Source organism: Lygodium microphyllum, chromosome 13, assembly GCF_053477565.2.
Source record: "Lygodium microphyllum isolate KBCC chromosome 13, Lygodium_microphyllum_v1.1.10, whole genome shotgun sequence".
Taxonomy (NCBI): Eukaryota; Viridiplantae; Streptophyta; class Polypodiopsida; order Schizaeales; family Lygodiaceae; genus Lygodium; species Lygodium microphyllum.
This window is the reverse complement of record NC_141147.1, coordinates 61,480,394-61,624,572: the sequence shown is the minus strand read 5'-3', so window position 1 is coordinate 61,624,572 and position 144,179 is coordinate 61,480,394. Positions and strand designations below refer to the sequence as shown.

At 41.4% G+C, this 144,179-nt stretch overlaps 2 protein-coding genes across 7 annotated transcripts; one reads left to right on the top strand and one right to left on the bottom strand.

Annotated features, from left to right (window-relative positions):
• Positions 1 to 37,436: 37,436 nt before the first annotated feature.
• Positions 37,437 to 131,580, top strand: LOC148026685 (B3 domain-containing protein LOC_Os12g40080-like). 6 transcript variants are annotated; one of them, XR_015692872.1, is made up of 4 exons: positions 37,437 to 38,290; positions 72,179 to 73,327; positions 119,634 to 119,907; positions 125,338 to 125,472. XR_015692872.1 is itself a non-coding variant. In XM_087691154.1 (3 exons), the coding sequence occupies exons 1-3, from the start codon at positions 38,126 to 38,128 to the stop codon at positions 125,755 to 125,757; spliced, it is 1,734 nt and encodes a 577-aa protein (XP_087547280.1). In that variant the 5' UTR covers positions 37,443 to 38,125; the 3' UTR covers positions 125,758 to 129,118. The 6 variants fall into 6 exon arrangements, 1 of the variants encoding a protein (XP_087547280.1); XR_015692868.1 differs by lacking the exon at positions 119,634 to 119,907 and adding an exon at positions 131,318 to 131,580 and having other exon boundaries at positions 37,443 to 38,290; positions 125,338 to 126,626; XR_015692869.1 differs by lacking the exon at positions 119,634 to 119,907 and adding an exon at positions 130,243 to 130,502 and having other exon boundaries at positions 37,443 to 38,290; positions 125,338 to 126,626.
• On the bottom strand, positions 45,239 to 49,580 carry LOC148026686 (uncharacterized). Its single transcript, XM_087690645.1, has 7 exons — positions 48,949 to 49,580; positions 48,027 to 48,398; positions 47,569 to 47,874; positions 47,288 to 47,396; positions 46,845 to 47,182; positions 45,667 to 45,858; positions 45,239 to 45,550 (listed from the first exon to the last, which is right to left on the bottom strand). The coding sequence occupies exons 2-7, from the start codon at positions 48,297 to 48,299 to the stop codon at positions 45,239 to 45,241; spliced, it is 1,530 nt and encodes a 509-aa protein (XP_087546771.1). The 5' UTR covers positions 48,300 to 48,398; positions 48,949 to 49,580.
• Positions 131,581 to 144,179: the final 12,599 nt, after the last annotated feature.

Below are 144,179 nucleotides of genomic sequence, written 5' to 3'. Positions count from 1 at the left end.
ACTGATGTATCTAACTTTGTTTCTGAATGTTTGGTTTGTGAAAGAGTTAAGAGACATCGTGGTAAACAGTATGGTTTACTTATGCCTTTATCTATTCTATCAAGACCATGGGAACAGATTCTATGGATTTTATTACTGGTTTACCTAACACTAAAGCTAACCATGATATGATTTGGACTATTGTAGATAGGTTTAGTAAACAAGCATATTTCATTCTATGCAAGAAAAATTTAACAGTATCTCAAGCAGCTTAGTTGTGTTTGAAAATTGTTTTCACTAATCATGGATTACCAAAAGTTATTATTTCTGATCGCGATTCTAGATTCTGTAATAATTTTTGGATTACTTTGTTTGCTAACCTAGGAACAAAGATTGAATTTTCATCTGCATTTCATCCTGAAACTAATGGACAAACAGAAGCTACTAACATAACTATTTTAGATCTTTTACGTGCTTACACTATTTCTAAACCAAAGACATGGGATACACATCTAAATTTACTTCAGTTTGCATATAATAATACACCACACATAGCTACAAAGAAAGCACCGTTTGAAGTGATTTATGGTTATAGATTGTCTACACCTGTTGCATCTTTATCAAATAGAATTCAGAGTGCTGATGATATTGCTAACATGCATGCTACTATTTTTGATAAGGTTAAAGACATGATTGCCAAAGCCCAGCAATCATATACAAAGCAAGCTAATAAGAAAAGACAGGCCATGAATTTTAAAGTTGATGACTATGTTTGGTTAAGAAGAGAAAAACGTAGATTACAAAGTGTAGATAAACACCCAGTTGTGAAATTAGCACCTAGATTCTATGGACCATTTAAGATCATAAATAAAATCAATGACAATGCATTTAAGTTAGAACTACCACCACATTGGAAAATTCACAACACCTTTCACATTAGTTTATTACGACCCTTTAGAGGCCAATTACCTGTATACCCTATTTATGAAAACCCATCCTTGTTAGATGAAGAGACTGAAATCCTTGAGCTTGAAGCTATCATAGATACTGTTGGTGCATAGATCGGATGTTGTATGCTCGCGTAGTGAGCACCGAAAGGTCCCCAAGAACAAAAGAACTCTACTTTTTGCACAAAACTCAAGGTAGAAAGCATGCACGACATGAACAAGAGACCAATTGGGTGCAATCTCCCCCCCATGCCTTGTGTGAGCGCTCCACAAAGCATGTATTTTATGTATTAATCATCTTTAAGCTCAAATAATAGCCCAAATTACAAAATAGCACGCTTTTGGCTTTTGAGTTTGCTTTAGTGCTAAATAGAAATAAAGCTAATGGGCGGGCGCCCAAGAAGTCAGGCATACCCAATACAATGTCCAAATACAAATATCATAATCGTGCGCCCATGCGTATACAAAATAATAAATAAATATCCAACGCCTTAATAAATAGGTGCGACAAAATATAGGCGCCATGCCTAAGGTATGCGCCCATCAAAATATAAGTGATAACTCGAATACACGCTATCCTCCAATGCTTTCCTCCGCCACTGTTGCTATCTCTACACATCAACTGAAGCATTCATAATCATTAGTAAAATAATACAATTAAACCGACAAAAGTGAATACCTAGCAATCTTTAGCTACATAAATAAATCAATTGGTTAGAAATCAATCCTAACCTTAATTTATCACGAGTGCGCACTCTAAACTCATAAACGTTTATTAATTTAATATGTATTTTGCGGAATCACCCGCTATGGAATCACTCATGTACACATTAAATTAACAAAACACCCGAAAAGGATAGGCGTCCCCATCGACTTCTCGCACAAAGAATCCACTTTGTGTATGAGCCCCGGTAATCAAAGTTTACGGAATCCACCGTAGAACCTCACAGAATCCACCGTGGCATGGAATCCACCGTGAAATTCACACCCTAACAACTTGTTGAAAAGGGAAAAGACAATGTTAGAAAGGAATGTCTTGTTTGGGTTGGTGTTGGAACTCTATATGTACCTTTGAAATATGCTTTCCAACATTGCTAGGGGATCAAGAAAACTACTCTATATCCCCCCATTGCATTTGCCTACTCTAGAATATTGAAGAGCACAAGTATTAAATTCATGGACTTGGTTATACCATATGTTGGTGTGCTACATCTTCAACTTGTATGGAGCAAGTTTGAGCTTGCTTACTGATGCTTATGGGGCAAGGGTCTAATGCTCGGATAATGTATTGATACTCGTGAAATCTTCTTGGATTGATCAGAGCTTGTTTAGCTCAACATTTGAAAGGTTATTTACTATAATACCCGAATAACAAGCATACATAGTAAATACTTATGTATCTGATGTACTTGATGTCTATATGCTACTCGAGGATGCTATATGGACTTATGAATACTTGCCATTGATGTGCATGCTTGGATATGCTCTCATTGAGCTTTTATATTTGATCTTACACTCAGATATTTAGATACTTATGTCGTGAACAAAAACAGGCCTGCGACACTGGCTCTAAGGCTTTGGCGTGGGCTCCTATGCTCTCTAAACAACCCCCATGGCCTCATGACCAAGAGCATTTGAATGCTACGAAATGATATATCTAATGCATGCATTTGTAGACATGAGTTTCAACTTTGTAGTCCAATGTGTTGCCCATCCCGAAACTAAGAAAAGGGAGCCTCCCACACATAGGTGACTACTTCACCTTGATACACACACACACACACACACACACACACAAAGGGGACCTCCCATCGGGCTCTACTATGGATTTTACGACTCTCCTACACCCTAGGGATTGGCCCATGATGCGATGTCCTAATACATAAAGAACAACAAAACATACTCTGATCTTTCCTCATAATATCCTTATGACCCATGTATCTCAATGGCTTGGATGTATCTTGCACACTCAGTTAATAGCATACGATTGCAATGTGGCGGTATATACAAGATTATGCTTGTATGCAAAATGTGAATGAACGTGCAAAAATATGTTTAATAAGACAACTTAAGTGTGAATGCATGTGTAACAATCATTCCTTTACATCTTTCCATGAACTTTCTACTCGCTACATTGTTGCTAAACACACCCTAAAGGCATTGAGTCCTCCTGACTTATGCTATCTTTGGGAACATAAATAACATACGATCATCCTACTCATGAAGCACAGTAAAAAATAATTCTTTTTAATCATTATTCTTTGATATTTTACACATGGATTCCTTTAGCACACCAGGAATGGCATTGGGATCACTCTCATGCTATTGAAATATCTTATTTAAACACAAAAAATACTTATTTTTATATTTTTTAAATTTATATATAGAATATAATCATATTTTATGTTTCTTGGATTTATTCTTAGTATTCCATTGTTTATTGGTTATTTTCTATATTTTTGTGATTTTTCTTATGTTTTATTCATTTATTTAATAGACATTAAAAATAAAAAAAGAAAATATGAAGTGCTGAAAATTAAGTATTCATATCCCTTTTCCACCCTCTAAAATGATTTTTCAATCCCATTCCATTACTATGAAAATTAATGACCTTACCCAAAATTTGATTACACGTTGTGACCACGAAGAATGAGGTGCCATGTGGATTCCAAGGTCATTGACACTTGAGATAGTCATTGACATACTTGGTGGCACTCCACAATACTCCAACAACATGCCACAAACCATATCTTTCACGTAACTCTCTCTCTCTCTTTCTCTCTCTCTCTCTCTCTCTCTCTCTCTCTCTCTCTCTCTCTCTCTCTCTCTCTCTCTCTCTCTCTCTCTCTCTCTCTCTCTCTCTCTCTCTCTCTCTCTCTCTCTCTCTCTCTCTTTCACACACACACACCTTCGCTCATAAGAATGTGCGAGAGAGACTGCTTTGAGAGGCGAGAGAAATAATAGTAAATCAATATTCTTTATTCTTCATATCAGGCCACCAAATTTATATCCTCACGTAGAGTATGACGAGGGGGCTTCGTTTCATCCATCACATGTGAGAAATGATGAAGAATCTCGTGCGCAATAATTATCAAATGCCCAACATGATGACATTTTTTATTTTTTGCCCACTTTTTTCCTTCTTTTTCTCTCTTCCAAATGACTAGACAGATAAGGAAAAAGCACCCCTTGGAGGCCTACCATAAGTGCCCCCTTCAAATTGGTTATGTCCACACGGTTTTGGAGCCTTTTATGGCCTCCTTGGCTACCCACTCTGTATGCCCACATAAATTAAGGCCTGGTGGCCTTAAATTCTATCCCAAGTGCACGGAATGAATGCCCAAGTGATGGTTGAATGCATATTCATTATTTGTAAACTCAACTTGGCGCTTCACTGCATCTCAAACTTCAAAATGCTTTGTCTCTTGCGCCTTGATCACTTTGCACCATGAACCACTTTGGAGCCTAAAATCTTCATTTTCGCCCATAAATGCTATTACGCGAGCAACAATGATCGAGAGCAAGCCTCACTCACAACCCGATAACGAGATGTTAATGAGTGCCAATTAGGGTAATTGAATTTGTTGTTGATCAATACCAACATGGAAAATTTTAAAGTTTCACAAACACCACACAAGCCACACACGAAACCAAATGACATATGATGCCTCTTGTACCTTGAAATCAACAAAAAAACTCAATCTAGGTAGAGCATCACACACTTTGAGTAATATTCGAAAATACACTTCGAAAATAAAAAACAATTGTATTGAATTCTCGATACCTTGAAAAAACCTTGAGCCGACACTTTGGCACTTATGCTTCCAAATTCTCAACCTTTTCAATTTGCATGTAAGAGTCCACACTCTCACATGCGACCCTCCACTATCCTCACTCTAATCACAAATTGATTTCAAGGAGTAGGGCAAGGCCCTTAGCACCTCTTGCATGTCTCTTATATAGTTTTCTCTTACACCCACACATTTGGAAAATCACAGAGCTGTCATGCCTAGCTTTCTCCTTAAAAGCTAATCGATATGGCAAAAGTTAAAAGCCTTTTAAATGCTTTAAAACCTTATGAATAGCTTTAAGGCTATTAAGTCAAGCATGGAAATGATGACCTATGTTTCAAGTATAATGCCGCTGTCATCACGATTTAGAACGCCATCCCCTTTCACACATTCCATTTTGCTGCCGATTCTGCATTTTGGAATATGCCACCATCCCATCATCATCGTTTACCATTATCATGTTCGATGCCGAATTAAGATCCCCCACATCAGAATAAGACTTCATGATTGGTCCAGAAACCTCCTCGTGCATTGGCCGTATTCAATGGTTCCCATTCAATATCTCTATAGACTGGAAGAACTCACCAACAACTTCACTATCATGTGCCCTGAAAAGAATATGTTATGAAATAGAACTTCGTGCCTAATCATTTATGATTTGAGAAATATGCAATGTCGAATCTATGCTATGCTACCCACACCATCAAGCCATGCTTCCACACGAAAATTATGGATGCATTAAAGAATTGTGCCTAGCCTATCTACTTGTGCTTGTGTGTCATGTAGAATGCAAACACAGTTCCTTGATTAAAATTAATCCTTAACCTCGCCTCTCAATCCTCAACAAGGAAAATATTGTGCTCCTCTCCACCCACCCAAAATCTCATTATCACTCCAAAAAAAAAAAAAACGGTCCTCACTCAAGATGTTGACGATCCTCAAACTCATCCAACCACTTTTTCCACTCAACCGAAAATTCCTAGGTAATGAATATCCCTAATATTGCGTGTGCAAGAAATAGTGCATGCCCAATAAAAGGTGCTCTCTCATGTGCACATGCAACTAAGATTTACTACATATAGTCGCAATGGGCCTCATGCCGTGCTACTACTCAACGATGTAAAATGTGCATAAACCCAACCCATGGCATGGAAGTAGTTGATAAAAACAGGAGATGACCCTCGAGTGTAGTGTACCAAACAAGTGCAATGTGAAGTGCTTGCGAACCCATTATCCCCTGTGATGTGCAAGAGTCTCAGCAAGAAAACATAACTCTTCCACAATGTTCGGCAGGTACTAGCAAACTCTAGCTCCAACCTGTCCAAAAGAATACAAAGCTCGACCAAAAACATCAAGTTTCCACACTCAAAAAATCAAACAAAATGACACAAACAAATACTAAGCTAGACAAACATAGAAAATCCAACCACGAAATGACAAAACAAGCAACCACAACACAGACAACTAAGCTAACAAAAATCAACCCTATCTACACTTTCACTAGGGGTTTTCAGTTTTTGAAAAAATGCATGAGAATGCCTTGTGGATTGTCTAAAATTGTCCAAAATCTAGAAAAGTTTTCCTTTGAATGTACCTCTCAACTTATAGTGGCTAAATGCTTTGGAACTTTATCAATTATGGACTTGGTCACTTATGTTATGCATATGCTCTTAGATGTACATTTGATGTTGCTTGGGATCTCAAATGTTATTAAACTTATGTCTTAAGCTTGCATTGCTTTTGCCATTTTTGATTTTATTCAAGTGGGAGTACTTTGACATTCCCATTGCAGAGCAGCTAGGTTTATTAAAGACAATGGGAGTCTCTTGTTTATGTATATATGCTCTGTTGGTTTACGCATATACTATTTTTGCAGACTTTGATAAAACTGTGGGCAAATCTATATTTTATTTGTACGAATGGTACTTCCTCCTATTAGATGCTAGATATGCTGCCACCAATGATCCATGGTGCTCAAAGTTGTAAGGCCCCCATTATGAGGAGAAGCCAAATGTGGGCCCAAACATTGGTTGAGTCCTAACTTGTATATCAAATGAGGTCTATGTGACCGGATGGCAAAAAGGTGACCATTGTGGGTCTAATCTTTGGGTTGGACTGAGTAGTTAAGCTGGTAGCAACTCGAGGCACATTGCATCGAGTTGCAGGGTAAGGTAGTTAAAAGGGGCCCCTATTTTGGGGTTCGGGGGCTGCGGAAGCGCGGGCCTTGGCTGGGGGGTGCGGGAATATTCCCTGGCCGACTAGTGGAGGCTCATATGGTAGGTCAGTCATGCCAACCTAACCGCCTTCACACTCTATAAAAGTTAAACCCCTTCATAGCCATTGATAATCTATCTTTCACCCAGTCAGAGTTATTCTAGCTAGCCTTAAGCTCTTCACCTATCTTCTATCTAGCTTGCCATCTAAGCTTCACAGTGGAAGTGCATGGGTGGATAAAGCCATCTCTGTATCAATTGTTTGGAGCTAAAGAAATTTTCTAATCCTCCTCTTATCTATTGTGTACTCTCTATCTCTATCTCTTTCTTAGATTTTGTTCGCTACGCCATGTAATTTTTACATGGTATCAGAGCCTAGGAGGCTCTAGGAATCGAAGAGTGCGCAAGAGGCAAATGCTTCAACAGCAAATAGGAACAATGTTGTCTTTCGGAAGCGATTCTGGCGCTTCAGGAAGCGGTGCAAGAGGTGGTGCTACTGTATCAGCTATTCAAACACTGAGGATTCATCTACCAACCTTCAGTGAAGGAAAGTTAGATGGTACAAACTATACCTTGTGGAAGTTCAAAATTACAACTATCCTTGATTCTTATGAGCCTTTGGAGACTGTGCTGGGGATTGATGTAGAACCACAGCCTACCCCCGACCCATCAAATCCTAGTGTGATGATTCCTCCGAATGCAGATCTTCTACGAGCTTGGAAACGAAGGAATGCAGATGCATTGTGTGCCTTAGTTACAAGTTGTTCTGATAGTGTTCTGACTTTGATTCAGCATAGAAACAAAGCATCAGAGGCTTGGAATGTATTGAGGAGTCAGTATGAAACGCGAAACCAAACAAGGATTCAAAACTTGGAGAATCAACTAGCAGCAGAGAAGTTTGCTGAAGGAGAGACAGCTGAAGCATTCATCACTTGGATTAAGAATCTGCACGACTAGATGGCTGGTGCTGGGATACAAAAGAGTAGCGAGGAGCTAGCTCGGAGGTGTCTTCGGATTTGTCCACAAAAGTTTGATGGACTAGTAATTGCCCTCAATACTCAGGTGAGACCTCAAGCTTTGAGTTTTGAGGAGTTTTGTGCATTATTGCTGGAGGAGGAGTTGAGGCTGAAAGCTCGAGAAGGAAGCAACAATGGAGATGCTACATTCTCTGCCAATGCAAAAGGCAAATGTGATTCCTCCACCAAAAATGATGGTGACAAAAAGAAGAAGGGCAGTAAGAAGAAGTTTCAAGGAGAGTGCTTCTACTGCAAGAAGAAAGGACATGCAATCACAGATTGTCGTGTCAAGAAGGCAGATGAAAAGAATGGTACCCTTAAAAGTAAAGGAAAAGAGGCAACCAATACGGTTGAAGCAGAGTTGGAGTTATTCATGGCGACCATTGAGGAGGTATGCTCCTTGGCGCAAAAAGAAACTACCACTGACTCATGGGTGTTGGATAGTGGGGCCTCCCGTCACATGACCAACAAGAAAGGTCTATACAGTTCTATGCATCCTCTACAAGAATCCATCACTGTGACAGTTGGAAATGATTACTTTGCAAGGGATTACCTTTGAGGAAAATCTTAATGGTACTTGCTTGTCACTCTCCCTAACTCTTGGGATATTTTTTGCATTACTATAAGCACTAATGCTCCTACAAATGGTTTTATACTCAAAGATATAGAGGGTAGCTTACTTTTCAAAGAAGTAAATAGGAAGAATATTGATGCAACTCGTATCTCTCATACACTCAATGTTAGAGGCCCTAATGATGGCAAATATAGTAATGACCACTGTGGTAGATATACATAGCAAGGTAATACAAAGTTTAGATCTCGTGGGCATGGTCATAGTAAATCACATGGCCCCAAGTCATCTCTTAATGTTATTAAGATTGAGGAGATAAATGCATTGGAGAAAAAAATTGATGAGTACATTTTGGCTTCTTCTCTCTCGATGTCCAATTGATTGATACCTAGTTATCTTTCTCTCAGCATTGGTTGCTTGATTTGGGGGACTTCCTTTCATGTGACATTGCATCATGCTTGGTTCTATACCTATCATCTTAAGGTATGTTGTTCTCTGAGACTGGGAGATGATCACGCTCATGATATTGTTGACATCCGAGATATTTATTTGTAGTTTTCTATTGTTACTTTATTTTTGTTGCTTGATGTATGCCATTGCTAACCTCAACACAAGAAAAAAGCAAAAAAAGTGAAAAAGTGCAAGTCGGAAGTTGAAAGAGGCAGCCCAAAAGGAAATCAAACACAACGAAAATGGCCAAAAGTGCAAGGGCAGCCTCAAAAGCTAATTCAAAGGCAAAAGTGCATTTGTAAATGCGAGGCGCCCCTGAAACTTTTGTAAAAGAGCACCAGTCCCTCCTGTACAAAATGTAAGGGTAGACGGGTGATAGAAAGGAAGCTCAGAAGATAGGAGGACAATGGGAAGAGGGTCTAAGCCATGGTCGGCCATGGAAAAAAGTGGACTCATCTTCTTTCCTTCTTCTCTCCTTCTTGCTTGATTGTGTGTGCTTGAGAGAGGGAGTGAGTATGTGAGGGTGAGGAATCAAGGAGAAGAAGCTCTCCATCATCTCCTCTCTTCTTTCTCCTCTTCTCTTCTCTTGTCTCATGCACGGCTATGGAGGATGGAGCTTAAGGGTGGAGGCTTGAGGTTGCTTGGCCTCGCATCTTGAATCATGGAGCCACTAGTGTGCACGAGGGAGGAGGGTACTCAATCATGCATCAAGGTAAGCTCATTATATCCCGGTAGGATCGAAGGTGTGTTAGCTAGGTGAGAGATAGCCATAGGTGTTTGCTTGAAATGCTTGAACAATAATCGCTATGTGGGTCTTAGCGGTTGAGCATGAGCATGGCTCTACATTTTGGTTTCGTTGCCGAGACTGATAGATTCAAGCTTGAGCACTTGCATACCTCAAATCGAGCAATGAAGTAAGGGTTTCATCCCCAAACCGGAGCTTGAGATAGGTACAAGGTTTTGGGTTTTTAATCTCTACAACAAGTAAGTAATTTGGTTTTTTGATGTTTAGGCAAGTAGGAGAAATCATTTCAGTACTTTGCTTTCGATTTTTGTTGCATTTAAAGAAGGATAGGACCAAGAAATTGAAGGAAAAAGCTTTAGGGTTTTTGCTACAAAACATGCCAAAACAGAATACAAATAGGAAAAATTTGGGAAAAAAGGGTGCTTAGAGGTGTAAGAATCGCACGGGGAGTGATCAGGGAGATTAAGGTTGAGTCCAGCAAGGGTTTAAGACCCTGTGAAGCAAAGGGAGACCTCATTTTCACTTGTGGCGTTGAGAGAGATAGAGAGAGAGCTTGGACTGCCAGGGTTTCCTACGAATTGATTGACTCCCACATGCATTATTAGCGCATCCCAGGTATACACTAACCTTGCCTTCTTGTGGTCATAGTTGCATTCTGGAAGTCCTTGACTGCTAGCTTGCCCATAATTGTATCAACGATTCAATTTTTCATCATTTCGGTCCCTCGACCAACGGAATTGGACTTACCAATGTCTAATTCCCAGAATCGGACACTTGGACACCCCACTCCCGTCTAATTTTGAGAATCGGATGGGCAACAATCGGACACTACCACGTGTCCAATCCTAAGGATCAGACATTCAAACATGTGACCTTGTCCAATTTTGGAAATCAGACTCTTGAACCACCTTGTCCGATTTTGGCAATCGAGGACATGCAAATTGGGCCAACCCATCCTATCCAATTGGACATACCATGTCCAATTTTGAAAATTGAACATCCCATAATTGGACATCAAAATTGACAAATTTAGAGCGTCCGAGACAATGAAGAGTATAACCTTCAACATGAGAATTCACCAAGAGCCTTAGGCTAATTGACAAATCCCAATTTGACCTTGAATGAGCTGAATGATTTAACACAGACCACCCTAATCACCAACAAGAACGGCCAAGAATTGTGCCTAGAGCCTCATCAGATCGAGTACGTAGACAAGAGTGTAAGAGCTGCAATTATCACATTGTATTCGCACCCACATTATTTTCCAGCACTTGAAGTGTACCTAAGAAAAGCTAAAGGCATGATTTTGCACAGTGCATAGAAGAGAGCACATACACACATCGAGTGAGTGCAAGTTGAGGATTGTTTGTAAATAATAAGAAACTCACTCATAATTAACAATCAGAATGAACCCACCAACACGAGAAGACCCTGAAACGTAGTCGGGTGATGAAGAACCCGAAGTGTATGACCAAGCAAGGGCGCAACACATGAGTTAGACACAGTAAGGACCGATACCATTGGAGGAGTGGATCTACCCGACTTGATCAAAATCATCGACAACCTGGTGGAGCTTGAGACTGTGGATATGGCAGAGTCAAGCACTAACCACAGACGTAGCAAAGAGCTTGACCTAGGTGATTTCACAATGGAAATCTAGTAGCTAGTCACCAATTACGATTTGCAGACCCGGATGGACCACCATGGTAGGCCATCCAAGGATATCATAGTAGACCTCGAAGGGGAGAGGAGACTAGCGCGAGAAGCTTTTCAGGGCATAGTGGCCTACAATCAGAAACAACAAGCTAGAAGCTTGCGGGAGACATAGAATGGTGGGAGATCCAGTGAGTGTTAGCCTTAGCAAATGGAAATCGATTGGGACTTGACGCGAAGAGAGAGAGAGAGCACTAGAAGGAGACCTTACACTAAGTGAGCTTTTTATGAAGCCATTGCTAGACAACACCTTTGCAGAGCAGAGCGCAGTAGCACTTGTGACCTCATTGCTTGCAATGCTAGGAGGTCGACCAAGGCTCGAAGAGCCAATAAAAAATCCATGTCATTGCTAAGCAGTTGGACAAGTACCAACCAAAAAATGATCTGTACAGCTTCGTAGGGCAGTTCAAGCATGTCTGTGAGGCCAACGGCCTCATCGATCTCACCTAGCACTCTTAGGCCTTCAGTTTATGTTAGGCGATAAGGGTAGGACTTGGGACATGAGTCTAGACACTGCTGAGCGAGCTAACTTCAACAACCTCAAGAGTCTCTTTATTAAGAGATTCTCTAAGCTCAGGTACTCTGATAATCTTTTAGTGCAGCTGATTGAACATCAAGTAGAAAGACAAGGAGGAAATTAGAGACTACGTCACCCATGTGCGGAGTCTCTTCAAGAGAATCCCAACTGGCAAAGCGACCCACCAAAAGAGTGGTCTCCACAGTCTTCATCAAAGGGATATGAAGTGAGGAACTCTACAAGGCCTTGGTAGGAAATTCAAGCTTTTGTAGGGACCCATGCTACGTAGGGTCTTTGACAAGGCGATTAGAGTAGATGACCAGCTCAAAGAGAGAAGCTCTAGGAGCTCGATTCAAGAGGAGACTAACACTAGAAACTCAGAGAGAGCTTCAATGTCTTAGGCGGCCCAAGTACTCAAGATAAAGGACATGACAATGACCCAAGTTAGGAGCTAGCAAAGATGAAGATGGAGCTAGCCAAATTACAAGAGGTGATGAGACAACCAACACACCCTCACATCCAATGTGTGTATTGTGACGAAGACCACCTGCCAGCAGCTGAGTGTCAAGACCCTAGGTCTCGACCTTGCACCAATGGCGGTAGGTTTGGTCATGATGCCATGCATTGCAGATTATCGAGATGACTCTCCTATACTCACAATCTTACATAAGACCACCAAATTTTTTTGGAAGGGGAGCCCCATTGGCTCTCCCAGTACCCAACGATGCCAAACCAGCCATTCCTAGGATGGAGATAAACCCCACAGGCATACCTAGACCACGTGGACACTATGTAACCCATCCACCGAGCGATGCTCCAATCCATTATTTAGAAGAGCCGAATGACGAAGAACCATATGTACACCCTTACATCTCATATGACGAAGAGGGAAATACAATCCTTATGGATTACCAACTTGTAGTACTGGTGATGGCGCTAGGTAGAGGCAAGGGCTTAGGGGAGCATACCCAAGAATCGATTTCTTGTTGGAATTGTGGTCACCCAAGACACATCTCCTCATGGATGCTGCCCCAAACGCAAGCAGGCTAATTGAGAAAAGACTGATCTTAGATGGCCAGAATGTGGAATCACTCACCTGTTTACTGAATGCCCTAGGCAAAAGCCACCCTCTAGTGTGGCGAATGAGCCATCAGTACCATTAGGGCTCTTTGGAGTTGAGACATTTAACGGAGAGGACACACTTATCCCATTACACGTCATGACTCAAGTAGTACAGATGAAGCATGTCGGCATATCACTGCCTAGACCCAGTAATCTAGATGCAACCTCAATAGGAAAAAAGAGTTGTAGGCGAAGGAAGAAGAGGACAGAGGCCAAGATCATGCTAAAAATCGAGAGTGCCATGATGCTGCCTGCCAAAAAAAAGGTGATAGACACAGAGGTAGAAACGACAACTCCAAAGACGGCTGAGAAGGGGAGTGCAAAGGTCGAGGAGTACCCCAACCCAAAGCACCAACTCAAGTCCATCAAAAAGGTCAAGGAGTGGGTAAAAGAAGCCTAGGAGCACCTAAAGGATGTTGAGCCCATATTGGATGATGAGCAATGATCTCTCAAGGGTAAGCATTGCAGCTTCACCTACATGACCAAAGTCAAAAGACATGTCTACATCACAAGCAGTGCCGCTTAGATGGAGTTTAAACACTATAGGCAAGAATACTAGTTAAGGCTATTGCCCAAGGAACGCAAGCCTCAAAGAAGAGCAAGTAGTTAGCAATCTTCTGACAACGCTAGTAACCATCCCACTGACTCTAAGCTTAGGAGATCTTCTTAGGTAGCATCCGACACACTATGGCAAGAATTGAAGCAGTGGGTTGAAGGACCGATGGAGCAAGGGGCAGCTGACCTACATGATCGTGATGTGGTAGCTCAAATACCCAGTCTGACGCTGCATTCAGTGCCCAAGTCCTTGTACGTTAATGCTTTTTGGGAGGGCACAAACATGCATGCAATCCTACTATTCCTAGCATTAGGAGACGCCACACGAAAAGGGATCCTGGACACGGGAGAAGGAGTCAATGTGCTTAGCCATGCAGTATTCCAGGCTTGGGGTAACCCACCTATCAAGAATGCTAGGCTTAATGTTACATTGACCAATGGAATGAAAGTTAGGCCATTCAGAGTATTGCAGAATTGGCTGTTGAAGATCATAGGTGTCCAGTTTTCTGTGAACTTCATTGTCATGAAGGGAGTGGATTACGACATCCTACTAGGCCGACCCTGGATGTGCAATGCATGATTCATAGAAGACTAAGGTAACAGGCTGATCTTCCTAGGCAATCGAATGGAAGTGGTAAGGGTAGGGATGGACACTTGGAAGACTATGCCATCTCAGATCGTACGGGCCACTCACCAAGTATATCCCTTGTCCTAAGAATGGGCAAGATTGGATGCATGTACTAGCCACAATCAATCTACCATTCTCGGATAGTGAGGAGTACGAGAAATCCACTAAGGAAATTGGTAAGCCTAATGACATGTCCCCCAGTATCAATTTGCATGATGGCAAGGAGATCGCATAGACAACCCAACTTTGTCAAGGTATGAGTGGCCACTATCACGGAAATTGAATATGAAAATGAGGAAGTTGTAACTCCGGCCTACCTATAAGTGATTGTCACTGCCCAGCAAACACATACATTTGATGCATTGATCGATGAGGGTGCTGATTTTAACATCTTGACTCAAATCGTTGGATCCACGTTATTGGTAGACCACACTTGCAACCCACTAACGCCAAACTTAGCCTATATGGGGGTTGATCATACGTACTTTTGGGAAAGTGCACGATTGCTATCTCTATCGAGTTTAAAAGAATGCCCATTATTTTTTATGTATTTCCAAATACAAAGGATGTGGGTGTGGAATCATTGTTAGGATGTACATTTAAAAATCAGACACTATGCAATGTTGACTACCTGTCACAACGCATTCATCTAGCCATCGGCAACATGCATATAATCACGACTTTCAGCAAGGCTAGTGCAACTCCATCAAAGCCTGCAAAACCATCATTAGTGCAACCCACCACTCGGCCTAAGGAGGGGGGTCGTGACTTGTCACAACACACCAAACCTCAATACCATCAAACCATAGAAACTAGAGCTAAGGCCCATGCACCACAGGTCAAATGGATGCCTAAACATCAAGGCCCGCTATCTAGAAGCAAGCACACATGGCCTCACAATGCTAGAAACTTGCACCCAAGAGCTAAGAGGCTGCGGAACATGTGATACAAGCAAAGACAAATGGTCAAGCCACTGCGATGGGTCCTGAAGACCTTATTGCAAGCACAAGGCTACTATGAGGCTCGGACTACGAAGCCCATACAACCTCAAATGCATAAGCTTGTAGAGACTAAACAAGTCTATCAGACCAACACCACAGCCTGCTACTCACACATTGTCTCAACCCAATCCTCCTAGTGTCTTTAAAACCTCACCAATATCTAGTAGCTCGATGCCCGTGACTCAACCAAGCCCATCACACAAGAAGCCTAACCACACTCTCAGGAGCAACTAAAGCCGCAACCATCAGCTATACCAAATTATCTAGTTGAATCAAATCCTACCCTCCTAGCAGGTCTTAATCCACCATATGAACGATGATCGATCCTCACATGCTAAAGACCTAGTTGAAAACACAAGAGACGACCTGATCACCTACATCAAGCGCTTAGATGCCACATTCACCCTACTAGCTTAAGAGCTATAAACGCTTAGACCTAGGTCTATTTGATCCATCCCTAGTGTCAATTCTCCACTCCTTGTCATGCACTTAGGAGGAATACGAATTCATGATGGTAAAAACCCCCACTGTCATGGAGGAATTGATCACCAATGCTGAAATATCTCATGATTAAGCCCTTAAACAATGGTTGATCACCTCTTATAGCGAGAGCAAAGTTACTACCAAAACCACGAGCCAAAAGTTGGACAAAATTTGCAAGCTAGCCGATAATGACTCATCTTTCTTGAGGAAATGGTATGCTCTTGACTCCAATGGGAACAAGAAGGTTGCCAAATCATGACCAATGCCAAGCAATGGCGTGCCATTAAGACCTTCGAGCATGACCCCACTTATGTAGCTCCAACTTCCTATAGGGTGTTGACTATCATTCATAAATGACCCCTAGAAGAGCACATCGTGACCCACCCATATTTAGATCGCATTCTAACTGAGGAGGAGTTGCACATTGCCAATTGAATAGACTTTGGTGACTTCCTCCCAGATGTTCTCACCTGCATCACTCAAGTAGGCATCCGTCCTTACAACATGGATCGCTATGCTAATCTAGAATATAATTCAAACTTCTATGCTTGGCTCATGCGAAAGTAAAACACCACAAGCAAGCACTGAATGCCCTTGACATCTCAAACCTTAATCCTAGGATGAATTCTTCTCAATTCCAAGGGGAGGGGGCAAGGTGAAATCAAACATATAAACATGTAAGGTGAATGAAACGCATGGAAAAAAACCTCCATCAATGTCCAAGATCGGAAGAGAGTGGATGAAAATCAACTTGTGACTAAGGAAAAAAGACATAAAATTTTTGGAATGAATGGACAACTTGAAGAAAAAATGTTCTTTTTGTATTTAAGTATGTTATTCTTTCCATGAAGGCATAATCAACTCCTGCTTACCTTTTAGCAAAAAATTACCTTAAGGGTACTAATGGTGAACTATGGTATTATGATAGGAAACCAAGATGGTAGCACAATAGGATTGGGCCCATCAACTCCCATTCATAGAAGAAGAAAGGGCAAATGCACCACATCTCCCTCGAGAACCGCACTTGTAAACTAGCTGAAGTTTAGGACTATCCACAATATTGGAGAAGTCGTGGCCAAGGAGGAGGCTACCAGAGGAATTGTGGAACAGTGCAATCTCGCTCAATATGTCGAGAAATTTAGGCAAGAGACTGACCACATTAAATAAATGCGTAGAGTTCTTGAGAACCTACGATCCCGATAGAGAATGTGGCACTCTAATTGTCGAAAGAGGAGAAGGAGCCAAGTAGGTACAAGTGCAACTGAGTAAAGCCTTGGTGGAGAAGTCACTAGAGCTGGGGTACAAAGTGGAAAGGAGGCCCAAAGGGATGTCTATGCCATGTTGAACATGAAGAAGAACCAGGTTCTAACCAATGATGGCGTCAACATCATCCAAGACATCCCAGATCCAAAACGAAGGCTTCAGGAAAAAGTCATCCACTCCCTATTCCCTAGCCAAAGGTATAATTCGCTTATGCATTGAATCAGTGTGCCCATGTTGGAGAGTCTAACAGCTCATTCATTGGATGAGATTGACTGGAATAAGTATGTGAGGAAGACAATCAACCAATCAGCCAAGCACTAGCCCTAGGGAGCAAGCTAGCGGGGAATCCCTAGCGTCAAAGGTGGGAACTGAAAGGAAGAAACTAATTGCTCTTATCCAAGAGGTAGAGAATGAAGAAGGAGAAGGAGTCGATGAATGCTAGACAAGTCGCCTCCTCACCATGAACGAGAGCAATTCAATGAAAGAGTAGTAAGTGATGAAGGGGAGGAAAAGGAAACAAAATCTAGCTGTGGAAGGGCTAAGAAAGCAAAAGAAAAGACCGCACATACAAAGCAAGAAGAAGAAAGCACGAAAAAGGAGAAGGCAGACTTACAAAAGGCCAAGAAATAATCTAAGAGAGTAGAGGAAGAAAGAAAAAAGAAGGAAAAGGAGAAGTCATAGAGGTTAAAAGAAGAATCAAGCAGAGCCACCAAAGCATAGGGGAGAAGAGAGGCAAAGACCGACTAAAGACACTGGTGGGCCAAGTTTTGGAAGGGGGTAGCAAGACGTGGCTCCTTAGTAGGAGGTTCTTAAGACAAGACCCTACTTCACAAGAATGCCGCATCCCACCACTCTTTTTTGACCTCAATGCCGGCAAAGATATATGTGCAATGGCTAGATCAATGTGTGGCAAAATAAAAATTAAAAAAATAGAGAAATGCACTACACGTAGGTCACACTCACTACACCTAGGGGTCCTCAAGTTAGAAACATCCGGTGGCTTTGGTCGGCTAGCTTCGTGTCTAACCCCCACAGCGAAGGGCGTCTCAATCTGAGACAAAGCACTCTTGCACTTTCCGACTGTGCTACGTGTATAGACTTGCTCCCAAACTCGAAAAATGAAAGCAACACTGGTCATAGGATCTCGGCGATTGCTAGCGATAGTGATGATGGAGAGGGTTATAGAGTTAGAGTATGCCTCACTGCAGAAAAACCATATGTGGGATTCAATTCCTTTGCCTAGTGGAAACCATGCTTTTCCATGCAAGTGGGTGTACAAGTTGAAGAATACCCTTGGATGCCCCAAGCCGGGGCCTATAAGGCTAAATTGGTTACTAAGGGGGTTTTAAGCAAGGAGCATGGTGTTGACTTCGATGAAGTCTTCTCTCCTGTCATTGATATGACTACCCTGTGCTCGATAGTGTCTTTGGTTGCAAAACTAGATCTAGACCTCTCTCGGATGGATATCAAGACATCTTTCTTACGTGAGGACTTGCATGATGAGATTTATATGCAATAGCCTAAGGTCTTTGAGGAAAAATATAGGAAACACCTAGTATGTAAGTTGAGAAAGAGTCTTTATAGCCTTAAGTAGGCACCTAGGGAATGGTACCACAAGTTCCATGCCTTCATGTACTCACATGGATATACCCGCACAAACAGTGATATGGATTCATGTTTATACATAAAAAAAGCATGTGATAGCAGCCTTAATATTGGGTACTCTATGTGGATGATATGCCGATTGCTAAGAGTGCTCATGAGATGAGATGGATACTTTGAAAGATTAGCTCAAGAAGAGCTTTGAGATAAAGGACATGGAATAGCCCTCGCATATTCTTGGGGTGTGCATCATGCATGATCACTCTAAGGGGCTTCTTTACTTGTATAGGGGGTATATCTAGAAGGTCCTTTAGCGGTTTCATAAACAGGATGTTAAGCCTATTGGCTACCCTTTACCTTCTTATGTGAAGGTTAGTCAACCTGATTGTCCATCATTTGATGACCAGAAGGCTGAGATGGCCAAGATCTCTTATGCATCTATAGTGGGTAGTTTGATGTATGCCATGATAGCCACTTGTCCTGACACATCATTTACCATGGGAGTTGTGGCATGCTATATAGCTACACATGGTAGAAGGCATTGGGATGCCATAAAGAGTAACATGAGGTACCTTAAGGATAGTGTAGATATGTGCATATGTTATGGTGGTCAGAATATAAGAGTCATGGGGTACACTGACTTTGATTATGCAGGACATGCAAATAATAGAAAGTCCACCTCTATCTATGTTTTCACCTTTGCTAAAGGTGTTCTTTCTTGGATGTCCATGGTGTAAAAATGCATGGCTCCTTCGATTATAGAGGCATAGTATATAGTAGCCACCATTGAAGCTTGTAAGGAGGCTCTTTGGTTAGGTTGTTTGGTGATAGACCTTGGTATTATTGTGATGTGGTCCCTACCCTAAGATTCTATGATGCCATCCAATTTGTCGAGAATCCTTGCTGAGAATCCAGTCTTCCATCTAAAGATAAAGCGCATTGAGGTGCATTACCACTTCATTAGAGAGGTCATTGAGAAAAATTCCCACTTGTCAAGATCTCAATTGACCAAAATCATGTAGATCTACTTACTAAAAGTATTTCAATAGAGTGTTATGCCTTCCTTAGGATGAGATGACGTCTTTCCTCATCCTATTGTACATTATGTACATTTGTACTTTGTCACTTTGTTCTTGTTCTTTTCTCACTAGGGCAACATTTTCCTTTAAGTAGGAGGTTATTGGGGGTAAAGGCACTTGTGCCTAACCTCTCATGTATTCATTACATTGACAATAGCCCCATACTTGTATGCTATAGGTGGTGGCCACCCATCATTGTCACTTCATTCTCTATTCTTTCAGTGACAGTTATATAAGAGAAGGCTAGTCACACATTGTGATTGTTTGAGTCCCACATATAGTGTCTCTCTCTCTTACTCTCTTGCTTCATTTTCCATAGCTCTTGCTTTTGCTTTTGTGCTTCCATTCAAGCTCTACCTTTCACATTTTGCACCCATAAGAATGCTAGTCAACATTGTAGAAGATTATACTTACTTGTTGCGCAAAACCTTCGAGTCCCCATGGTTGGAGACCTCTAAAAATTAGAAATTGTAGGATTTTGGCCTACTTTGGTTGTGAATGTTAATAGACAAGTCAAATTCCAAAATTCAATCATATAGGCAATTGATTCCACTAGCTAATTTGGTACCCTATGCATTTAAACTGCCAATTTAATGACTTTAAAACCAAATTTTAGCACATTTTAGAAATTAATTAGAAAAACTTAAGAAATTACAACCACAACAATTTTAAAACTCACACACATCAAATCTTCCAATACATAGCCCTTAAACACCATTATTGTGACTAGCTAATCATTTATAAGTCAATTTTCATGAATCACTTTGCTCCCAAATATCAAAATTTTAGAATATTCATCAATTTCTCATAAAAATATTAGTGAAATTATAGCACACCACAAGTAATTCATAGTCTAATCACTTTTTCTCAATTACACCCTCTTAATGCGAGACTATGTTCCTATCGATGATGGTACATGCCCTTCATGCAAGCCATGGTTTTCATTGTATCAATCCCTCAGTGTTGAAATTAGACCCATTTTTTGATGCAAAAAATATAAATGAGTAAGATTTAAACATGCATCCACATGTAGGCTTTTGGTTGCATACACTTGACTCTAAAAAGCTAATTGCCACACAATGCTTTGAATATGACATGATTGTGATTTTTCATGACAAGCATTATGAAAATCAAATAATAATAGAAAAAGGCTAGCAATTTACTAATTTAAAGTTCCCTTCCATCACACAAAAATTCATGAACAACTACTAGTGCCTCGAGTGCAAAATCATTATCTACCCACCAATAAGCGATAGTGCCTTTTTTTCCTTTGGGCGATTTTCAAAATCAAACAATAAGAAGAATCCATAAAATTATTATCTATGAATTTACTCTTTCCAAAGAAAATAAAGCATACTTCCATGGATCAATTCCCTTATTATCCATCTTCTTAAGCTAAGATGCACAAGCTTTCTACATCAAGCTAGTCATGGGCAAGAAAGGCCATCTCGCTCGTGCTCGGCATATTTCACCCATGGTCTATAGTCAGAGACTTGACCAAAGAGATTTCGTTGTGTCTTGGTAAAAAAGCCAAAATTTAGGTCTCTTTGCCTACATATCAAACCTAAATGGAAATACACATATCAATTATGCACTCTCTTTAGTCAAGATCATTGTAGCCTCTCACATTGCAACAAGCCCTTTCATGGTTTCCACTCCTTTTGAATCTCTTAGGCTAGTTTGCTTGCAAGTTCCAAAAGAGAATATATGACTATCAAACATTAGATGGAACAAGAGAAATCTCATCGGTTGTTGTAGTATAGGATGTTGATGAGTCTCCTACACTTCATCAATCCCATCGTGCTCTTGCTAGGCGTGCTTGCCGATCTCGACTCCATGAGTTCCACAAAAGAGGGAGCTACGCTCCTCGAACCACCAATCCTTGTAGCTAAAATCTCTCTTTCTCTCTCTCTATCCCCTATTCTTCTCTCTATCACTTAGTTCTTAGGTCTTGTTCATGTTACAATAGTCTCTACCAATCTATCTCACATACTAGAGACCAGAGCTCAAGGAAGTGAGAAGATGGGTTGGAGTTATCTTGAGCCAAGATGAAGATCACCAAGAAGAAACTAACCTATTGCACTCCCACACAAAACATCTCTCCTAGGCTTGCATGCAACACACAAAGACAATAGATTCTAAGGAGAAGAGCAATGAAGAATGAGACTAGAGCCAAAAGAAGAAGATACGCCTTATTGATTTTGCACACTTTGGAATGTATTAAACTAAGGTCATTCCTACTTAAATATGGGGTTTTTCTTTTTTTGTTACAAGTGGGTAGGGCTTGACATGTGGGATGTGACTGTGGTACCAAATTTACTTAGACATCTTTCTTGGATCTCTAGCTACGTGTTTAGCAGTCTTTAACTTTTCCTGACTCACTCCTCTTGTTGCAGGCTTAAATTGCACATTAAATAATTTAAGAATTTGCATGGGAGTGAGTTCGGTGCTTAAAAATAAGTTAAAAGTCTTAAAATAAATTTTGACCACTTAGTTATACAATTTTTTCAATGCAATGTGCTTATAGGGCCCTTGCTATTTTTTTTGTTATCCTTAGCTCCTGCACTCCCTTCAGATCTTGTCATGTGGATTTTCTCTTACTTGCGCTATGTCAAAGTTTTTATAGGTACTTGCCCATTCTTTCTTTCTGGCTTTGAATGTCACTTACTTCTTACTTCCTGATTCTGCTTGCGGTTAACAAAGGCCATTGGCCAATAGCAGGGTGGACACCCCTTGTATATATACATACTATATACTCATATATAAGGGAAGATAACAAAGAAGGGTACCATTCATTTTGTACCCACATAACTCTCTTGTATTCTTCTCTCTCTCAACCCTTTTGCACTCCATAACTTCTATCTCGTATCTCTCCATTGCTTCCCTCTCAACTAGTATCAGACCGCCATTTAGTGTTTGTGGAAGCTCATGCTTGGAGCGAGAAGTATGAGGAGCGAAGCTTTGTTATTGCAAAGGTAGAGGATTCAAGCTTCTTCTTTGACATTGATACCTACTGCCTATACATTGATAGAGGTACTATTCTCTTCTTCAAAATCTAGGTCTAAGTCAAGCATGTGCTTGAGACATTGACACTTGATTTGGAGCTATAATAGCCCACCTTGGTACTAATTTGGCAACCATTTGTGGCTAGGTTTAGAGAAAAACATCTTGACTTTAGATGCTAGAAGAGAGATCTTGGTACATTGTTTTGATGCATGAAGGCACATGGGGTGCTTAAGCATAGGGAGGCAATCCCTACAATAATTTTTTTGGGTTCACTCTTCCCCTTAGGTTTGTCTCGTGGTTCCTAGGTTTTGAGTTTCATCTTTAAGGTCAATTTATGTTTTATATTGTAAGATAGTAATCAGCTTTCTCACAATAACTAGGGTTGGCTCACATTAACATTAGCTTAGGCCTAACTCAATAAACAATCAATTTATCATGGGTTTTCCTTGTTAAACCTAGTTTAGAATAAGAAGTGATCCTTTCTCTGATCAAGTGAATTTTTGTTCTCTAATTTATCTAAGACCTTTGAAGACCTTTATTTGATGCAAGGGTCATTTTGGAAACCTTGTTAAGTGATCTCTCTAATGTTTAACCAAGGATTTTCTCCTAAAGAATTCCTATCTAAAATCCTCGGTGTTATTTAATTTATATAAACAAATCCATCACTCAAAGGTTAATCAAGGAAGCTGCTTTTATGTGTTCAGATAAATGTGGAAGGTAATTAGAAAACTAAAGAATGTTCATCTCCAAAGGAAAGCATGATGGTGGAATGGTCTCAATTAGCCAAGAGCTTCCTTCAAAGTTGCATTAGTTAGGAAATCACATCTTTTAGGGAGGTTAAGAGGAAAGCTTCTAGGATAGTGTTAATATAACCATAACACAATCATTGATGACATAAGCAATAATGTAAGCATTGATGAAATCAATAAGGAGATAAGCAGCACTTATATAAGCGATAATGCAAGTATTGATATAAGCAGTCTTTGAGAAGATTCTAGAAACTTTTGGAAACTTCATGAAACTACGTGCAACTATGACATATTACAATTGCCATTGGTAATTAGATTGGTGTACCCTTTTATAGGACTTGGGGAGATAGAGCAACCATGGCCATCTCCATTCTCAATGTTGTTTGCTCTTGTAATATAATGAGTTTTTAGATATACAAAATAAAGTGTTAAATAATACTAAACATATGTGTTAGTTGTGGGTCCAAACATGGTTTTAAAATATATATACATAGAATAGAAAAAAAACTCTAAACCACTTGCCATTGATTGTCAATGAAGAGTAATTTTCTTCTTAAAGAACAAACTAGAGCCTCCAACCATCACATAAGCATGTCCTAATAGGTAATGCTAGTAAAAAGTGTGAATAATAAAGAAAATATTTATGGATAGGGTATCATAATTTTTTAGTCTTGAAAACACACACACACACTCACTCACTCACTCAAAGAGCTCTCAAAAAAGGTCTCGAAGGACTAGGTTATCATAAATCACATGATTAAACTCATAGATAGAATAATAGAAAGACTTATAATTTCTTATTTTTTCCCTTTTTCCTCAATTAGGAAAATTGAAAAATTCCGCTGAGGGAAGGAAAAAAAGGCATTTCATGGACTAAAAAAAGGTTATTCATGTGAAGGAAATAATGTGAAATTTGTTAAGCTAAAAGCCAACCCTAAAGAGAGTTTTTTTTGTGAGACTATCACTGGAGGTTGAATAGTGAGTTAGTTCAAGTCTCAAGGTTAATAAGTCTCCTTGAAAATTGCCAGTTTGGTGGTGATAATAGGTTAGTCTCATAAGATATCCATGAAGGGGTAGTGGTGGATACTTCTAGATATGGTAGACTAGTGCATTTGGTAACTTGGTGGGGTTGAACCAAATTTTTATTCATGCTCTTCCAAAATTATATCTAAATATATGCATTTTCAAGAAGAAAATATTTACACCATCTAAAGGACTTTTTCCAAAACTTGATTTGGCTCTATGATGTGCAAATTTATCTTTTTCAAAACCCTAGTTTTGATTTAGGGGGGGAACTTCCATCTTATGAGGTGGTGGGAATATATTCATAAAGGTGCTTAGAATTGACTCTCATTATGCTCATGTGATAATTTTCTCTAAGAGCCTCACCATGTGCAAGTAAATTGACCTATACGATGGTGTGTAAGATGGTAGGGATACATGCCCATGGAAGTAGAGAAGTGGATCCCATGGCCTCCAAATGTGAAGGTATTTTAGGAGGAGAGAGAATGCAATGGGAGAAGAGAGAGTTGGGCACATGAGGTCTTCCGTCCAACATTTGATAAGTACATGTTAATTTAAAAAAATTCAAGTCCTATCAAATTTAGGGGCATGTGGACCGACAAGGTTTTGTTAGGGAAAGTGGAGTAGGAATCTACCTATCGGAGCCCAAATGGAAATATGGTACCTATTGAACCCCAAATGGAACCCGAACCAAAATACATTTTCTATGACCTTTGGGGATTCAAGCCCCATCATAAGCTCTACCAAAAAGGCCTTACCTACCTAGGCTATAAATGAGATAACTAACATACAGAACAAGCAAATTCTTTGGACAATCACACAAGCAAACATGCAAGCACATAGTCTAGATAGGCCACATGCACAACATATGACCACACATATGACCAAGGTAGAAAAAGGAGGGGGGAAACCATATATTACAAGCTATGTAAATGCAACAAACTACATAAGTAGATAACTTGTTTTGTTTTCAATAGTTTGGAACAAACTCACACATGTCATCAATCCCACACATCTATATTACCAAAAAAAAGCTCTTAAGTAAAGTAATTAATTTCTTTCTTCATCTATTACTTCCTCTTCTCCTCCTTTATTATCATTACTTTATCGATTCTCCTCTTCTTCTTTGCTTTCCTCCACAATCTCTTCACTCACTGTAGACTTAGAGGATCTAATGGTGAAATCTCTAAATAAGGCTCTTCTTAAACAAATCCCCAAGTCTATCACCCTTTACGACCTCTTCGCACCACCTCCCTATCATTTGGATATAGATCTATACAATTTGACAACTCAATCTCTCCATGTTTTATTGCACGATTATATAACACACAATATGCTGTTGCAATGCAAGGTGCCAAAGAAGCATGACATGTGGCCTCCTAAGAATGCACCATCTATTTTGCAAAATACCAAATGCATTCTCAACAATGACTCTACCCTAGCTAACTTGATGATTTTTTAAAAAAAATTCTAATCTAACTATAATCCGTCCTTTGCTCTAAATTCCTTCAAAACAAATGATTTTGCCTTATACATACAATTTGTATGTAAGTTTGAATGTTTTCACCCCGTACTTCAATCATTGGCTCTTGCAATACCTCTTTCCCAACCATCATTTTGCATGCTAGGCAGATTCCTTGAAGTGTGTTGAATCATATACACCTCCAAGGACATTGTATATAGTGCTCCAAAAGGTCTTCCTAGAGTCAATTATGTCATATAGCAACACATTAGGAAAAACAAGTTTGCATATGTAATATGAAGGGGTTTCATGTTCATCCGGCCGATTGTTGATACAATTGAATGTGAGATCCATCTGTTGTACGACACATGTTTGGCAAGGATTTTTAATTCTGAGATAATCCTACATAAATAGTCACTTGATGTAATTTTAAGGCCTTGCCTCACCAATAGTATTTTAGAACAAAGCATATCCATGATGGCCTCATTATACTTTTTGATGGTGCTACATCATAGCACAAAGATTTTCTTGATCACTCTCGCAAAGTGACCATGAGTAAAGTGCCATAAAACACATGCAAGTACCGAGTCATTAGGGATCAACCTTCTTACAAAATGTGTTGTCTCTATAGATAGTGGAAATAGCTCTATTTGTGACTTCAATAAATGAAAGTTATCGTAGCCCATCCTATAAAATATTTGGTATCTATGTTGGTTTTCCAACATTGCCTTGTACCATAGACCTAATGACGTTGTTGCCATTATGCTACTTGTCATGGGAAAACCCACCACAAGCATGCCCCATATTCAAGAGGGGCGATTATGTCAATTGCTAAGATGACTGTCATGGTGAATAGGGCTCCATTCTGCTCTTGCTTTTAGGTTCTCATCAGACAGGAGATATGGCATATTTATATACAGAGGACATGGGTCAGCCCTGCACAGCCACTGCCATCGAAGATGGCACATTATTATACACAGTTATTGAACATATCAGAGCAGGGATTCATAGAGATTCCGAGATATATGCAGATCTATATGCCACATCGATTGAGAGTTCTTATTGGACAGCTCAGGGTATCATCACATCAGCTTATGATTGAGAGTGGCAGAGCCAGTGGCATCCCACGGGAGGAGAGGATATGCCCCCTTTGCAGATCAGAGGTGGAAAGTGAGGAGCATTTTGTTCTCAGATGCCCGGCATACTCAGAGTTGAGATCTAGATACACATTGAGCAGCTCACTTCAGGGATGTATGACTGATATGGATCAGAGATCATTTGGCCGTTTTTTGGGAGAGGCATGGCACATCAGAGAGCAGAGCACACAGCGGGTCCCAGTCAGAGAGGGGCCCACCTAGACGACTATTACACAATTTTTTCAGACAGACAGAGTGAGAGCTACTGTACCAGCCTCCAGCCAGACCTCCGGGCTCACACCACAGCAGGCTGAGGACCAGCGTACCCGACGCCGCACGACGATCCGTGGGTTTCGGACCCCACAGCCACACCGACAGGAGATCCGGAGGATTCTTGATCTACATCGACAGCAGACTGAGATCCGACGACACTCGACACATTGGATCTCAGATCTCCAGTTTGCTCTTTCTCCACCGCCGATGTACCACATCTTGCATCCAGGAGGGGTCACCTGCTATTAGTGACTTCAACGACTGCTACTACATCCCAGGATAGTATATCTCCCTGCATCTGTTACATATACACATCGCACCACTTTATCACAGCCGACAGTTGTTCCCCTATGACAGCCGACATTTGTTCCCCTTTTGTAGCCATTATCTGGAGTACCAGAGCTACATACGTACATACACATACATGACACTTATCACACTCACAGCACCGTATTTTCAGTTTCCAGTTTTTAGCTTTTCATTCAGCACTTTTATTTTGGATAGCTGGACCTCATCAGTTGTATCACAGTTTGTCTCATGGGCCAGTTTTGGTCTTTAGAAGACGTTAATATAACTTTCTTTCTCTCTCTCTCTCTCTCTCTCTCTCTCTCTCTCTCTCTCTCTCTCTCTCTCTCTCCTACGTTGTGTTGTGCAAGTGGTAGGGTAGGCCTACCAATTGGCATGGGCCATGAATTCAATGTACGTATGTCATGAGGCAATCCTATTCTACCACTTAGTGTATATGTATGTGCATTTGTGTGCACATCTGCACATATATGCATATGCATGACAAAAGGGGTTGTCCAATTGGCACAATCCCCTACAATCACTCATTGTGTGTATGTATATACACTTCATACATACATACATTTCAAGGGGGATATTGCTGATTGGCATTTGTTATGCATGTCATAAAGTGGTTCTCCCTTGTCACACATTACTTGTATGTGCTATATATGTGTTGTTTTGTCTAAATTGTTCGACACATGTATTGGTATGTGTTGTATATTTGGCATATGCATGCCATGATACTTATGTCTCGTGATGTGTATACATGGGTGCTCAAACATGCCTATCAAATAGGCACTTAATCATGAATTCGACAAGTGAGTGTCTTTTGACAAGTATGTCTCAGTCAACTTCGCAATGTGTTCTGAACTTGGCATAGAGGTGTCATTTTGATTGTTACACCCTCCCTTCCCCCTTCTGCATGGATGGGTAGTTGGTCATGAATTTAGCTAGATAGTGTCCTAATGGGCTACATATAAATAAATAAAGTGATAGGCATTTGATAATTTATTCAACTAAATAATGTCTTGATACATAAAGTATTTGATATTGCTTGATGTGATGAGCATTTACTTATATATTTGTCTACAAAACTATCTTGACACGTTATCTATTTGATAGTGCTTGTTGAGATGGGCATTTAGGTTGTGTATTCAGCCTAAAAATGCCTTGATCTATATATTATTTTATTTTAAATGTTGTAATGTTTTGTGTTTTTTAACTCAATAGTGAATTATACAATTGTAAATTTTTATTAAAGAATATATATACCTCTTAAAAAACTTAAATTAAAATCGTGCAATTATATTTATAATATAGCATTATATGCAATTGTTAACCAACTTAAAATTCTCTCATACAATTGTGCATCTCAACCATTTTCATTGTGTTGTTTCTATTAAGAAAAAATTAGGACACACACATACTCTGTGTGTGTGTGTGTGTGTGCGCATGTGCATCGTGCGTGCGTGCGTACGTGTGTGTGTGTGTGCACGCGCGCACGTGTGCGTCGTGCGTGCGTGCATGTGTGCATGTGCGTGTGCGTGTGCATGTTAAGAAAAAATTAGGACACACACATACTCTGTGTGTGTGTGTGTGTGTGCACGCGTGCGCGTGTGTGTCGTGCGTGCGTACGCGCGTGTGTGTGTGTGTGTGCACGCGCGCACGTGTGCATCGTGCGTGCGTGCATGTGTGCATGTGCGTGTGCGTGTGCATGTGAGTGTGCGTGTGCATGTGTGTGCATGTGCGTGTGCGTGTGCGTGCGTGCGTGTGTGACTCTCTCTCTTCCTCTCAACTTTCAAATGTGAATAGCAATGACTTAATGCATCCAATGCAAACTACATGAAACTTTCTCCTTTCTGCTTCCCCCCTTCTCTCTCTCTCTCTCTCTCTCTCTCTCTCTCTCTCTCTCATTTGAACATGAATAGCAATAATAACTTAATAGAATCTTAAACCAACACCAACTGCACAAGCAATTAGTGTTACATAATTTTCAATGACCTTATAGATGTCACATAATTGAGTGATTTTTATCGAAAATAGAAATCTCTCTCTCCCTCCCTCCCTCTCTCTCTCTCTATATATATATATATATATATATATATATATATATATATATATATATATATATATATATATATATAATGATTATTAACTCAATATGGAATGAGTTAATGTCGTTACATGATATTTCCAAATTTTGTTACATTGTACAAATTTTTTTAAATTATAAGAATTATTTCCATGAGAGAACTATGAAGTTTCTTTAGTTAGGGTTTCTTTGATTAGTATTTGTCATTATGTTAAAACACATGTTTATTTCACTCAACACTTTTAAAATTAGTTTTCATGCATATGTACGTATGTGAGTTTTCAATGTTTCATACATACAATATTATATTACAATGAAATTCACTTGTAGTTCATATATATAGGTTTCACCACTATACTTAAACACTTGTTTTTATTTATTATAGAATGATCTAGGAGGTAGAAAAGATGGCACTCAATGTTGCAAAGGCATTATGAATTTTCTTGGTGTAGGTCATATCGTCATGCACAAATAAGTAGATCTCATTTATCAATAGCAACAAGATTGCTCTTCTAAACTTTTGTAATGGGCCATGTGAGGCCATGTGCACACTACTACAACAACAACAATGCTTAGGGCACTTAGTTGTTGATGCAATGTGGAATGATGAGAGAAACCTGCGTTTGTGTCACATGTTGCTAGGGAATGCACCAAAGATCTTAGAGGATCTTAAGGAGTTGGCACCAGCATTAGCTTTGAGGGAGAAGCTATTTGAAATACAAAGTGGAAAGAGGAGGGGGACATGCTCCAAGCCAGCAAAGGACCTGTCGAGCACAACCTCCCTTTCCAAGTGATTGAAGATCACCATAGGTGGAAGTCCATGCGCGAGTCCCACAAGTGAGGCAAGTGGTTTGTTAGGACCGGGCACCTTTACATGCACACTCTGAAATCATCAATGTGCACCATCAATTGGCATCTTGTTTGATGCCCTCAAACCTAGCAATGTGATAGGTGAGGGTGCCTTCGGAGAGTGTGTGTGGAGGTCACTATAGAGGGCATCACTTTCTTCCCTCCCAAAATTGTGTATTGCCCCAAAATATATAAGGGATTAGATAACACAAAGTTGTAGCAATTCCAAGTGGAGTGTGAAATGTAGAAGGTAAATGCATCAATCATGCAATGCATTACATACACCTATGAGTCTCCTCTAGGTTACTGTATTTCCTTGCTTCAATGGTAGCGCATTAAATGGTATACTTATGTGGGCCTCTTTTGCAAAATGTAAATATAGAAGAACAATTGAGGGCCTCACAAGCCCCCATATGATTTTGAACCTAATCTTGATGTGGAGCTTAGTGTTGAGATGAAAGCTAGAATCCTAGGTATCATGGACACTATGCCTAACGTAATTCATGCAGTTATAGATGGGATGAAGAGTATGGACAACATCAATGTCATCCTTTTAGATCTGTATGTAAATAACTTAGTTTTGGACTTCACTAGAGATAACACCCCCAAGCGAGGGATTATAGATTGGAGCCTAATGCTCATTGCAGGTGGTGAGGCCAAATCTTAATTGGAATGTTGTGAATCTTGATGTAGAGCATCATGTCATTGAAGAGCATTGATGAAGAGGAGAAGTAGAAATAATAAGAAGGCCATGGTTCGCACTCAAAATCTATGATCCACTTTGGTAGTCTGCCTATGGTAAGGAGTTTGATCTCTATGTAGTCGGTTGGCTCATCCTTTACCTTGTTGAATTTTGGCACATAGGTTAGCACCTATGGCTACATAGGGAGTAAAGAATGCTCTAGACAATGAAATCATGTACACTCTAGAATGGAAGGCTAGGGACCATATGAAGTTGGATGACAGGGCTCTGCAAACATCCTTAGCAAATTTTGATGCATTCTTACGAGTGGAGTTCCTTGTGGAACTTGCAAAGACACACAGACCCATGTGGAGTTCCACATGAATCTTGCAAAGACACAGAGACCCATCATTGAGCTTGGCCCTATCATCCTCTGTGATTCAATTTTGTAAAATATCTTATCAATTTCTATAACACTTTGTACTCTATACAAATTTTTGTAATAGTTTGTACTCTAGACTCTATACAAAACAATTTGTTAAGGAGTTGCAATTTATAATTTGCACCTCAAATTATTTGAATCACATTATGCAAAATTGTTAATTATTGTGTTTAACATCTTGATTAAGTAAAAAATGTATAAATGGATATTATGCCTATCATATAGATGTAATGTATCTCTCATTGCAAGTGAACTTGTTATTTTTTATGCCAAGGTGTCATTCTTTAAACTTGTTTTCTATTAATCACTATTAAAAAGTTATGACACCTCATTTCTAATTTGTTAGAGAGCTTCTCATTTCTCCTAATCACTATTAAAGCTATCTCTCGTTGTTGTGTCTTATTTTCTATCCATGATTCTGCAAGTGCGTCGAAAGGCGTATGAGTGTTTGAAGAGCTTATTGGTCACCTTGGTTGGAAGGAAGGCCCAATGCACATCCCAACAACTCTCCCAATGGGCTAATCTAGCCCACATGCCATGGAAGGAGGTCAACAAGGCCATGACAATCGAAATAGTGAAGACAATTTGGCCATGCTCATCAGAAACATAGATTAAGAAAGGGTAGTGGAAAGTGAGCAAATGCCTTCATGATGGCAAGAGGGAGAATTCTAAGCATATAGCTTTTGAGGTTTTTGGACAATCTCCTCATAATGTTGACTCTCCATTGTACCTTGCGAATATATTATATATGCATTTTGTAATTGGGTGACCAGTGGACCTGTTATCAAAGGAGACCCACCATTCTGTCGAGGACATATGGGTCCACAATGTAACAATCACTTATAATGATTTGCAGTTGGTACTACAAGGTGCAACATTAGACTTGTATGCAAGAGAGGAGAACAAGCTCATCTTTTGCATCTATGTAAAGAGATGAATATCTTTCTTTGAGACGCCTTAAACGTTTTTTGCCAGGGCTTTGCAATGGAATCTGTAATCTTTTGAGGAGACTCTAAACTCTCTTGTACAGTCCACCACATCATCCATTTATTTTCCATGTTTGCCACATTCTCATCCATGCTACGTATGGCATATATAATGGGCATCATTACATGATATGCATCAACCACATAATTCCACCACTTATTCTTATTTAAACCATTAGAGTACACCTCAATAACCTTATCCCTCACTCACACACTTTGTTTAGCCTCCCAGTTGTACATATCCATGGACAAGAATGTCTCTATCACGACATCCTTGTTTTGAATTAAGGACTCCAAAGTATAAAAATGAGTGGTAAATTGTGTCTCTATAGGAAGTCTAAACCTATCGATATATATTTCAAGTACTTGACTTCTTTTAAGAACAAACTTGATAACTCTCCTAAAAATTGCAATCTTGGCTTTAGATTCTTCAAAAAACTTTCATAGCTCAAAAAAATCTTCAAGCTCTTCAAGCCATGCTTCCAGATATTCACATGTCTTCTTTTCATCATCAAACTCATTCGGTTTCACCTTCTTGAATACATGTCAAGTACTTGACTTTTTTTAAGAACGAACTTGATAACTCTCCTAAAAATTGCAATCTTGGCTTTAGATTCTTCAAAAAAATTTCATAGCTCAAAAAAATCTTCAAGCTCTTCAAGCCATGCTTCCAGCTATTCACATGTCTTCTTTTCATCATCAAACTCATTCGGTTTCACCTTCTTGAATACATGCTTAATAGCAAATTCTCTAGTATCATCTTCAAAAGATCTTTCTCTTCTCTTCGTTTGTTGTTGTGATCAAGATTGTTGAGGTGGCTTTCTGGTTGATCCGCCCATGCCAGTTGTATTCGCTTCACCTCCTAGATCCACAACGATCTCTAGTGTCTTTGCAACTTCTTTACCGACTTATTCTTTTCTCAAGTAAGCAAGAAGAGGTTGAATGAGTTTTTCCTACTCATAGACTCGCTCTAGGGTTTCCATCTTCATGGATTAGAACTGCTCTAATACCACTTGCAACACAACAAGTCACAATTTGATAAAAATCAATACAATTCTAATAGAGAGACGCTAGTAGAAAGAGTACAGAAAGAATTTTATATTAGAGCTTGAAGAAAACAGAGGAGCAACAGATAGCACAATCAAAATTGCACTCCAATGCGGAGCTCAAACCTCTCAACCACCCTCAAGCTGACTTCATGTACATGAAAGAATCACAATCTCATTCTCAATTGCACTCTCGCTCACAATCTCAATCACAATTACAATCACATTCATAGTCTTAATCTTGGGTTTTAAAAGAAGATGATGATGAAGATGACTATTCATTCATCTTTTCTGCCAAAACATCTTCAAAATAAGTTTTTCTAATAACGGTGCATTTTCCAAGAAAAGTGTGTACCAAAATTGACATGAACCTCCAAATCATCACTCATGCCATGCGATTTGCTAGAAACGAAAAGAAAGCACAAAAAGTAAGATATATGTTTTAAAATTTAATAATTATAAGCGTTGAAATTTTTTATTTTTTATTTTCAAATACTCATATCTCCAAAATGGTGAAGAATTGGATCGAGCCTAGGAGACGATAAAATATTCTCTTGAATCTCCTCTTCAAACTCTGTGAGAAGAACTTTGACCAAAATTTGCTCCGTTTGATCACACAAATCAACTTTCAAAATAGATCTTATGCCTATCAGTTAGAAAAATTTGACAAAAATTTTACCATTACCAAAAATTGTCAAAACACTTAGAATGACCTAAAAATCATTTCCAAACACTATCTACACACATATCAAAAAAAAGTTCAATATGACTTTATTTGGGCATATCACAGCTCATGTATAGACTAAACTCAATCAATTCAAGCTTACCTAAAACAATAGATCCCATAACGCAAAATAAAAATGCCGCTCACAATCTCAATCTCAATCGCATCTTCATTCACAATCTTAATCTCAGGTTTTAAAAGAAGAGGATGATGAAGATTAATGGTCGTTCAGCTTTTCTACCAAAATGTATTCAGAATAAGCTTTTCCAAGAACGGTGCATTTCCAAGAAAAGTGTGTGCCCAAATTGTCGCAATCTTCCAAATCATTACTTATGTCATGCGATTTGCCAAAAACGAAAAGAAAGCGCAAAAAGTAAGATACATTTAAAAACTTAATTATAAGTGTTGAAAATTTTCATTTTTAATTTTCAAATGCTCATATCTCCAAAACGATGAAGAATTGGATCGAGCCTATGAGACAATAAAATATTCTCCTCAATCTCCTCTTCAAACTCCGTGAGAAGAACTTTGACTGAAATTTGCTTCATTTGATCACAAATCAACTTTCAAAACATGTTTTCTGCCTATCAGTTAGAAAAATTTGACCAAAAATTTACCATCACCAGAATTTGTCAAAACACTTAAAATGACCTAAAAATAATTTCCAAACACTATCTACACACACATCAGAAAAAAGTTCAATATGACTTTATTAGGGCACATCACAGCTCGTGTGTAGACTAAACTCAATCAATTCAAGCTTACCTAAAATAATAGATCCCATAATGCAAAATAAAGATGCCTCCCCCTCCCCCTGTCAAAGTTGTAGATTTGATTCCTTCTTCTATGGAAGGATTCACTTGTAGTTATTTCATTTAGTGATCACATCATTTGTGTGCAAGGGTTACTATTCATACCTTTAGGTACAAACCAAACCTTCTTTATATTTTCCGCATAATTTTATGCCCCATAATTCAATACAAACCATTTGAGACAAATAATTTAAGAATCCCAAACTCATGGCTTTGAAATCATTTCTCTTAGAATAACGGGTGAGTCTCTTTTCTTAAGAAAGTAAGAGAAATGTTGTTATTATGAGATAAATGATTTTAGAGCCATGAGTTTAGGATTTCTTAAAATATTTGTTTCAAATGGTTTGAATTGAATTACGGGGCACAGAATTGTGCTGAAAATATGGAGAAGGTTGGGTTTGTACCTGGAGGCATGATTCGTAATCCATGCACACAAATTATGTGATCACTAAGAGAAATAAGTACAATTAAATCTTTACACAGAAGGCAAGGAATTAGATCTAGAACTACATGCAAATGATAATGCCATGCATGTACCCATGTAGGAAAGTTCTCAATGACATAGAGCAAAAAGCAAAAGGGCAAGTCTCCTTGATGAACATTGCCTCAACAAATTTACAAAACAATAAATGTGCAACATCTTGGAATAGATTAATGCAATGCACCCCATTTCAAGAATGTAGATGCAGCTAACATACAAGTCCTAGGAGGAAGCATGTGAACAATGCAAGTACAACACAATGAACTTTAAGCTACAAACATCACTTTGGTAAATTGAAAGCTTTCACGATTGATGTTGAAGCAAAGAAAAGACTACACCAGCACTTTGTGATGATGTCAATGATGGTTTACTAGCATAGGGTGATGATGAATTTAAGTAGAAGTTGTTGTGTTGTGGTTGAATGATTCATCATGGTATGTTGATGAAAGCATGCAATCTATGTTAAGAGATTGGAATGAAAACAGGACAATGAAACTCTAACGCTGCATGCATATAATTTTGATGATTGAAAGGAAAATAGCAGTGAGATTGATCACATATTTAAATGAAAATAGGACTGACATTGGGCATGCTATGTTGATGCAAATTATATCAATAGACTTAAAAGTAAATAGGGAAATGAAGCTGTGAAGTTGCATGTGAGTACTTATCAAAGATTGATAGGAAAATAGGATTGAAGAAGAGAAACATACTTGGATGTCATGGTCAGATCCTGCAAGGTTGTGGAAAAAGTGAACTGTATTGTTCAAGATGATGCTAGCAAGGTTGTGGAAGCATCACACAATATCATTGAAGATGATGCTTGGCACCTTGCAAACTGGCAATTAGATGAACCAAATTCTATGCAAATGATGTGGAACTAGATTAGTGATGTGATGTGATGTGATTAAAATTATCACTAGATGAGTCGTGTAGAAAGGCTTAATGGCAATAACAAGGAATCAGAGGTTGTGCTATTCCCAATAATAGGTCAGAGCTCACATCTTGTGATTTTATGATGACACACATGTTGATTTTTGCCTAGCACATCATCCCTGCCTCATTAGGTACCCCTTTGTTTGGCCCACTAATGTTGGGGGTGAAGGGGCATTGCATTGTCTTATTGCCACATCAACTTAAGCCATTGAAGAAGGGGTTCCCTAAGGCCATGTGCCCGCGTTGAGAGAGAGAGAGAGAGAGAGAGAGAGAGAGAGAGAGAGAGAGAGAGAGAGAGAGAGAGAGAGAGAGAGAGAGAGAGAGAGAGAGAGAGAGAGAGAGAGAGAGAGAGAGAGAGAGAGAGAGAGAGAGAGAGAGAGAGACCATCCAAGATTTACTCTAAGCCAAACTTCTTTATCCAACCCAACTTATATACCCTTTGAGCTTGCTCTTATTCCTTGATGAGCTTTGCTTCGAGGAATGGTGCATGTGAGAGGTGAGAGAAAGGAGGCGTCCGATAAAAAGCATCCGCCTTGATTTGCTACCACGAGATGACGAAGTACCCTACTCTCTCGACTTGGCACCCCCCTTTTTCACGGGGCACAAGTTCACAGGGATGGAGATGCACAAATCTGCAGGTCAAGCGACCTGCGTGTGACCTAACTCTAGAGTCATTAGGATTGGGGGCGGGGGGGGGGGTTCATCTGGTGAGGATGCAGGTCAGGCGACCTGCGTGTGACCAAACTCTAAAGTCATTAGGATGGGGGGGGTTCATGTGGTGAGGATTCAGGAATGAAAATTTATTGGTTGGGGCCTGGGCCCTGACAGGCAGTAAAAGGTGGAGGAGCCGCAGACGCTGCTGATCATGAGTCACGATGAAACGAGGAATCGAAGGGTGCGCAGTGGTCAGTTGCTGCCGCTCCAACAGTAACACAACACAGTTCCCGCACAATAAAGAACCAACAACTGCAAAACCCTACGGTTCATCCATTGATGTGAGAGAGAGCCTGAGAGGGCCTGTTCCCATTCGATTGCAATCAAATGCTTCCACTGTAGGTAAGGCCAGAACTCAGAAGGCCTCTTTTCTTGTACTTCTCTTCTTCTAATTTTCCAGTCAAAATTCGCTCGCCCCGCACTACTGCCTTTCCCCATGCTACAGCTCCACTACTGTTCTCTCTCTCCTTCAAGAAAAACGAGAACAAATAGGAAAAAAGAGAGCCCAGGCAGCCGTTGCAAACTCGTGTGAGAGAGAGCCGATCCTTTTGTATTCATCAATTCTCTCCGTTTATCGTGTCGTGGGCTTGTCTCTCCCCTGTTTCTCACTGTTTGTGGGTCTCATTGCATACTGCTCACCCAATTCCCTTGTCCTCCCCAAGATTTAAACCCTGTCCTCCCCAATTTCTTCATTTAGACCAGTGAATTGATCTTGCCCCCCTCCTTCGTCTTCATTTGTTCGATCGGGCATGGAGGAAGAAGAGTACAGGCAGCAGCACCGTTTCACTGCTTGCCTTCAATGCACACAACACTGTTACCAGACACATGGCCGGGGTGATTTCCTCTCGCGGTTTCCTTCTTTCTGTACAATGGTGATGGAGAGCTTGGCAAATCCGGTTGCGCATACTCGGCTGGTAATTATTTTTGTATCTATCTCACTACCCTGTCTCTATAAAATCCAGAAGACACAGTAAAGTCCTTAAGCTGATGTGCCGTGCGGTTCCAAAGGCACTGCCGTAGCTTGTTGCTTTACCTGCTCTATTCATCAAAATGAGAACCATCAAACAGTCTGTCGACAGGATCCCCACAATAACAGAGACGACTTGTTGTGAAATTTGTGATTCCTGTAGTCCTCCTGTTTGCATCACTGTGAGCATAAAGGCGCATCCATATTGTTACCGAAAATTCTGCCTCTACACCTCACTGAATTCCATGTATTTCCAGAATCCGATGCATAAATGGGCTAGAAAAGCCTTTCTTGAGTTCCTTCATATGCCATCAACTTAGTGAGCGTAATGGCTGGATAACCAAATTAACAATATGAACTAAATGCCTCCAGAAAGGGGGCCTTTTAGATTATCTTTGAGCTTATTGTGAAATTTTGGGATCTCGAGAGCTTGTCAGATGTTTATCTGATCCAATCAACACCTCGAACTTTTGACTGCACCACTCTTGTATGTGTTCGATAAGTTTGCAGATTGGGCATTCAGCTATCATAAGCTAAACCCAACTGGCTACTGTGATAAGCCTCGGTGCATCATGAATTTAGCAAAGTGCATGACTAATTTCCATTCTAAAGGAGCGAGCTCATTCGTGCAAAACATCTTTTGCGCTTGGAAATCTTAGGACCTGGAAGAAACGCGTGTTTACTTGCGAGTTTGTTCTTGTAAAGAGTAGGACTTGGAATAATCAATGGACTAACCATGAAATCTTCAGCCTAGACACCAGGCTTATGCAAGGCTCTATGTATAATATGTTATGTAAGACATGTTTGTCAACCACTAACGATGAGTTGTCTCACATAGCAATCCGCCTACCCATTTGACTGCTTATAGAAGCACTAGTTCTGACCAAATAGACCTTGTAGACATATTATGCATCAAAAACACATTAGAATCACAAATTAAAAATGAAGATGTAGATACCCGAGGGCCCATTGCCCCTAGTTGAGTACTGCCAAGTTCTCCAAGAAAAATTCGATTCTTCTTTTCCTTCATTCCAATTTCTACTTCTCCCGATCATGGATTTGGTAGCCTTTTTCTCGCCACTATGCTAGCATATGATCTTGGTTTTCTCGGAATTGTGTTTCTTTGACGCTTAGGTAGTCAAAGATGGCTCCACTAATTTGTTAGTTGTCCAATTGAAGCACCAACTTGAGGATCAACGTTCATAGTGAAAACCTCACCTTCAAGCTAAGAGGGATAGTAATTTGACTTATATGTATGGAAGTGATAAAGTTGTTATACTTGTGATAGAAGCATAAGAGCTAGGTGGTTGGAGTTGGAAAGTGGGCCCATACCAACATTTGAGGAAGTTGATTCGGAAGATATATGATACATAGTCTATTTCAAAGATAGACGTTAGAATTGACTCAAAACTTTGGTGATGATTGTGACAATGAGGTCTAATGTTGCAAGTGTCTCCCATAATGTTGAAACTAGCCTTTAGTATCAACCAAAGGGAAGCAATGCGTTCTTAATTTGCAAATAGATTAATCTACACATAGTGAATCAGCAAATTGAATACTAGAGCTAGAATGCTCCTATTTATTGGCGATGACATTGATTGGCCCCGAAGTTTGATGCCATTGTATAGAAAAGGTATGGTAGACACAAAAAATCCAAGTCTCTGATAGCACGGAGAACACAATTTGAAAAATGCTGAATGCTAATGAATATATGATGTGAATGGATGATAATACAACCAATGGGGCATCGAACCTCTATGTCTATAGGTAGTAGGGCTATGGTAGAGGTGGCTGATGAACGAGCGTTGATGTGTGTCATACTCAAACAGATCCAAATCGGCCAATAGCAGTCCAAAATGTATTTGAGGATGATGATGATTGATGGTGGCAGCACTATACGAATGGCTAACAATTTGAAAATGCAAATGTAGTTGGTATGGTGATTCCAAATGAAGGTAGCAATCAGGGTGAATGCTAGGTGGCTAGTCCAATGCAAAACTCAATCACAAATCAGTATCACCAGTGTGTGTAGACTTCTAAAACTATGAAATGTAGCAAAACGTGTTAGGCAGCTAGGGCTTCTTTCTCCTAACTAGGCTGCGTTTCAGTGCAATTTTTTGGTGGCCAGACTTTTATCTATATGGGATGGTAGGTTCTCTGACCTAGGCGGCACCATACAGCCTCGTCAAGCTCCTACGTCACCTCAGGTCACGGCAGCTTCCTACGGTTTAGGTGATTGTTCTTCTTGGCTGAGGAAACTGTGAGAGTGCGCAACGGAAGAGGAAATACGAACACGGAGGGAGAGAGAGAGAGAAAGCAGAAAATAAGGAAGAGAAATCTGCACTGACTGAAATGAATGCTGAATACACTGAAATGGACTGATCAGTCCCTGCACGCAGCCCACAGCGTCAGTGAGGGCACCAGATCAGGCTGATGATGATGGCAGCACCACCACGGGGGAGAAGGAGTGTCGGAATTTGCAAGAAGACAACTGACCAAGTGGGGAGGGGGGCTGCCAATAAATAGGCAACGGACAAACCCTAACCCTAACCCTAAAATGGGCGCAAACCCTAAAATGGGCGCAAACCCTAAAAGTGCCCTAAAATGGGCGCCCCACAACAGTGACTAAAAAGGTGGCCGGGCAGCCAGTGGCTGCCCACTAAAAGAGGCCAAAAAGAAATACACAACCTAAGACAGCCAGTCAAGAGTGACTAGCCTCCCCCATCATAACACATGACAGACATGTCAGAGCTCCTAATGTCCTCGTCTGACTCAGACTGAGGCTCACAGGCAGGAGATGACAAGGCATGACAAACATGACTGCTAACACCCCCTCTCAAATCCTGGATGTGGCTGAAGGCCGAAGAGGAAATAGATCCTGGGGTGGCAAGAGGAATGCCAATGTCTATGAAGTCCGTCGATGTAGACTGCCGCTGAAGGAGCTCCTCACGATCCTGGAAAGCCCCCTCTAAAACACTAGGGGCCAGGGAATCCACAGCCGCATCACCGAGATCGTCCCCCTCTGAAAGGGATGGAGGGTACGAGGGAACCACCGGAGGAGAAGGTGGGGGATGGGAAGGAATCTGTGGAATAGAAGGTGCACAAGTAGGAACGGGTGTAGCAATAGAGTGCCTCAGAGGACCCAGCATCAAAGAAGGGGAATGGAGCCTGTAAAGCCCGCTCTCCTGCCAACCTGTAGATAAGACAGCTCCTGTAAAAGAATCCTCAATAACAACGGCATGCTCGGTGAAGATCACTCGTGTGCCAAGCCTCGTAAGACCATAAACTGAGAGGAGGGGAAGGCCCAAGTCCGGAACATGTAGGGCCTGTGAAAGGAAGCTCGTAGGTCGGTCTGTAAACAAAGGCAATGTGCCAACACCACTAATAGGCACCGATAAAATGTCACCAACAGTGACTGAACCCTCTGATGGACGGAGATCCTGTAACAAATCACCTCGGGGAGTCATATGACTCGAAGGACCACTGTCCACTAACCAAGGCTGCGCAGAAGACACTGCAGCCACGGAAGAAGGATCCTTCTCCAAAGCATGGATATGAAGGAACACTGACTCATGGGTAATAGCTAGTGTAGAGGTAGAAGAAGGCTCCGATGTAGATCCACCCTTCGCTCCCGGATGAAGGTGAGGGTACTTCTTCCAACATTTCTCCTCTGGATGTGTCCCTTTCCCACAGTGTGGGCACTTCGGTCTCTCTGAATCTGAGTCAGAGTCTGAAGAACTGTCCTTCTTCTTAGCCTTTGACTTCTTCTTCTTCTTTTGTCCTCCCGAACCTGCAACAAAGGCTCTAGTGGAGTCGGATCCACTAGCACTGACCTCTCTGAGTCGCTCGTCATGCTCCAAGACAAGTGGGGATAACACCTCCCATAGAAGCTTCTCACGGGTCCTCGATGTAAGTAGTGTAGAAGACATCAAACCGAGGCGATGGCAGCTGAGTCAAAAGAATCATAGCCATGTCTTCAGAAGATATCGTCCGACCGAGGGATACAAGCTCATCCCTCATATCCTGTAATCTGTTGATGTGGTCCTTCATGGAAGGACTATCATCAATAGCGAGCATCCGCAACTTCTTTTCGAGAGATATCCGGTGGGCAAACGTCTTCTGTTGATAGAGAGACGCTAGCTTCTGCCACACGTCCGCTGCAGTCTTCAACCTGTGAACATGAACAAGGACAGAATCCTGCAAACTCAGAAAGAGGAAAGATCTGGCTCTAGAATTAAGCCGATCCCATAAGGCTGCACGATCCATAGATGTCCCATTTGCGGGATCCACCTTAGGCCGGGGAATAGGAACAGAAACAAGCTCCCAAAGATCGAAGGAGTCCAAGATACACTCCACCTTGCAGGACCATAGAGAAAAGTTGGAGCCATCCAACCGGTCCTCTTTGGGCAGCTGAGGAAGTACGGGTACCTGTACAGGGGGTACCAAAGGCTGCATCTTCGGCCCACTGGAAGGGGATCGCCGAGATACATGAATAGAAGGGGGACGGGAACGAGGAAGAGACTCCATATGACGATCCTCGCGATAGAAATCACGCCTCCGTTCAGATGAATGTCGAGACAAAAGCTCATCATCTGAGTCATCAAAACCTGTAAACTGATGAGAAGACATCTTCCAATCTGCAAACACCAAAACACAACAAGGGAAGGTTGCCGGTGCCGAAACACAAACACCAGAAGCTCCTGAGCTGGCCGCCTTGCACAGAACGCAAGGATGATGTCAAACGCAAATGCTGACGATGCAATCACCACAGAAAAACAGCCGCTTGCTTGAAAACGCAGCCTGGGAAGAAGTCGCCAGCAGGAAAAGAGCCGCCGGACGATGGAACAACAGCCAGAACAGCAAGGCGCAGGCTGGAAGGGTGTCGCCCAGCTGGAGGAGGGCCGCCCAGGCTGAAAACGCAGGCAGGAAGAGGGTGGTGATGACGTGGCAGCCACTGGAGAAGGCGCCAGCAGCAAACGCAAATTTGTTGACACCAAAACAGGCCGACCTGATCAAGGAGATGGTGCAGAGGATGACGCCTCAGCTGTTGGAGACGTCTTGACCAGCAAACGCAGAGTTGTGGGTGTTCTCCCGCGTAAAACTCAGCTCCGTGTACTCTCAGTTTGGCGATGATACCATGTGAGAGTGCGCAACGGAAGAGGAAATACGAACACGGAGGGAGAGAGAGAGAGAAAGCAGAAAATAAGGAAGAGAAATCTGCACTGACTGAAATGAATGCTGAATACACTGAAATGGACTGATCAGTCCCTGCACGCAGCCCACAGCGTCAGTGAGGGCACCAGATCAGGCTGATGATGATGGCAGCACCACCACGGGGGAGAAGGAGTGTCGGAATCTGCAAGAAGACAACTGACCAAGTGGGGAGGGGGGCTGCCAATAAATAGGCAACGGACAAACCCTAACCCTAACCCTAAAATGGGCGCAAACCCTAAAAGTGCCCTAAAATGGGCGCCCCACAACAGTGACCAAAAAGGTGGCCGGGCAGCCAGTGGCTGCCCACTAAAAGAGGCCAAAAAGAAATACACAACCTAAGACAGCCAGTCAAGAGTGACTAGCCTCCCCCATCATAACACATGACAGACATGTCAGAGCTCCTAATGTCCTCGTCTGACTCAGACTGAGGCTCACAGGCAGGAGATGACAAGGCATGACAAACATGACTGCTAACAGAAACACCATTCCAGGATGGACACCTAGATAGGTGCAGGTTACTCATTTTCTACTACGTTTTGAACTTGGGCAGTCTCTTCAAGTGCTAGGCGACATCCAATCAGACTTGGGGTGATGATCACTTGAACCTATGGCTGCATTTTTATCCTACACCCTTGCCTATATGCGTTTTCCAATTTGCCTAGCATTGTATACTTTTGTTGCATCAAATACTCCCCATCTCCATTTCTATACATCAATCCTCTCTGATCAAAAATCGATAGAATCCGAAAAGGCAAAGCATATCCTAGTTGAAGGATATCTATGGCCGACGTGTATGCTTTGGGGATTGTATACTTCTAGTCCCCGATCGGCAGTGATGGCACCTCGTGTATAGCCTAGTTTCCATGTGTTTCGGAAACAGGAGTTTCGGAAACTGAGAGAAATGGAGTTTCAGCCATTTGAAATTTTGGTTGAAACGGCGTTTCGGAGAAACCAATAAATTATGATTAAATATACATATATATACATATACTAAGTATACTAGAGACTAGAGTCATTGGTGATTGAACAATCTTAACTTTTAGCACAAGAATCCAACTTCCCAGACCCATGATTTAAATTTCACAAATCACAATGCGCAGCAATTTCACATAGTTATCAATTTCGCAAGCTGCAAATCACAAGATTGAAGAAATCTTAAATCACCCAAAATATCTTACAATATTTTGAAACAAAAGTGTAACATACTAATATCATAACATCTGTCATCCAAGAATCATGATCAGAACTTAAAAGTTAAAAGTCAAGTTCATCATTCATGAGACTCATCACTCGTTACTCATAATAATACGAGTAGTCACCGGTGACAGATCATAGTACTAAGTAGATACATGCTACATCAAGATTCATCATTCATCATTCAAATTTCAAAAGAAGGCAACCTAGATTCTAGAATCTAGATACATCTAATATCAACAAAAGCCAATTTAAAGACCCAAGAGTCAAGATTACAAGCTATAGCAATGATCATATGATGTATCATGTGAGTCGTGACATGTCTCAAGAGTCAAATATCAAAGTAAGATAATAGATCTATGAGATCTCAAAGAACTGATAACTTCCAAGTTCAAAGAACGGCCACTTGTCAGCCATGGGAAAAAACATAAGCAACTGACAACTGTCAACAATGCTCAACATCAACGATAAAATCAAGGCTCAAGGCTCAAGCATCTGTAGCAACATCATCTAAGCCAATAGAGGTGCTGTCATCCTGATCCTCCTCTGGCTTGTCGCTATCCACATCAGCTGATGAGCCAGAACTATCAGAAGCTCCTGAATTTGCTAGAGAATCTGCTAGAGCAGTTGAAGTGCTATCTCCATCTATTGCTCTTTGAGGTTGTGAAGCAGTCCTGTTGCGCGTGGTACGGCTTGGGGTTATCATCTCCTGGTAGAGCATGGTATATATGTCCCCCTCCTCTGGAGTGATATCTAGAACAAACCTCGCCTTCTTTATGTCGATCTTGTCAATATTTACCTGTGTTTATTTGATATAGAGATTTAAAAAAGTTATCATCTTTAGATTCTAGAATTGGCATTCAAGAGTCAAACTTCAAAGACCATAAGCTATTAGCAAAATATAAATATAATCACCTGCGCAGGCTCGGGATGAATATCGTTTTTCTTAAGCAATTGGAGGTTGCAATGGCAAAAGACCAACCTCTCTAACTGAGCAGTGGTAAGTTTATTCCTTTTCTTTGTATGGAAAAGGGCCCAAGTACTCCAATTTCTCTCACAAGGGCCTAAGCTACAATCTTGTGAGAGAACTCGTATAGCAATGCGTTTCTATAAATCATCATTCAAATAGAAACACAAATAGAGCCATAAGAATCTAAGATTCAACTTTCAAGAATTAAACTATGCGGTGAATGCGAGTGATAATAAATTACAAATATGTGATTATGTATAATTATTAAAAGAAGAAATCTTGGGGTTGCAAATTACCAATGTGGGCGCACAATTTCCATACTTTTCCTACCATGAGACAGGCTGAAGTTGAGTCTCTCTCAACTTCGTAGTCTCTCTACCAAAATGCAAGCTCTCATTGCGGAATGTCAAAAGATCATCCTCAATCCTTTGAAGCATTGACACATCGCCACTTGTCACCTTTGTCATGTACTCCATGAATCCCTTCTTTAGCTCCTCACACTCACTTTGCTCATCATCTTGCCAAAGAGGATGCAATACATGGGCCATTGCATGAATTGGTCTATGAAACCAATTCCATCTTCTCTCCCACACAGCTACGATTTGAGCAGTCCTTAAGATGTCAACATTGAAGAAATGTCAATTCAAGTCTCAAGAATAGTTATTCAAATTTCAAAATTCACACATATAATATCAATTTGTAAAATAAAGACTCAAGAGTTACTTAAATGTCCGAGGGCAAAAAGTTATTTTTTTTAGAGCCTCTCCTATCTTATCCATATACTCATAAAGAAGACCCATAGTACTATCCTCCATATCGGTAATGCATAGCATTGTGTAGATAGGATTGAGAGTTCTCACCATAGCCTCCACATCTTTGTATGGAAAAGGACACAAGTACTCCAATTTCTCTCACAAGGGCCTAAGCTACAATCTTGTGAGAGAACTCGTATAGCAATGCGTTTCTATAAATCATCATTCAAATAGAAACACAAATAGAGCCATAAGAATCTAAGATTCAACTTTCAAGAATCAAACTATGCAGTGAATGCGAGTGATAATAAATTACAAATATGTGATTATGTATAATTATTAAAAGAAGAAATCTTGGGGTTGCAAATTACCAATGTGGGTGCACAATTTCCATACTTTTCCCACCATGAGACAGGTTGAATTTGAGTCTCTCTCAACTTCGCAGTCTCTCTACCAAAATGCAAGCTCTCATTGCGGAATGTCAAAAGATCATCCTCAATCCTTTGAAGCATTGACACATCGCCACTTGTCACCTTTGTCATGTACTCCATGAATCCCTTCTTTAGCTCCTCACACTCACTTTGCTCATCATCTTGCCAAAGAGGATGCAAGACATGGGCCACTGCATGAATTGGTCTATGAAACCAATTCCATCTCCTCTTCCACACAGCTACGATTTGAGCAGTCCTTAAGATGTCAACATTGAAGAAATGCCAATTCAAGTCTCAAGAATAGTTATTCAAATTTCAAAATTCACACATATAATATCAATTTGTAAAATAAAGACTCAAGAGTTACTTAAATGTCCGAGGGCGAGCCTCTCCTATCTTATCCATATACTCATAAAGAAGACCCATAGTGCTATCCTCCATATCGGTAATGCATAGCACTGTGTAGATAGGATTGAGAGTTCTCACCATAGCCTCCACATCTTTCCACCAAGTATCATTCATGATATTGCACTGAAATGCCATGGTCTTTGGATAATCATACTCATCCCAGTGTATGAACTCATCAGACCATATAGTGCGCACCAACTCCAATATCGGTAATGCATAGCACTGTGTAGATAGGATTGAGAGTTCTCACCATAGCCTCCACATCTTTCCACCACGTATCATTCATGACATTGCACTGAAATGCCATGGTCTTTGGATAATCATACTCATCCCAGTGTATGAACTCATCAGACCATATAGTGCGCACCAACTCCTTGTGAACGCATACCAATCTCTCAAGCACAATGAAGATGTAGGCAAATCTAGTGGTGGAGGGTTTTAAGAGCTCAAGGTGGCTAAATGAGCGAAATATGGTAAGAACCTTGGGCCTCCTCCTCGCAAAATTGACCATACTTGTGGCCGTGCTGAATATGGCCTCAACCCATTGAATTTTGCCTATATCCTCAATCAAAAGATCAATGCACATGGTGTCCATACAATGCTTGGAAACTCCTTCTCTAACATGCTGCCTATGGAGACACAATTGCTTTCATTATCGGTCACAACCTGCACAAAATTGACCATACTTGTGGCCGTACTGAATATGGCCCCAACCCATTGAATTTTGTCTATATCCTCAATCAAAAGATCAATGGAATGAGAAGCATATGGTATCCATGCAATGCTTGGAAACTCCTTCTCTAACATGCTGCCCATGGAGACACAATTGCATCCATTATCGGTCACAACCTGCACAACATATTCAGGCCCGATTTTCAAGATGACATCTCGCAAATGCTGCCATATAAATGCACCTGTCACTACAAGGCTTGGCAAAGAGGCATCAATGGCCTTCACAAACATAGCGCCCTTACAACATGAGACCATGACATTATACACATTTCCCCTACGGGTGTCAGACTATCCATCACACAAAATGGTGCACCCATACTTCTTCCATGCATCTTTCAATGGCTCTAATTGAACCTCAATGCATGCCTTTTTCTTATTGAGCTCCCATGTGCGTAGTGCCTCACAAAATTGACCATACTTGTAGCCGTGCTGAATATGGCCTCAACCCATTGAATTTTGCCTTTATCCTCAATCAAAAGATCAATGGAATGAGAAGCATATGGTGTCCATACAATGCTTGGAAACTTCTCCTCTAACATGTTGCCCATGGAGACACAATTGCTTCCATTATCAGTCACAACCTGCACAACATATTCAGGCCCGATTTTCAAGATGACATTCCGCAAATGCTGCCGTATAAATGCACTTGTCACTACAAGGCCTGGCAAAGAGGCATCAATGGCCTTCATAAACATAGTGCCCTTATAGCATGAGACCATGACATTATACACATTTCTCCTACAAGGCCTGGCAAAGAGGCATCAATGGCCTTCATAAACATAGTGCCCTTATAGCATGAGACCATGACATTATACACATTTCTCCTACGGGCGTCAGACTATCCATCACACAAAACGGTGCACCTATACTTCTTTCATGCATCTTTCAATGGCTCTAATTGAACCTCAATGCATGCCTTTTCCTTATTGAGCTCCCGTGTGCGTAGTGCCTCTGAAGATAGGCCCTCCCATTCACATCCAATGCGGTTGATGGCTTTTATGGTTCGCCTTCATTGCTTTGTTTTAGCCACATGGAAGGGAATAGCACATCTAATGAACAATCTCATCAACTCTCGAGTTGCCTTAGCTATGGCTTGCTTTTGCATAGGAGCATGTATGCTAGCCCTCTGTAATGAACCTCAGGTTGAGGCAAAGGAGTCCTCGTCGCATGTGAATTAGAGACCGAGGCTGAAGTGGATGCACTTGCAACAGGATTTGATGCAGCCCTACTTCTCTTTGAGAATCCAACCACACTTGTGCTACCCTCTTGTTGCTGAGTTGTGGCTAAGTCTTGGTCCTGTTCTGCACCAACTGTCGGAAGACCAAGCCGTTGCCTCCTCCATAAATCAAGAGAAAGCTTCACATCTCTTGGCACATTTGCACATGGAGCTATGTCTCTTCTTGGCACATGAACAAGATGGTCTTTGACCCTAGTGACACTCCCTGTTTTCACCATGCCACAATAAATACATTTCTACTTTTTAGATCCACCTGACCCCTCATACGAGGTTATGAGAGTAACATGGCGCCAATTAGGATCAGGAGCCATGGTATTCTCTTGGCTGCAAGCTGTCCAAACATCAAACAAACAACACATAAGGCTGAAATAATGTGCACATGGCTGGCAAGACAAAAATTTTCTTGTATCTTGGCTTAAAATTGCAAAAATTCAGTTCTGAAATCTACATGTGCCATGAAAACAGGCTGAATGTCACAAACAAATGACACAAGGCTGAAATAGTGTGCACACAACTGGCAAGACAAAAAATTTCATATTGATTATTGGAGACATTCAGGTTTGAAATCTGCATGAAACAGGTTGAATCTTCACAAACAAATGACACACAAGGCTGAAATAGTGCACACACAACTAGTAGGACAAAAAAGTTCATATATCTTGGCTGAAAATTGCAGACATTCAGGTCTGAAATATACAGGAAAACAAACTGAATGTTCACAGCTGAAGGTTACCTTTCAAGAAGAGAGCTTTCAACGTTACTGAGTGACCACGGGCTGATGTGTAGCAGTTCAGGCACGATTGCTTCAGTTCGAGTAGGTGCAATAGTAGGAGAGTCCAAAACGAGCAAGGGGAGAGACAAAATATGCAGGCGACTAAGAAACACAGCCTGTTTTGGGGGTTTTACCCTACCCCTCCCCTGTCTAGCAGAAACGTTGTTTCCCAGAAACGGAAACGGCTAGAAATAGCCGTCTCGTTTTTGGAAACTATGGTGTGTAGGGTTTTACCTTGCTCGTCCCCTGTCTGGCAAAAACGCCGTTTCCCAGAAACGGAAACGGCCAGAAACGGGGCAACAGAAATGCCGTTTCTCGAAACTATGGTGTGTAGGTGCCTATCCTCTCTACCTGCATCCGAGAAGCTGGATGGGATGAACTATCCTCCATAGCCGTGCAAAGTTTGTGAATCCTCGACATTTATGACCCTTAGAATCTTGTTGTAGTTCCTAGATCTTAATCTACTATGGATTCCCACGATGGAGCAACCTTAAACTTGGCAGCCTTATGGGATTGGTTGAATGCCAAAGCCATAGTTTCCAGAAACGGCGTTTTTGGTGCCCAGAAACGGGATGGCCGTTTCTGGCCGTTTCCGTTTCTGGGAAACGGCGTTTCTGCCAGACAGGGGACATGCAGGGTAAAACCCCCAAAACAGGCTGCATTTCTTAGTCGCTTGCATATTTCGTCTCTCCCCCCGCTCGTTTTGGACTCTCCTACTGCTGCACCTGCTCGAACTGAAGCAATCGTGCCTGAACTGTTGCACACCAGCCCGTGGTCACTTAGTAATGCTGAAAGCTCTCTTCTCGAAAGGTAACCTTCAGTTGTGAACATTCAGCTTGTTTTCTTGTATATTTCAGACCTGAATGTCTGTAATTTTCAGCCAAGATATATGAACTTTTTTGTCCTGCCAGTTGTGTGTGCACTATTTCAGCCTTGTGTGTCATTTGTTTGTGATCGTTCAGCCTGTTTCATGCAGATTTCAAACCTGAATGTCTCCAATAATCAATTTTCAGCCAAGATATATGAAATTTTTTGTCCTACTAGTTGTGTGCACACATTTCAGCCTTATGTGTCATTTGCTTGTGAACATTCAGCCTGTTTTGATGGCACATGTAGATTTCAGAACTGAATTTTTGCAATTTTAAGCCAATATATAAGAAAATTTTTGTCTTGCCAGCCATGTGCACATTATTTCAGCCTTATGTGTTGTTTGTTTGATGTTTGGACAGCTTGCAGCCAAGAAAATACCATGGCTCTTGATCCTAATTGGCGCCATGTTACTCTCATAACCTCATATGAGGGGCCAGGTGGATCTAAAAAGTAGAAATGTATTTACTGTGGCATGGTGAAAACAGGGAGTGTCACTAGGGTCAAAGACCATCTTGCTCGTGCCAAGAAGAGACACAGCTCCATGCGCAACTGTGCCAAGAGATGTTAAGCTTTCTCTTGATTTATGGAGGAGGCAACGGCTTGGTCTTCCGGTAGTTGGTGTAGAACAGGACCAAGACTTAGCCATAACTCAGCAATAAGAGGGTAGCACAAGTGTGGTTGGACCGTCAAAGAGAAGTAGGGCTGCATAAAATCCTGTTGCAAGTGCATCCGCTTCAGCCTCGGTCTTTGATTCACGTGCGACGAGGATTCCTTTGCCTCAGCCTGATGTTTCAGGTGCTCCTTGAGGTTCATTACAGAGGGCTAGCATACATGCTGCTATGCAAAAGCAAGCCATAGCTGAGGCAACTCCAGAGTTGATGAGATTGTTCATTAGATGTGCTATTCCCTTCCATGTGGCTAAAACAAAGCAATGGAGGCGAACCATAAAAGCCATCAGCCGCATTGGATGTAAATGGGAGGGCCTATCTTCAGAGGCACTACACGCACGGGAACTCAAGAAGGAAAAGGCACGCATTGAGGTTCAATTAGAGCCATTGAAAGATGTATGGGTGCACTGTCTTGTGTGATGGATGGTCTGACGCCCGTAGGAGAAATGTGTATAATGTCATGGTGTAAGGGCACTATGTTTGTGAAGGCCATTGATGCCTCTTTGCCAGGCCTTGTAGTGATAGGTGCATTTATATGGCAGCATTTGCGGGATGTCATCTTGAAAATCGGGCATGAATATGTTGTGCAAGTTGTGACCAATAATGGAAGCAATTGTGTCTCCATGGGCAACATCTTAGAAGAGGAGTTTCCAAGCATTGTATGGACACCATGTGCTTCTCATTTCATTGATCTTTTGATTGAGGATATAGGCAAAATTCAATGGGTTGAGGCCATATTCAGCACGGCTACAAGTATGGTCAATTTTGTGAGGAGGATGTTGAGCTAAAATATGCATTACTTGCTGATTAGTCTCTTAAATAGTCCCAAAACACACTAAAAATGCTCTTTTAGAGTAAAACCCTAAAACGGGGAGCGGTTTGAGAGAGTTCAGTGGAAACCCTAAAACGGGGATCGGCTCGAGAAAGTTTGGTGAAAACCCTAATTTTTGGGGCGCCCTTCCATATCTCTAAATAGCCAGGCTGCCCCCATTTAGCTATCATCCTTGTTTTGCAGGTTACACCAGCCCACACACCCTCTGTTGCTGTTGGCGCCTAGTTTCCAGCCTTTAGCCTGCCTCCATCTGCTGTCCAACCATCATCTGCTGTCCAACCATCATCGGCTGCAGCCACATCATCTTCAACCTCTCCATTGCTGTAGGCGACAGCTCTCAGCTGCTGGCGACTGCTCCAAACTGTCCCAGACTGCTGTTTAGCCTGTTGTCCATCATCTCCAAGGTCAGCCAGCCTGCGTTTTCAGCATTGCAGGCCTTGATACTCTCAGACACTATTTCAGCCTGCTAGCAGTTTACAGCAGAGAGTGCACAGTTTCCAGCCCCTGATTCGTGGTACACTGCTGCGTTTACCAGTTTCCAGTCTCCAGACTGCTGTGTTTTGGTGACCAACTTGCTACTATTTACTATTCAGCACTCCTACACTCCGAGTGGTGGCCATAGACTTGGGATCCGTCTTCGGTGGACGTCACACTCCGACATTGCTCTGCCCTTGAGCACACTGTACACTCTTACATTCATTTACAACATTCATTCACTTCAGAGTTGTGTTCTCTCTCTCCCTTCTTCTGTTTGTGTTTGAGTTTTGAGTTTTGCGTTTAGGGTTTGAGTTTTGTCCTCTATGTCTGTGTTTGTGTCTTTGTGTTTCTGCCGTGGTCGTGTGTTTGTGTCTTTGTGTTTCTGCCGTGGTCGTACACTTTGTGTGTCCTCAGTGCAAACCCTAGCAGTCTTCTTAACATGATATCAGAGCCGGTGCTCTTGTAAAGAGTATCCTGCAGATATTGTTGAGAGCTAGTCTTTGTGCAAGGCACACAATACGACTCGTAACCGAATCACAATGTCCCAGACACCTTCTTTTCCAGTTCCTATGATGTCTTATCAGGCTTCTCCATCATTGGAGACCCTGAGACGACATTATAGACTCGGTGAGAAGGACGACACTCCACCTTCACCAGATTTCACTAACATGACAGAGGACTTTGAGGAGCCCTGAGACGCCATTATGGACTCAGTGAGGAGGACGACACTCCACCTTCACCAGATTTCACTAACATGACAGAGGAGGACTTTGAGGAGTACTATCGCAACAAGTACGGTGATGGACTCGGGGAGGAGGACGACGCTCCACCTTTACCAGATTTCACTAACATGACAGAGGAGGACTTTGAGGAGTACTATCGCAACAAGTACGGTGATGTTTACATCCCTCCTACCAGTTTTGCTACCACATCCGCACCGGTTGGTGAGGCTGGCCACCTCTCCGATCATGGAGGATATACGACATTCGGAATGTCTGGCGATCCATCTTCATCATCTCAGCCAGGTTCAATGTCAGGTTGTACAATTCTTTTGTGTTGCATAAATCAAAACCCTCGTCTGTTTCTTCTTTTGAGGTACAGGATCCGGATTGCTTTGCGTATGTGAACTTCAATAGAGGGGGCTCACGAAGCAGACGGAATTTAGTTACATCTACAGCTTCTGTTTCATTTGAGCATATCACACACACTTCTCACTTCTCTCCCATCCCACCCTCTTCTATATCACACCTTGATCATCTCTCATCATCTTTCCAAAATCTTGGATTATACTCCACATTTGCTTCACACACCCTAGGGGTTGGATCTTCCATCTCCGCTCCTAGCACCTTTTCCTTCTCCACCCCATTCTGTACCTCTTTGCACCATGGTACTTCGTTAGGGGGAATGCCATTCTTTAACACACTGTCTCTCACCTTTCAGCAAATGAGCACACCCATAACTCCTGGGTCGACTGTGATAGGCATCCCCCTCACTATCCCTGGCTTCACATCTCTCATAACCACTCGTACGCAGGGGTTTCCATCCTCAGCTTATGGTGCGTCTTCACACTCTCCTTGGGTTACATCTACGCAGGGATTCCCATCCTCTGCTCCCAGTGTTCCCATCCCACCTCCTTGGGTTCCTCATGTGGCTACTATGCCCATGCCTAGTCAGCCCATCCCTACCTATGGATCCACCTTGCATACTACCCGCATGCCTGGTGGGCACTGTGGGGCCCATTCCCAAGTGTACTCCACTCCCCCATTCTACCCCCACTACACTTTTTCACATTATCCATCTCCGAGCACTACCACTTCTGTTGCAACGGCCAAGAATGCCTTCATGGATAAGACACGTTGTAACGGGTCAAATTTCACTACTTGGTCGAATTCCATGCAACAAGTGCTTGAGTCTTAGGGTCTTTGGACCTCGTCATTGGTCTAGAGCCTATGTCGGACCCTCGACTAGCTCGCCCTGACTACATCTGTCAATGGAGAGTCCGCAATTCTACAATCAATATTGAGTTGATGCAGGGATTGTTTCCTGAGTTTCACTCTTAGTTGCAGCACTTCCCTCTTGCGTCAGAGCGTTGGAGTCACCTTCTCGACCGCTATGCGGCTTGTGATCGTACTCGGTGCATCAATCTCGACTTTGAGCTTCAAGAGTTCTCTCTTAAGAAAGGGGATGATCTGAAAGTCAAGTTGGCTGACTATAAGCGGTTACTTGCCGAGTTCTCCACTACTGGCTCTCCAAAGTTAGATGACGATCAGGTTACATTCTTCTTAAATAAGTTGCCCGCAAAATACTTCAATTTCATTCAACACATCATCTCTCAACCTCGATTGCCAACCTTCTACGAGTTTGAGTGCCAGTTCTTGCGTTACGCAAGGCTGCTTGATCAAGTCCACAAGAAATCCTCATCACAGTCTTATTCAGAGCAGAGGGGGTTGGTTGCTTCTTCTTCGGGAGGAAAAACCACCAGTGGCAAGAACTCGCTAGATGTGAAGGCAAGCCAATCAAAGGGTGACTCCTCTTTCTCCGATGGAACCAAAGAATCAAGACCTATTTGGCAACAACTCCCTAAGAAAAACCGGTTTTGCATACACTGCTAGAGAGCAGGCCATGTGGACGAGGAGTGTCGCTCCAAGGCCCAAGGTCTTCTACCTAAAAAGCCTCAGCAGACTGTTGCGACTTCACAGTCCAGTGGGGCTACACGCCTTCCGCTGCTGCCCCATCTGCTCCTCCAAGCCCCACGGTGACTGCTGGACATGTGGCACCCGGACAGCCTTAGCGGCCATCTCTCTACTCTTGAAGGATTAGTTGATTGGTCTGCAGGTTCCAAGGGGATAGAACCCACAGGCAAAACATGATCCAATGTAGCTCCATAGATACAAGTAAGGGATAGAGGCTGCCAGACTTGGCACCTCTTGCAAGCACAAGCCTGCCACGAGTAATCTTACATGTAGAGTCTCCAAAAGACACAAAATACCCTGCATTATCAAGCTGTCTAGCTGACATAAGGCTGCGATTCAACGCAGGTACATGGCGTATATCATGCAAAACAAAAGAACTGCGAGAAGGAAACTGTAGCTTAACATCTCCAATGCCCACAATGTCAAGAGACTTGTCATCACCAAGACGCATTGGAGAGTCCGCAATGCTACAACCAATGTTGAGCTGATGCAGGGATTGTTTCCTGAGTTTCACTCTCAGTTGCAGCACTTCCCACTCGTGTCAGAGCGTTGGAGTCACCTTCTCGACCGCGCTGGCTGACTATAGGTGGTTACTTGCCGAGTTCGCCACTACTGGCTTTCCAAAGTCAGATGACGATCAAGTTACATTCTTCTTGAATAAGTTGCCCGCAAAATACTTGAATTTCATTTAACACATCATCTTCCAACCTCGATTGCTAACCTTCTACGAGTTTGAGTGCCAGTTCTTGCGTTATGCAAGGCTGCTTGATCAAGTCCACAAGAAATTCTCATCACAGTCTTATTTAGAGCAGAGGGGGTTGGTTGCTTCTTCTTCGGGAGGGAAAACCACCAGTGGCAAGAACTCGCTAGATACGAAGGTAAGCCAATCAAAGGGTGACTCCTCTTCCTCCGATGGAACCAAAGAATCAAGACCTATTTGACAGCAACTCCCTAAGAAAAACCAGTTTTGCATACACTGCCAGAGAGCAGGCCATGTGGACGAGGAGTGTCACTTCAAGGCCCAAGGTCTTTCACCTAAAAAGCCTCAGCAGACTACTGTGACTTCACAGTCCAGTGGGGCTACGCCTTCCGCTGTTGCCCCATCTGCTCCTCCAGGCCCCACAGCGGCTGCTGGACATATGGCACCCGGACAGCCTCAGCGGCCATCCTTCTCTACTCCTGAAGGATTGGTTGATTGGTCTGCAAGTTTCGAGGGGATAGAACCCACAGACAAAACATGATCCTATGTAGCTCCATAGATACAAGTAAGGGATAGAGGCTGCCAGACTTGGCACCTCTTGCAAGCACAAGCCTGCCACGAGTAATCTTACATGTAGAGTCTCCAAAAGACACAAAATACCCTACATCGCCAAGCTGTCCAGCTGACATAAGGCTGCGAGTCAATGCAGGTACATGGCGTATATCATGCAAAACAAAAGAATAGCGAGAAGGAAATTGCAGCCTAACATCTCCAATGCCCACAATGTCAAGAGACTTGTCATCACCAAGACGCATAGAACCAAACATGGTACGATAGGTATGAAACCAATCTCTACAGGGTGTCACATGAAATGATGCACCCGAATCCAAGAGCCAGTACTGTGCATACATAGAATGTATCTCAGAAGCCTGTAAGGCATTGCATGAAGAAGCTGCAAGTATGTAATCATCATTTAAATCAGTGGCGTGCATGACATTAACCTCTTCTATCTTCACATTGGACTTTGCAGGTACAATACTGCGCTCAGAAGACTTTTCCTACACGTTCTCTTTTCCATTTTTCTTGTTCTTATCATTGCGCATCTTATGGCACTGCGGCCTAATATGTCGTGCTTTCCCACAATAATGACAGGTAAGATCAGACTTTCGTCCACGGGACTTATTGCGACCACGTGACTTGGACTTGGACTTCTAAGAGTTCCTGCCCTTATGATCATTATCATGCCTACCATGTCTGCTACCTCTAATGGTCAATGCATGTGAAGAGCGGGAAGCATCATTGTTTCTCCTGTTGATTTCCTCAGCCAATAAAGCACTCTCAACATCTTTGATTTTCAGCCCATCAAGCTTGTTCGTGCATATGGCAGTACGAAGACATCCCATGATTCAGGCAAGGTGCCAAGCAGAAATAACGGGTGCAAGCTGTCTTTGAACTCAATCCCTTGTGACAACACACTCTTCATGATAGCATGAAACTGACTGAAATGAGATGATAGGGAGGTCCCTTCCTTCATGCGAAGGTCCATTAACTGCTTCAGCCAATACATCTGTGACGCAGGACTTTGTTGCGTATAGAGCTCCTGAATCCTCTCCCATAAATCCCATGCACTATGATTCTCATCTTCAACAACATTATGATGGACCTCTTCTGAGAGTGACAAAATAATGGTAGACTTGCATAGCTCATCAACTTTCATCCAAACATTATCATTCATATTCTCAGGTTTAACACCTTGAAACGCAAGGGTTTAATCTGCAACTTCTGCACCAAAACTTGCCATATTTGGGACTTCCAATACCCATAGTTGGTACCATCCAACTTGGTAATGTTAAAGAGAGCTGTGTCTTCTAGATGACCAGCTATACTATCCCAAATCAAAGCAAAAAATCAAAATTGCAGGTTGCTGTAATTAGTAGAAAATGCACTAAAACCATCGCTAAAACTGGTTGAAAGAGTGGAGATCACCAAGAGAATCACATATCCACCAAATATGACCAAGATAACATTAAAAAGTAAGCATTATCCTCATAGAAGTGCTCAAAATTTGCAGATTTCAGCTTGCTGTAATAAATGACAGCAGTATGTAAAACTGTCCCAAAATGAAGCAATCACTGATACATAAGTCACTGCAACTGCCAGGTAGTAAGATACATCCAATAGTGAGTGTCAAGGGGCAAGAAAGTACCAAGAACTGTCAAACCAATAACCTATTAGGCAAGAGACATCTCATAGGTCTAGATGGGTCTCGGGGTAAGAGAAGAGACCAAGCACAAGCACAACTGATAGAGCAAGAAGCTCAATACATAACCATCCAAGATGCATACAAAACTGACAAACCTGTGACAAAGATAGGTGCCTGCCCTAATAGGCATATTAAATCAGCCCACTACAGACTAACTGCAGGCATAAAGCTCTCAAGAGAGCAAATGCATGTAACTATCCCACAAGCTCAAGCTTAAGTGTAGATAAGCCTCTGTGTACATCCGAATATACCAAGAGGCTCCCACTGGAAGTAAAGTCAGATGCAAAGAGAGCAAGTAACGCTCTAATACATCGAATACATAGCATCAGATATGCCAAATCCCAGTAGGGTACATCCGGAGCATAAATCCCAAGCTATCTCAGACCCGTAAAGCATAAACCTAAAAGCATTCAAAGAGCATGTAATTGACAACCAAATGTAATGCCCAGTAGATCCAAAATGCTTAAATACATCTGAAGACGAAGCTCCAAGTAAGTGTCAAGCATGGGCAAACCAAGTGACATCCATATCTGACCAAAGTATAAATGCAAGAAGCCTAAATGTCAAGCAGTGACAATAGGCATAGACCGGTCCAAAGCATGCCAACTGAAGTCAAATGTAAGTGAAGGACGACCAAGTCGGAGCCTAATCCAAGCTCAAAAGCATTCCGGAACCAAGAGGAAGCATTTGACAATCTCCAAACACATCTGTATGATCATTTAAACCTCCAGTAAGCACCTCGTATCCAAGAACCAATGCATACACCAAGTAAATGAGCTTCAGCCCACTGTATTACAGTAGCATATTTATTGTTAAATGAAACTCAAACGGTGCCCAAATCTGCTCCAAATCAGTCCCAAAGCATAGACATAGCATCCCATAACATCCGGACATCACCGGGCTTCAACATGCATCAAACAGACAACGCCAAGAAGCATCAAACAATAAATGTCAAGTGCTGCCGTGTTTTGACAGTCATGGGACTGTGTATAAAGCAAGGGCTGAAGGGGGGGAGCACTCGAATCGATCACCGGGAGCCAAGAAATAGTACCGGGGAGTCCAACAATGATCGGGAAGATTGCCAAGAGTGCCGGGAAGCCAAGGAAGAGCAGGAAAATGCCAGGAGCAGGTCAGCCCAGCCCCCTAAAAATATGCCGCAATTTGCGCTGGCTGTTCCTGGGGGCTAGGGGGTCTTCAACAGTGCTCGGGGGCACTTGGTAATGTCGAGGGGGCTCCAATGCAGCCCTGGAAGAAGCCAATGAAGGTCCGGAGGCTCAGGGAGAAGGCGGGAGATCAAAACATACCTGCAAATGAAGGTGCCATGGCTGCCATTGAAGCTCGGGTTGAAACTCTTTAAATCCGGGCTGAAGAGAATGCCAGGCAAGCTCCAGTGCCTTTGCTCTTATATCAATTGAAAGGAAAGTGGAACCCATGAGGAAAAAGCTTGGCGGTGAGAGCTATGGTGGATGGAGAGCAAGAGCCAAGAGAGAGAGATACTCAAAAGTGGGAACTCCAACAACCACAATGTGTGGCCGGGCCTTCCTTTATTCAAACTATTACTAAAAGAATAAACAAGAATTGACTGTGACGGCCGCCCGCCACCTGCAGTGTGCAGTGGCGGGTACTGTCAGTGTAGTAATACACGAGCAGCTAGGCGGAGGCGCCTTTACCCCCAATAGTAAATCCCTGATTACAACTTAATTATAGTAGCAAACAATAAATGCAAATCTAAAAATATAAATTTACCTACTGATCTTGGATAATGCACACCCGATTGGCCCCAAAATTAGCACCCCTTTCAGTATTTCTTTAGCTTTATTGAAGAAGAAGTTGATTTACTATGGGATTCTCCCCATCCCCTTCGCAATCCAAACTCCCCTTGCTACTCCCCTTACTGTCTAAAGTAACCAACAAGTCTTCAATTTGATTTGCCTCTTGATTGGGGCACTTAATTGGCCTTCACCCAGTTCATAGATAAATTCAATGTCTGGCTAGTCCTCCATCTGAATTTAGTTGAAATTCACCTTTAGCCTTGAAAAAAGTGGTGTAGCAATGGAAGCATAGACAAATTGTGAGATAAACTGCTGAACACAAGACATAAGAGAAAGAAAATAGGAGGACTTTGCAAAAGAAGAGAACTTAGAGATGTGCTTGGGAAATGGAATCCATATACCAAATATGAGACAGTTGTGTACAATAGTGAGTCATTGGCTGCATGGGCATTGGCACCAGCCCCTCTCTCCAATAGGAAGTCCACTTACTGAACGATGATGATAACTCAGGAGGAGGAGGAGAAGCCCCCCAATAAATAGACACTAAAATAGCGGCTGGTTGGCCAGTATTAAATACTGGTCAACTGGCATAAAATGGCACAAATGGCACAAATAAATCACTACAATAATGCCTAAAATAATGATGATATGCCCAGCCTTGACAATTGTGCTAACATAGCCAGTACTCTCTCTCCTTAGTCTGCTGCATTTTCATCTGTCTGCCTAATCCAGTTCCCATCAGTTACATGCAGGGACTGATCAGTCAGCCTCGTATTCAGTATTCATTTTCAGATTAGTGAGGATGAAAAAGCTCCAAATAGTCATAATGCAGCAGTAAAACACCTATACAGCCATAACATAGATACCAAAAACACTAGGATCTAGCAAGCTAGGCTAAACGTTTGATACCATGTGAGAGTGCATCAATGGAAGTAGAAGCAATAAACACAAGTCACGAACACGAACATGATGAACAATGTACAAGGAAGAACAACGAGCTTTGAGAGTATGCATGACATGGGCAAAAGAGTCCACAATAGAAAGCATGAGAATGAGTACAATACCATCAAGGCAACCAAAAACACTAGGATCTAGCAGGCTAGGCTAAACGTTTGATACCATGTGAGAGTGCATCAATGGAAGTAGAACCAATAAACACAAGTCACGAACATGAACATGATGAACAATGTACAAGGAAGAACAATGACCTTTGAGAGTATGCATGACATGGGCAAAAGAGTCCACAATAGAAAGCATGAGAATGAGTACAATACCATCAAGGCAACCAAGATTTTGATGACTAGCTACCATGAATATAGTCTTCCCCTCTCCAAGGATACCAAGCGATGCTATGATGATCGTGTAGGAGTGAAGGGCAATATTATGTAGGATATAATGGAGTTGGGACCTGAGAGAATCAGGTTAACTAGTGTGAATAGCTAGCTGCCCATTGGTCTAAATGTGGCACCCACTCAAGCCCATGAAAAGCATATAATTATAGTGCCTAATACCCATGATGCATAAAATCAACACAAACTTGACCTTTTGACGTGCAATGCATGTCCTTCCTCTCTCCAATGATACCAACCGATGCTATGATGATCATGCAAGAGTGAAGGGAAATATTGACTAACTACTATGCTTATAGTCTCCCTCTCTCCAAGAATACCAAGCGATGCTATGATGATTGTGTAGGAGTGAAGGGAAATATTATATAGGCTACAATGGAGCCAAGACTCGAGAGAATCAGGTCAACTAGTGTGAATAGCTGCCTAATGATCTAATGTGGTGCCCACTAAAGCCCATGAAACACATATAATTATAGTGCCTAATACTGTGAAGGGAAATATTGACTAACTACTATGCCTATAGTCTCCCTCTTTCCAAGAATACCAAGCGATGCTATGATGATCGTGTAGAAGTGAAGAGAAATATTATATAGCCTACAATGGAGCCGAGACCCGAGAGAATCAGTTTAGCTAGTGTGAATAGCTGCCTAATGATCTAAATGTGGTGCCCACTAAAGCCCATGAAACACATATAATTATAGTGCCTAATACTGCCTATAGTCTCCCTCTTTCCAAGAATACCAAGCGATGCTATGATGATCGTGTAGGAGTGAAGAGAAATATTATATAGCCTACAATGGAGCTGAGACCCGAGAGAATCAGGTTAGCTAGTGTGAATAGCTGCCTTATGGTCTAAATGTGGTGCCCACTAAAGCCCATGAAACACGTATAATTATAGTGCCTAATACCCATGATGCATAAAATCAACACAAACTTGACCTTTTGATGTGCCAAGAGATGCTGTGATGATGGTGCAGGATTGGAGAGCTATATATATATATATATATATATATATATATATATATATATATATATATATATATATATATATATATATATAAAGTCAATGTCCAAGAGAAAACTCATACTGGAACCTTAGGAGGACATTTGTTTGTTGACATAATGTCCAAGACCATAATGACAATTGGATAATGGGGGCCAACATTATTTCAAGATGCACAAGAGTTTGTAAAAATATGTGATTATTTTCAATGGACTAAGACTCCAATTTGCAATGATAATATGCCACTAAGACCATGATAAGAGAAAAATCCTTTTATTGGACCCATCAATCCACCTGCCCAATCAAATAGAAGCATAATACATTATAGCCACATAGACTACTTGACAAAATGAGTAGAAGCAAAAGCTACCTAGAAAAAGTAGAACTACATGTTTTTTCTATGAAAACATATTTCCCAAATATGGATTTCCTATTGAAATCGTTAGTGATAGAGATACACACTCTATCAATGAAGTTGTGTAACATCTACTCAAAGAGCTCATGGTGATCCCCCAAAAATCATATCCTTATCATCCACAAGCCAATGGCTAAGTGGAAAGTTCTAACAAGATTCTACACAGTCGTAACAAGAATCCCAAATCGAGTGGCCAAACAACTAGACTAGATGGCTATGAACTCTCATAATGGCTAGATTAACTTGAAAGGCCTGAAGTATGCACTGAAACACAAACAAAAACATCTCTATGATGCTTTTCTCATCAATAAGAAATTCAAAAAAGGGAGATCTAGTTCTATCCTACACTCTTTAATAGCATGCTTTGAAGCTCAATATATATATATATATATATATATAGGCTACAATGGAGTCGAAACTTGAGAGAATCAGGTCGGCCAATGTGAATAGCCACCCAAAGGTCTAAATATGGTGCCCACTAAAGCCCATGAAGTTAGAAGTGCACATAAGTACAATGCCTACTACCCATGATATGCATAAAACTCACCAATAAAATAAAGTCATGTGTGCCCATCATTGTAACATCAATGCATAATAAGGAAGCCATCCTTGATAGTGTAGTGCACATATCACTGACCATCAAACAATCATCCATAATCCCTTGTAAAATTTTCATCCTTTGTGTATGTTGCATCTCATGGTGATATGCTAGACGCTGCTGACCAGCTCATACACTTCTCAGACAATTTTGTCTGAGTGAGGAAATTGTTAGCTATGTACACCTCATGGGTTAGGCACTGTTTCACTGTTCTTAGTGGGCACATTGGGTGGTAAATTAGTGATCTGGATGGTTGCATTTATGTCAAGTTGCCGTCTTGAGTGGCTCTCCTATTGCCTATGTATTCCTCACTCCTCCAATCTTGTATTGTATCACATCATTTGGAGAGGAGAGTAGAGGCATTGCTGGTTACCCTATGTGCTGGTATTATGGTGGTATTGTATTGTCCTTCTCATGTTTTCATTTATCGATTCCATTGCCCATTCACGATTCACTGTTGAGTTCTTGTGTTCATTGTGTTAGTGTTGTGCTTTGTGCCACATTCCTCATTGTATCAAATGTCTAGATCTCTCGATCGAGGTGCCTTTTTTGATGTGTTTTCACTGACTATAGATCTGGATTGCTGTGTTTTCCTGTCTCGGAGTTGCTACACATCGCATTTTACTCCCCTAGCCCTTTATCTCTCTTGGGGCAGCCTGTTCTCAGCTGGGAAATTTGATTTGTGGCCTGGATTACTTGTTTTCTGCCCCGAATCATGCGTCCTACCCTGCATTTTGGGCTGCTCTGCCTCAACTTTGTGGTTTGGGCTAGATTGATCCTTTGACTATGGTAAACTGTCTTTTTTGCTGATTTGATGTTCAACACACTTGTGTTTTATTTCCAACTTAAGAGAGAGTACTCATGTGTTGGTTTTCATGCATTGTCGCTAAGCTTAGTGCAATGCTGTTCCATTCTCTGCCTTCCTTGTCTACATTTGTGTGTTTGAACTGTTGAAGTCTTGTCTTGTTTGGGCTAGCTGACCACAAGTGCCCCAGGGCCCAAGTCTCTCTCTCTCTCTCTCTCTCTCTCTCTCTCTCTCTGTGTTTATCTTTTTGGATACCAGTGTCTATTATGGCTGCTCTATTTGATGGACTTGTGATTCTCATCATGGCATAACCTTGTTCCTCTGCGGGGCTACTCTTTGGGCTGAGACTATGCTTGGGATATAATGCTCCTTAGCTATAGGCTCCTCGCCTTACACTTGGACCATGTTCATGTCTTATTGGACTTGATTTGTGTCTTTGGTGCTTCTAGAGGCTTCCTTGGAGGATGGTGGTTTCTGGCATTCCTTGTCATTGAGGTCCTTTGCTGGTGACTGCTCTTTGGTGGCGATCTCACTATGGTCCATAGATGAGATGGTGTTATGTTTTTCAGGTTGTGGTCATGCAGATGGATCAATGGTGGTGATTGATGCAGAAAGGGTTAATATGTTCTCTAGTGGCATGACTTGTTCTTTTCAGATGGCAGACTAATGGCTGCTACATCAAGCTTTGACTCCTTGCTTTGACTTGAATGTCATTGCCAATGTTCTGTCGTGGAGACTCCCATGGTAGAGAGGGATGCCTACATCTCCTAGAGCATGTCTAGGCAGGTTACCTCCTAGACATGGGATGCCTACATCTCCTAGAGCATGTCTAGGCAGGTTTAACTCCTAGATTGTCTGGTGCTATGGTAAGTTGTGGACTGTTGTGGTCTCTTCTACATCAACTTTGATTCTCCTTCGGTGCATGCTTTGGCACAAAGTGAGGATGCTCTTGTCCTATATTGTGTGATGAAATTGGTGTGAAATTCAAGGTGTAGATTGAAAAGCCCCAAATTTTAAGGTCACTAATGAAAAATTTTAGTGGACTGTGCATGCGAAGTAACAGGTAGTGTGGGTGCAACTATTACTATTGGGAGGCAGCACTACAACAGTGGCAAGCTGGGGCAAAGCTGGGGCAGATCATGGGTGTTGCTGGAGTTGAAGGTAGTGCTGTGCGGGGGGGACTGGGCAGCGGTGGCAGCAGTGGTGCTGTGCAAGAGGGTTGGGCAGCAGGTGGCAGCAGTGCTGCTGCTGAAGGCGGATAGGGTGCGGTGTGGTTGACATGGCAACTTTGGAGTTGGTGGCGGGTACAGTTGCTGGGAGCATTGTGTAGGATGGCTAGAGAGCAGTGTTGCAAGCTACAGTAGTTGGTGATGCTGGCTGCAAGGCAATGCCAAAGGTTGCTAGAGGCAGTGCAGGGAAGGCAGTCCTAGGCGGACTTGGCGCAGGTGCTGGCAGTGACACTGTTAGCAGAAAAAGTAGTGCACAGAGCTGCAAGAGGTGGCCCTTTGGAGAGCATGTTGGTGGAGCAGTTCACAGCCGGAGGTGCACAGAGGAGCTTAAATGGCTGTGGTTGCTGAGTTGAGAACAACTATTGAAGAACTGAGTGAAAGGCTTAGCTAAGAGCTCAATGGTGGTGGTAGCTCATGAGTCTTTTAGCAGCAATGGCTGTGATATCATTGTGGCATCAATGCTGAGTTGCGTTCACACATACACACTCACAGTGAACAATGAACATTGAGAGAGAGAGAGATTGCTAGAATGTCACATTCACTAACTAATGTAAGAATGATACAATGAAAGTACCACACTAAGGTACCATAGTACCGCATCCTAATGGGTGTTCTCATGGGAAAAAACCTATAGCAAGAAGATAAAAAGTGCCTATGTGCATAGGGGAGCGTTTAACTAGGACGAGTGGAGGAACATGATAAGTGCAACAAGCAATCGCCTTTTTCTTGTATAATGACACTTGACAACATTTTCTATCCTTATTTTTAAACAATATATGCCCTTTTCTCTTGAAGTAGCTCTCTCCTCGCGAATGATCATCTCCTAGGATAATGGGTCTCTCCCTCTAAACTTGGGGCTTTCTTTTTTGCAAATGGAGTGTGGCTGATTACATTTAAAGTCACACTTGTCAGAAGTGGTGCAGCAGTGGAAGCATAAACATGTGCTGAAAATAAACTACTGAACACAAGACAAAAGAAAAGAAAGAGATAACACAATATAGATGAGAACTCAAATGTATGCTCGGGAAATGGAATCCATATACCAAGATATGAGATAGTATAGATATAATGTGAGTCACCGGTTGTGGAGGTACTGGCACTTGCTCCCTCTCTTCAGGAACTGACAAGTGATGAATGAATGTGAAGGAGGGAGGCTGACAATAAATAGGCCAAATAAATGCCTAAAATATGACTGGTCGGCCAACATTAAATGCTGGCCGATTGGTTGTAAATAATGCCAAATCCCCATAAATAGTGACAAATAAAATGCCTAAAATGTCTCTGTGCCCAGCCTGCTGTACCACAAGTACAGACTCAACCATAAGCTGACTAATCTGCTAACATCCTCTCTCAGATCATGGGTGATCTGATATAATACAATATACAATGATAATGTCGCATCATAGTACAGACAACAATGTCCACCAGAGTAGAACCATGGATATCCAAGTGGTGGGTGCGCAAGCCACCACCGAGGTGCCTCGGAGAGAATCTAATGTTGATGTCGATGGTACCAGCTCTTGAAGATAGAGAAGAATCATAGCAGTTCTCAATGTCTGTCAACAATGCCCCTGATGTAGCATACGTGACCATCCTGTCACCAATGCCATAGTGCAGAAATGACCATGGATTCCCCGTCTTTGGCTAGACCGCCAAAGTGTCCCCTCATGTGAGCTCTAGACAAAAGCCACCCCGCTCTCTGTTAAGTAATCAACCCATCATGAACCTGGATATTAATCCTAGCTCCAGGATTTGTACCTGCCAAACTTCGGTTAATGCATCAGCGATGTCCCTCTCTGGATCCTGTGCATGTGTATAGAAATATTGATGAGGCGCGATTGCTCCATCTCACCCTCTCACACTCCCTCTCTGGCACTGGAGAGTCGTGAGGGATGATCTCATCACCACCACTAGAAAGCAGCCGAGGAAGGGGCCACCAAGCCCCTTCCCATGATCCAAAGAAGAGGGTCCCTTTTGCGCCTTGGACTTCGCCTTGGCCAGAGGATCAGAATTAGAATCTGAGGCAGAGGAGGACTCGTCGGAGGAGTCCACATTCCGCTTCGTCTTCTGCTCCTGGTTTTTCCTGGAAGCTGCTAACTCTTTGCAGTCCTTCCTTAAATGACCCTTCTTGCCATAGTTGTAACACTGGGCCTTCGACTTCTTCATCTGCGAACCTCTCTCTGAAGCTGCAAAAGCCTGACGGAAATCTCCACGTAGCATATCATCAATGGATGTGCATGGAGCAGCCATCTGTAGAGGATTTAGAGAAGAAATAGAGAAAAGAAGGTATTTGGAGAGGGAACACAGCCAAACCACGAGCACAGACTGTAAAAAGCAAGAGTTCACATACAGTATAATCCAAAATCTAATCAAAATAAGACAAAAGCTGTGAAGGAAACTGCTAGAGTTTGCATGGAGGATACACAGAGTGTATGACCACGACAGAAACACTAAGAGACAGACAGAGAGGGCAAAACTCAAATCCTAAACGCAAAACTCAAAACTCAAACCCTAAACGTAAAACTCAAAACTCAAACACAAACAGAAGAAGGGAGAGAGAGAACACAACTCTGAAGTGAATGAATGCTGTAAATGAATGTAAGAGTGTACAGTGTGCTCAAGGGCAGAGCAATGTCGGAGTGTGATGTCCACCGAAGAGGGATCCCAAGTCTGTGACCACCAGTCGGAGTGTAGGAGTGCTGATTAGTGTATGGCAGTAGGCTGGTCACCAAGACACAACAGTCTGGAGGTTGGAAACTGGTAAACGCAGCAGTGTACCACTGATCGGAGGCTGGAAACTGTGCACAGTTTGCTATAAATAGAAGGCTAAAATAGTGCCTGAGAGTGTCAGGGCTTGCAATGCTGAAAACGCACGTTGGCTGAGCCTGGAGATGATGGACAGTAGGCTGAAGAGCAGTCTGGGACAGTCTGGAGCAGTCGCCAGTAGCTGAGAGTTGTTGCCTACAGCAATAGACAGGCTGAAGATAATGTGGCTGCAGTCGATGATGGCTGGACAGCAGATGGAGGCAGGCTGCAGGTTGGAAACTGGGCGCCAACAGCAGCAGAGGGTGTGTGGGCTGCTGTAACCTGCAAACAAGGATGATGGCTGAATGGGGGCAGCCTGTCTATTTATAGATGTGGAAGGGTGCCCCAAAAATTAGGGTTTCCTCTAAACTCTCTTGAACCGCTGCCCGTTTTAGGGTTTCCACTGAACTCTCTCGAACCGCTCCCCGTTTTAGGGTTTTACTCTAAAAGAGCATTTTTAGTATGTTTTGGGGTTGTTTAAGAGGCTAATCAACAAGTAATGTATATTTTAGCTCAACACCCCCTCTCAAGCCCAAAACTAAGCTGGAAGGTTAGGCTAGCCATTGTGATGTTTATTTACCCAAGGCGTCCCATCCCAAAGCAGCCAAGGCATCGGACAAAGGGTGCAGATTCCTCTAAACTCTCTTGAACCGCTGCCCGTTTTAGGGTTTCCACTGAACTCTCTCGAACCGCTCCCCGTTTTAGGGTTTTACTTTAAAAGAGCATTTTTAGTATGTTTTGGGGTTGTTTAAGAGGCTAATCAACAAGTAATGTATATTTTAGCTCAACACCCCCTCTCAAGCCCAAAACTAAGCTGGAAGGTTAGGCTAGCCATTGTGATGTTTATTTACCCAAGGCGTCCCATCCCAAAGCAGCCAAGGCATCGGACAAAGGGTGCAGACTACAGAGGCGATGGCTATCTTACCAAGGGAATCCAAGTAGTCACCCCAGAGAGGACAGGGATCGGACAAAGGGTGCACATCGGTTGCCCAGTGGCCTACCAAGCCCTATAAAGGCGGATGGAACTACATGGATTTTTTTTTTTTTTTTTTTTTTTTTGGAATAAGTGAAGTAAATTTGATGGGATGCGGTTGATTGAGTAAAAGCGACCGAGAAGACGGGAGTAGGGAGGGTACATCCAACACATCACAAAACAGTACAAGCTAACCCATCCACTTAGGGTGTCGATGACGAGGACAAATAGGTGATGAGGTATCCATGTGATGAAGAAGGATGGTGGTGTGGTAACAATATTTGCTGGTGGAAACAGCTTAGGATCCGTGCAAGTGGTGCTCTGCACAATTAGATGCAAAGTATGCTACATGCTGAAGAATGCTCATGTAGTAGATGCCACTTGGACAGTGTCCCTCGTGGGGAAATTGTTCACTTGCCCAAGCGTCCTAGTATAAGGATGATGTAATCATGCAATGCAAAGGGTAAGGTACAAGAGGGGAAAGAAGCTGATGTCGAAGACAAAGTGTTGAAGTCTGTAGAATACCAAGAAGAGTAGGAACCCCCTCTCAACGTGGATGTAGATGCCGAAGAAGGAAGAGGAGTCTGATGTCGGTCTTCATATGGTGCCGAGAACCATAAGGAATGAAAGAAGATGAAGCCTTTTAAATCTGCCACCTTGCAAGGCTCTTAGTGAGCTCCCAAGTGACAAGTTTTTGAGGGCAAATACCAAGGGTGCAAGTGCCTCCAAACTTGCGAGGGTCTCAGCCTTGTAGAGCTAATGCTGACCTTGGCTAACTGATCACTAGTAGAAGTGATTCCCCATGTGATGCACTCGAGGCTTGGATCCACACTATGAAGAATCTTGTGGATCCCTCTCTATACAAATTGGGCTGTTGATTGTTGATTGTGTTTTGTTATTTCCATGCACTATTCTGGATAGTGTTGGTAGACCTTGTCATGTTGCATCTACGCCAGCCAACTAGCAATTGTAAGACCTCTGATGGGCAACAAAACACAATGAGAAGATCCTGCATGCTTTTGAAAGGCTCAATAATACTCTACTCCTCCTAGTGCCAACTATGATCGAAAGCCCATGTCATCATCCACACCATGCAAAAACCTGTGAATCCCTCTCTATATGATTGGACTGTTGATTCTTGACTGTGATTTGTTGTTTCCATGCACTATTCCGGACAGCATTGGTAGACCTTGTCATGTTGCATCTACACTAGCCAACTAGCAATTGCAAGTCCCTTGATGGGAAACAAACCACAAGGAGAAGATCCTCCATGCTGTCATCATTATCTTGCATGAGAGTGGTTTGCCTAGAGTCCACCCATGTTGTGTAAGAGAAGAAACTCACAGCGTCTTGTGAGAATGATGCTTAACAATGGTTGCCTAGGTGCGCTGACTGTATGCCAATGACCCTCCACGGGGCCCTTCTCTGGCTCCCCACCACTTACTTTGGAAATGCCTCATCTACTGACTTGTAGTTCCAAATTAGCTTTCTATCATTCTTCTCTTGACACTTTGAAGGAGTTTGCCCTAATACGAAAGGAAGGAGGCATGGTGAAGAGTAGTAGATGCTGTGGTGAAGATCCACTGCAGTGAGGTTGTTCAAATCTCCAGCCAGGTGAGGCTGACATCCCAGGAAAGGAGGGTAACCATGAACATTGCATTTCATCCAGAAATGTTTCACATCCATGGGAAGGTCCCAAGAGGAACAGATGAAAGGACTGAATATTATTATATTATTTATACAACAATGACTTATAATTTACACATATTCAAGAATCATAACTTGTGTGTTAGTGTAAGATTTATGACTGTATTCCAGAATCATCAATGTTATCAATGATCAAATTGACAATCTGATAGGTCATAGAATCTACATTATGCTTTGAATTCTACTGTAAAGGACTTAAAAAACAAACATATACAGATCATGAATCATGAATTTGTTGAAAGCCAAAAAGTCACATATCACATGCCATAAAAAATTGTTAATTTAAACTGAAAATAACCGAGTCAAGATTCAAGAGTTTGAGTCTCAAGAAGCAAGTTCAACTAAAATATCACCAATTACACATCAAAACGAACGAGTAGTCCAAACTTAAAAAACAAACATATACAGATCATGAATCATGAATTTGTTGAAAGCCAAAAAGTCACATATCACATGCCATAAAAAATTGTTAATTTAAACTGAAAATAACCGAGTCAAGATTCAAGAGTTTGAGTCTCAAGAAGCAAGTTCAACTAAAATATCACCAATTACACATCAAAACGAACGAGTAGTCCAAAGTCCTAAAGCCATTCCATCATCCCTCCTGGTGTATTCACCCAAGTGTTGAGAGTTGTTGGGGAGCATCTTGCAAGTCACTGTATTCTGCAGACCTCTTACAAGGTTAATGCTTGGGGTTTGATGTTGTGAGATGGGAAGTGCAGTTGACACAACAAACAGGTGGCTCTGCATACCCTGATAGCCACTCTAGTTTTTGAGAGCTGGTTTGTGACACCTTAGAAAGTATTTGGGTTCTGCATACCACTTGCCTTGGTAAAAGACTTTCACATGTTTGATAGATCAGCATCTTGTTTGCAGTTTGTGTTCCATTTTTTATAATAGAATTTGACTTGGTTAATTAAAACCTACTTTTAACATGTTATAGCTCATTGGATCTCTTGATAACAGCAAATTCCACCAGCATTTGTGACAGAAAGGAATTTGAAGCTGCTTTTGGAATCTGGCACATCCTCCAATTTTGAGTGCCACCTTGAAGGCCCCAGTGGGCAAATATGGCCAGTTACTGTTGAAGGATGGACTGGCCTGTGTTTTACAAAAGGGTGGAAAGCATTTGCACTTGATCATTCTTTGTCTGTGGGGGACTTCCTAACTTTTAAGCTCATATCGAAAGGACTTTTCACTGTTCAAATATATGGTGCAAATGGCTGTGAGAAAGTAAATTCGTTAATGATGCAGAATAGTGGGCTGTCATTTGTGCCAAACACACCAGACACAAGAAAGAGAAAGCTAGGAGGAGAATCTGACTTGTTTGTAGGAGCCGAGAGTGAATGTAAAAGGAGCAAGGCCATGGAAGTTGATCCTGGCTTGAAGACCCCACAAAAGATGCCTGTTATTATTAATCTTGATGATGACGATGACGATGACGACGATGAAGTCAGTATTCTAAATGACAGCCGGTGCAGTTCAGTGCAGCAGGTGTCTATTCTTGAGTGCACAGCAGTTGCATCAGATTGCACTGTTCAAGAGTATGTTACTGAGTCTGAAGAAGTGTTAAAGAGTTCCACTGAGGAGGTTGTTACTGATTGTAAGGATCTATTGGGCACTGAGAAAACTGAAAACTTACAGCTTCCAGAAAGTGGTATAAACAGTTCTTCTGAGCAGGAGATAAACACAGAGCTGAAGAACCAAGTAGTTCCTGAGAATATTGAAAACTTACCATTACCGCAGAGTGATGGAGATAACGGCACTGAAGTAAACCAGAGTCATTCACTTGGACCAAAAGGCGCATTAACAAACAGTACAGAAACACTTTCTCAGGTCTGCCTTGAAAGGATCCAGAATTGTTCAGCATCTCAAATTAGTGGCAGTCCTAAAAGTGCGATTGCTGTGATCTCTGGAAAGCTATCAGATGTCATGCATGAAACATTGCAAAACTATGCAAGGGACTACCTGACAGAAGTTTTTGTTTCTCAAAGACGTGCAGTTTCAGGTGCTGAAAGGGAACAGGCTCTTTTAGCAGCTAGGCGCTTCAGATCGACTAGGCCATATCTTAGAAAGATAATGAAAGAGTCACATGTTTACAGAGGTTTTTGGCTGGTAATTTTCTATTGATCTTCCCTGCCTCGATTATAAAGTATGAACAAGTTGTAAATCTTCACTATCAATATTGAGAATCCCCTTTGGTTGGTGGGTGGGTGTGCATGATTGTGTGAGGTTTTCTTCGTCTCTTACATTGTTTTAATTTCTCTCTGGTTAGGATAATGAAATCCATGATGAACAGTGATTTTACAAGAAAAGGAAAAAAGAAATGTCAGTGTGTTAGAGTGCATGGATGTATATGTTGAAGGAGAGGGTGCTGCACCGGTGGCTGCTGCTGTTTCTGGGAGAATTGTGCTTCACACGAAAATTATATTTTGCTGTACAGGCTTGTCCATGTGATCTTTGGACACTGTGCACCGGCGTTTCATTGCAATAACTAGAAGATTGCGGAGCCTTGATAGGAGGACTCGATCCTTCTGTTCTCTATCTTGCCAAGGGCTGATCTTGCACAAAGCGCTTGGGTTTGAGGGGTGTGGTCCCTTAGAGAGTGTTGTACTAGCAAGCCAGAAATTTCATGTAACTGATTGCATATCATCTCATCGTCATAGATCAAATTGGAGATCTGAACACAGAGAGGTCCCAAGGCAGTTGCATGTAGGATGGGTATTGTTAGCTTGCTTATGTTAGTTATGCCAATCTGTCATCTCTTGGTTGTGAGCTCCTGTCAGAGTCTGACAGAGACATAGGAGCTTTGGCAGTTTAGGTGCATTTTCTTTATTTGTCGGCTTCTTGTGTGCCTTCCTAGGCTAGTTACTGCTTTCCACAGTTTGCCTACACCTTCCAAACATTGTCATTGTCATCTAGGATTTTTCCAGGGCCACCCCTATTTTTCTGGCATTTTTTTTCAGTGACCAAATGCCGGTTGGCCAGCATTTGTGACCCCTATAGGAGTAGGGCGGCCAGTTTTTTGGTGATTTGGCTATTTATAGCCAGCCCCCCTACTTGGCAGACAACACACTCTTCAGTCTTCAGTCTTCCCTTTGCAGGTGCACACTCCGACACTCCAACTCTTCGTGTTTGGTGCTGCCATTGTCATCAGCCTGATCTAGTGCCCTCATTGACACTTTGGGTTGTGTGCAAGGACTGATCAGTCGATCGTCATTGTATCACCATTTCTTCTTTAGTTAGCTCTCATTGACGCTTTGGGTTGCGTGCAAGGACTGATCAATCAATCATCATTGTATCAGCATTTCTTCTTTAGTTAGTGCAGTATTCTTCCTTCATCTTCTGCTTCCTCTCTTTCTCTCTTTTTACTTCTCTTTGTGTTTATGTTTCTCTTCCATTGCACACTCTCACATGGCATCATTGCCTAAGCGAGGACACAGTTTTGAGATTTCTAGCAGAAGAGCAGGTTTTCATCTTGGAGAAGCAGCCCAAATCTTCAAAATGCAAATTTTCAGCTTACGTTTACAGGCCGTACATGTTATCCAGAGCTGACTTGACCCGACCCTTCCCACGATTAGGCTACATCATTCAAGATCAGGCAACCTTGTCCAGTCATCAAGCAACCCCAACTTTCTGGATTTTGCAAAATATGGAAATTTGCGTTTTGTAGGTGACCACATCGTGGTACATGAGGCGACAACATCCTGGTGCAGGCGCGATAGCTTCTTGGTTGCAGGTGATAGCTTTTCCTTTACAGACGATATATCTACAATCTCTGTAGCTAATTGCCTTCTGTTTTTCTCGTTGTCTCCATTAAAACATAGATTTTTGGGTAATTGCAGGATCAAAGATGTCTTACCAGTTCATGAGCTTTGACGACTCAGAGGAGAAGCTTCTCTCTAGACACTCTTCTGAGCAAAGACGCGATTATCGCGATTATAGTTGGCGAGAGGAGCCCCCCATTCGCACCTGTCTCCCATCTATTTTCATATTTCACAGAAGGCTTCGTTCTCAGTGAAGACATCGTCCTTGATACCCTCGATAAACGTGCATGTTCAACCTTCATTAGCCAAAGAAGACAAGCTCAATGGTTCGAACTATTCATTGTGGCTGTGTAAGGTGGAGTGCATACTCGAAACCTTGGATCTTTGGTTTCTTGTTTTGGATTCCATCCCCCGTTCTATGGAGGATCTAGCAGATGGGACTTCTATGGACCGTGCAACCTTGTGGGATCGCTCAACTCTCAAGTTCGATCCTTTCTCTTTATGAGTTTGCAGGATTCTATCCTTGTGCATGTTCGCAGGTTGAAGACCACAACAGAAGTGTGGAAGAAGCTTGCGTCTTTGTATCAACACAGGACGTTTGTCCACAAGAGTTAGCACATCACGAAGATGGAGGACATGAGGGGTGAGATTGCCTCTCTTGGTCGGATGATATCCTTTGAAGACATGGCTACGATCCTTGTGACTTACTTGCCATCTCCTCGGTTCGATGTTTTCTACACTAGCCTTATCACATCGAGGACCTGCGCGACACTCTTATGGGAGAAGCTTTCACCACTTGTCTTGGAGCATGATGAGCGAATCAAAGAGTATTGGGTTTGACTCACACCTACACTCACAAAGGAGTATTAGTGATCCGCAATAGGACACTGGGACACTTTTTACTCTTCTTATAAGAGGTTTTTTTCCCCAGTTACATTATTTTCTATTTTGTGTGTTTATGTTACACAGTTCGGTCACTTACCATACTTTACACCTTTTGGGTGTGAATGTACCTTAACAACCCTAAGGTCTGAGGGTTGTACTTTGTACTTTCACTTACATACTTTGGAATTGCATTGAAAATTGTATATTGTCTTCACTCTCACTCTCTCTACTATTTACTGTGTACTCTCAGCTGAGAGCTACCATATATGCTCTCATATTTGGTATCAGAGCTTAGGCTTGGTATGGTCGAGCTCTCCAGGCTTGTCAGCCTCGGTCCTCAACAGTCCGCCGGCCTCCCACCCTACAAGCTTGCTTGCTTGCAACTCTTGGTCTAGCTTCAGCCCCACCACCAGCTAACGTCATCAGCACTCCACGCTTGGTCTCGTCATAGTGCCCGTAGGTCCACCTATTGCACCAGTAGCTTGCTACGCCAGTAGTGCCAGCAGTCCCACCACCAGCTAACGTCATCAGCACTCCACGCTTGGTCTCGTCATAGTGCCCGCAGGTCCACCTACTGCACCAGTAGCTTGCTACGCCAGTAGTGCCAGCAGTGCTAGTAGCTCCTACCGAGGGCCTAGCGCTTAGCAACACTGGCGTCTCCTATCCTGCGCCTGAGCGTCACCTGGCCCAGCTCTTGCAGTCTACAGCTCCCTCGCCACCTGTCTCCAGCGCCGTTGCCACCTGCTTGCAGAGCCACCTATTTTAGGCAGTGCCGCCTGCATCCTATGGCACCGTCTGCCTTTTACTCCGCTACATGAAGGCTGCTCCGCCAGGCTATTCGTGTTCCACTAGGTGTGTTAGCTCTTGTCAGCACTAGGCAGCCAACATTAAAGGTAAAAGAGACATTTATTCACTTTTTATTGAGAAATTTGAATCATAGAGTTGGCTTTTTGCATGATGAGTGTATCTCTGCTCTTGTACGTGCTTTCAGGCATACACATTGCAAAATTTCCTTGGGAAGCGGGTTAGAAAATTTGGGGTTTTGGATGTACTGAAGGTTCAGTTTGAAATACATTTTCGACAGAAAAATTTTGGGGCTTCTGGATTGGTTGTGCTGTTGAGCATTGTTTGTGCACTGGACAGTGTGTACATTCGATAGTAGTGATTAAGTGTGACACAATTTTGCTAATTACAGCTTGGTATATGCTGTAATTTTTGGAAATTTGCAGATTTCCAAGTTGTTCTAGCTTGGGTTTTTACTTTTGTGTTCTTTGAAACAGTGACATTTCCCATGGCCAATCAAGGACAGAATGATGTATTCACATATGTATCCAAAGAGGATAGATTGGATGGCAATAACTATTCTCTATGGTCCTTCATGATGAAGAATATGTTGATTGCAAAAAATCTTTGGGATTACGTTAGTGGTGAAGAAGTCCGTCACATGGAGTTGTGGACACACGGGATGCTCAACTTAAGCATTGTCATTGATTGCATTGGTAGTTCAAAGGTCTATAATCTCGCATATACGGTCAGCTGCTTCTTCACAAGAAGCATGGTTGACACTTGACCAGATGTTTGTTGAAAAAAATGAGACATCATCCCTTTCTTGAAAAAGGAGCTAGAGAATGTGAAGATGGATGAAGGTGATGCCATGTAGGATCATCTTAACAAAATTTAGGACTTGCATTGTCATTGATTGCATTGGTAGTTCAACGGTCCATAATCCCGCATATACGGTTTACTGCATGGTTCACACTTGACCAGATGTTTGTTGAAAAAAATGAGACACTCATCTCTTTCTTGAAAAAGGGGCTAGAGAATGTGAAGATGGATGAAGGTGATGCCATATAGGATCATCTTAACAAAATTTAGGGCTTGCGTGAGTAGTTATCGCCAAGGAGAAAAAGGAGCAGTCAAGGATGTGTGTTTTCGATGTACCTTCTATTGCTACAGAGTCTAGTGTCTTTTGTTGTAGATGGTGACTATTGTTTTTACACTTGCAGTTATGATTCTTCTTGGGTTGATAGAGCATTTAGCTCTACTGAGGATGCTGGTAGCACTTGGTTCTTTGACAGTGGTGCTTCGAAGCACATTACATCCCACAGGGATTTGTTTTTCTTTGTTGTTACAGCTCCTATTGGCAAATCTGTGCAATGTGCCAATAATGCATCTTACCTTGTTAGTGGTATTGGGGAGATTGTTTTAAAATCCATTGATGACTCTACTTTCCATTTACAGGATGCATTATATGTGCCAGGGATAAAGAAGAATTTATTGTCCATTTCTTCTTTAGCCAAGTGTGGTATGTAGGTCACATTTGATGATGACAAATGTATGGTCAGGAATAAGAAATTCTTGACTATGGTATTGACTAGCACATTATGTCATGGACTCTATGAGATAGATGCTTATTCAATTGATCAATCACTCTATTTAGTATCTACTCTTACTTTTGCTATGTCACAAGCAAAGGATGGTTTCTCTCTCTTGGAGAGACCTCCTGAGCATATTTATGAGGGATGAATTTTCGGAAAAATGCATCGATTTTCTTTTCCTCATGATATTGCTTTTAAGGCAATAGTCAGATTACAGATTGTGCATTCGGATGTATGTGGACCTATGCAGACAAAGTCATTGGGTGGATATTATTATTTCGTCACCTTCATTGATGACTTTACTCATTTTTGTTGGGTCTACTCATTGGTGAAAAAGTCAAACGCATATGACACATTTTTGACTTTGGTTGTACTTGCTGAAAATCAATCTGGCTGTAGGATTAGGACTCTCTGTTTGGACCGAGGGGGGGAATGTCTTCTTTGATGAATAATGTTTTGAAGCAGAAAGGCATTGATCATCAGTATACTTTTGCATATACTCCACAGCAGAATGGGTTTGCAGAAAGAAAGAATCGGTCACTCATGGAGATGGTTAGATGTATGCTGAAAGCTAAGAATTTGCCAAATGGCTTTTGGATGGAAACAGTTATGTGTGCTTGTCAAGTTTTAAATAGGTGCCCTACCAAGGCATTGAAAAATGTCACACCTTTTGACCAAGGCATTGAAAAATGTCATGCCTTTTGAGTCTTGGAACAGTCGGAAACCTTTAGTTGGCCACTTTCGTATTTTTGGGTGTCTAGCATATGCTCATATTCCCAAAGTATTAAGAAAGAAGTTGGACAACAAGGTTGTCAAATGCATTTTTGTAGGGTATAGCAGTTAGAGCAAAGGATACAGACTGTATGACCTTGTTTCCAAGAAAAGTCTTTGTTAGTAGGGATGCGATTTTCGATGAAAAATCAAAATTATCCCTTACTGGTTTTGACACATATCAGGCTGCAAATGATGTGTTTGAAGGGCTATTGCCCATTTCTTTTGGTGATACAACTGGAGTTCCAGTAAATGAACAAAATGTTCAGCCAGTTGCTCCATTAAGCAATGCAGAAATTCAGCCTATGGCTGATTTGAATATTCAGCATGATGCTGAATTTGAGGTTCAGTAGGAGCTTGTACATAATCAAGAAGCTAGGCAAATGCCTACATGGTACTTGCAGACTATGAAAGACAGTCATTTAGATGCTCCTATTGTTGATTGAACTAGAAGACAAGCACGTCTGCATGATCATGCTAATACAATGGAGTTTGTTATGGCAGCACACACACTTGATGATGAGGAGCTTGATTGTTATGTACATAATCAAGAAGCTAGGCAAATGCCTGGATGGTACTTGCAGACTATGAAAGACAATCATTTAGATGCTCCTATTGCTGGTTGAACTAGAAGACAAGTGCGTTTGCATGATCATGCTAATACAATAAAGTTTGCTATGGTAGCACACACACTTGATGATGAGGAGACTAATTGTTTTGAGGATGCCCAACAGAGTGTACATTGGATGGCAACAATGCGAGGTGGATTTGATTCTATCATAAAGAATAAAACATCGGATTTAGTGGCATTGCTTGTTGGAAAGACAGCCATTGGCACAAAATGGGTTTATAAGCTGAAAAGAAAAGCGGATGGATCTATTGATAAGTATAAAGCTAGGCCTGTGGAAAAAGGCTACGTGCAAAAGCAGGGCATTGATTATGAGGAGACATTTGCTCCTACATCCCGTATGACTACCATTTGGTGTATGGTTTCTTTGGCTGTCCATTATGGTTGGATTGTGCACTAGCTTGATAATAAAACCACATTTTTACATGGGGAACTTTAGGAATAAGTGTATGTACAACAGCCCATTGGTTTTGTAGTTGAGAGATTCGAACACTTGGTATGCAAGCTGAAAAAGGCTTTGTATGGTTTGAAGCAAGCTTCTCGAGCTTGGTGTGCAAAACTTCAGGAATAAGTGTATGCACAACAGCCCATTGGTTTTGCAATTGAGAGATTCGAACACTTAGTCAGATTTGGGGCCTTTGCATTACTATTTGGGCATTTAGTTCATTCATGATGCTAGAGGCATTGGATTGTCACAGTCAGATATATTGGTAGACTCCTTGAGAGGTTTGGCTTCAAGATTGCAAGCTAGTTAGCACACCGATGGAGATTGGACTCAAGTTGTCTTTGCATAATGACAATGATTTGTTTAATATTCATATATATGCTCTAGTAGTTGGATGTCTCATTTATTTGTGCAACACAAGGCCAGATATTGAGTTTGAAGTTTTAGCCTTGAGCAGATATATGCACAGCCCATGCATGTCACATTGACAAGTTGTGAAGCGTGTTTTTCGTTACTTGCAAGGTACTAGGACTCTTGGATTGCTTTATACTATGGGGGAACCGCTGCAATTATATGCTTATAGTGATTCAGATTGGGCTGATGATTTTGATTCACGTTATTTTACAAGTGGAAGCGTTTCTTTCTTGGCTCATCTTGCATTTCTTGGCTTAGCAAGAAACAATCCATTGTTCCCACATTGTCTTGTGAAGTTGAATACAAGGCAACTTTTACTACTATAGTGGAATTGTATGGTTGAGACGTTTGCTTGCTGATCTTGATGTATCTATCACGGAGCCTACTCCTTTGTTTACTGACAGTCAACCCTAAATGGCATACACAGATTTACACATGAGCTGACTAGACTGCTACTGAGGATTCTCCCCCTCTTGAATTTTGCAATTTTGAGCTAGCCAAGACTACTTTTACTATTACGACTCATTACAGTTTGATTTCAAACAAGTCCTTGCTTCTCAAGGTCTATGGATACTGTTATCCACCCGTGGGAAGCTTACAATGCTACCATGATTGCCACTGTTTGTGGACATTGCTATCCACCCATGGGAAGCTTACAGTGCTATTGCACCTAGGGGTCATCCCCCTCTTGAATTTTGCAATTTTGAGCTAGCCAAGACAACTTCTACTATTATGACTCATTACAACTGGATTTTGTCACTTAATGCAACAAGTCCTTGCTTTTCAAGGTCTATGGATACTGTTATCCACCCATGGGAAGCTTACAATGCTACCATGATTGCCACAATTTGACTCTTGATTACATTACTTTCCCCTTGCATCTTTTGACCACTATGTGTTCAGAGATCTTAGAAAACGTATCTATCTCAATCATGGGCTCCAAGAGGGCTGAATATTGGCACTTATTGTTGAGTTGATCACCATTGGCCCCCCTAAATAGAGGAGAATCAAGCTACGTTACTTCTCAATAAGCTACCCTATGCAGCAAGCCGTTTCTTTGCCCGCCTTGCTAACCTTTTACAAGCTTAAATGCCAACTCATGTGTTATGCATGGTTGCATGATCAAGTCACAAGAAGAGTTGTATTCCAATTTCTACTCAAGAGGTTGCATTGGTTTGAACTTCTAACATCAAACAATAGCAAGAATTCCAAGAAGACTCTAATGACTGTTGCCACCCTATCCAAATTGGGATGGCTGAATATTGGCACTTACCGTTGAGTTGATCACCATTGGCCCCAAAATAGAGGAGAATCAAGCTACATTACTTCTCAACAAGCTACCCTATGCAGCAAGATGTTTCTTTGCCCACCTTGCCAACCTTTTACAAGCTCAAATGTCAACTCATGTGTTATGCATGGTTGCAGGATCAAGTCACAAGAAGAGTGGTATTCCAATTTCTACTCAAGAGGGTGCATTGGTTTGAACTTCTAACATGAAACAATAGCAAGAATTCCAAGAAAGACTCTTTCAGCAATTTGTCTCAGATTTTGGGGCTTTCATTGAGATTTGCTACTTTTGCAGCAGATTGTGGGGCTTTTTCACATTTTCCCGCTTTCTAGTATTCAAATTTGGGGCTCTTGCCAAATCAGATATTGATTTTGAAATTTATGGATTCCATTGATGTCAGATAACATTTGCTGCACATTGGGCCTCAATTTCAGTAAATTCTGGAACTTCCCTATCTAAAAATCGCGGCTTTTGCCAATTTTGTCTTCCTTGGCTCCCATGCTACCCAATTTGACATTGTCCTCTCAATTTCTCACCTTCAGCTTGCAAGAATTCGGGGCTTTTGCTCCCATCAACTTACATCAGTCAACTTACATCAGCTTTCAAGCTTGGGAACACATTTTTGGGTCCATTGGAGCACATTTGGGCATACTTTGGGGCAGATTCATGCTATCGGGGCTCTTATTTGCTGTTTTTTTCTCATTGAGAAGTTTTTCAGCATTGGACCACTATGTCTTTGACTTATTCCTATGCCACAATCTTAATTGCTGGGTAAGGTACATTAAATTGTATCTCTTCAATTTCTACGCATGTACACACACACACACTCTCCCGCCCGCCCACCCCACCCCCCCCAAAAAAAAAAAAACAAACAAAACAAAAGGAGAGGCATTGTGTGCCTTTAAACCTAGCATTCTTAGGAGACAACAAGTTATTATGTTCATAGTCGGCCACCCCTAGAATCTAGAGTGATTATATTCTCTCTTTATATATTGGTATCATTATTTGTTGACTTCAATGACCAACGATAATAATGATCACTTATTATTATTATATTCACTCTCTCCATTTATTAGCACCATTATGTGGGCTTATCTGATGATTCGTGAAGCATGTTTGTATCACAAGGAACTTGTGGATTGTGTTTGGCATTGAGGTTAGGCCCATATTTCTAGCTCCATGTCGAGAGGTGGTGGTCAAGATGCTGAATCATCATCTTCTAATACAACCCCTCCGACTCAAGATTAGGTTCATTGGGATGGCTGTGGCGCCCAAGCTCATGCCTTAATTGCTTTATCAATGAAGAGAAGAGTCATTTCTCGCACCAGGTGAAGCTTGCCAACTAAGCAAGCTTGGGGTTGGGTTTTCATTGTTATGTGTCATCCATTCATTCCAACCAGCTATCATTCAGCTCTCGCATTGCCCATTGTTGTCCAGAACTCTCGGCAGATATCTCAGTTCATGGTGCTCTCTAAATACAGAGACCAACCTTTATTACGAGATCGATGGACCAAAGAGGGATTTAGCCCATGGTGAGACCCTACTTATAATGATATCATGTGTGATTGAGATTGCTATATGTAGTTCAAATCTATAAGAAAATAAAGAGGGTCCCACATGAGATTTAGAGCAGAGATGGGTGATTCACTAATAGTTGAGGTACTCCCCTTATGCCATCCATCACAAAGAATTTAGTGTCTATTGGCTAAAAGGTAGAGCAAGGGTTGCAAGTTCGATTTAATCTAAAAGGTTGTTTTGTGGAAGACTTTAATAATAAGTGCAGAATGGTTGCAAAAGGAAGTAGAGCTGGCCGCATGTGCACCTTAGATGCTGGAATTCTTGCTATAAATGGTGCTATGTATACTAAAGGAAAAGGAGTGGTGTAGACATTGAAATATGGCACAAAGGTATTGGGCGTGCAAATGTGCAAAGGCTAAAATTAATGCAGTCCAAAGGATTGGTTACAGGGTTGCCTGCTTTTAGAGTTGCAGAATTTCATAAAGTGTGTGAAGCATGTCAGCTTGGTAAGTAGACAAGATAACCTTTTTCGCATGATAGAGATGTGGGCAAGAATATGCTTGCACTAGCAACTTGCAATTGAGGGGGACACATCATGTTGGTATACTCATAGCTGCGCTTTAACTAAGATTGTATGGCATGATAGAGATGTGAGCAGAAATATGTTGGAACTAGCAACTTGCAGTTGAGGGGGACACATCATATTGGTATACTCATAGCTGTGCTTTAACTGAGATTGTATGGCATGAAGATTTCTGATCTACACCCTCTGCTTGGTTACAACATGGACTTTACTCTTTGGATCTCACTCATTCAGGGTAGAACTGAGTGATCAAGATTGATTATGAGACTAGACACTGGGAGAGCATGCCTCTAGGTAGAAAAATCTGCTACTAGAGCATTTTCTTCACCTCTCTTATATAGCTTTGTCTTACACCTAGCTTGCATGTATACATATACTTCTCATGCCGCATCTGCAACACCTTGGACAAAGTCATACCTCAATATAATAGGTACCCCCAAAGAAGATTATTACTAGCAGCATTATAATTTGTGAATCGCAAATGAAAAGATGCTCAATGCAGAATAATAAAGGACATGTCAAAATAGTGGGCAGTAAAGAGACATTGCTGTAATAGATTGCAAGTATACAAAGAATAGAGAAGAACACTACAAATTATTACCAGATTAGTCAGCTCATATGTGAGTTTGTGTTGCAGGGGTTGTGGCGTTTCATTTAGCATTTTATGTAGTATTTTCTAGTATATTTATTTGGCATTTTCTGGCGCCCTTTTTAGGGTTGGGGAGCATTTAATGCTGGCCGACTGCATTTATTACTCCCCCCATTTTATGCCTATTTATTGTTGGGCTTCTCCTCCTCTGTGTGCACTTCAGTCATCACATGTGGATTCTTCAGGAGAGAGGAGCCCCGGTGCTGGGCTGCCTACACAGCCAGTGACTCACTGTTGTTCGATATGGATTCCGTTTCCCGAGCATACATCTGAGTTCTCATCTGTATTTGTGTTCATTCATTCATTCTTTCTCTTGTCTTGCGTTTCAGCATGTTGTTTATGCTTCCATTGCTGCACCACTTCTGACGTGGTATCAAATTTCAGGTTGTGCACACCTTGTGCTGTGTTTATTTCTGATTTTAGGACTGCTTTAACCCTTTGCTGCCCTAGCGACTGCTGTCAACCTGATTGCGACCAGTTTTTGGCTTCCATACTCTGTGTTTTGATCAGCACCTGCATCACCTACCTGTCCAACACCTCTTGCTGCCTGTGTTTTCATTATCAGGCTGCTGACAACAGTTCCCTACATCTGTTTATGCAGTGTGCAGCCTGAGTTTTGCTGTGTTCAGTACTATTTTGGGCTGGGCGGCTGGTAGAACAGGCCGGTTTTGCTGTTTCTGGCAGTTTTGAACTGATTTTTTGACTTTGTGCAACAGATTTTGGCTTATTTTGGTCAGATTTTGGGTTATATTGTCTATGACCTCTTAATTTTTTTTTGTGTTTTTGGTTGCGTTTTGGTTGTGCTCACTCTCCAACAACCTTCCTTTCTCTACTTCTCTTTTCCATCCTCTCAAGATGGCTCCTCCATGCACATCCACTGATGACAAGCTCCATGGACCTGATTATTATACGTGGAGTGTGGTGATGAAGGCCTGGTTTATCCAGAAGCGGTTATGGTACGTGGTTGGCGGAGTTATTGCACGTCCTCAATAACCTTCTGTTCCATTTGATTTTGATGAAGACAACCATGAGGAGGCAGTGCTTACATGGGATTCGGATGATGCATGTGCTTATTCGGCCTTACTTCGGTGTATTTCCAAAGAAGTCCTATCGGCAGTCACCTCTTGCAAGATAGCTTCAGATATATGCTCTCTATGGCCGGCTCCAGCAAGTGAAGTTTGAATCCAAAGATACGATTCAATCATTGCTACTTTGTGTTACCCAACTCCAAGACTAGCTTCGCACTATGCAGTCTGCCCTATCAGAGGCACATCTTGTTGGTTCGGTACTCTACAAGCTTCCTCAGGAGTTTGATGGAGTAGCGAATGCTTTACGGGCGTAGACATCTATGACTCCTGTCAGTTTTCTTCATACGTCCTCAATGCTAAGGCTACTTTGTGACTATAGGGGAGGCTTCCGTCACATTATGGAGGTTCAGGTAAGGCTCTTGCAGCTTTAGAGAGGGATTCGAAGATGAAGAAGTCGAAGGGCCTAGTGTTACCACTGCGGCAAGAAGGGTCATTTAAGGAAGGACTGCAAAGAGTTAGCGGCTTCCAGGAAGAAAAAGAAGCAAAAGACGAAGCGGAAAGTGGACTCCTCCGACGAGTCATCCTTTGCCTCAGATTTTGATTCCGATCCTCCGGCCAAGGCAAAGTCCAAAGCATGGAAGGGCTCCTCTTCTTCGGATCGTGGGAAGGGCTTGGTGGCCCCTTCCTCAGCTGCTTTCTAGTGGTGGTGATGAGGACATCCCTTACGACTCTCCAATGCCAGAGAGGGAGTGTGAGGGTGGTGAGATGGGGCAATCGTGCCTCATCTATATGTCTATACAGATGCACAGGATCCAGAGAGGGACATCTCTGACGCATCGATCGAAGTCTGGCAGGTAAAAATCCTAGAGTTGGGCTTGACATCCAGGTTCATGATGGGCTAGTTACTTGACAGAGAGCAAGAGGCTTTCGTTTGGAGCTCATGTGAGGGGACATTTTGGTAGTTTTGACCGAAGGCGGGGATCCCATGGTCACATGTTCAGAGACATGTTTGGCAGATTGGTCCTGTATGTCCTGAATGACATAGGTGACATAACATAGAGAGCTGCTATGATTCTACTCTATTTTCAGGTGGTGTTGTTATGATCGACATCGACATCAGATACTCTCCGAGGCATCTTGGTGGTGGGCTGGCCACTCACTGCTTGGATATCCATGGTTCTTCTGGTAGTTCTATGCCACTCACTGCTTGGATATCCATGGTTCTTCTGGTAGTTCTATGTTGTATAGTTTATGATTTCCCGTCATTGTACTATTGTATTGTATCAGATCACCCCTGATCTGAGAGAGGGTGTTAGCAGATTAGTCAGCTCATGTGTGAGTCTGTGCTGCAGAGACTGTGGCATTTCATTTAGCATTTTATGTAGTATTTTCGAGTGTATTTATCTGGCATTTTCTGGCGCCCTTTTTAGGGTTGGGGAGCATTTAATGATGGCTGACTACATTTATCGCTCCCCCCATTTTATGCCTATTTATTGCTAGGCTCCTCCTCCTCTGTGTGTACTTCAGTCATCACAGGTGGATTCTTCAGGAGAGAGGAGCTGGTGTCGGGGTGCCCATACAGCTAGTGACTCACTATTGCATTTATCGCTCCCCCCATTTTATGCCTATTTATTGCTAGGCTCCTCCTTCTCTGTGTGTACTTCAGGCATCACACGTGGATTCTTCAAGAGAGAGGAGCCGGTGTCGGGATGCCCACACAGTCAGTGACTCACTATTGTATGTTGTCTCGTGTTCGATGTGGATTCCATTTCCCAAGCATACATCTGAGTTCTCATGTGTATTTGTGTTCATTCATTCATTCATTCATTTATTCATTCATTTGTCTTGTGCTTCAATAGTTTATTTCAGCATGTTGTTTATGCTTCCATTTTTGCACCACTTCTGATACAAATAACACATTAACTCAAAGAGCATATGCTTGGAAAACGGAATCCATATACGAAGGCACAAGAAATGTACAAAGGCTTGGGCACTATGTGATGAGTCATTGGCAATGTGCATAGTCCTCCTTCCTCCAATAGGATGCAGTAGTGTTGAAGGATGAGTCTTTGAATGAATGATTGATAGTGGAAGGGAGTCTGCTTATAAATAGGTAGAAAGTGTGTAAACAATGATGACTACTTGGTCAGCCACTAACTTATTTGGCATAAAATAAGAAATGCACACTAATACAAACTCTAATACCCATGAGATGGACACATTGCTTATACCCTCTCTTAGATCATGGGTGATCAATGCAAGAGAACATATAATGACAAGGACTCATCGCAGTATATACAACAATGACACTTAGGACCATGGTTACCAAAGGAGTGGGGGTGAATCAAGCCACCACCAAGGTGGCTCAAAATTAAATTGATGTCGATATTGATCGTATCAATCCCAAACTGTAAAAAGTAGTCACAACAACTCTCAATACCTACGTGAACTAGCTTTGTGGAAAGCACATTTGACCATGGATCTCCATCTTTAGCTAGATTGCATGTTATGTCCCTGGACATCTGGATGGGCACCAGTAGCATTGGTCACAGTGGTCATGAGGTGACTTTGTCTTGCCTTGTCATCTCTTGCTTGTGAGCCTCGGTCTAAGTTAGGTGAGGACTTTAGGAGCTCTAACGTGTCTATCACTTGTTTTGATGGAGCAGGTAGCTCATTCTATAGCAGTTAGTTTACTGCATGTCAATGCATTTTCTCTTCTAGTTGAGACAGCCTTGTGTTCATTGTAAACACAACCTCTACTGCATATGGCGACTACTTTTAGCTCTAGGCGGTAGGTTTTTTGGCAAGGTGGTTGCATACTGAGGCTAGGTAGAGCATCTACAGTCCAATTGTAGGTGTTTCCTTTTGTCTATTGCAGATTTTCTTCAGCTTGGTGGATGTTCACAAGGATGTCTTATCACCAATTCTTTGTTGACTCATAGGATGAGGTCTCTATTCCTTCCTCTGAGTGACAGAGAGATTTTCATGCTAGTTCATGTGAAGAGTGGAGGTCACCTAGCCGCTCTGTATGAGATCCCTCTCCTCCCCGTTTTCTCCATGTTTCACAGAAGGCCCGTTTTGCTGGCCTTCATATGCCATTCATGGCACCCTCAATACAGGTGCCCGTACTCTCTTCTTTGCCCAAAGAAGACTGGCTTGATGGTTCAAACTACTCGCTTTGGTCGTGTGAGGTGGAGTATATCCTTGATACCTTTGATCTTTGGGAGTTTGTTACCCACCCTATTCCCTGTCCAAGGGTGGTTCCCACCGTTGGATCATTGATGGATTATGTGGCCTTATGGGATCGGCTCAACTCTAGAGCCTAATCTTTCCTCTTTATGAGCTTACAGGATTCTGTCCTAGTGCATGTGTGCAGGTTGCGGAAAGTAGCAAATGTGCGGACAAAGCTTGCTTCTTTATGCCATCATAAGACATTTGCCCATCAGATTACTCTCGAGAAGAAATTACGGATGCTTATTGTTGATTCTCAAGAAGAAATTGCGGACAAAACTTGCTTCTTTATGTGGCCTTATGGGATCTGCATATGTCTCCACCTCGAAGATCTTAGACTTCGTCAGCCTTGAGGGCAGTCTCCACGGTCTTCAGCCTGAAATCTGTGAAAACAACTGTTGGAGACTGCTGAAATTAGGGCCAATAAATAGGCCAAGAAAAATGCCATAAATAATGTAGGTTGGCTGCATTTAATGCAGCTGACTGGACAGCAGCTGTCTGACCTGCATTGACCGATTGCAGCAAACCTGGCCGACTGTGCCATGTAGCACCTGCACTCCTTGCCGCCTGCTGTACGGACTGACTATCACATGGACTGTCTGGTACAACTGTAGAGAAACTGCTTGGATCTAAAACTGTGTGTCCAAGGAATGCCAATTTCTAACAACCCCTCTCAGATCTTGGACACGGTAGAAGGCTAAGGGATCTGGAGTATTTTCGGAGCAAAGCCTGAGGAAGCGCTTCGCCTTGGTAAAGAAATATGCAAGATTATCCTCTTTCTTGCAATAGACCAGGGAAATGGTCACATCCAGAATCTTTTCCTGAATAAAATGATACTAGATCTCAATATGCGTTGTCTGAGCATGAAACATAGGATGCCTGGCCAAGGCAATGCAACTCTCATTGTCGCACTATAGAACAGTAGGACCTGTCTGCGGGCAGCCAAGCTCCCCTATCCTTGCAATAGACCAAGGAAATGGTCGCATCCAAAATCTCTTCCCGAATAAAATGGTAGTGGATCTCGATATGCTTTGTTTGAGCATGAAACACATGATTCGTGGCCAAGGCAATGCAACTCTCATTGTCGCACTATAGAACAGTAGGACTCGTCTGTGAGCAGCCAAGCTCCTCTAGGAGCCTGCGAAGCCACTGTGTCTCATATATAGTGGAAGATGTTGCCCGATACTCTGCCTCAATCGGTCCCCCTCTCAGATCCTAGACACGGTAGAAGGCTAAGGGATCTAGAGTATTGTCGTAGCAAAGCTTGGGGATGCCTTGGTAAACAAATCTACAAGATTGTCCTCTGTCTTGGAATAGACCAGGGAAATGGTCACATCCAGAATCTTTTTCGGAATAAAATGGTATTGGGTCTCAATATGCTTTGTCTGAGCATAAAACACAAGATTCCTGGCCAAGGCAATGCAACTCTCATTGTCGCACTGTAGAATAGTAGGACCTGTTTGTGGGCAGCCAAGCTCCTACAGGAGCTTGCGAAGCCACACTGTCTCACATGTAATGGAAGATGCTGCGCGATACTCTGCCTCAGTCAAAGAGAGGGCAACCGTGGGTTGCTTCTTGGTGCTCCATGAAATAGCACTAGTACCCAAGGTAAAATAATAACTTGTTGTGGATCTCTGGTAATCCACATCACCAACGCAATTTGAATCACTCCATCCTGTAAGTACCAAGTCTGTAGCACCTATACGAGTAGGATAATAGATCCCAAGATTAGAAGTTCCTCGTAGAAACTGCAAAATCCTTTGAGGAGTCTGCCAATGCACCATCTTGGGTTCACTCAACACGCGAACCCGGCTAACACACCTACAACATAACATAAGTCAACACGAGTATTAAGAAGCCAGATCAAGGAGCCAAGCAACTGCCTATAACGGGTAGCATCCACCAAGGGAGAGTCGGAATAAGTTGTAGCCTTCCAATTTAGGTCCATAGGAGTTGTAAGAAACTTGCATCCCTCCATCTCACACATAGTCAAGAGCTCTTGTACATACAGTTGCCGGGAAATAAAGATCCCTCTCAGAGTCTGATAGATCTCATGACCTAGAAATAAGTGAAGAAGTCTCATATCTGTCATCTCAAACTTCTCATGAAGCCTTCGTTTGCTCGACTATTTGAGTATGGTCACTTGTCACAATGAAGTCATCCACATAAAGGACAAACAACATATGACCTCCACCTAAGCACCTAAGGTGTGTATATGCAGTTGGGGATCGGCTTTGGAATGTCGATACCTTGATTTCTCCTGGAGAAACGAGTCAATCTTCTCATTCCAAGCACGGGGATCTTGCTTAAGGCCATAGAGAGCCTTCCACAACTTGTACACCTTACCATCAGAAGAACTGAAGCCTGGAGGTTGCTCAACATAGATCTCCTTCTTTAACTCCCCATTTAAGAAGTCACACTTCACATCCAATTGATAGACCGGCCATCTCCTATGGCTAGCCAAGGCAAGAACTACGTGAATAGTAGCCATCCGAGCGGTAGGGGCAAAAATATCATGGAAATCAATGCCTGGGCGTTGTGCACACAAAGAGGGCCTTGTGCTTGTCCAATGTGCCATCACTGCGGTACTTGGTCTTGAAGACCCATTTGACTCCAATGATCTTCTTGTGAGGAGGGTTTGGCATCACTGCGGTACTTGGTCTTGAAGACCCATTTGACTCCAATGATCTTCTTATGAGTAGACTTTGGCACGAGAAACCAAGTGCCATTCCTCTCAATCAACTCTAGCTCCCGCTCCATCGCTTTACGCCAATGATCATGCTGTAAAGCATCCTTCACGGAAGTGGGATCTTGATCCTGCACGATACAAGTCATCAAACAGTAATTAGTGTAAACAAGCTCGGTATGGCGTGCTTGGTCTCTTCGAGAATGTCACGGCCCATCTTGCGGGTGCCACTCTCAGGGACCTCCTCAATCTCTGTATCACAAAGAGTGTCATGAGCTTAACGAGGAGGAGGCCAGGTTGCTCACCATCTGCTGAAGTTTCAAGGTCCACCGACAGCACGAATACTTGTTGTTTGGAAGCCGCTTCAAATTTGTCAGGCTGTATCTTTGGGATGTGAACATAGGCATCACACCCAAAAACTCTGAAATAAGAAACATCTGGCTTAGACCCAAAGTACACCTCATAGGGAGTCATACCAACAATAGCGGAATTAGGGGAACGATTAAGGATGTGAACCGTGGTAGCCACAACCTCAACCCATAGACACTGAGGTGTCCGACGATGCTCCATCATGGTATGGGACATCTCGATCACACTGCGATTCTTCCGCTCCAAGATGCCATTCTCTTGAGGGGTGTGTTTGTATTGGCAAACTCTTGGTGAATATCACAATCTACACAAAAATGAGCAAGCTCATTAGAAACAAATTCTTCGCCCTTAATTGATCATAATATTTTTAGCTTTTGACTCGATCAGTTCTCCTCAAAGAACAACCAATCCTTAAAGTTGGAGAAAGCCTCCGACTTTAGCTTCAAGAAATAAAACCATGTCATCTTGTTGTACTCATCCACAATTAGCATAAAATACAAGCTCCCTTGAAGGGACTCCATCCTCATCGGTCCACAAAGACCAGTAGAAACAATCTCCAAGGGTGCTGAAGATCGCCTCGAAGCCTTGCTGGGAACAGCATCACGAGTCTACTTCCCGTAGATGCAGGATACACAAGGCTGCTGGCTCACCACTCGAAGCCTTGCTGGGAACAGCATCACGAGTCTACTTCCCGTAGATGCAGGATACACAAGGCTGCTGGCTCACCACAATATCTGGCAAACCTTGAACAAGCTGTCCCTTTGATGCCTTCTGATTGACATGGCCAAACCGAGCATGCCAAAGCGCGGATTGAGTTTGTGAGGTAAGAAGAAGAGAAGTCAAGGCAGAAGAAGACCGCAACTTGTAGACTCCATTTTCCTCTTAACTTGGAAAAAGAACGTGTCTCGATGCACGATCAAGAATCTGAAAAGAATCCATATCAAATTCGACCAAGAGGTCGAGGGGGGACACAAATCTTGTGCATCGAAAGGAGATGGTACCCCAAGGCCGACAAATAGAGTATCTCATATGTATAGATACCACCACATCCATCTAGAATAAGATGCATGTTTCCGCGTCCCTATATAGGAATAGACGAACTGTCATCAATAAGAATTCGGCCATACGAAGGCTGCAAATGAGCAACACTTGTTGAAGGAGTCAAGTGCCGGGAGGCACCACTGTCAACAATCCACTCTTGAGTGTATGGGGTGGTCAACGCAGCATTAGAAGTCGTCAGGGTCGAATCCTCGACCACCTTAAAGTGGAGAAAAGCAGCTGATGAGGGAGCAACCACTGCTCCAAAATCCTTTGAAGATTTCTCCTTCTTCTCCTTCTCCTTCTTCTCCTTGTTAGGGCGCAATCCTTCTTCTAGTGACTTGTCTTGCCACATATGTGACAAGTAGATTTCTTTTCTTTGTCCTTCTTAGATTTGTCTCCTTCTTTTAGTCCTTCCCCTTCTTCTGAGAGGACTGACCAACCAAGGCCTCATATTTAGAAGCATTGGTCCCTTTCAATTGCTCCTCATGGTCCAAGACCATAGGAACCAACTCTTTCTATTGAAGAGTCTCGGACCGCCCTGAAGCAATCAAGGCAGAATAAAAACCACTGAAATGGGGTGGTAACTATCAAAGAAGAGTTATTGCCGTGTCTTTAGAAGTGATCACTTTTCCTGTGTTTTGAACCTGTATCTGAAGCTGCCTCAGCTTGTTGATATGCTCCCGCATAGAAGATGATCTGCATCTGCACTTCCAAAGAAAATCGCTTCATGATGGTCATCCGATTGTACATCTGTTTAAGCTCCAGCCATAACTTTCGGGCCATCATTAAATGCTCAATATGAGAGGTAATACTTGTAGTACATGAGAGAAATAAAAACGGGTGAATACGAGCATTGAGTTTATCCCAATGTGCTTTAGCCTTTGCCAACTACACCTTATCACTGGAAGAGAGTCGGGACCGGTCTCACGAAGAAGGACAATGAATAGCCTCCATAACAAGCTCCACCAAATCATAGGAATCCAGAATGGCAAGCATCATGACCTGCCAGATGCGGTAATTCTCGCCATTGAGCTTTTGATTTGATAGAAGAGCCGATAGGATGGGTACCTTCCGGTCCATGATCGCCTGAAACTCTATCTCGGCCTTAGAGGACATCTTCACCTACAATGCTTGCACAAAACTCAAAAAGCAGTCCCCCATCTTCACCTACAATGCTTGCACAAAACTCAAAAAGCAGTCCCCCTGACTGTCAGAATACAGCCTGCTAGGGCTCTTGTTCTCTTGTCTCGCTCCCTTTTCACCCGTCGGAGGCGATGGAGAGGTAAAATCTGCATTTGAATGCCCAAAACTCAGCCTTCTTCCGTCTCTAACAGCAAAAACAAGCAACAGCCTTCTTCTGTCTCTAATAGCAAAAACAAGCAACAGCTTCAGCAAATCTTCTGCTTTCTCACATGCCCATGCTCACCTCGGCTTTGTTTTGATGCACAGCCCTCTTGCTCGCACTTGAACGCTGAAAATGCAGCCTTCTCTTTAGATGGGTCCACCCTAGGTCAGTCCTTCAATGCTCCGATACCATAACAGAGTGAAGCAATGCGGAAGCGAATGACCAAGACAAAGAGTGAACAAAGAGAGAAGAGAGAGAGAGAGAGTAAAAGATAGGAGAGAGAGAGTAAAAGATAGTGAAACGCAGAAAATCGGCAGTGAAGAATGTGAAGAGAGATTATCTGCATATGTCTTCACCTCGAAAATCTCAGTGTTTGTCAGCCCCGAGGGCAGTCTCCATGGTCTGCAGCCTGAAAGTGGACAGCAGCTGTCCAACCTGCATTGGCCCATTGCAGCAAACCTGGCCGATTGCAGCAAACCTGGCCGATTGTGCCACATGGCACCTACGCTCCTTGCTGCCTGCTGTACGGGCTGACTGCCACCCGTGGACTGCCTGGTACAACTGCAGAGAAACTGCTCAGATCTAAAACTGCATATCTAGGGAATACCAATCTTTGGCAGAGTCAGTGTTTCTTCATATTGTTGGGTTGGAGGATTCTTCTTTAGTGGTTGCCTTGTCTTCTAAGAGGCCTTGATTGGTTGATAGTGGAGTTTCTAGTCATACGACTCCATGAGGTGATTTGTTGTAGGATTTATGCCCTTTTGAGGGTTGCCTCCTATTTGTTCTCTCACTACACCCGTTCCTACTTGTGCACCATCTTTTCCACACGTTCCTGTCCATCTCCCACCTTCTTCTCTAGTGATTCTCTTGTAACCCCCATCCCTTCTAGATGGGGATGTTCTCAGTGATGCGGCTGTGCATTTTCTAGCCCTTAATGTTTCTCACTACACCCATTTCTACTTGTGCACTGAAACCAGCCTTCCTTCTCGGATAGGGTGGTTTAACTTGATTAAGCACTTAATTACAGCAATCAACAAATGAACATAAACTGAAGTGCTCACTTTACCTTCATAAACTTGGATAGTGGACACGCTGGCCCCAAAATTAGCGCCCCTTTCGGTATTTCTTTCATTTCAATTGCTAATGGATAAATTACAAGCCGAGATTTCACGATCTCCTTGGCTGATTCAAAAGCCCCTTGCTGTTTCAATAATCAGCAAAGCATTCGGGCAAATTGCCCCTTGTTTTTCACCTAGGACTTGCTCTAATGGAACCCCAACTAGTCAAATGCTGCCCCAAGTTCACAATAGATGGGTTGGCATCTGAAATCCTCACAATTCCACGAATTTCCGGTTGATTTCAGTTTACAATGCCTTTGACTGATGGCACGGGTCCCAAGGTGGCTGCTTAACCTTAATTACTGCTGTAGTTTAGGGTTTACAACAGTAAATTCTCTGCTGTCCACCAAATTTGGCTGTACTCTACTACCAATGGTTGAGAATAACTGGGAATGGTTGAGCATAGATTGGAGGAGATGAGAGAATGCTGTAGAGAATTCGTAGCTTTGATGACAAATCTAATGGCACCAATAGCTTCAAAAGGGGGGTAATACAGTAGCTCGGCTGGTAAGCCCTCCTCTTCTACCACTGCCTCTCTTGAGGCGGAAGAGAAAACTTGCTGCTCCCTGTCCTGTCGTGGCGCATGATCAGTCGTCGTCGCCTCTCAGAGCCAAATTTGATCACCTCCTCTCCCTCTACCAAGCTCAGAACGGCTGCAATTCAGCTTCCACCACTCTCCAACAGCCTTCTCCCTAGTTGCATGGGAAAGTTTTGCCAACAAGTGGCAGCCTTCCTAATGCATTTTCAGCCAATAAATTAATTTTTTAGAATTAATTAAATCTGAAAATTAATTTTAGTCCTTTTGACCTTGCCCAAAATTAAACATGCCCATCTGCAATGAAATTGGCTAGGCTATTTGCAACTTGGAGTGGTTCCCAACCTCTGTTGACCCTTAAACTAGCATTAATTAATTAATTAATGCTAGTCCCTAGTGTCACCACTGACACTTAATGGCCAAACAGTTTTCCCAGGGTCCAACTTGGCACCAACTGACCACCAAAACCCAGTTGGCATAACTTAACACAACTTTTGCCTTTAACACCCACTGCATTCTCTGGGTTCTTGGCCCGTTCCCATGAAATAATTGCCATGTGCATCACATGTGCTAAACAACCTTGCACATTTGATTAATAACTTAATCAAATGTTACTAGCAAGATTAAAGCATCTCAAAATTTCACGTCCTCGTGACAGACCTCCCCCTTGAAAACCTTGCAATCGTCCTCGATTGCACTGCATTGGCCAAACCAAAAGTATATAGCACTAGAATTTCAATTTGGCATGACAGTCACCACAACATTGGCCACTGTTGTCAAACCGTTGCATATGCGCAAAACTTATTGAGAATTTCCAGCCAGCAAAACATAATAGAAAACTGAAAAACAGTTCAAAACTGTTGCTAGAAACCACTGGATGCATCCATAACTCATGTTTCTCAACCGTTCTGACTTTAAAATCACAGTAAAGCATATTCTCAGCATAAACCATGGCTGAAACTGTCAATGACATTCGTTTACATGCGGCTGTCCATGGAATCAGCTGTAAACCATTAAAAACTGAGCATGACCTGATCATAAACTGATCATGGACTGATATGAGAATTGATCACAAATGGCTGTAAATGTGACTCCAAATTGATCACAAGCTGATGGTAAAAAAACTGATCAGAAACTGATGCTAAACTGATCCCAAAGTGATCATAAACGGTTCTCAAACTGATAAAAAACTGAGCTGAAACTAATCAAAAATTGATCTCAAAACTGAGGTAAAAACTCATGCCAAACTAGTCCAAAAACTCATGCATAAGTATAGTCTCAGAGCCGCGGTGACAACCATACTCATATACATGTATCTCACAGTGACTAGTACACTGAGTAGTGACCTCATGGTAGACATACTGTCAGCACGGTACCTTGGATGCATGCTGAATACATCCGAGATTCACTATATACAAGAGTTGTCCAAAACCGGTGGAGTGGAAGTGCTACCTCCCCCTTGAGCATCAGGCAATGCTCCGGACCCCCGCTCTGCTGAACCTGAGTAAGCGTGATCCAAAGTCGGCTCTAATTGAAAGGCATCGAGATAAAGTTGCAACAACTAAGGATGGTTTGCCAAGTCATCCTCTTCCATCCATTTTGCATCCATTGGTGAATAGTTTTGAAACTTCACCAAATATCTTCTGGAAACTTTACCTTTGACCTTCCTTTCCTTATGTGCCAAAATCTGCTCGGGTACCAAGATCTCATCTAGTTCCTCAACCTCTGGCTGAATTTCAGCAGATACATCTTCTGGCACATCATCACGAAAAGGTCTCAACAAACTGACACGAAAGGCATTGTGTATCCGCCAATGTGGAGGTAATTTCAGCCGATATGCAACATCCTTATGTGCCAAAATCTGCTCGGGTACCAAGATCTCATCTAGTTCCTCAACCTCTGGCTGAATTTCAGCAGATACATCTTCTGGCACATCATCACGAAAAGGTCTCAATAAACTGACACGAAAGGCATTGTGTATCCGCCAATGTGGAGGTAATTTCAGCCGATATGCAACATTGTTGATCTTTTTCAACACTTGAAAGGGCCCATAGTATCTCATGCTTAACTTCGGATACAACCTCTCTCTTCCCTTCATCTTTTCCAGCCTTGCCTTTTCGAAACGCAACAATACATAATCGCCCATTGCAAACTGCAAAGCACGTCTATGGCAATCAGCTGTCCGCTTTTGCTTATCCTGTGATCTCTGAAGTGCATACTTTAACTTTTCATAGGCTGCATCCAAGCTTTCCACAAAGCGATCAGCCTCAAAGATCTTATCCTTAGTGTGCAAATAGGTGGAACCTTCTTGCCACCCTCAACCACCTCAAATGGAGCCTTGCCAGTGGAACTATGCACCGTATTGTTGTATGCAAACTCAACCAATGGCAAATACTGCTTGCACTGTGTCTTGTGGTCTGAAACATAGCACCTCAAAAGATCCAACACTGTGGAATTTGCTTCCTCAGACTGACCATCTGTCTGCGGATGGAAGGATGATGAGAATTTGAGCGCGGTATCCATATTCTCAACAACCCCTTCCAGAATAGACTGGTCATCCGAGGGTCTCGATCGCTGATGATTAACTTAGGCATACCATGATACTTGAAAATATGCTGTATAAATAATCGTGCCATATGATCAGCCTTTATCTTCTTCCTCATCGGAATGAAATGGGCGGCTTGTTTGCTAAACCTGTAAATAATAGTCCATATCCCATCATTCCCTGTAGGTGTCCTAGGAAGCTCAAAGATAAAGTCCATAGCAATGCTCTGTCAAGGCCTATCTGGAATAGGCAAGGGTTGCAACAAGCCTGACATCTTTTGCCTATCATGCTTTACCTTCTGACATATGATGCATGCCCTAACATACTGCTCTACATCATGCCTCAAAGTTGGCCAATAAAAGAAATGCTCCACTGCCTTGACTGTGGCATCAATACCTCTGTGTCCTGCATACGGAGGAGCATGACTTTCAATGATCACTCTAGGCCTCAACTGCTTTGTGACATACAGTCATCCATGCATCAACAGAAATCCATCTCTTAGCATAAAATGCTCATGCCTTTGGCCATTGCAAAGTTGATCATAAACATTAGCAAAGTCCGAATCAACAGCATATTGCTCTTTCATGGCATCCAACTCAGTGTGATAAACCATAGTGACGGCTGAAATTTGTGGCTTACGTGACAGTGCATCAGCCACAACATTCTTTTTACCATCAATGTGTACAATCTGAAAATGAAACATAGAGAGAAAATTTGCCCATCTCACTCTTCTTGTCATTTATAACCAGTCTATGCTTACGTAGCTCATTGAAAACAATGTCCAAGTGCTTTCTATGCTCCGTCTCATTCTTTGAATAGATAATCATGTCATCAAAGAAAGTACCCACAAATGCTCTATGTGGCCGAAAGATGCGATCCATCATCCGATTAAAAGTGGCAGGAGCATTCGTAAGTCCAAAATGCATGACAAGAAATTCATATAACCCAAAAGATGTTGTGAAAGCTATCTTAGGCACACCCTCCCGTCTAATGTGTATCTGATGATACCCAATTTTCAAATCTATATGGCTGAATATTGCTGCCCCTTGCAATCTATCCATAACATCATCGATCCGAGCGATCGGAAAGCGGTTCTTTATTGTGATCTTGTTCAGAGCAAGTTAATCAATGCACATACACCATGAACGCTTTCTATGCTTCGTCTCATTCTTTGAATATACAATCATGTCATCAAAGAAAGTACCCACAAATGCTCTATGTGGCCGAAAGATGCGATCCATCATGCCGATTAAAAGTGGCAGGAGCATTCGTAAGTCCAAAAGGCATGACAAGAAATTCATATAACCCAAAAGATGTCTTGAAAACTGTCTTAGGCACATCCTCCGGTCTAATGCGTATTTGATGATACCCAATTTTTAAATCTATATGGCTGAATATTGTTGCCCCTTGCAATCTATCCATAACATCATCGATCCGAGCGATCGGAAAGCGGTTCTTTATTGTGATCTTGTTCAGAGCAAGATAATCAATGCACATACACCATGAACCATCCTTTTTCTGCACCAAAAGCAGTGGAGAACAGAAAGGAGATGAGCTGGGCTGAATCAGTTCTTTTTCTAAGAGCTCATTTACCTGACTCATAATCTCCTCTTATTGGGATGCACTGACTCTATAGGGTGGTTTATTAGGAGGGCTACTTCTAGGGATAAGGTCTATGCCATGATCTTTGGGTCTTTCAGGTGGTAGTTGCCCTGGAAGTGACTAAGAGAAGCAATCAGTATACATTTTTAGAAATGACATGCGATTCTTCTCTAATTTAGACATATTCCCAACATTCTCACTATCATCCTTATCCTTAGCAAAAACTAAATACACTGAAAGATGATTTTTCATTACTTTAGAAATAGCAGATGCAAATACAACAGGAACAGATTCCCCTTTCAACCTTACATCAAGTGTAAGTGTCTTTCCCTTATATTGAATAGTGATCTCTTTTGCATATGAATCAATCACTGCATGCATACGGTGGCACCATGGCATACCAAGCAACACATCACAACCCTGAAGTGGAGCAATATAAAACTCTTGGCTGTCCACATATCCTTGTATGTGCAACCAAAGCTTTCCAATGAATGGTGTGACAGGTTTTGCATGACCCTTACATGCCATTCCAACTTTCCCCATGGCTCCCATCTCATCCTCTTTGATGCCTAGACGGGCTGCCATGTCAGTAGAGATGAAGTTGGCTCGTGCACCATTATCAAAGAAGATCAACGCATGCTGATCTCTAATTTTGCCCCATGCTCTACACAACTCAGTAGCATCATCATTGGGTTGATCACTAACAACATCGGGCACCAATCCCACTGATGTTTTGGGCCTTTTACCCTTAGGATCTCCTTGATTTTCTGATTTTGCAGCTTGCTGCCTATTGGGACAGTTCTTTGCAATATGACCCTCCTATTCACAAATAAAGCATTTATTTGCAGTCATCAATTCTCTACGTTGTGCCAATGTTTTCGAGCCCATTCTTTGCTGTTTTGGCCTCTTTTCAGGCTGGTTTTCAGATATGCCCCTTTTCTCAGCCTTAAACAACTTTTAATTCGGCTTCTCCCCGCTCTCTTGGAAGCCCGAATCCTTTCCACGCAGCAAAGCATCGGCTGTAGCAGCAGTCTCTATGAGCTGAGACATGCTAGACATGGTGGATTTTATGCAAAAATCCCTGATTCCTTTGGGCAGCCCACATACCTATTTTTCCACTTGCTCATGAAGGGGTACGGCACGATAAGAAGTGACGGGCAGCAATGCATCCCAAAACTTCTTATTGTATTGCTCTAAATTCTTGCATTCCTTAGCATCAAGCTTGTTCCAAGCTGTCATGATGTCCACCTCAAAGGTACTAGTCAACCAATTCGATGCAAACATTTGCTTGAATTATACCCATGTTGACGGTGCTCTACCTTGCATTAAGAGCGTGGACCACCACTGCAATGCACTCCCCTTTAAGAAAGTGGCTGCCTTTCGAATCTTAGAGGATTCAGTGAAGTTTCCCCCTGAATAGGCTGCATCAAACTGCTGAATGATATCAAAGCTTTCAGCCTATCTTGTGCACCACTGAAGGACTCAAACTTCATTGCTTTTTCACCCTCATCATAGTCTTTTGCTTCCCCTTTGGAAGTCAAGTTGTCATACACTGGCTGCTGCAAAAAGGGTGCATTTGCTGTATTTACATCATGACCAAGCCTAAATGAAGCATTTGGATGACCAACAGTCATTCCTTGAGCCCCATAAGCATTCGGGGGTGCAGATGCATTGCCAAACATTCCACTTTGTCCTGGATGCATGGCAATTGCTTTCTAGAGGAACATGACCAACGTTGAGAGAGTAAGGTTGCCCAAGCTGTAAGACTAGGCGTTGGGTCTAGGGGAAAGAAAGTGAGGTAAGGTACATTCCTGGATACGAATAATTGGTACCTTGAGTGGAAATGTGTGCGATATTGTGTTATATATGTTTAGCGACGCATCGAGGGGCCAATCCCCAAGGTGGAAGAGAGTCGCAGTGAGGTAGCGGCAGTCAGCCGTGGGAGGACCTCCTATGTTTGTACTTCGTGCTATTTGACAATGTGTTGGGACTCCCTCTGAGGAGTGTTAATTGGGTTAGAGTTGGACTACGAGACGTGATACAAACGCAAGATGTTTAGGAAGATGATGTATGTGTCATCCACGCTCCTCGCCGCGAGGCCGTGGGGTTGTTGAGCGCATGATAGAGGTCCAGCTAGCCCTAGGCATCAAGCCAATGCTACCATACATAGGGTTTTGCACATTTCCAGCCATACCCGAATACAATGGGCCTTGCACACCATGCATTGGCTGCTGCATACCATAGGGATTTGTGCCATGCATTCCTGTATGTGGCCCTTGGCCAACCATTGCATGAAAAATCGTGCTACCACCAAAGTATCCTGGCTGCCCCATCATAGCATGCATGCCCGGCTGTCCAAAATCCATTGGATTGGCACTTCCATAATGGCCTTGCATTTGCATTCCTTGTCCTATAGGGTACCAACTGTTTAGCTTCATTGGTCTCTTTAGGAGCTTCAAGTGAAGGATTTGGCACTACCTTCGGTGCACCTTGCTGCCCCGAAGGTGTAGAAGTTGACTTCTTCTTCTTGCCCTTGCGGTCCTTCTTCGAAGCATTCAAAAATCGGGTGAACTGAGGATCCTTTGCCAATTCAATAAAGAGATTTGCTGCTGTTCTCATCCGATTCTTGAACTGGTCATCAAATTCCTTTTCACTTTGTTGGTCATCTACCTCAAGATGACTTGAAGGGCCTGCATCTTGCCCAACAGCAACATTTTCAGCTTGTTGTCCATCATGAGAGCCTTGTCCAAGATTAGGCATTGCATTTCCTTCATTCCCATGAGAATGCCCATACTGAGAGACATCATCACTGCTTGATTCCATCTCACTGTATGAAGACATGTTGCTGTAATTTCTCAGCTGAGCACAAAAATCAGCACTAGCACAAAGCTTTGGCTTGCAATCAGGTGCCTCGGGCTCACCAAATCAAGAGATTGAGTGATTAACCCGGCAATGGAACCATAAAACCAGCCTTCCTTCTCGGATAGGGTGGTTTAACCTGATTAAGCACTTAATTACAGCAATCAGCAAATGAACATAAACTGAAGTGCTCACTTTACCTTCATAAACTTGGACAGTGGACACCCTGTTGGCCCCAAAACTGGCGTCTCTTTCGGTATTTCTTTCATTTCAATAGCTAATGCATAAATTACAAGCCGAGATCTCACGATCTCCTTGGCTGATTCAAAAGCCCTTTGTTGTTCCAATAATCAGCAAAGCATTCGGACAAATTGCCCCTTGATTTTCACCCAGGACTTGCTCTAATGGAATCCCAACTGGTCAAATGCTGCCCCAAGTTCACAATAAATGGGCTGGCATCTGAAATCCTCATAATTCCACGAATTTCCGGTGCTGATTTCAATGTACAATGCCTTTGACTGATGGCACGGGTCCCAAGGTGGCTGCTAAACCCTAATTACTGCTGTAATTTAGGGTTTACAGCAGTAAACTCTCTGCTGTCCACCAAATTTCACTGTACTCTACTACCAATGTCTAAGAATTATTGAGAATGCTTGAGCATAGACTAGAGGAGATGAGAGAATGCTGTAGAGAGAGAAAATCAGCTGAAATGCATCTTTTGATTCATAGCTCTGATGACATATCTGATGGCACCAACAGCTTCGAAAGGGGGGGTAAACCACCAGCTCGGCTGGCCAAAACCCTGCAAAAGAGATCAAAATCTACTATAATGAGTATGTAAGTATGCAACGAAGGTCTAAAAAAGAGAAAGGCTAAGTGTGTGGCTACCATCACATACGGTGGGGTAGGGAAGGGGTCCAAGAAGGTGCAGTGGATGCCCTAGGAATGGATACGTAAAGTGCAATAGGCAAGTCACTAGTAGACCAATTAGCCAATCCTTCAGGAGTAGTGAAGAAGATAGGTTGCTAAGATTGTCCGCGTGCCACATATTTAATAGTTGTTGGGGTAGATGGTGCAACAGCATGAGGCGGGTAGGACCCCCTCTCTAGATGTCAATGCAGAAGAAGAAAGAGGAGTTTGATGATGTCGGTCTTCGCGTGGTGCCAATAACCATGTGGATGAAGATAATGAAGCATCCCTATTGGAAGAGCAAGGATAGAAGCCACTTACAAAACCCTGCAAAAGCGATCAAAATCTACTATAATGAGTATGTAAGTATGCAACGAAGGTCTAAAAAAGGGAAAGGCTAAGTTTGTGGCTACCATCACATAGGGTGGGGTAGGGAAGGGGTCCAAGAAGGTGTAGTGGATGCCCTAGGAATGGATACAAAGTGCAATAGGCAAGTCACTAGTAGACCAATTAGCCAATCCTTCAGGAGCAGTGAAGAAGATAGGTTGCTAAGATTGTCCATGTGCCACATATGTAATAGTTGTTGTGGCAGATGGTGCAACAGCATGAGGCGTAATCCCATTGGACTAACCAGTGAGAGTGGAGGTAATTATAGCAATCTGTGGGGATTTTCCAGGAGAAAGGCCTTGGGCCTTGGTACGACACTCCTCGTCCTTGACTTCTGGCAGTGTGCAAAACCTATTTTTCTTAGAAATTTGCTGCCAAAGGAATCGTGTTTCTTTGGTTCCGTCAGAGAAAGTGGTGTCACCCTTATTTTGGTTGGCCTTCGTATCTTGCGAGTTCTTGCCATTGGTGGTTTTCCCTCTTGAAGGAAAGAATTAGCACTCAAACTCATAGAAGGTTGGCAATCTAAGGACTGAGATAATGTGCTAAATAAAATGGAAGTATCTGTCGGGCAACTTGTTCAAGAAGAACATGACTTGATCATCATCTGACTTTGGGGAGCCAGTAGTGGCAAACTCAACGAGTAACTCCTGATATTTAGCTAACTTGACTTTCAAATTATCCCCTTCCTTAATTGAAAACTCTTCAAGGTTAAAATCAAGATTGGTACTAGAGGACTTCTTATGGACTTGATCGTGCAGCATCGCATAACACAAGAATTGGCACTCAAACTCATGGAAGGTTGGCAATCTAAGGAGTGAGATAGTGTGTTAGATAAAATGGAAGTATCTGTCGAGCAACTTGTTCAAGAAAAACGTGACTTGATCATCATCTGACTTTGGGGAGCCAATAGTGGCAAACTCGATAAGTAACCGCTAATATTTGGCTAACTTGACTTTCAGATTATCCACTTCTTTAATTGAAAACTCTTCAAGGTTAAAATCAAGATTAGTACATCGAGTGCGACCTCGGGCTGCATAGCGGTCAATGAGATGACTCCAATGCTCAAATGTGAAGGAAAAATGTTATATAATTAAGAGTGGAACTCAAGAAGCAACCCTTTCATTAACTCAACATTGGTTGTAGCATTGTAGGTTCCCCATTGACGGACGTGATTAGGGTGAGCTAATTGAGCGTCTGCTCAATACCAACAATGATGAAGTCCCATAGTCCCTGAGATTCAAACACTTGTTGCATGAAGTTTAACCAAGTGGTAAAATTCAACCTTAATATAAAACTCTTGAAGGTCAAAATCAAGATTGGTACATCGAGTGCGATCTCGAGCTGCATAGCGGTCAATGAGATGACTCCAATGCTTAGATGTGAGGAAATAATGTTGTAAGGATGATTATAGATTGAGCTATGCTCTATAGGGTGTGGAACTAAAAAATACATTCTCCCAGTTTGCATTTTCAATCCCTTTTCAACACTTTCCAAGGAAGGTTCACACATGTTGATTATCACGCCTTTGTCCTTACACTCTCTTCACTATTGTTCCTCCTCGTGTGTTGTGAATTGTACTACTTGCACTCTTGAACTTGTAGTTTTTGCCATTTGGGTTGAGTCTTGGTACCTACCTTTCTCTCTGACCCCTTTCTTTACTTCATCTTCTCTACGTTCCCTCATACCCTCCTCCAATGGCACCTCCATGTTGCTTTACTGATGCTAAGCTCAAGGGACCTAACTATCTCACCTAGAGTGTTGTGAGGAAAGCTTGGTTTATGCAAAAGCATCTATGGTATGTTGTTTCAAGAGCCATCTTACATCCTCGATGCCCTCTCTTGTTCCAAAAGATTGGGACAAAGATAACAATGAGGAAACTATGCTTCCTTGGGAGACAGATGTCACAACTCTATAGAAACAAAATTTATATCCTTTTTCATTAATTTGTCTATATAATGATTTATTAAATTTATTTCCTTTGCACTAATTAGATATAAAGAAAAGTGCATTGGAGCTGGCCACTGATGAGTGGTCACAGGTTATGGTGGACCCACGCGGTGGGTTAGAGAAAAGATAGTTCACACTTCCACCTATATGGCCCGATTGGGCACCTGTGACCAAAACTCACGCATATCAGGGTTAGACTCGCACACAGAAAGAATTGATGCCTTGAAGTGTGGGCTAGATCCACCAGAACAGATAGTTACAATCAACAAGATGGCATGATCCTGAAATGCTTGTATAATGTGCATGTGTGGGCTGAAAGCTTGAAATGCACATTTCTTTGCATAGGAAAGTCACATGAAGATTCTGATACCGTTTTTGCGATGTACACGGAAAAAGCTTTCATATGACACCCATATTGGGAGGGTCCCTAAATTTTAGGAGATCCCTAAATTTTAGGATGTCCTTAAATTTTAGGAGCCTTGATTTAGCCTAAAAATGCTAGTCCTAAAAAATAGGGATGTCATTCTAAAATTTAGGGACCCCCCCTCCCAATATGGGTGTCATATGAAAGATTTTTCCGTGTACATCGCAAAAACGGTATCAGAATCTTCATGTGACTTTCCTATGTAAAGAAATGTGCATTTCAAGCTTTCAGCCCACACATGCACATTATACAAGCATTTCAGGATCATGCCATCTTGTTGATTGTAACTGTCTGTTCTGGTGGATCTAGCCCACACTTCAAAGCATCAATCCTTTCTGTGTGCGAGTCTAACCCTGATATGCGTGAGTTCTGGTCACAGGCGCCCAATCGGGCCATATAGGTGGAAGTGTGAACTATCTTTTCTCTAACCCACCGCGTGGGTCCACCATAACCTGTGACCACTCATCAGTGGCTAGCTCCAATGCACTTTTCTTTATATCTAATTAGTACAAAGGAAATAAATTTAATAAATCATTATATAGACAAATTAATGAAAAAGGATACAAATTCTGTTTCTATAGAGTTGTGACAACAAATGATGCTCATGCCTACTTTGCTCTTCTCCGATGCATCTCTAAAGAAGTCCTTTTGATGGTTCTCTCCTCTAGGATGGCTTCAAAATTAAAGGAGAGTGTGGGAGTAGTTATAGCATATGTTGTTTTTGTGAGAGTATGCATTGGAAGAAGGAACAGGAACACACACAAAGAGAGAGGAGAGAGAGAAAGAGAGAGAGGCACACACACACACACATAGAGACTACAAGGAAAGAATAAAAGAAACCTACACTGAACAAGGAACAAATGCTGAATACAAAAGGAGGACTAATCAATCCCTGCACATAGCCCACAACATTAGTCAGGGCATCAAATTAGGCTGATGATGACGGCAACACCAGAGACGGAGAAAGATGACGGAGTCAGAGTGTGCACCTGCTGAGGAAGGAAGGATATGTCTCCAAGTGGAAGGACTGACAAATAAATAGGCACAAGCCATAAAAATTGGCTGATTGCAATCTGGGGCCAAAAATATGGCCAACCAGCATTTAATGCTAGTAAAAATGCCAGAAGACCTGAAAAAATCTTGAAAATAGTAGACAATATCTAGTAGGTGAGGCAAACTGCTATATGCAAAAACTTTCTAAGAAATGCACCTAGAATCCCAACTAGAGGAGAAACATGCAATAAATTGATTGTTCTAGAATGAGCTACCTCCTCCATCAAAACAAGTGACAAACAAGTCAGAGCTCCTAAAGTCCTTGTCTACTTAGACTAAGGCTCACAAGCAAGAGATGACAAGGCATGACAAACATGATTGCTAACACCCCCCTCTTAGATCCTAGATGTGGTAGAAGGCCAAGGAAGAAACAGATCCTAGGGAGGCAAGACAAATGTGAATGTCAATGAAGTTTGTTAATGAAGACTGCCGATGAAGAAGCTCCTCACAATCTTGGGAAACTCCCTCTGAAACACTAGGGACCAAAAAATCCACAGACGCATCATTGAGAACATCCCCCTCTAAAAGGGATGGATTTTACAAGAGAACCACCAGAGAAGGTAGGGAGATGGGAAGGAACGTGTGGAAAACGTGGTGCATGCGCGGGGACACGAAATTTTGAGATGCTTTAATCTTACTAGTAACATTTGATTAAGTTATTAATCAAATGTACAAGGTTGTTTAGCACATGTGATGCACATGGCAGTTATTTCATGGGAATGGGCCAAGGACCCTGAGGATGCAGTGGGGGTGTTAAAGGAAAAAGTTGTGTTAAGTTATGCCAACTGGGTTTTGGTGGTCAGTTGGTGCTAGGTTGGACCCTAGGATAATTGTTTGGCCATTAAGTGTCAGTGGTGACACTAGGGACTAGCATTAATTAATTAATTAATGCTAGTCTAAGGGTCAACAGAGATTGGGAACCACTCCAAGTTGCAAATGGCCTAGCCAATTTCATTACAGATGGGCATGTTTAATTTTGGGCAAGGTCAAAAGGGCTGAAATTAATTTTCAGGATTAATTAATTCTGAAAAATTAATTTAATGGCTGAAAATGCATTAGGAAGGCTGCGACTTGGCAAAACTTTCCCATGCAACTAGGGAGAAGGTTGTTGGAGGGTGGTGGAAGCTGAATTGCAGCCATTCTGAGCTTGGTAGAGGAAGAGGAGGTGATCAGATTTGGCTCTGAGAGGCGACGACGACTAATCGGGCGCCACAACAGGACAGGGAGCAGCAGGTTTTCTCTTCCGCCTCAAGAGAGGCGGCAGTAGAAGAGGAGGACTCGCCAGGAGGGATAGGGTGGGAATGGAGTAAACTTGGGAAGGAATCCTAGAGTGTCCACCTGAGGATAGGGTGGAGGAGCGGAGTACACTTGGGAAGGAATCCCAAATTGCCTACCATGCATACAAGAAGTGTGCAGAGTACACTCGGGAAGGAATCCTAGAGTGTCCACCCAAGGATAGGGTGGGGGAGCGGGGTACACTTGGGAAGGAATCCTAGAGTGCCTACCATGCATACAAGAAGTGTGCATAGCGGATTCAAGTGTGTGCAAGGGATTGGGCATGCTAACTGTCTTTGGAGCCGAAGGTGGAGGGATAGGGTGGGAGTGGAGTATACTTGGGAAGGAATCCTAGAGTGTCCACCCGAGGATAGGGTGGACGAGCGGAGTACACTTGGGAAGGAATCCCAAAGTGCCTACCATGCATACAAGAAGTGTGCATAGTAGATCCAAATGTGTGCAAGGGTAGAACCGCCTATGGAGCCCAAGGTGGAGGGATAGGGACATGTGGAGTAGAGAATGGAAGTTCTTACGTAGAAGTGACCCAAGGGATGTGTGACGGCAGTTCATAAATAGAGGATGGATATCCCTGCATTTGAAAGGTCGTGTGGGGGGATTGTGAGTGTCCGAGGGTAGTGAGGGGGATGCCCATCATAGCCATCCAAGAGTGAAAGGATGTGGTAAAGTGGGGATATGTGGAAGATACATTGTTAAAGGGTGGCATTCCCCCTAATGATGCACCAAGAGATGGAGTGAATGGAGGGTAGGTAGATTGTGGTATGGAGAAAGGGTAGGTAGATTGTGGTATGGAAGATCCAATTAAAATGAAGACGTGAGTAGATCAGAATGTGGAGAAGATAGTGGTGGGATGGAAGGGAGTTGAGAAACATATAGTAGAGATATACTTGATGAAGGGAATTTGCTTCGAGAGCCTTCTTTATTAAAGTTAACATACTAAAAATCATCTAGATCTTGCTCAACAAAAGAAAAAGTAGGAGAGGGTTTACTTGCCCAAATGAAACATATAGTAGAGATATACTTGATGAAGGGAATTTGCTTCGAGAGCCTCCTTTATTAAAGTTAACATACTGAAAATCATCTGGATCTTGCTCAACAAAAGAAAAAACAGGAGAGGGTTTTGGCTCATATGACTCAAAAGGATTACACGAACATGGCATAAGGCTTGGTTGAGATGAAGGAGATGGCTAGATGTGCCGAATGTTGTGGTCCCTCCAAGATCAGAGAGATGGCCAGTCTCAACAATTGTATTAAAGTTAACATATTGAAAATCATTCGGAGCTTTCTCAACAAAAGAAAAAACAGGAGAGGGTTTTGGCTCATATGACTCAAAAGGATTATACGAACATGGCATAAGGCCTGGTTGAGATGAAGGAGATAGCTAGATGTGCCGAATGTTGTGGTCCCTCCAAGATCAGAGAGATGGCTAGTCTCAACAATTGGTCCAGATGGAGTAGTAGCACTCGTTGGAGGAGTGTAAACCGAAGTAAATGTGATGTGCAAGTACTCTTCAAACTCTTCATCTGTAAGATGATCAAAACGAGAAAAAGAAGATAGTAAAGATGAAGGTGTATCTACCTTCTCCTCGAGGCATAAGGATTGGTGAGATGAAGGAGATGGATTGCTAGATGCGCTGAATGTCGTGGTCCCTTGAAGATAAGAGAGATGACCAGTCTCCACAATTAGTCCAGATGGAGTAATAGCACTTCACTTGTTGGAGTGTAAACTGAACTGAATGTGATGCGCAAGTACTCCTCAATCATTTGTAAGATGACCAAAACGAGAAAAAGAAGACGGTAAAAGTGAAGGTGTGTCTACCTCCTCCGCAAGATCATAATGCCTCATCAGAGTCTCCAATGATAGAGAAACCTGATAGGGCGTCGCAGGATCCCTAGAAGAGGTGCTTGAGACACTATGAATCAGAATCGAGTTGCGTGTGAGTCTCACACAAAAACCAGCCTCCACAATCACCATAGGATACTCTTTAGAAGAGCACCAGCTCTCTGATACCATGTGAAGATATGCTAGGTTTTGCACTGAGGAAAAACAGCATGTATGACCAAGACTGAAACACAAAGACTTAGACATAGAAAAGCAAAATGAGGTCTACCAATAGTTCTCTAGGAGATTTATGTGTAGCTTGTCTGAATGTCAAGATTACTATTAGAGATGTCCATGTTGAAATTTCCATTGTAGCATATTGATTGTATCATGGCACCTCAACTCAAGGTTTCAAAATCAAATTACATTGATTGTTGGACAAAAATTGCATTCAAGGCTTGAACTTTAGTTTGAGTCTCATAGGAGGGTTATGGCTTCAAGGTAGCCACAATTCACAGCTTGAACTTTAGGTTGAGCCTCAAACAATGGTTAGGAATTCACAACGGTTTCTAGAGAATGGTTATCAAGTTTGCCTAGGGTATGGTCATACTTTTCTTTGAGGCTCTTAAGCATGTTGGTTGGTTAAAAGACTTTTTTGAGGCTAAAAATCTATTCTTAGCTTGGATATCAATGAGCTTCACTGAGAGGCTTGAATTCGAGTTTGAGCTTGAAGTGTCATCTAAGCATTGACAATCTATAGCCCACAAGAGTTGCATGGTATTTTTCAAGCAAACAGATAGAACCGAATATAACCCCAACAGTCAAAGGGTGCCTGGAGGGGGACAAAGGTCATCAGCTCTGCTGCCAGGTGGGGTGAAGGCCAAACACAAGCAGCATGAGATTGCCGGAAAGTGTGGGAGATCATTGCCAATTGTCATCTGGTGGAGTGCCCAAACGCAAGTTGGAGGAGGCAGACTGTGTGCTGATGATGGCAGAAGAGACCAAATGCAGCATTAGGGTTTTGGGGGACCATTGAAACTCTCTTGAACCGCACACCAAATTTGCATTTTTCATTAATTAAGTGTGTTTTGGGCTGTTTAAAACTGCTACTCAGTTGTAAAGTGTGTTTTAGCTCTTTGAGAAACCATTTGTATATTTGCCTTCTTCATTTCAGCATTCATTCATTGCAGATTTCTGCGTTCTTTTGTCTATTTTGTCTCTCCCTCTTCTCTCGTGTTCATTATCTTTCAGCCTTGTCCATACACTTCCGCATTCACTGTACTCTGACATTGTATCAGAGTAGCATAGAAGAGCTGATTGATCGTGATCGTGGGCAGAGCTATTGGGTTTTCATTGCCTCTAGAAATTGAAACTCATTGAGGGTGTGTGCGGAGTCAGAGGGGGCCCTTGTTTTTTGTATAGGTTATTTCATTGACAATGTCTACCTAGCTTGATGCGCAGTTTTAGGTTATTATGGACTGTAAGGTCTCTGTGTTACTAGTTCTTTCCTTCATATTAGAAGCTCGATGGGGAGAATTACCACATCTGGCGGAGAAGGAGCGAAATTGCTGTTTTTGCTATTGTTGAAGGAGAAAAAACTTGTTTTCAGCCTTTTGGAGTAGATTTTGAGTTTTCATTGCCTCTAGAAATTGAAACTCATTGAGGTTGTACGCGGAGTCAGAGGGGGCCACCCTTGTTTTTCGCGTAGGTTATTCCGTTGATAATGTCTACCTAGCTTGATGCGGAGTTTTAGGTTATTATGGAGTGTAAGGTCTCTATGTTACTGGTTCTTTCCTTCAAATTAGAAGCTCGATGGGGAGAATTACCACATCTGGCGGGTAATGATGCTTGCCATCTTGGATGCCTATGATTTGGCAGTTGCCCTTGCAGAGTTTTATGTTATTATGGAATGTAAGGTCCCTGTGTTATTGGCTCTTCCTCCAAATCAAAAGCTCGATGGGGAGAATTACCGCATTCGGCAGATAATGATGCTTGCCATCTTGGAGTCCTATGATTTGGCGGATACCCTTGTTTTTGTGCAGATTATTCTGTTGACAATGTCTATCTAGCTCAATGTAGAGTTTTAGGCTATTATGGACCGTAAGGTCCCTATGTTACCAGCTCTTTCTTTAGATCAAAAGCTGATTTGGTAGAGCTCATGATTGCGGCTGTAGACCGTCTTATAGCCTACGATGCCTCCAAGCTTTGCCCACATCTGTTCTTTCCTCTTTCTCTCTTGCACGCCCAAGCATTGTTGCTCACATCGAGCACTTGACTGTCGCTTTTGGAAGACATGGTTGGAGTTAGATCAAATGTGCAATCGGATACCATGCTGAATTAGGTGTCTCTGGATCTCTATGTTGCTTGCCATGAATGCAAGATATTGATGGTAGGTGGCTCACATCAATCTGTGGTAGACCACACACAAGCTAACCACGAGCTACCTTTTAAGGTACTCATAGTTAAGGTGGCCAAACCAATCATGCCATACCTCAGTATGAGTTTGAGAAGAAAGAATAAGAGAAGAAAAGATAGATGGAGACTGCATCTTGTAGACTATTCTCCTCATGACCTGCACAAAGAACCTATTGAGATATGCCATTAAGAACTCGAAAAGAGTCCTTATCAAACTCGATTGTCAAACCAAGAGCATAGATCTTGCTCACCGAAAGAAGATGGTACCCTAAACCTAGCACATAGAGAACCTAAGCTTTTGATCAAGCTTTAGTCCTTTTGAATGCCAAGTGAGCCTCGATCATCTCCCTTTTCCCTTGGGCCTTAGCTCAGTATGCATTAGACGCATATGGGCAATACCATGTGAAGGAGTCATGTGCGGAAAGTGCCACTATCCACAATCCACTCATGAGACTGAGGGGCCATTATCGTTGCATCAAAGAAAAGGCAGATGAAGAGCACATGTTGTAGATTCCATTTTTTTCATGATGTGCTCAAAGAACCTGTTGAGATACCCCATCAAGAACTTGAAAAGAGTCCTTATTAAGCTCGACTCTCAAATCAAGAGTAAAGATCTTGCTCACTGAAAGAAGATGATACCCTAAACCTAGCACATAGAGAACCTAAGCTTTTGATCAAGCTTTTTCCCTTTTGAATGCCAACTGCGCCTTTATCATCTCCCTTCCCCTTGGGCCTTAGTTGAGTAGACTTCAATTACACAAAGAACCTATTGAGAGATACCCCATCAAGAACTCGAAAAGAGTCCTTATCAAACTCAATTGTCCAACCAAGAGCAAAGATCTTGCTTATTGAAAGAAGATGATACCCTAAACCCTTTCTCCCGGCATATAGATAACCTAAGTTTCTGATTAAGCTTTGACTCTTTTGAATGCAAAGTGAGCCTCGATCAACTTCCTTTTGCCTCAGGCCTTAGTTGAGTATGTATTGGATGCATATGGGCAATACCATATGAAGGAGTCATGTGGTGGGAAGCACCACTATCCCACTATCCATAATCCACTCATGAGACAGTGGGGCCATCATCCTTGCATCAATGGTCATCGAAGGAACGTCCTCAATCACCTCCAAATGGAGGAAGACGGTCGATGAAGGAGCAACCACCACTCTTGAGTCCTTTATAGCCTTCTCCTTCTTGATGTCCTTCTTATCCTTGTTAGGGCAATCCTTCTTCCAATGAGCTATCTTACAAAAAATATGGCAAGTTGACTTCTTGACTTTATCTTGCTTGGTCTTCTCGGCCTTCTTCTTCTTGCTGTTCTTCGCCTTATATTGGAACGACTGTCCAGTCAACGCCTCCAAGGTGGGAGTATTTTAAACTCTGAGTTGTTCCTCTTGGTGGTCCAAGACCATCAGAACTAACTCCTTCCACTTCAGGGTCTTTGTCCACTGTGAAGCAATCAAGGTGGAATAGAATGCATTGAATCACAACAGTTACTGAGAAAGAAGAGTTATCGCTATGTTCTCCGAGTGAATCACCTTTCCTATGTTCTAGACTTGCATCTGCTATTGCTGAAGCTTATTGATATGCTCTTGCATAGAAGAAGACTTGTTGGGGCTCAAAGTAAGTATACATCCGCTATTTCCAATAAGGCTTCACGACAGGCTAAAGAGCCCTTGGAGCTTGTTTCAACTGATTTATGTGGAACGATGAGGACGAAGTCCCTTAAGGGGAGTTTGTATTTCCTTTAAGGGGAGTTTGCATTTTGTTCTAATAGTTGATGATTTTAGCAGGATGACATGGCATACTTTTTGGAGCTGAAGTCAGAAGCCTTCTCATACTTTATCTTTGACAAGAATGGGTTTGGTAGGAAATTCAAGACCTTGTGATCCAACAAGGGAGGGGAGTTTGTCTCCCATAAACAACTTATTTTTGTGCAGATTGTGGCATAAGCCAAGAGTTTGCCAGCACAAATACACCTCCTGAGAAAGGTATATTGGAGCAGAAGAATCGCAGAGTGATCGAGTTTGTATTTTGTTCTAATTGTTGATGATTTTAGCAGGACAATGTGGGCGTACTTTTTGGAGCTGAAGTCAGAAGCCTTCTCACATTTTAAGGATTGGTTGATCTTTGAGAGAATGGGGCTGACAGGAAGTTCAAGACCCTGCGATCTAACAAGGGAGGGGAGTTTGTCTCCTATGAGTTAACTCGTTTTTTTGCAGATCGTGGCATATACCAAGAGTTTGCCAACACAAATATAATACACCTCAAGAGAATAGCATATTGGAGCAAAAGAATCACAGTGTGATCATGATGGCATGGACTATGATGGAGCATCAGCAGACATCTTAGTGTCTATGGGCCGAAGTACTGGCCATTGTTGTCCATATCCTTAATCGATCCCCTACATTGGCTGTGGTTGGTATGACACCATTCGAGGCTTACTTTGTGTGTGATGCTTATGTTCACATCCGGAAGAAAAAGAGAGACAAGTTCGAGCCAGTTTCCAAAAGACAGGTGTTCATGGGTTATAGCTAACAATCCCAAGGTTACAAGCTTTATGATCTCGTCTCGCACGAGGTATACATGAGTCGAGATGTTTGGTTAACAGGTGTTCGTGGGTTATAGCTCACAATCCCAAGGTTACAAGCTTTATGATCCCATCTCCCGGGAGGTATACATGAGTCAAGATGTTTGGTTCGTGGAGTCTCCTGCTGCTGTAGAGGGGGGTGTTGAGCATCCTATCCTTGTAGATCTAGGCGACAGTTGGGCACCTGCTTCACATACAATGAGTCAAGATAAATGGTAGGATTGGTGCTAACTATAGAAGAAGTTGAACAAAGAATGAAGGTTTAAAAGAGAGAGCAAGATGCATCGGTTAGGGATACTTGGAGAGGTGATCTAGGCTGTGTGGTGCTCAATGCTCCTGCTGCTGTAGAGGGGGGTGTTGAGCATCCTGTCCTTGTAGATCTAGGCGACAGTTGGGCACCTGCTTCACATACAATGAGTCAAGAGGGATACTTGGAGAGGTGATCTAGGCTGTGTGGTGCTCAATGCATAGTTGTAGATGCTAGGAACAATAGGGTACAGTTTGCTGTCTGAAACCAGCCTTCCTCCTTGAATTGGGTGGTAGATAACCTGATTTAACACATATTATAGTAAGTAAATAAATTCAAAAATCTGAAATAAGTACATTACCACATTAATCTTCGACAGTGGACACCCAATGGGTCCCAAAACTGGCACCCCTTGTAGTATTTCTTTAACTTGTATTGCTCGAATTGGTTATACATTGAGATATAAGCTGATCTCTCTATAAATTCCAATATATTTAGCTTTCACCAATGACCAATTGCATCAAGATCCAATTTGCCCCTTGATTCTAATGGGCCACGGATTGAATCTACTAGACTTGCATGTGGTGTGAGAAAGGCGACCAGTTATGGAGGAGAGAGGAATGAGAGAGTGAACAATAGACTTGCATGTGGTGTGAGAAATGCAGCCAGCTATGGAGGAGAGAGAAATGAGAACGAATCGTAGACTATGTGAGCTGATCATATGAGATGGAGGAGCAAATGTCTCCTCATAATCTATGCCTTCCTTTTGTGCATAGCCTTTTGCTACCAAACGTGCCTTGTACTTGTTTGTAGTACCATCGGCCTTGTGCTTGAGTTTAAAAACCCATTTGGTACCAATGTCTTTCTTGCCAGGTGGCAACTCAATAAGATACCAAGTATTGTTGGTGGCGATAGAATCCAACTCTTCTTGCATAGCCTACATCCAATGTACATCCTGCTGACCTTTTTCCAATAGTGAGCTCATCATCATCTAGTAGTGAGCTTATGAACACACGTTCATGAGTCATAAGAATTGTTTGCTTCTGAAATGTCAGCCAAGGAGTCCCCCCTTGCATGATGTAATGCATGTCTAGGAGCATCCATTTTATTTGTAACAACCATCTAGGGACTGTTTTTGCTGCATTTACAGCATCTCTTTCTTTCTGTGTACTACATGTTCCACTGCTGGAGGCATACCATCATCAAGTACTTGCCATTTAGGAGCATGTGGTGCAGCAGCAGCTTGCTGTCTGGCCATTTACAACAGGCTTGGACTCCAAAGAGAGTGGTAAGAGGCCTTCGAAAACATCACCTGAGTCATAAGTGGTTGGCATTGCAAATTGATTACGTGAAAAGGCTGCATTTTCAGCCAAATAACCTCTCTATTGACAAACACCTTTGTTTAGCATGCATCAATCATCATTTGAGTCATAAGTGGCTGGCATTTCAAATTGATCATGCAAAAAGGCTGCATTTTCAACAAAAATAACATCTCTATTGACAAACACATTCTTTGTGTATGGATCATACAACTGATAGCCTTGGCTTTCCAAACTGTAGTCAATAAAAATGCATTTTAAGGCCGTATCATTAAGGTTGCCATGAAGCTCCTTCAGCGACTATGCATCCAAACACTGGAAAGTAGTGTGGCAGCCCCTTGCTCTTAAGTATACATCTATTCATTTCCACAAGTGTCCGATTTTTTCTTTCAGCAATACCATTCTATTGAGGGGTCGTCCTCATAGTGGCCTGATGTGTGATACCTATTTCAAGCAAAAATGTCTCAAAAGTACGAGACATATATCCCCCCCCCCCCCCCAAATGTTGAAAGTGCATGAATACATCAGATTTTGCCTTCAGCCCATACACCCAAGTATATCGTGAGTAGTTATTTGTAAAAGTGACGAAATAGAGATGACCCCAAGTGCTTGTACTCTCATGGGACCACGTATATCAGAGTGTATCAGCTGCAATTTTTCAACAGCATGCATGGCACCATCCTTTTTGAAAGCAAACCTATGCATACATCCTTCACATGTATGGGGAGGTGGGGTCTCCAACTCATATGACTGAATCGGGCATGCCATAGCTCTGCATTCTACATAGTGGATGTAAGATTGCTAATTGCCAAAGCATCACAAGATCTCCTCTCATATGTGTCCAATAAGAAAAGGCCCTTATACAAGGTGCTTGATAAGTGAAGAGCGTAATCAAGTTCACTATTTGTGACAATACACTTGTTAGATCTATTGAGGTCGATGTCTCTTGGACAGACAAACCGGAATCTTTCTATGATTTGGCCAATCTTTTCTTACATTCATCAAGGTAATGTCCAGGTTCCTTAAAGTAGTGGTATTTTCCAATTTTCTTTGTCTTTTTTGTGTCTTGGGCAGCCTTGCTAGGCTGTTCCACATTAGCAACTTTGGGCTGTTTTTTTACATACTGCTTTGCTTTACCCTTGTCTTTCTTTTTGGAGAGCATGGCTATATCACTTGAACGCATAGCCATATTTTTTCGAGTCTATTCTTCTTGTAAATACTGTGAGGTACGACCCTGGAAGTGAATTTAGAGTCATATTCACCATTTGTGCATCCAAAATAACCTCACCAATATTCAGCAACTGCTCATGTAAGTCATGCAAATGTGTAAGGTGATTGATCATGTTGTCACCCTCATCCATATGCACATTAGCCAATTGTCTTTGTAGGTAAGAGATCTAGCTTTATTATTCTAGGCTGCAAACATGCTTTCCAAGACATCCCAAGCTGCTTTAGAGGTCTTACATGACCGAATATGAGGTATAATAGCTCTCTTGACTGACAAGGCAATCAATGACAAAGCATGTGCATCCTTGGAATCCCACCTTCTCTGATCTATTGTAGGAGGAGCAAGGGCAGCAACAAGGCCAATTGTCTATCCTCTAGTACCATGCTGAGGTGTTTGAAGTGCAAGCTCTCCTAGTCTTTGTAAATCACTGGTGACATAGTCCCAAAGATCTTTCACAACAAGTAAATTGCACACCATAAAACTTCACAAGGGATAGTTGGTGCCATCCAACTTATCCTCCTGAGTGAGGACTCCCAAAATGTTGTTGTGATCCTTGGTGTCCTGATTTGCCATTGCTGCAAATAAATGCACAAATTTAGTAGACAAACACTTCCAAGTTAAAGTGTGAAATGTACTCTCCAAAGTACCAAAATTCCAACATGGGACACTAATGCAAGTACAAAACTATAAAAAGTGTCTAACTCCTCGAAAAATGTGCACACAACATTACACAAATCAGTACCCACCTGCAATTTACAACAATTCAGTGCTGTACCACTGCACATGCCTTGAAATGCATTCCAAGTATTAATTTCAGCAACTTAAATGTTGAAAATCCCCAAATTTTGCTACAATTTTTCAAGTGTTTACAAATTTCTCTACCAATTCTGACATGAACAACAAGATAATGCTATTGCTATTGTAGCACCTATTTCTTGTCTTGGGATGCGTGCCAAGTAAAAGCTCCAAATTTCTCCAAGCAAGTTTCAAGAAATTGAAGAAATTTTAAATTTATAGCTTGAAAATTTGATGAAACGTTCCCTCGGGATGTGTGCAAATAGTAATCAGTAACTTCAATTTGCCTTTGCATGCGTGTCACACCCAGAACTCTGGGAGCGAAAATCGACAGAAACCCCAAATTTCAGCAAATGTTGGTAGTTGGAGACAACAACATTGTCAGGAGCAAATGTGTGGGTGGTGGTGACCTACAAGATTGGGTGGTGGCAGGTTGGCAAGGTAGGTGTAGTGGGCGGCAGCGTTGCTAGGCGGCTCTATTGTAGATAGCAATTGGGTGGAATAAGCCATGCAATTGGGTGGTGCCGTGCAAGGTGCTGGTGCTGCAAGTGGAGGTGGCTAGGCGGTACTGAGGATGGTATAAGGTAGACCTAACCTCTAACTCAAATGGAGTCAATGAACTCTAATACTAACTCTAAATGTGGTGACACGGGTCAACTTCAATGTGGATGTCCAATCTTCACCAAATTTGTTGTAAATATGTTATTTTCAGTAGCTGCTTTGATCTTTAGGCTTCTGTTTAATGGGCATGTTCCTCGAGCTTGTTGAAAAGCCCTAGTTTTAGCTCTAAATTAGGGTTTCGGCAGCATAAGCATTGTTGTCCACCGTCCATCATCTGAGTAAAACTGAGCGTGGCTGAGATTGAATTGTAGATTTCTCTAATAAACCCTAATTACATTGGTAACTAGGTCTGAATTCAGCAAAACAGTGCTGAATATGTTCAGATTTGCTGAGATGAGGGAGAAGGACAGTAGATGAGAGAAGCCTTCAATCTGATGCCAGGAAAGTACTGTAATAGCAATCCCCTCCTGTTTCAGAGAGAAAATCAGGTCACCTATTGGTTTTTAGGGTTGTGCTATTGTCTCTAGCAATTGTCAATGACCTCGTTGTTAGGGTTTCTTGCTGTTTACAGCCCCAGAATCTGCTCTAGATCAGGTTGCCCTGCTGGCCTGAAGCTTGAGCAGGTGTCTCCCTACTCTTCTCCACCCTCAAATCTGCCCCAAACAGCCTAGAATGGGAGAAAACAGCCCAACATGGAAGATACACTTGCATGCATCCCAAAACTAACTGAAACTTGACATTGTGCAAATGTCATTTTCATTGGGGTTTCCACATGCAAAAACGAGCTGCCTAGAATGGGAGAAAAACAGCCCAACATGGAAGATACACTTGCATGCAGCCCAAAATTGACTGAAACGTGACATTGTGCAAATTCCATTTTCATTGGGATCCCCACATGCTAAGTCCTTCTGCCCTGCTCTTATTGAAGTAACACTGAAGGTTGCCTAATTTCAATTTTAAATTGCTAACCTCTTTGAACTTGAAAGTGTTGAAACTTTCTAACTACCATGACATCAAAAGTCACTTCCAAGGGAAAATTCAATGACCTTGATCAAGATCTGACTTAGGCATTCCACTAGAAACTATCCATCACCACTACTGTAAATGTCTCCCACTACCAAATAGGATTGGATAGAACCTATCCATCATCACTATTGTCAATGTCCCCCACTACCAAAGCTAGGATTACATAGATATTAGAAATATGAAATGGGGAACGGCAACGGGGAAAGTGATGGGGATGCTAAACCTAGGGAACGGGAACGTGAGAATGGGAATGGCATTAAAAAATTAAATTTTATGAAAAAAATAATAATATTTCACTTATAATTCATGTACAGTATTTAAGCCAAGGTATATTTATCCACAAGGACAAATCATTTTAACTTTAAAGATATCATGCATCATTCTAAAACTAACCACTATAAATTGAATTACAACTTTCACGGCTCAAGAGTAATGCATAACTAAGCTGAATGAACATGCCAAAAAATACTATAAATATAAAGTCTAATCTCTAGACTAAAGCAAAATGTGGCATAGCCTAAAGGGTAACTGCAAGACTACAAGTATAAATATAATGTCGGCATGGCACAATAGCCCGAGTGTCACAATCATATACATGTATCATGATAAGCAAACTAAATCAAAGATCATTATGATCTGAGGCTACTCTAGCTGCTCTTGAAGTGCCAGCCTCATGATCATGTGTACCATGAGCTGTTAGATCTCCCTCAACATTCGCAAGTATTTCCTCTTCTTGATATATCTCCCACTTTGTGAATGGATCGGGCTTTACTGTCATACTATTACATAACATTCTTAAATTAGCACACTAACAAATACCCTATCATTTACCCTCTCCACATGGAGACGGTTCCTCTTCTTTGGTACTCCACAATTGCTCCAAACAAGAGGAGCTAACTAGTTGACTTAAATGCGGATGGCTAGTTGTTGTAACTCAGGACCATCTAAACCATAGTCCTTTCACCACAAAGCTGCCTCAATCTTGCAGCAATTCTCCTATGCATTCCTACAACCAAAAGAACCCCGAAACATCCTATAGTATAAAAGTCGGTCTTGGATCTTTTGTCTAGTACCATGATCAGGCACTAGACGAGACAATATAAGTCTCTATGCATCCATAACCTCAGTGTCATTCTCCTGACCCTTGCCCTAGAACTCGGGATCCACAACAAATGCAGTCGCATGCATGAGTGAGCTATAGGAGTTTCACCTTGTCTCATAACTAAATGGCATTTCGCCTCATATATCTCATCATTTAGTGCCAATTCTTACAACTTTTCATTTACCCTATCTATTGCCTCGTATACCTTGTCAATGCAAGGTTGCATAGCATCCATAACTCTCAATGAATACACAATAGGTGATACCATAGCATCTATCCACTTTAAATCATCCCAAAAAGCTAAGTTATTTGCTTTCTCCAAGCATAACATACGTGTAAAAGTAGCTACCAATATTGATGAGGTGAACTCATCACTAAGAAATAATTGCGAACTTATCACTAAGAAATAAGTTCCTAAAGGCACCATTGTATTCTCTTAATCTCCCTAGCATCAAAAAGTTAAAGGCAAACCTAGTGTTGAAGTATTTTAAAAGCATCTTCTTCGACCTCAAAGAGAACTAATGGCGAAGAAATTGATGATTCAAAACAAAGCTAACCATTTGAGCTCCTTGCTCTATAATAGGTGCAATCCATGACAGCTTACTAATATCCTTCAATAGGTTATCCAAGTAATGAGCCATACAATATGAAACTGTGGTATATGGATAGTATCCTTGGATGATATCACCTGTTGCTTTGTTTGCAAGGTTTCTAGAGTCCATCCGCAACAAATCCCACAATATACTCTAGGCCAATAAGTTCAATACTTGTAATCCACTTTGCTATAAGTACGTTTGCCAACTTTCCTGTCCTTGTTGCACCATGAGGAAGATATGAAATACATCTTTCCGCAGGAATAAGTGACCATGCCATAAATGGATTGCCTCTGTGTATCACTCCAACCATTAGCAATCAATGAAACTTCATTTTTAGTCCATAGGCTCTTTCTAGTCAAAGTTACCTGCTCAACAAGGTGCTTCTCCTTGTCGAGCAAAGTGGTGTGTAAGGTCTTTGATGATGGATGCATATATGAAAGACCATACTTATCAACCTTCTTGTACATCAATTTAAAATACTCTAATTTGGTTGCACGAAATTGAATGTGGTTATGATAGAAAAACCGAGCCACTGATGTATCTACCTCTTCCTTTTTCTTTGGATCCCAACTAGCATCAAGTATACTTTGTCTACGTGGAATATGTGGTAGTGTTGATGCCATGGCCAATGCAAAGCTTGCAATAGGTATGGAGGTAGCACTTCTTGATATTGATCTTGCTTTAGACACATCTGTTGGAGGTGGTGTCACAAAAGTTATAGGGTCAATTGCAACATGTTATGGTTTAGATGCAAGATAAGTTTCTTGACCTACTACCTCCATTTGTTTCTCCAAGGTCACATCAAGACAAAATTGCACGTTTGGATCATGTAGGAGATGAGCTCGGAGCTAATTATACATAAAAGGAAACAAGCGGCAATTGGTATTCCATATTAGCACATGCACATTCTAATATTTAAGGAACTTTGAAAAATTAAAATCAATGAAAATTCAAAATAGAAATGCTCGGTTCAATGGTTTACCTCGTTTGCTCCACTAGTTCGCTTGTACAAGCAAAGCTTGAAAGTCCATGGTCAAGTTTGTCCACCACTCAATGGGTGGTTAGCATTTACCTCTTTCCACCATGACCAATCATTGGACCTTCTTCCTCAACCACCGGTATGATGAGCGGGACGGGAAGATGAAGCCATTTTAAGGTGGAAAGCTGAAATAAAAATGGCTGAAGAAAGGACTGGCCGCTGCGGGTGAAGAGAGAAGCTAGAGGAGAGGGGGAGAACTTAGAAGAAAGAAGGGAGAAGGATGGGGAAGGGAAGTGGGAGAAGAAGGAAGTGAGCAGAGGAGAAGCTGGCTGCTGGCAGCTGTGTGCAAATGGAGCAAGAGTGCAACAGCAGGTGAGAGTCTAGAGACCAGTAAGAGTGAGTGGGAGCAGGCGCGAATTTGGTGGCAATCGACCTAGTTTGGTAAGTTTATTGCCACGTGGTGTTCCTTGCCTGCGTTCATGACAAGGAACGTGCAGGTTCCCTGTCAGAAACTGGACAAGGAACGTCCTGCCCAACAGCTACACAATCCTGGACGCATTTTGGGCAGGAATGGTCTCTATGTAGGATGTCTATCACCATGGCAAGCATTTAACTTAATCTCACATGTGCACAATTTAAGTCTTACAGCCTAAGTATCCAAAGAGAATAAGTTAAAAATTCATGTCCTCGTGATAGTTGTCACTTGTACGGATCCCAAAAGAGTGCAGCTGGCCAACACTTGAAGGATGTCTGACTGCATGGATGAATGTTGACTCAGAGGTAGCTTTGGGAGCAGCAACAACTGTGCATGTTGGCTCAAAGGCTACGCTGTGTTTGCAGGAGCAGAAACAACATGCATGGCTGAGGCAGCTGCAAATGGAGTTCTCTAAGCAGCAGAACAGGGGATTGGCTGATGGAGCTGGTGGTTTTCTGGAAACAAAGATGGTTCTGAGGTGCAATGATGGTTGCTATGGCAGATGAGAAGGCCTTCAGGCAGCAGAGCAGGTGGTTGGCTGACAGAGCTGGTGGTTTGCTCTAGAGAATGATGGCACCGAGGCACAATAATGGCTGGTAAAGAGATGATAATGGTAATAGTGACTGATGATGAGCGCTGGTATGATGAAACACATGGTTTCTATCTTTCCACTATAGACTATGATGGATGAGAATAGTGACTGATGATGAGTGCTGGTATGATGAAACACATGGTTTCTATCTTTCCTCTATAAACTATGATGGATGAGAATTGAGATACCAAATATGTTTGCATGTTCTTGTAGCCCAAACATTCACATTACTCAGGCGGAAGGAGCCTTTTTTTCTGTTTTTGCCTTGCTTGGCATATTATGGAGTTTTGTGGGACTTTTGTCCTACCAAACTCAAATACTGATGATGACCGCTGGTATGATGAAACACATGGTTTCTATCTTTCCTCTATAGACTATGATGGATGAGAATTGAGATACCAAATATGTTCGCATGTTCTTGTAGCCCAAACATTCACATTACTCAGGCGGAAAGAGCCTTTTTTTCTGTTTTTGCCTTGCTTGGCATATTATGGAGTTTTGTGGGACTTTTGTCCTACCAAACTCAAATACATTGCTTAACATGAAGGGGTTGAACCTTAGATTTCGTTTCTTACTGTTTGCAAAGGATTTCAAAAGGGATAGATGTTAAAGTAGGTAGGGAGGAGGGAGGGAAGAAGGTAGGGAGGGAGGGATTCTTATATCACTGTTTGTACTGTTTGCAGAGCTTTTCCAAAGGGTTTTCCTCCAAGTATTTGCCAAGCTATGTACAAGTGGTAACTCTGTTGGACTCCTCTGGAAAGACATGGTCTGCAAAATGGCTTGGGAGTCGAAATGGTCTGAGTGGTGGATGGCGTAAATTTTCTTTAGATCATGGATTGGAGGAGGGTGATGTCTGTGTCTTTGAGATAATGGACAGGAAAAAAATAGTTATCAAAGTTCACATTTTCAGGGTAGTTGAGCTTAAGGATGGACTGCCTGGCCGTGACCATTTCCTTCGAATACCTCAAGCAAGATCATGTGATCGTAGGTACTCTCAATCTCAGACACCTAAAACTTCTCAAAAACATAAGGACTTAAGTGGGCCTTGCTACTCCAAAGTGTCTTCCAGTCTGAAGAAAAAGATGAGAGGTGCAGTAATGTGACACTTGTAGTGATCGGTTAGAGCAGGGAATGTCTTACAAGTGTCTTCACAGTCTGAAGAAAAAGAGGTGAGGTGCAGTAATGTGACACTTCCAGCAATCAATTAGAGCAGAGAATGTCTTACAAGTGTCTTCCACTCTAAGCAAACATGAGAGATGCTAGAGCAGTGAAATTGTTATTTAAGCCAAGCATGTGATGGAGCTTTGTTGCATATGTATAACGTATCCTATCTTATTGAGTAGGAGGGGCATTTTTGGGGTTCATTTGTTTCCCCGAGTCAAATCTGCTCTCCTTAGCTGTTTTGTGAACTTTAGTGCCTTGAACTCCAGCAGATTGCAAGACAATGTGACATCGGATGGTGAGCTTGAGTCAGAATAGCTTGGCCGAGATTGCTATTCAACTGTGCCACATTCCAAACTTTGCCTGTAATCAAAGCAAGCTTGCTGCCAAGCAACCAAAATTGCTTGTTAGTGCAGCGGTTTGATCTTGAATTTAGGAAAACTTGTTTGAGGATAAGCAGTATTTGGGTTGAAAAGCTTGTCCAGTTTCCAAAATTCAATGCACTCTCTGCTCTTCCTGTTCGACTATGTATTGGCTAAAAAGCTGAGTTTCCTTGCAAGGGGATACTTCTCAGAGTTCTAATCTGGATAATCGTTTGACGCCAAGTGATTGTGAGGTGCTGAATGTGTTGAGATGATGGTCAACCAGTATTCAGTTGAACGCTTTGGATCAATGTTCAACCTGTGATGGCTTCTTGGTCCTCGTGTATCCTCAAGAGACAGGAGCAGGCTAGTATGAGAACACATGAACAAGCGAATTGAGATGTAAAGCTGCTAGTATGATGAATACAGCCTGTTGCTAGCGAACAAAGGTATGTTACAATTTTGCTCCATCTATTTATCTGCAGAAAGTGATCATGTTCTGGTTATATATCATTATGTTTGCATAATCACAGATGGGTTCCTTTTGAATGGGCTGTATACACATACTCAAGATGTGATCTGGATGATGAGTGTGAGGATCGATTGTCTGTCCTCACACTTCTCAGAGGATACTGGTTTCAATAGAGACACAGAACAATTATGAGTGACATGCCCATGGCAAATCTGACATGCCAATAACAAACTAAAATGCCTGTAGTATGCCAGAACTAATGTGTTAAGCAATCATGAGTGACAGGCAATAACAAATCTAAACTACCTGTAGTATGCCAAAACTCATGTGTTAAGCAAACTGATTAACCTGATCCTAGGTTGCCATGTCAATTGCGAGACCATCTATGGGTCATACAGATCATACTCAACATGTAGCTTCATTTGGGTTATCGCTAGTAGTGTCACTGTAAGTGCTAAATATAGAAAGTTAGCATGTTGGAATTGTGTAGCAAATCCATTTAAGGGAAGGTGGGAAAATATATAAGAATCATGCAGGGAATAGATGATGATAGGGTGCATGCATAGGGCTGGAATTTATGCTGGATCCGGTACCCGGTTTAGTAGTAGATTGGGCTGATCATGGGTATTTGCATCAGCACAAAGAAGGTGCAAAAGCTTTGATGCACTTGAGAGGTTTATGCGTTCATGTTCAATGGTAGGATATCTTGTGTAATTTGAGAGTGATAGTGAATTGAAAAGCATATATGATTGTTGATTTTGATCGCATAAGTGTAGTACTGAAACCTTAAATGACAGCATCGAGTAGGCTACTCAAGGATCAGGATCTGGCAAGTTTATGTTGGAAGGAGGGCATGAGGGCATGCATGAACAGTGTATGCATGCATTGTCATCTAATTGATGGGCTGATTTTAGAGAAGTTAATGCATCAAGGAGGGCATGCATGAACAGTGTATGCATGCATTGTCATCTAATTGATGGGCTGATTTTAGAGAAGTTAATGCATCAAGGGCTAATCTTATGAGTAAAAACGCAGTAATGCATGTATTAGATACTTGAGACCGTATGGTATTGATCATTGATGATCATGTATTAAAGCTATCAATGGATTGGTCTAGGTTAAGGACATAATAGATGGAAGAGCTGAAAAAGACAGGAAAGGGCAGGTAAGGGGTTGTCATGTCATGATGATGGGTAAACATAATAGACTTATGCTAGAGAGAAATAAAGAAGGCATAGGTTAGAGCTGAAAAAAACAGGGAAGGGTAGGTAAGGGGTTGTCATGTCATGATGATGGGTAACATAATGGGCTTATGTTAGAGAGAAATAAAGAAGGCATAGGTTGATCTATCCACATGTAAGGGATAGTAGAACTTGCCTCAAATCCCACAAGGGAATGATTTAAAAGAGGAATAAGCCTCAAATATTGATAGGAAGAGTAGATGCCATTACATAACATTCTTGATATGATGGGGTGGAGGAATCCAAGGTGGGATTGGTCATTTATCTTCAAGAGAGTTGCTAATAATGTTAACAATCTAGGTGCTAGAGAATGAGTATGAGCAACAAGTTATGGACAGGAGGGCTAAAACTCGAAAGGAAATGACAATAACGTCACATACTAAGAAAATAGAGGCAATCAAAGATATGGGGCATTGTGCATTCAAGTTGAAGTTGGAGCATGCTGCACAAGGATCTAAGGTCAAGGTTCAAGTGGCAGAGGACTGTGTATGAAACCCTAAATTGGGATATACTATCAAGGAAAGTAATAAATCAAGTTAGATGTTTGAAGGTAATGGTCGATACATTGCTTTTAAAATGGGTAAAGGCTAAAGTCAAGTAACCATAGTAGGTAATATTCAATTGTATGGAATACATTTGTCTTCATTAGACTTGTTTGGAATGGTAGTGAATCTCTCCTCTTGATGACAAAATTACTAAGAATAAGTAGTTCTCACTTAAAAGCTGCTATAGACAATGGCTAAAGGTCAACCAATGAAAAGGCCAACATGAAGAATGTATTTTAGCCCCTATGGTGCACGGGAAACTCACTAGGGCTTTGTGCCATATCTCTTAATCTAATTCATTTTAGAGGAAAGAGGTAGTAGAATACTGGTCAGAAGGGCCGACTCTCCATTAACCAAGTAATGGTCAAAAGGGAAAGAACCTTAGTAGAGTCTCTATGAAGCTCATTGACCCCAAGAGTACAACACACTTGAGACAACTTAACCATGGGATAGACCAATGCATCAAAGAACACGTTAGATCCAGGAGCAAGGCCATATACGGAGGCCATGTTTGATATAAGGTAAAATTTGTGGCTTCCTTGTAGAGGTCACCACCTTGGTTTGTTTAGGGCCAAGGATCTTACAAGGGCTTGGTTGCCATATCTTTGTTGAAACTTGAGTTCACATGCATGTGCGTAGACACATAAAAAAGAACAGAAGAAAGTTGTATCAATGTCCTTTTAGGTGCACACAGAGAGAGAGAGAGAGAGAGAGAGAGAGAGAGAGAGAGAGAGAGAGAGAGAGAGAGAGAGAGAGAGAGAGAGAGAGAGAGAGAGAGAGAGATTAGGACACACAATAATGAGTAGGCACTTTGCACCTAGCTCCCTCGGTGCTTGTGTCGCACCAAAGTTCAAAGCACCATTATTAGGGCACTTCACGTCTTCATGCACATCTCATCTGGCTTTACACATGTATGTAAAACTAAATCAAGAGTTCTTCAAATTCATCACATAAATTTAACTTACACATATGCTTGTACACAAATGTGTAACCAATATCCCTACATATAGTGATAGTAAAGTACCATAAATAGATTAATTCATAATACAATTATGTATATCTCAATCACACAAAAAGATGAATGAATAAAAATATATACATATTTCGGATAAAATAGATTCATTGTTTGATCCTATATCAATTATTGAAATTGAGAGCCATTGAAAAATAGATTTTTCTTCCAAATTATAGTTTCACTTTTTGATAATCTTTCAATTACAATCAGTAATTTCTTGACTTTCGTATCTAGAAAGAAATCAATAACATTGTTCATATTGCTCACATAAATTTGACTTATGTGTATCCCACCGAAACATTTATTACATTGCATTATATCCTTAAGAGTTTTGTCAAATGCTTCAAAAGTGTATCAATGCATCATTGGAGCTTCATTCTATAAAATAAGACTTGTCTCTTTCAACAAAGCAGCTTGAATTTTGAATGGGATGTATATACAACCATGTAGCAAAAGCAACACAACAATGCTAGATGATGTTGTAGCTAAGGCAATAATGCGACCTTGACTCTACGAAGCTTTGCAAGTAAACATTTATATAGAAATGTTTTTCCTAAACCACTTGGGCCATTCAAGAAAAAGTTTAATTGATCTAGACTCAATAACATCCATTATTGCTATAAAGAAATTCCTTTGTAGGCAGATACTACCGGCTGTACCAAAGGACACCTGTGAGGACATTGTTGGTGCAACTCTATGTTGTCTAACCTATAGTAATATATCACTATTTTGAAACTTTCACAAAACGTGTGAGTGACTATGAATGAAGATTGCTTTATTGCATGGTTGTAGGATATTGGTGATGGAAAAGGTTTGTCACATAGTAACAACATGTTGCAAATGCCAGGACATGATCGATGCTAATTTAATCGATAACCCACCATATCTTCCTACGAAAAGTGAATGCTCCAATAATGTTGCTCATGAATTTGAATTCTTCCAAATGTCTATGCAATGATAATAGACTTATATACAATAATAATATGAACCAATATTGGGAGAGAGTATTTATTTGAAGAACAACTTTTGTTCCAACTACATTACAACTCCTTTTTTCCATAAAATGCTTGCAATTCTCTGTCAATTTAGCATTTATAATGACAATTAACAAGTCTCAAGGGCAAACATTATCTTATTTGGGGTTATATTCAAAACTCCAGTCTTTACTCATGGACAATTCTTTCTATGTTGCATTATTGAGAATAAAGTCGTCAGACAAAGTAAAAGTTTTGCTTCATGACAAAGATAATATGGTAAATGTTACCATCAACATTATGTACAATAAAGTTTTACAAAAAGTCTCATGATAGCCTTTTCTTCTTCAACAATAAGTTATTTCAATTGTCAATCAATCAGTGTTGTCTTTCTTTGCTATCTTTAAACTGCTTATTTTTGTTCAAAAATATGCACACACAAAAGTTTCTCCACCATCATGGTTTTTTTTTCTTTGATTATTTGTTTTCATATGGAAAAAAGTTTTAAAGAAAGTATTATAATCTCTTATTCTCTTACTCGTGTAATATTTCTTTTCTTACTTTGTGTACTTATTTGTTAATATGTAAATTCTAAGTTGACAACTATTAAACTTATTCTCCTCTTTAGCAAGAAGTTATTTGAATTTAAATTCTCTACTTCAAGTATTGCTTTAATTTCACTATCCTCAAAGTTATTCTCTTTGGTTATTTGTTTATGTTTTATTCTTCAATCCCAAGGTGAGTTATCCTTGGTAATAATTTTAAAAAATTAAAACTGCTAATAATTACTATTTTTGAGTTCTTAAAAATTAAAGTTAATGTACTTGCACATTTATTTTTAGTTTATTCATAGATCTCTTGCAATTTCTAATATTTTTCCCCTTTATTTTTAGGTGTGGTAAGAAATGTTGATAGACCACATGTTGCAACATAGTTTGAAAGGGAACATGGCACAACATCACCCTTACATGTTGTGCATTCTAAGTCAAATATTAATAATTCAAGTAGAAAAAGGATACCATCTTTCCAATAATTGACTTAGGATAATGGACCTCGATTTCTCAAAACATACACACTTTTTTCATCATTCATCTTTGTCATAAACTGATTTGCATAAACTTACATATTCATTATAGGTAGTCCATAATAGTTAGGTAAAGTATGTCCATGTTGATGCAGATGATCTTCAATATGTATCAAAGCTTGATTATTGGCCATATCTTGCATATAAGTATTTTGTCCATTTTTCATAGAAAATTGATGTACTATATCCTTTGTTAGTGGCACCAAAAATTCTTTACAAAGATAGGTGAATAAAATACCAAGATAGACACAAACAAAACTCTTAACTATGCACCTATTTGCATTAATGTAGCTTCCTAAGCACACTTTCCATTCTTCATTAATTTCCAATAAACTCTTTGCCATGCAAGCCTCCTTAAATGTAGAAGCACATTGTCAATTGTACGCAATGCCTCAAATGAAGTGCATCTCAAGTAGTATTTTCTCCATATGTAGGAGCAATATGATATATCTAACCACATGTATTTACTTACTTTTTCTTTGCCCACATCTTTTTTTCACATTCTAAATATAGTACATTAGACATTTTTGATATAGAATGGTGTCAGCCTTAGGATTTAGGTGATTGTAAGTAGACCACTTTATGAGAGTTGTTTTTTGAGCATTTTCATTTCAGACCACATTATGAATATTGTCAGAGTCACGAAAAATAATACTTTATGAGAGTAGACCACATTCTTGATATAGAATGGTGTTAGCCACATTCTTGATATAGAATGGTGTTAGCCTTAGGATCTAGGTGATTGTAAGTAGACCACTTTATGAGAGTTGTTTTTTTAGCATTTTCATTTTGGACCACATTATGAATATTATCAAAGTCACGAAAAATAATACTATTTTCTCCAAGTAAATGTACTTGTAACCGTTGAATATTTGGTTTCTCATCATGAAGTTTGTATTCTTTTCTTCGCCAAACACTTTAGAAGTAGATACATATCATATTTCTAAATAGCTCTCAATTTCATCTATATCTTGCTTGCCATTTTCATTTGATGTAGAACCATGCATAATTATGAATCTAATGGTTGCACGATCATGGCCCTTACAAATGTACTTATATAAATATTTTACTACTACAATTATCTAGCATACCTATATATTTATATAAGCATTATACTTGAAACTCAAATAAGGATTATAAGGCACAACATTAACTAAGTTATTACCCTTGACATTATGCTTTTTCCTATCATAATCTGAACAATTATATAAAGGATAACCAGTTTTGTCAATTGTAGTGGCTTACACAGACTTCTTTGGATACTCTTTTGTACATTGGCTATCCCTCACACAAGGATTTCTTCCATTGAACACCATGCATGGACTATGTGTACTACATTTAGTGATAATTTCATATAAAGATGGAAACTTCTCTTTATCAGAAAACTTGGTACACATTATTATGTCATAATGTTATGGTTCTAAGGGTTTAAAATATGGCTCTAATATTAAGAGTGTGTGCAAATTTATAAGGAACTCAAAACTCTAATACTTTTAGCAAAAGCCCAAACATAACCCCCATGCGATTCAATAGCTTATTTTTAGTATCATAAATATAAAGTTGCACAAATTTGGGCATCTATAGCTCATCCTCATTTGGAAGCAAAGAACATATGTGATGATATATTGATCCATGAACATGAAAGGTATAACCACTTTTGTTTCAAGAGGCAAAAACTCATCTAACTTTACACCCATTAAAACAAATGTCAAAGTGCTATTTTATGCACGCATGTTTTTTTTAAAAAAATCTATACCTTATGGATGTGAGCCATCCAATTAACTATAGGCAGAGGTTGTGGAGGCTGTTGCAAAGGTGGTAGAAGCACCCTTCAACCTCTACAACAATGTTTTCCATTTGAAATAGAATGTACATTTTTTGTTTTGGATTTCCACAATTTATTCGTGCAATGCTTGCAAAGGTTGTGGAGGTTGTTGTAAAGGTGGTAGAGGCACCTTTCAACCTCTACAATAATGTTTTCCATTTTGGAATGGAACATACATTTTTTTGTTTTGGATTTCCACAATTTATTCATGCAATGCTCAAAAACCTCACAAAGCATACCAATTATATGTACATTTGGTTCTTTGAAGAGGAAAATAGTTGCTAATGGATGAACTTCCAAATTAAGCTCCAACTTTATTTCTTCAATAAGCAACAAGGCAACTAACTCCTCAAAGTGAGGCATAGAATTCCCTCTCATAGAAATAAAAGTGTCAAGGGACTTCTATGCAAGTCCAAGTCCACTCAAAGTGATAGAAACCAAGGCGTTATCTTCCACGTGTATTTATCAAAGCAAAGTCTTAAGAGCCCTTGAGTGGCTAATCGAAGAGCTAAAAGAAGGCAAAGCCAATGCACTCATAGCCAACCAGGAGGTCCAAGATAGATCAGAGAGGACATCAAAAGAGTAGAAAAGATGCTTGATAGACTCAAAAAGGCAGTTTGAGGAGCTCCAAGCTCAATTGTAAGTAGCAAGGAGATTCAAGAGAAGCAAGAGTAGGAGTTCCAACACTAGCGGAAGGAGTGCAATTTGTGCTCGTAGATCTCCAAAACCAACTAAAAGAGCATGGCATTGCACTCAAGGACCTCAAGATCATGAAGTAAGACTGGTCACTTGTATGCTATATAATCAAAATAGTTGAGCTAAGCATGAAGATAATGGAAATCAACCACTAGCACACCAATGCTAAGGTCAAAATTTCCAAGAGAAAGCAAAGTTAGATCTACATGAGGGATGACATCTAGAGCATTGGCAAATATAGGGTCAATGGAGTGCCTCATACGTAGGCTTGTAGGAGACAATTTCGAGTAGCTTTTTAGGGACCATGAGCATGGTAGAAAATGATAAAGGCTCTAAAAGACCACCTTGATGTAGCTCTCCAATGACCACAGAGTAGTCATGTATAGTGAAAGTGAACACAAAATCCAGTTAGAGGCTTGGAAACTAGTCATGGTAAAGCAATAAGAGCTGTTTAGGGAAGCTATGATAACAACTTGTATGCTTGAATCTAAAAATCTAGAAGAACTTAAACCATGTCTCAGATTTCTCTCCAAATACTTGGAATAGTTGGAAAGGATTTAAGGAATCAATGTGTTGGATAGAAGGGCCAAACTAGGAGGACCTAATTTGATAGTTGAGGCAAACGGGCTAATGCAACCTAGACAACCCCAACCAACCTCTCCCAAATTCTAACATAGGGGAGTTTGAAAGCCAACCAATATAAAGACAAAGACCTAGAACAAGACACCCACAGGGCCATGATCCAGACCTTACAAGCTTAGTCACAAAGAGTAATGAAGCACCCCATTCCCCCTAAGTTTCTATCACAAGAAGAGGAAGAAAACCTTGAGGAGATAGTGTAGAAATACCAAGCTTAGTCATAAAGAGTAATGGAGCATTCCATTCCCCATGAGCTCCTAGCATAGGAAGAGGAAAAAAACCCCAAGGAGAGAGTGTAGAAATACCAAGAGAAGTAGGAGACTAGCCTTGTAGTGAAGTTTGACTTCAAGATGAGTGAGGAGAGTAGATTTAGGAAGGCATCCCATTACACGTCGTATGGCTACTCATAGGAATAGTTGAAAACATTGGTGAAATGGCGTTACCTCCTTCTCGAAGGCAATAAGTTGGCTTGGAAAGCCTTTATCTATACCCAAAAGGAAGAAGAGTGGGCAAATCCACTTTTCTGTTTGTACCTAAGAAGGCATGGCCAAGACTATCAGGAAAAGAAGCATGGTAGGTCCAATTTCCCAAGGATACCCAATATTAGAGTAATCCATGTCAACATAAATTATATGTGCTAAACTAATTACTCAATCCCTTCCTTTGCACATTTCACAAGAGAATTCGCTCCAAAACCCTCCTTCATCACCACTTGCAACTTACTCTGCCTCCTTATCATGCTCTGTCAAAACAACCAATAACCTCTTTTGAAGATGGGCTAGACCCACTCTTTTTAAGCATCAATATTGGAATTGATTGACTAGCAATGGTTTGCCTTTACCTTCACACCCTATTATTGCCAACCTAGTGTACCTAGTTTTACTAAAGATGGGCTGGGCCCACTCTTTTTAAGCATCAATATTGGAATTTATTGACTAGCAATGGTTTGACTTTACCTTCACACCCTATTATTGCCAACCTAGTGTACCTAGTTTTACTAAAGGATATGGTGGAAAATTAGATTTTCCCTATTTATGCACCCATTTTACCCAAAGGCATCATTGTAGCTATGTGAGCACATCAAGAAATATACTCTTAGCAAGGGTTGTCTCTAGCGCATAGTCTTGTACCTAGGGAAATACCCTAGCTCTTATTCCACATTACAATCTCAGGTCACGTCAAGGGTGGGACATTTCGAACTTGCTTGGATGACCTACTACCCTGCGGATAGCATTGTATCATACTTTTCCACAAACTGGGTACTCAAGTTTGGGGACAACATTCCAAGTTTACTTGGAATTTGGCCTAGCTCCTAGTTGCACATGCATGAGCATACTGCCACTACATGAGAAGTTAGACACACCCCTTTAGGAAGAGCATAAGTGACAAACAAGTACCACATAGCTCCTCAAAAACCATCAGCATTGGTGGCCCCCACTTATCATGATCCCTTCAGTATCATACATCACCCTTTTCTCCTCTTCAAGCTAACTCTAGGGCTTTCAGTTCCTTTCAATGCACCACCCATTGGTATGTGTGTTTGAGTGTGATGAACATATACCTTGGTAAGTTTCTCCTACTTTGCACATTCTTGCTCCAATGATTATTATAGGAGCAATGTTGAGAAAAGCCATGGTGGATCATCAAGCACAATCCCAAATTGCTCAAATGATAATGATATATGTCCTTGATCCATCTTTGATTGATTTGTTTGACATCATTCGCATGCTCATTATACAAAGACATGATATTTAGTATTCCAACAACAATGCCATGTAGGCTACACATTAAAGTAAGGAATTTCTTGTCTGTATTATCATATCTCCTTTCCCAAGTCCTTCGCTAAGGATGCTCCCCTCTCTAACCTACACATTCTGTATGGTTGTGGCTTGCATGAGGTGATTCTTGGTAGGATATAATGCAATAGGCCTTTATTTTAACCATTTGCAACCAAAGCAAGTAGCTTGCAACAACCCACACTACCTTTTAATTTGGTATTGTCAATCTCCACTACCCTTTTAATATGATATTGCCACATAGATTTCATACATGATAAAACCTTGAGAAATTATGTGACTATCTTATATTTTATGTATCATACTTGATGATAACATAGGATAGGTCTTCCATGTTAATTGAGCCAATCTAGCAAGATTCCCCCTGGTCTCTCTCATGCTTTGACCTCCTTGCATGTATATACTTCTTGCTTCATAAAGAGGCAAACCTAGAGGATGATGATGATCTATGAGATCTAGAGAGAATGTCTAGATCTAGCCAAGAAAAGCTAAGCAGACATCTCATACACTTGAAGGTACTTGTTGAGCCTAAATTTGCAAAATCCCTATAAAAGAGTACCAAAAATAGCTTCATGAAATATATTACCTTTGACAAGGCAATCTACAATTTCCCCTTCCTCTGTGTATAAAGAGTTTCAAGTTCTTTGAAAATATGCAAATTGGAAATGTAAGTGTTTCATGATAGAGCTATCCAACAATCTAGGCTATGTAACCATTTAATTCATTTTTATGTATCAATTATATTCACAACAACAATTAAGAATATTTGCATTAAAATTTGTCATTTAGGAAAGATCAGATAAACTCTTTCACACATGATAATGTTCACACTAGGCAATGTTTTGATAAAAAGCCTTATAGATTATCATATACACATTTGTATGGATTGATATACAACTCATGAATTAATTTAAGAAAAGTAGTTCTCATAATTGTAAGCTTGGACATGAAAATGTAAACATAACCTTGGTCCAACATCCTATGAGCTATGGGTGAGAAATCATCAAGCTTATGAGTGGTTACATAGTTTTGATTGATGATCTAGATTATTGCAATGGTCTAATGTTTGTGAGATGATCTAGATGGTTGTAATGGTCCAATGTTTGTGGGATATTCTATTGCTCTTGTTAGATGAAAGTGTTGGTATTTGTATAACTTCTTTCGCTAACCAAAAGGTTGCTCACCTTTGACTAAAATCTACCATAGTAGTCTAAGTAACCATATGTAGATCAAGAACTAAGTGATTGCCATTAAAATTTTTCTTCATAGTCCTAAAACACAACTTGCCAGACCATGAAGGCCACAAGTTTTATGGTTTTCATTCCATACATCAAGCTTCACTCTAAAAGGTGTTTTTATGTTCTAGAAGGTTCAAGAATAGTATCAAACCTTGCAATTAGCTCTTACCACCTTTGACTTCCAATTATCAATAAAATCATGATCTGGGTAGTACAAATGGTTTCCCAACTAAGCTAATGATTATACATGCAAAACAACATCAGTAACAAAGGGAATAGTTATAAGGTAAGAAGTTGAGATATAGGAATACAACTAGTGATGAAAAGAGATACATTCATCAAACTTTCAACATAGAGGTGGAAAGAGTAATAGAACATAAAACAATGTTTCTCAAGGGAAATACTTATAAAAGAACATAAAACAATGGTTCTCAAGGGAAATACTTATAAAAGAACATAAAACAATGTTTCTCAAGGGAAATACTTATAAAGTGTGAGATAAAGTAGTTGTAAGATGTGATGAAGATAGCACTGTCATTATGGATGGGTTGGCCATTGGAAAGCTTGCATATCACCACTTTTCTCATTTGAATGTAATGATGAAGAGAGATTCTTCTTCGAAGCACATTACTATAGACAATGTATTATAATTGAAAATGCCCATGAAAGTTTAGTTTTGGATATCGCTACTAGCATGATTATCTTGCAAAATAGTTTCGTGCCATTTTCATGGGACTATATTAGACCTATACAATCATAGTTACACTAATTTATTCCATTTCAACATAGAGATTCTATTGTTACATATGAGAGAAAGGATCTAAGACTAAGGTCACACTTAATCAAGATAGTTTGCATTGGTTGCATTCCTCCTTGGCTAGAGAAGAATGAAATCATTTATATGAAATGTGATTTATCTCAATATTGTGTGGGTCAAATGACTTGAAATGCACCATTATAAGGTTAGTTAGCTACAAAATGAAGCAAGTTAAAGTAGGATGGTTGACTATGATCCAGAATGGAAAGATTGGTAGTTGTGTGCACCTACACAAAAGCAATGACATGTAATCAAAATAAAAGTAATGATAATTAATCAAAGAAAAAAAATTGTGCATATTATATGGTGTTCACATGAATGTGACTCAACAATCTTATGATGGTATGTTTACTTATGCTCCTTTTTATGTTGCATACTAATATTATTTCAACAAAAATAGTGTACATTTTCTCATTGTCACCGCATTTATATAGGTTTGAGATTTCAACTTCTAGTATAGAGATTATGGCTCTTTTGAAGATAAAATCCAAAATTTATTGGGCTTGTGGACTTCATGATGAATGAGGTAAGAGATACAAAATTAATGTATGTTTTGTGATGTGAGTATTATAATAATAGATGTTTCAATTTAATATGTCATTGTTAATTCATTTTTTTATTTTCTCAAAATTTACAATATCTTATCATTCTAAAATTTGATTAATTGTGTGCAAATATAGAAAAAAAATATTACCAAAGATGGTATAAGAGAGAATGCACAAAAGGAAGATAAAGAGGCCACTTTTTAAATATTTCTTCAAGTCTAGAAACAAGTACCACTTTTTAATAGATAATGACCAATTATCATAAATAGCTATCTAATTAAGGATATTTGGTAACTTATGTTTCAACAAGTAGAATCTATCTATCATCGTATTTGAAATATTTTGACCACCCATATTGAAAAAGAGTGAAAAGGGTGGATTTTATGGGAAAAAACTCATGGGTGAATGCCTTAAAAGCCAACATGTGGCCATGCTTGAAAATTATCAATGAGTATGAAAATGGTTTGACTCTTCAGAGTCAAATGATCTACTCTATAAACATGCTGAAAAAGAACGACTTGAATTAATAATCTCTCAAAATCATAATAAAATTTATCATTGAAGCTTCATGGATGTGAGTACTTATGGAGAGAGCATGTATATTTATGACTCGTAGAAAAGTACGAGGCAAAAATGAGAGGAAGTATTTGAGAAGAAAGGGCATTCTAAAGAAGGTAAGCTAGTCAATTTTTTTCTCATTAACTTTTCTAATATTTGAGATAAAGAAGGTTAGTTGGTGAATCCATTAATTTTCTCGTATATAAAACGAGTTGCTAGCATTTCTTGAAGTGCAAAATTTGGATAAAATCAAACCTATATCCAAATATGTGGATTCTAATACAATAACATCACAAGTAAGATAATTTGATTTATATGTTTGGTTTTATGATAATCTCATTAGTTTCTTTTGTTCCATACTTATATATATATATGTATTTTGATTGTAGTATGAAATATATACTCCTATTGTTGACTCTCAAAATCTTAATGTATACATCCAAACTATGGACAATGTTCTAATTGATTAAGCATTGAAAAATGTATCCTATAAAACGGTGTGTTTATCTTTGAATACATAGTTTCCATGTTTTTAAGGTATTTCATGAATTTAATATATACGTGTGATATTATGTTGGCCTCTTGAAGAAGGAAATTTATTTAAAGGGCTGCAAGAAGATAAAGAAATGATTATAGAAAATAACACTATATTAGGAAATTTGGAAATTCTCATGTCGTTTGGGAATTCCCAATAGTTAATATTTGACCACATTATTAAATCTTGTCCCCTCACTTGAAAGTGGAGTCTATCTTAATTACTATATAGGTTGTCTTTTCAAGTCCCACTTTGAACCATGGGTTAAGATTTAGCCACATGGACAAATCTTTATCCCTTATTTGAAAGAGGGACTTGGGAGATTTCTAAATTCTCTAATATGGTGTTCAATGATTTCAAAATTTTAGATTTTTTTAAAAGTTGAATGATAAGAAAGCTTTCAAGAATTTCAAGATTATAGATTATACAACCAATCAAGTTTTAATGTTTATGTTAAAATTTAATTTAATTATACATTTTTATTATTAATATTTTACTTTATTATTTACTTTGTTAAAATACCTAATTACTAAAAATATTGAAAATAAAGGCGACGAACTTGATATGAAAAGTTGTACAAGCTTTTAGAGAAACCATGAAGCAAAACATCAATAAAGTAAGTAAAGATAAGATATATATTTTGTTTTCTTATTATTATATATTGTTTAATTTGATTACTAAGTTTATTTTTAGATAAGAAAAATTATGAAGTATCACAAAAAAGTAAGATAAAGTGAAATGTGAATATTAATATTAATATGATAATAATATTTATATAATTTAATAAAATCAAATATATGATTTTCTATTTCATTAATTTATCTATATATTTTATTCAACCAAGCAAGAAAATGATGAATCATTTGCAACAAACAAACAGGAAAGGATGTAATAACATTAAAGAAAAAGATTAAGGGTATTATACATAAATTTTGTTTTTTTTAGTTTTATATTAAACTAATATTATTATTTGGTTATTTTATTTGAATTAAGAATGTAAGAATCTTTCAAACCCAAGCATTGAAATTGATATTTCCAATGATTTTAAAGTAAAAGTATCTTAGTATTGTGCACATAATTCATGATATTTACTTTTTGTAAAAAAGTACGTATATGAATTTGTAAAAAATCGATATTAGCTTTCACATCTTTTCCAAGGATACAAAAAAGCCAACAAGATTCACATCTGGTTTAACTTCGCAAAGAGAACTTGCTAAATCAAAGTCATGATAAGTAGCCAAAGCTCTCTTTTCTCACCAAACCATCCTCTCTTTTGGTCTTTGGACCGGTTTTGGTGCTTCTTTCTTAGCTCTTGCCTTCTTTCTTGGCACTGCCTCATCCTTTTTAGGGTCGCCTTTCTTGTCAACCGGCCTTAGTGGTCCCCCTTCCATGCTAGGACTCTGGACTTGCATCCCCTTATCCCCTTGTTTAGGGTTTGTCTCAACCGGTTTTGCATTATCTTTGCCAACCTCTTTAGCCTTTTGGCCTCTTGTCACGGCTCTTAAGTTAGAGGTTTCAACATCATGGACTTGTACAGCCTCAATAAGGCTGACTCCGTTGGCCCGGTTGTTTACTCCCTTGTTGGAGAGAGCTAATCTTACTCCAACAGGTAGTAGCTAGATGGCCCGCGACTTCCCACAAATGTCACATTTCACTTTTGGACAGTTTCTGGGGAAGTGCTGTCCACCACACCATTTACAACTGAATCTAGAGGGTCCACCCTCTTCAGGGCATCGACTCCCTATCAAATTTTGTTGCTTTTTTAAGAAATTAACGTCGACGGCTATTTGTCGATATTGTTCAGAAATCATATCGGTATAATGCTTCATCATGTCCTTAACTTCGCCAAGGACATTAGATGCACTCGACTCATAGCCTCAATCGTCAACTCGTCGTTCCATTGGCCTAACAATCTGATTTGGCATTGGCTGTTGACCCACAGGAACAATGTTAGAATTTGAAACTTGGCCTCCAACATTTGGTGGAGCCAACTGACGTGCCATAGGCATAGTCACACTGGGGGGAGCCGGTAGTAAAGGTATATTCTGAACCATACTCCCTCTCCCAATAGGGTTAGTCATAGGCATCCCTTGACTTCCATTCGTCAATGATGGATTGCCACTAGGTGCTAAACCCCTATTAACATTCATTCGAGAGGAGTAGGCCGTTTGTAATCGTGCTTCTACTCCCTCTGCCCGCGTAATAGCGGTGTCTATATTTGCTAAGGCCACACTGCTCAATTGTACTTGGATATTAAAGTCCAACCCATGCAAAAAGTATTGCAATTGGGTAGTTGGTGGAATGGGAATGTAAGTTTGCAACTTACGGAATACTTCCTTCAACTTCTTAGCATATGCTTTTACATTCTCATGAGGATCTTGACGTATCACTTTCAAGACCCGCAACCAATATTGGCCACCTCTTTCAGGGGCATATTCCGCTCGGAAAGCTGCATAGAATTGATCATGGTGGTTATGGTTCCAGACTCTATGCTGTGATACCAAATCACAGCCCTTCCTTTTAACGTCATATTGAAGAACATCATGAGATTTCCCTCGTCTTGGATGCGATAATTAAACATCAATATCTGAAATTCACAAATGTGAAATTCTGCATCCTCTTCCACTAACCCATTAAAAATGGGCAAGGGAGCTCCTAAGGCTGGTAAATCCGGCATCCCTGCTGCAGGAATCGCAATAGGCTGTGCCATGGTGACAATCGGATTAGCAATAGGAGCTTGAAGTGATGGATTCACACCCCACTTGAAGTGGGTAGACTTGGTGGAGGAGAAGAAGATCTTACACTTCCTCCTGCCCCTAATGGAATAGGTGGAGTAGTTAAGTGACTAAGACCACTGCTTTGTATACGTACTGGACTACTCCTTTGAGGAGAATAATGGCTTACGATCTCTAACCACCGTCTAGCCCTCTCAGCGCGTTTTGCTTTCTGGATTTCGGCTTGACGGTCCTTGTCAGAGGACATAAACCAACTTCCTTTTGGTTCCTAGAAACCCTAGATCCGAAAACCACCACTTATAAGTGGCTCCCGGTAGACGCACCACTGATGGGACTTAAAATGGGCCGGCACTGGCTCATGCACTAGCCAGACCTCTATCATGCGCTCAACAACCCCACGGCCTCGCGGCCAGGAGCGTTGATGACACACACATCATACATTGCCTTCCTAAACATCTTGCGTTTGTATCACATCTCGTAGTCCAACTCTAACCCAATTAACACTCCTCAGAGGGAGACCCAGCACATTGCCAAATGGCACGAAGTACAAACATAGGAGGTCCTCCCACGGCTGACTGTCGCTACCTCACTGCGACTCTCCTACATCTTGGGGATTGGCCCCTCGATGCGTCGCTAAACACATATAACACTTCGCACATAGTCCTCTCAAGGTACCAATTATTTCGTTCTAGGACGTACCATACCTCACTTTACTTTCCCCCTTAGACCCAACGCCTAGCCTACCGCTTAGGACAACCTTACTCACTCAACATTGGTCACGATCTAGAGAATACAGGTGCTATGCATCCAGGAGGTATTGTCTGATACCTTTTATCATTTTATGCTTTATGCAAATTGTGAATGTCCATGTGCTCAAACAAAGAAAAATCAGCATTGTGCTTAGTGTAAAAACATTCTTTCAATGAATTTCTCTGATGCGTAATTGCTACGTTGCACGAACCTAGCACCGAGGAGACCTCGTGCTACTAGATCCTTATTTTAAATTAACGACCGATCTATATGATATGCATAGATGAAAACAATCAGCCTTTTCTTTCTCTCAGCACTTAAATACCACTCTTATTCTCTCTACCCCCTCGCCGTTTAGATTGTGCACGGTTTATAGGTTTAGAGTAATATTTTCCATGGTTTTCGTTGTATGAAAAGCAATAAAAACTCACTAAAACATAAAGGTAGGGCTGAACTGAGGCTAAACCTCATACTTCAGACCCCCCATATATACACAAACATGAATCTTATTTTTTAGTATTTTTCGCACACTCAAAA

Bases quoted from the DNA above. Each gene is read 5' to 3' on its own strand.
- LOC148026686 (XM_087690645.1), bottom strand. From the start codon at position 48,299: ATGGTCTCATGTTGTAAGGGCGCTATGTTTGTGAAGGCCATTGATGCC. The intron at 47,183-47,287 runs GCCCTCGGACAT...TGAATTGGCATT, and splicing joins GGATAAGATAGGAGAGGCTC to TCTTCAATGTTGACATCTTA. The intron at 45,859-46,844 runs GTAATTTGCAAC...GATGATTTATAG, and splicing joins GAAATTGTGCACCCACATTG to AAACGCATTGCTATACGAGT.
- LOC148026685 (XM_087691154.1), top strand. From the start codon at position 38,126: ATGGAGGAAGAAGAGTACAGGCAGCAGCACCGTTTCACTGCTTGCCTT. The intron at 38,291-72,178 runs GTAATTATTTTT...TCTTGATAACAG, and splicing joins CGGTTGCGCATACTCGGCTG to CAAATTCCACCAGCATTTGT. The intron at 73,328-125,337 runs GTAATTTTCTAT...TACTGTTTGCAG, and splicing joins TTTACAGAGGTTTTTGGCTG to AGCTTTTCCAAAGGGTTTTC.